Source organism: Salvia hispanica, chromosome 4 (assembly GCF_029641045.1).
Source record: "Salvia hispanica isolate PSC_SH4W2 chromosome 4, Shi_PSC_v1, whole genome shotgun sequence".
Taxonomy (NCBI): Eukaryota; Viridiplantae; Streptophyta; class Magnoliopsida; order Lamiales; family Lamiaceae; genus Salvia; species Salvia hispanica.
In genome coordinates, this window is record NC_142695.1 from 11,986,114 (window position 1) to 12,108,009 (window position 121,896).

Consider the following 121,896-nt stretch of genomic DNA (forward strand, 5'->3'; position numbering starts at 1 on the left):
TTTAATTGTATGCTATTAGCATTGAGTAATATGAGTACCTTTCCTTCATTATTTAAGATCACTGCCACTGATCTCAGCAAATACCTTCCTGCTTCAACTTTGGGAATTAGAGATAGATGGAGATTTAATGGTGTTTTTATTTGTCTTTAACTTATAATAAACATCATAACTCATACCGTCTTCCATCTCAATATTGAGGTCTGCACCTTTGGCCAGAATTTCTCTGCATTTCTCGAAGTTGAAATCAGCTTCATCACCATCCTCGAGTGGTAGCACAGGTGTACTCCCACTTAATCTGTTCTTGCACGGTGATCTGGCTTTGAGAGTGTCAGCTCCTTTTATTGCTGGCATATTTGAACAAGTGAGAAGATGCTATGACTAACAATCTTATGCATAGAATTTGTTTTCCCAATATGAAATGAATAGGTCATACACGTTGCAGCAGCGGCCGTTAGTGTGACCATCTCGCTGGCAGTTGTGCCGCTGATAGCTGAGCCTATCACACTGCTCAGCTGCTCCCTCTTGGCTCCCATCGCCTCAGCCACCTTAGCGCACTGTGCAGCAACCAAGGCTGCTGCAGAAGCAACAGCACGAGACTCGTCTCTCTCACCATGTTTTGAGTTCTCTGCTGCTAATGCAGCCAGTGCAGCTGCAACGCCTGCTACTGATATCGCTGCGTGGACCTCTGCCTTGTGTAATCTCTGCTCCTCCTTCCGCCTCTGCTTCATCTCTTTCAGCCATTTCTTTATCGGGACTTGTTTAAATGGCGCGAGCTTCCATGACATCTGCATTCATAGTTACATGTTGAAGATCTATACCAGAAGCACACACACACACACACACTCACTTTGCCACTTACCCATTTCCTTTTGAAGTAACTGCTATAATTAACTTCTGGGTGCATAGCTTGTTGCATCCATATCCATGACTGAAAATAGATATCAGTATGCTACACAAATCTTGACAACAAAGAACCATAACTTTTATCTTCTCTTTACCTTAACGTCGTTGGATTTCCATGGAGGCAAGAAACTGTCTCCATCGTCTAACTTTGTACTGTTGTTGGTCTTCTGCTAGTTAAACGCACGCATATATATTCTGTCACATAAACATGCATCATTTGTAATAACAGAATAAGCTAAAGCTCCGCAGCCAACTTACTACAGACGGAGGCTTTGCATCGCTCTCTGGTATCTTTATTGAGCTGTCGTGAAGAACGAGTGATCGGTCCTGTGTCTGAGGCTGCAGAGTTTGAACTGCAAAGTCGCACCAAGCGTGGGAGAGGAAATCCATCGTCTCCGGATGAGCTAGAGAGAGTGTTGGATTGCAGTCTGAATCCATTTTTGCTAAGGCCATGGAGTTTAGAAGAGGATACCAAATTGTAAGATTGGTTTTTCTTTACACTTGTGGCTTAATATACATCAAATGGTCCATAAGCATCTATAAAGTTGTTGATTTGGAGCTGTATTGTGAACCCAAAACTATATGTAAAAAATAGAGTGAATATAGGGCCTACCACATCATTAGAACTACTTGTAATCACTCTTATTGAATTGTGTTACTTTACATTAAATAAGCATTCGATGCATGTATCAGTTGACAAACAAATGTAACTGTCATAAATGAAAAATTAATTCTTCTCACTTTTATTATCGTGACACTCTCCTACTCCTCTTTCTCAATTCTCTCTTCTGCTTTTTCGAATATATAGAGCATCTCCAACTATTTACACTAAACTCGAACCCATTTTAGTGAATGTTATATCAAATAGTGAGTCCCCCAAACTTAAAAAGAATATTCTCTATCTAGTACCTTTTTCACTCACAAAATTTAAGAAAGTGATTTGGATTTGTTTTAGTCAAACCTATAGATATGTATATTTTACCCAAAAACCCAAAATGAGATTGGTAGCCTACCATTGATGATCAGTAGTATTGGATCCTTATTTGGAGAAAAGGAATATTTTTTCTCTGTATATAGCCAATTACAAAGTTAAATGCAATTACAAGATGAGATATACAAGTAAAGGAATCAATGTGATTCAATGCTAATTTGATTCTCGATTATATATCCTTTCCAAAACCATATGCTTCCATTTGTCAAAGATTTATTAGTAAGACGCGTCAAATCATATTGCCACTTTAGTATACCTCGACTAGAAAATTTCAGAAGATAGGAACATATATGCAAATTGCTCAAAACTTCGGTGAACCTCCTTGAGTTCAAGACCAAAATTAGAATATCTTCCAACTAATCTTTAAAATGAACAAACAGAAGCTGCACAATCTCAGTCAGCTTCAAGTTTCTCCTTCATGAAATATCTATCAACCACTATATATTTGGTTTGAACATGTTGAACTGAATAATAAGAGAGCTTTATTATCACAAACTAGTTGACATGTATTCAAAGGTGGGAACTAATGATCTGGAACAACAGCTTATTGAAATCTAGCATATCCAAAGAGTGTTTTGGTACTGTTCCATGGTTTGAAAAATACATTCACCTTTCACCACAAACAGACTTCGCTCTAGAGGTCACCACAGTTCAAAAACCGTCGGTTTCCGGTTCGGAACTGGCAGTTCAGATTCGGAAAAATTACGAACCTGAACCGGTCCGCCATAGCTTCCGACGGTTCCGGTTCAACGCACGGTTCAAGACTGGCAGTTTCCAACCGGTTTCGGGCGGTTCCGGGGTCGGTTCCGGTTTTGGACCGCCGGTTCACTATTTCGATTTTTTTTTTCAAATTTATTCATTTATAGTACTAATTACAAATTACACCTTGTAGTCTTGTACTATTGAATAAATGAAACGAGAATGACAATATACAAATGGAGTAGAAGTGGACATTGGACAATTGGAATTTTATTGATACAAATTTGAACGATATGTCGATATTACAAATACAAATGTTGAAAATTGAAATGTATAAGTACAAGTTACAATTTATCTATGGACTTATTAGTTATATATAAATTGAAATTACAAAAGACTTGAAGACTTAAACAATAATAATTAATAAATGAATGATGAATGTAAATATACATGATTGTATAACAATTTAAAGAGAAGTCTCTTTAATTTAACCATCAACAATCATGTTAGAATTGTCAAAAGTCTCTCTTATTTAGTCTTATAGAGAAGTCTTCTTCACTGATTAAAGTATATACAAATACAATTGTATAATTGTATTTGTATATTTTAAAGTTGAAACAATTGAAAAAAAAAGAAATAAAGGAAAAGGACCGATTTCTGACCGGTTCCTGCAACCCTAGGCCCAAACCCTATACCCTACCGGAACCGACAAACCGCCAGTTTCGAACCGCCGGTTACGGTTCGTCATGTTTTGAAGACCTGAACCGGCCCCTCGGAACCGCCGAACCTTGCCCCGGTTCCGAACCGTCACCGCGGTTCCGGTTCACGGTTCCGAACCGCCGGTTACGGTTCGTCATGTTTTGAAGACCTGAACCGGCCCCTCGGAACCGCCGAACCTTGCCCCGGTTCCGAACCGTCACCGCGGTTCCGGTTCACGGTTCTGAACCGCCGATGGCGGTTCCGAGCCGGTTCGGTTTGGGGACCTCTACTTCACTCGTTGTGGTATCATAGTACTATATCTTTTAGTCATTCTTTTGTTATGTACTCCCTCCGTCCCAAGAAAGATGATCCCTATTTTGAGCGGTCCGGGAATTTATGCAACTTTATTTTGTGTGTGAAGTGGAGAGAGTAAAGTAGGAGAGAGAACAAAGTAAAGAGAAGGATGTTTCCATTTTTAGTAATGGGTCATCTTGATTGGGACAAACCAAAAGGGAAAGTGAGTAATCTTCAATGAGACGGAAGGAGTACCATGTTCCACTGCAAAAAACTTACTATCTTTTAAGAACACAAAAAATAGAGACTCACCCAAGTACTACGTTGGAATATTTTACAAAATACTACTTCCTCCGTCCCGGCTAAGATGACACACTTCTTGGCCAACATGAAATTTTAGGAATTATTGGTTGATGTGTTTAATTGGAGAGAGAAAATGTGAGTGTACTTATTAAAATAGAGAGACAAAGAAAGATGAATATTTTAATAGGAGTGAGAAAAGATGATTGGGTGTATTAATTGAAAAGAGAGAATTTTTAAACAAGAAAATGTGTCATCTTAGTTAGGACAAACTAAAAAGGAAACATGTTAGCTTAAGTGTGACGGAGGGAGTAACAATTTAGGATCCATCCCTTAGCACAGGTTAAACCAATTTTAGACAATAAAATTAGGCAATTCCTATCTCAACGGGCCACCCACCTCTTTGTGTTGTCTCATCAAGACTTTTAACTAGAAGTACTTGGTTAAGAACTTAAGTGATTAGCTACCGTTGGAAAAGATTTTAAAATTATCAACTTTGGACTAGTATAGCTTGGAATTCTTTTTGTTGATGGGAGTTAGGAGGACCCATCAGGCATATATATGCATGTTTATGTAGATAATTAGATTTTGTTGGAGAAAAGCACTCAATTTTATATGGGATAAAACACACATGCTTGCCACTCATGAAGCATATATAAAAACTAATTAAAATGACTCTTATTGAAAAAGATAAACAGATGTTTTTAAATTCTTTGGGCCCTTCATTTTGGTTTCTTTAAATTCATACCAGAAGCTCTAGCTAAGCATGGCCAATTTTTGAGACACACCATCATAAGTGCTAGAAGGAATAGCAAGAGCTGTCTTGGGCCATGTCCCGATGCCAAGAAAATGCTACGCTATAAATAAAATGCTACGCTATAAATAGAAAATGGCAAATTGCCGTAAAAATAACGAAGTTTGGTCAAATTTTGGTGAATCACCCGATTTTAAAAAATAGCCACTCATATCATAATTTTTATATTTTTCTAAGTTGTCCAATTGATATAGATTTTGAGAAAAGTTGTGTATGATTTGGAAGCTAAAATCAATAACTTTTGTGAATGATATATACAAATTTATATATAAAAAAAAAAAATCATGGATTTCGGCTTTTATGGCATATAAAATTTCCTTCAAATACAAATAAGTAAAATAATTGACAAAATTATCAAAATTATGACCAAAGTTCATAATTTTTACACCAATTTGGGAATAAAAACTTGTGTATGTTATGTATAGTATTAGCTGGAAAGGAGGTGTTATCTATGATTCTATATTGGAATCACATACGTGGTATCTAGAAGCTGTAGATGTATATAACTGAATTAGATTATAATATCTCAAAAGCAATGCTATATATGCTATGTATATATGGATGATTATCGCCTTAATAAACAAATTAAATTAAGATTAGCTTTTAGATTGAAATGATGTTGGACGAATGAGCAAAACCACTTTTCCTCACTAGGCTTGTTATCGTCTCAAGTTGTTGATCGACAAGGGCATGTACAAATTAGCTTTTGAGATTATTGATTTGAGGTCTTACAAAATATTTGAAATAGTCATCGAGATCATGTGGTAAGACAGCATTAAGTTGTGCTTGCCTAAGTTTTTTTTTTTTTAAATAATGAAGTGAGGGACCTGTCTCTAACACCTAATTTAGCCACTGACAGAAAGAAAATCAGAAATAATAATTAATACTAATAATTATAATATACGTGGAGGTTGAAAAACATACATCATAGAGTAATTAAGCTGTTCCAAATAGTGCATGTGCAATGAATAGAGATGCAACATTATTAAAACTTTAAAAGTAATTAGCACTAAGCATTGATGCTTTATTGCTCAAAAAGAAACGTAAAATGTGCTTTAGTAAGGGGATAAATCATGGTGATAATCATTTGATTTTGGCAATTGCTATCATTACACTTAAGTTTCCAAGCAACTCCACCTTTTTTTTAAGTAACTTTCCTAATTCCATTCGGAGTACAAATATTCTAAATGTGAATTTGTAATTACATACTAACAAAATGATATGAAGTATTATTTCAAGGAGATGGGAAACACTACATATAATTAATTATTGATATAACTTGTTCTAATTGGAGACAATTTTCGCTCTTTTCATATTGTGATGTGAGAGAAGACGCAAAAACTAGTAATCAACCAAATAACAAATATCAAGCGATCGAAACTCTCCATTAGAATAGTTACAACTCCTTTGCACACATCGTGATAAGAAAAATTATTTTCGTGACTACAAGATTATGAGTCTAAATTCATTAATTTTTTAACTAAGTTATTCTTGATCTAATGAATTGTGAGTGTAAATATCAGTGGAATGTAAGTAGAACCCATATACCAAATTAAGTGGAAAAAAATAAATAATTATTTAAATTGTGGATAATCCAAAATGAAAAAATGATTTTTTTAAAGGGTGGACAGAGGAAATAATACGATTGATTTTATTGGTTTGACTTCAATTAGATATTTTAGTTTTCCTTGTCGAAAATAGATTGAATCGACAACTCTGTTGGTTAAACCATTGAATTCAGTAGTGTCGTAATTCATGTTGGGTTAGGATGTTTGTGATTGTCGCAAGTTATAGCCTAATCCTAGTGGGCTCTTGGCCCTGCCCACCCATTAATTGAACATTTGAACATCAATTTTTACGATATGTTTATAGTATCTCTTTACTTTCATATTCGACAATTATAATTGGAGACAAAACTTATTTCGGACAAGTGATGCCATTGGCCTATATATAGGTTCTTCCCACATCCCAATGTTAAGAAGTCAGTTGCATGAGAATTTTCAAATGAGAATAATATACCTCCTCCATCCGTTCTCAAATAGGATCAACATTTAGTTTGACACAAATTTTAACGCATTATTGAAAAAGTAAAAGAGGTATAAAAATAAAACGTTTTTAAAGTCTTTGTTAGTAGAGAACGAATATATTGTGCTTTGTTTGAATATTTATGATGTGTTTTACAACATTTAAAATCTAAAAACAAATAAGTCTAAGTCTTTTGCATTGAAGACTAAATAGTTTTACATGAACACTACAATATGTGACTCAATCAGTATCTCACGGAAGCAAAATTCAATTTCACAATTTAGATATGTTTTGGTTTACCTATTGGTAATAAGTTGTAGTGTCAGCCAAAAAGTTTTCTTACCTAAGAAGTCTAACAACACTAATATAGTATAACAATGAACAAATAAAATAGTAGTAGTAAATCTTTTAGCTCTATAACAGTTGCCACCTATACGACAGTTGACATTATAAGGAATCTAATTATATCCTAGCATTGCAACATATATGCTCCATTATATACAAAATGTTAGAATATGACAATCGTCGTTTTCACAACCCCAAATTCAAAAACGCACAATACATATTCAATTTTTTTTTTTCTGTATTATATACATTAAACTAAAATATTATAAAAAAACATTATAATAAGGTCAATATAGATGGATACAAATTTCTTACGGCAGGCCAAATGCATTTTTGTCACCTGATATCTATATCCCACGGACACTTGTTAGTTTTTCAAATGCAGTAAAATTCAAAATAAGTTTTTTTAAAAGGTTGTAACATTTCATAAAATGAAATGAAACTGCGACAGTGCCACTATAATTAAATCCATTGATAACATTGCAACAAACTTATCTTATAAAGAAAAAAAATTATAGACGCAATTAGTTACGTTAGAAATTTTTTAAATTAAGGTCACAATTGTCCATCGCACCTTAATCTTATATTTTTGACACTTTCATTTGCATCCCTCAAGATTGAACCAATTTTTAAAGTGAAGGTGGTGTACTTATAACACCAATGAACGTTCTTAGTTGGCTAATAAATTTCCTTAGACAACTTTATTAATATAAGTTATAGCATTTTTAGATAATTAATTATAATTCCAAAGAAAAGTTTTGATAGAAGATGTTTGTCTGAGTAGCATTGAAACTAAAAATCAGAAATTTAATGAATATTGTAATTAGCATGAATACTCTTTCATTCCTTCATCTTTAATTACGTACACACATAATATTTACATCCAAAAATAAAAATGATAGTAAAAACTAAGAGATGTAGATGCACAGGACATTGTGTTTGACATGGGTTTTAATGTAAAAATAGATTGATGATCAGGCGATGCTAGCAAGGCGTCGCATGACATCCACCTGAGCTCGTAGCGAGACAATATAATCGAGCGTTTCTTGAAGCAGCAAAACCCCATCCATTTCTTCTCCACCCGGTACAAGCTTCCGAAGCGCCCGGCTTCTGCTCCTCTTCCGACGACGATGATTTTGGCCACGTCTCAAAATTCTCCGGCTGCATGCGGTGGTCAGCCTAGTAGTCGCCGCTGTGTTTTTCAATTTATAACCTAAAATTTGCTCGACGACGTGTTTGTTGGTCAGGTTTTTGGAAACGACGTCGCACAGCAGCGCCTGTCGCCATCGGGTGCCGGCGTTTCTGGTTGCGGCGATGGCCACATCTGCTGATAATTTGATGGCGTCTTTCCTCTCTAGAATGGTTGAATCTTCCTTGCTTTTACTTCCTATTTGAAGACCCTTTCTCCATTTTTCCAGGAATTCTTGTTTCAGTGATGATCTATCAATAAAATTTTAATTGTTCTGAATAATTAAGCAGCATTAATTTACGATTTTATCGTATGTGAAATTAAATGAGGAACACTGCATGAGGACATGACCCATAAAATTTAACCAAAACACTTTGTTTGGTTATTAACCATATTATTCCAATTGCACTACCTAGTTGGATAATAAATTTTAAATTGAAAAGGAAAACCCTGTCCAATTCCCTTATATAAGGTCTTTTAAGAGTGGTAGTGACCCATTTCTACTTAGCATTATGGCATGCTCAAGTCGATGTGGATCTCTTTGTCTGTGCGTGTGAAAGTACGATGTGCCACACATGCAAGGGAATGTTGAAATAATTCAATTCTTGTTTGGGGATCTGTCTAATCTATATATATTTGGATAACCCTTCATCCTTATAAATCCTTTTACGAGGATGAGTGGCCTATTTCTAAGGTCAGCTAATTTAGTGCTATTATCTAGTATGCAATTAATTAATGAATTCTGAAAGATAAATAGGTACATACCTCGCTTTCATCTTGCGAACATATAGCAGCATAGACCCGATAGAAAAAATGTAGAGAAAATAGTTGAAATTTTCTTGGGATCTAACTACAACAAAAGGCAAGCTGAGAAAGAGAGGAAAGAGGGGAGAAAAGAAATTAGTGAATAAAGCCAATTTATGAGGAGAAAGAAGTGGATTGTGGTGGGTCAGTGAGAGAAAGATAGCACATGCGGGCACATGCAACTCTATGGCCCATATGTCAAAACCCTAATTTAAGATAAGTTGACATTATGGTGTTGAATGTTGATTAGTACTCCCTCCGTCCCACAAAAGATGTCACATTTGTGGGACGAGATGAGATTTTTGGAGGTTTTGTTTTGTGTGTTAAATGGAGAGAGAAAATATAATTTTTATATTCATGTGAGAGAGAACTTTTTCCAAAAAAGGAAAGTGTGACATCTTTTGTGGGACAGAGGGAGTAGTATATGTTTATGCCCATATAGTACGTATCATTAAAGGGTAGTGATAAGATGCAAACTGCATCCTTTTTACAAATTCCAAACTATAATTTGTACCATTATATTTTAAGATTTGATGTTAACGGGTGATAAATAACGTTAACTGAAAATGTCAACACAATGTCAACCGGTTGACAATTTGACGTTGTGTTGACATTTTCTACTGACGTTATTTGTCATTTGTTGTCATCAAGTCTTAAAATTTAACGGTTCAGATCATAGTTTTGAGTTTGTACTGTATATAGATTTGCATTTGATTATATCCTATCCTTATATTTTCATGCCTTTTTTATGCAATCTGAACCTCACATTTGCAACCTTCCTTGTGTCAATACAACATCCACGTATATTAATTCTACAAGAATAAGATGAGTTTAATTAAGGCGTTATATTTTTGAACTTCTTAAAATATATTGATAAACGAAGCAATCATTTATCCCACAAGAACGTGGGTTTACAGCAAAATAAAATAATTTGATCACACAATTAGTTAAATATGTTTGATTTAGACATCCATCTTCTTTAGATGACGAGATAATAAGCCAATAATTTTCCTTGTACGAAACAGTAGTAGCAAATTAACCGAAAGAGATGAATAGTTATAAACTTCTAATTTAGCAAGCCTTGAGCCACATGTCAACTTAGTTATAATTTGCTAACAAATATGAATCGTGACCCTTCGAATTCGCTGTATCTTTCAGCATTTATAAACTTAAGTAAGATAAAAATAACTCTCTTCGTCGATATATGATAAGTGTGGTGTTAGTTGTAATAAATTCTTGGTAGATTTTGTTCGAGTGTTGAATGTACATCAAATAATTTTGGGTTGGTCTATCATAAGCGGTTGATTTCTTTTTTTTTTTTTTTTTCAAATATTATCTTTCTTATTTTATTATCTATTTATCTCTTTGACATTTTCTTCTCTCATACTTTATTCTCTTTATTTAACTTAATAAATATCATTTTCTTAAATAGTACCATGCCCAAAAAAAATCCATCACAGTAGTAGGACGGTGGGAGTATAAGAGAATGGTTTCAGTTTAACACACCCATATATTTACAAGTCTAATCTTATACTCCATAGAAAAATTGTTGTGGAGAAAGAAGGGAACCCGCACGAATGCATTTAAGACTAATGAATTTTGGATGAGGGATGCATGTGCACACATGGGACTGTCTTAAGAAAGCTAAACAATGTACAAGTTCCTGGAATCCATTATTTTCATTTATCCAATCCACTTAGTCGTTTTATTTCCGTCCCATAAAAATAAAATATTTCCTAAAATAAAAATACCATTATTTCTATTTTTTTCTTTCTCTCTCTTACTTTACTCTCTTCTAGTTAATTCACAAAACAACTACATAAAATCGCAAATGTTTTATATTTAATGGGACAGAGAGAGTATTTGACGATCCATATGTAGAAAGCCTTTTTTTCTTTTTTTACTTCTATAGTGAAGATAGTCGCATGTAATGACAGATCACGGACATATTATTACAAGCTTGTGGACAAAAGGCATTTTAATTTACTTGTTCCGGAAAATATTTTATCGTTAAACGTCGTAGAAAAGTGAGAATTCTAATTTGTTTCAATTCAAAGAATATAAATTATATAGATAGAAATATAGTATTTTGGAATGGGCTATTTCTTTGCAAATTGTGCTCAATTTCATATGTGACAATTTGTCTCACCGTTCATGAAAAATAATCTCATTTTGCCATTTTGGAATGTCTACAAAAAATAGTCTCATTTCGAAAAGTGGAATGTTTCTCTTTCATATTTTACATACATTTTCTCATTTCTCTTTTACTTTACCTACTTTTTTCCATATATCTCTTACTTTACCTATTTTTTCTCCATCTTTCATACTTTACCAATTTTTCATTAAAATCTGTAGTGCCGTTCACAAATGAGACTATTTTTTGTGAATGTGTAGTATCATACTTCATTGTAGCTACAATTTTAAAGATAGTATTCCCTCCCTATTAAAAAACATCCGTAAAAATAGAAACAATATTATCTCTACTTTTTCATTTCTCTAACTTTCTCTCTTCATCAACTTTAAAAATAACACTATATAAAATCTTATACTCGGATGTTTCATTTATAATGAAATGCGAATTAGTACATCAACCAACACTATCGTACAGTGATTAATTCCCTCGATTTTTTTTTATTTAATAGTATTATAATCTAGAATCCCTTGCGGCTTGCATTGGACTAGCTGCGTCCTAGTACTTATCTTTTAACGTGGAACGAATCTAAAGCATTCAATATATATATAACTGCATTGATCTTGTAATTTAAAAGATTGTGAGTATTCACAATTTAGAAAATATAAATAAATGAATCGATCACGTTGCTCATCGATTAGGCTATTCCATCCAACTATTGACAGTACAGATATGAGTATAGACCATGAATTCTACATAAATCAGAAAGGCCCAATGGGAACAACCACATGTTTGGTCTACTTAAGATAGAGACCATTGATGGAAGAGCATAATAAAAATTATTGAAACTCCCTGCGTCCCTCAAAAATAATTATATTTGTCATTTTGAAATGTCCCTTAAAAGTAGATCAATTTTATCATAAATCGAAAAGACCCAATGGAAACTACCACATGTTTGGCCTACTTAAGGTAAAGACCATTGATAGTAGAGCATAATAAAAAAAAAAGGTTTAATGCTTCCTTCGTCCCTTAAAAATGACCACATTTGTCATTTTGAGATTTCCCTTAAAAATTGATTAATTCTATTTAAAGAAATTTTTTTCTCTCTAATAAGGTGGTTTCAATATTCCACAAAAATTACTTCAGTCACTTTTTTTTCTATCTCTCTCTTACTTTACCAATTGTGTATTAAAATTTGTGTCGTGTCGGATGTTGTCTATTTTTGGACGGGAGAAGTAATAAAGATGCATGAAATTGATGTAGCCCTCAAGAATCTACGAAGAAGCCATGCACGTGTGTCTCATTAATTCTCGAGGCCCCCTAGTTTGAGAATTGAGATAGCAATACCCTTTCACTATCTATCCATGGACGATAGCAATCAATTCTTCACCTCTAGCTACCCATATCAAGTTGCGCCACAAATTTACATATACGCATATGTACGTATATGACATATCAGTTTATGCATGCATGTGTTACAATTCTAATTTCTAATCCTATAACTTCTTGGAATAAGTTGATTTAGTTGTTAAAGAAACTAAGAAACCCGAAATCATCCTTTAAATTAGTCACTAATATCACGAATTTTGGTCCAAAATTTAAGTTTTCCACCGACTTGGACCTTGAACGTAAAAGTCATAAACTTTCTTGTTGTTTAAATTTATCTACGATATGCGATTTCGGATATATAGGTTCTTAAAATGCAGTAGGAAAATACCTCCAACAGTACTGCAAAACCAATCCTATTATAGGTTTTTGATGAAAAAATACCTATCTTTAGGTTTACACTAAAACTATACCAAAAAACTTTTTAGATTTTGATTTATTGCATTCAAGTCCAAATCATTTTATATTTATGAAATGAACAAGGGAAGGTAGAGAAATGAAAATGCAAGAAGAAAAGGAATGGAAAAAAACTTACAGTAATTCAGTAAAACACCCAGACAGCAGGTTGGAGAAGAAGATAACAAATAATAACCTAAATAATTCTATTAATGTTATTTAATTATTGATTAGTGGGCTGGCCCATTTCTTTATACACGTTTTTTTTTTGTTTTTTTTTATAAAATTAATTCAAAAGCAAGACTAAAAATCTAAAATATGATTAAGAATATAAAAATATAAAGACACAACCTAATCAAAATAAAAATATGCATAAAAAGAAACGTGACCTAAATAAAATAAGATTAAGAAGATACAATAAACTTAAAAGTTATATTAATAAGCTAAATACGAAAAAAAATAGAAAGATTAATAATTAAAATTACACATTTTTTAATTATATTATATTTATGTAATAAATAATAAATTTTATATATAGTCATATTAATTAATAAGTCTTATTATGTTATTTAATAGTATAATTTAATTTAATCAAAGTTATTGATAAATTGCTATGGGGTTAGTGAGCAATTTAGATAAAATATATAAATATGATTGCAAAAGTATAAAAAGTAAGTGAGTGGAGAATATTCTTTTTGGTTTAAACTTCTTTTTGGTTTAGATTTAGTGTAAATGGTTGGAGTAAAATCAATATTTAGTGTGATATTTACACTAAAATAGGTTTGAGTCTAGTGTAATAGTTGGAGATGGTCTTATGTGACGTCACGCCATTCTAATGTGTTCTAACCACCACTAATGTGGGCACTACGTGGCATCAATGGCAGATCCAAAATCCAAAAATAGAAGGTGGAATTCAATACTTAATAAATAGTAAAATTTATTATAATTTTGTATAAAATAAATAATATAATACTAATATTCAAGTAGCACTAGCTTCGGTTGGTTGCGACAAATACAACCATACAATATAAATAATATAAGAGCGGGTTATGATCAATTGCTAACTAATTAACAATCCAAAAAATTAATTTGTAGCCATTAGATTAAGAGACTCAATGGTTAAAATAATGACAAGTGTATTATGTTTTAAAATTAAATAATTATTAAAATAAATTTAAAGGGTATTAATGTCAATTCTCTCTTATCAAAATCATCTCAAACTTTAAATTTACGTAACTCTGTCGATTTAAATTATTTTTTTGCAAAAAATAGATCAAATTAAAGATAATTTTATAAGGATTCCAACGAGATCCAAATTATATATGTTCCGACGATGTTCGGGTGATGAAATTTGATAATTTTATATTTTAATTTTCGTACAAGTTGATAAGCAGATTTTATCAACAAATGCAAAAAGAAATCTCAATATAGTGTACGTAAAATCTCAATATTGTGTATGTAAAATATCAATAAAACTGTATTGATATTCTCTTGTACTTATGTTGATATCCTCATGCCATATTGTTGATATTTGTAATACACTATGTTGATATAAAAAAACACACGAAAATTATCATATGATAACATAATGACGATATTACCTTTTTGATCATATTCTGTCTACTATTTATTGAAATTTGTGAGCTTTAATCTCATTCACTCATTTTTATCTAAAGGTGTAGTTTTGGATTAGGGTGTTATAAGCATTAGAAGATGACCCTATAAGAGCCATAATATGTTTAGAGTATGCAACAAAAACAAAATATTTACACATCAATGATCTATAATTGAATTACCTTATGGATAAGGGATATTGGTATCTAATATCATGAATCTTTCAAAAATTTGGATTTTTCCCACGAACTTTAAAATTAACAAATAATATCACGAACTTTACCCCGGATTTATTTTTTCCCACGAATGAAAAAATTTCCACAAATAATATTATGATACAACTTTGTTTTCTTAATTTCTCGAAAATAATTTTGAGAGCTTCAAGTTTTTTAATCTTTGAAGATAGTTTTTCTTGAAGCACACCCTCCAAAATTGTTCTTCAATCTATTAAAATAACATGAATTTTTTCATTCGTGGAAAAAACAAACCCGGGGTAAAGTTCGTGATATTATTTGTAACATCTCGGAATTTAGAACCCTAATTTTAGAGCCCTAAAATTAATTATTGATGACGTGGAGTCGTGCATGCATTTATTTCATGTGATGATATGGTCAAGTTGAGTCTAGGGTTTGCGTTGAAAGTTTGAAAAGTCAAACTTATTGATTTAATGATGTGGCATGTGATATATTAATTTATGAGATTGTGTGGTAAATTAATTGTCTAAGGGTGAATGAGAATATTGGAGGAAATTTCCATAAATACTTGTCACCCTAATTCTTGAAATTTTCGACCCCTTGGCCTTTTAGAGGAGGAATTCTATCTTTCCGGATTTGATTTAATTCTTGGGATATTTATCCAAATTAAATCCAAGACCTAATTATTTCCTTTTGAAGAGGGAAAAATCGAGCCCCTTTGTTTCTGGGTGATTTTCGAAAATCACCTATTGTGGGAAGGAAGGAATTATTTTATTTTAGTTAATCCCTTATTTGATTTCCTTCCATACCTAGAATTTATATATTCTACCAAATCTTTCCATACTTCAAGAGATCTTGCCTTACCTTATTCTAGGCAATATTAAAAATCCATGCCTTATTTAAATAGGCATAGAGACGCCTATTTTCATCCCAAGTTGGGAGAATTTTTATTTTTATTTTGCCCCGTGATATTTTATTCTACTCCGTAAAATATACCAAAACAAAACCTTGGCTATTTTGGGAGCCTAATTTTCGAAAATCATGAGATTTTGCCCTAGGATCTATTTTTGTTAACTCTTCTTCCCTACTTCATAATATTTATTTATTTAATTGTGGAGAATAAGATCTTACCAAATATTCTATTCTAATTACCTAAAGATCTTGTTGAGCACTATAAATAAGAGAAGACCCCAACCCTAGACCCCAAATTTTCGTCCCCCACCATTCCTCACTCTCTCAAATTTTCTTATTCCACACACCAATATTTTGTCATCCTTTGAGGAGAATTTAGAGTTTGAACGCCAAGATTCTTGAAGAACCAAGTCTCTACTTTGTTTCTACCGATCGTTTTCTCTAAAGAGGTATTTTGTTTATGAGTTCTTCTTATTCTTCTTCTTCTCCTTCTTTTTCTTCTTTCTAACCGATTAATCGGTCTTCTTGAACCCTCATGCATCTTGATTTAGTACAAGTGGGATAAAAGGGATGTGGGAATATGTATGTGTGTATATCGTGTATGTGTGTGTGGCGTGTGTGTGTGTGTGCGACGTGTGTGTGTGTGTGTGTAGTGTTTGTGTAGTATGTATTTGATGGCTAAATAATCTTGTGAGATAAACATGATCTTGATTAATTAGTAATGATAAGATAAACCAATGGGAAAAGGGAAAAAGTATTGAGACATGCATGAGTAAGAGTAGTATTGAACCTAATTTGTGATATGTGCCTATGTAATTAAAAGGTGAAACTTTGGTTGCGAAGCCGGATAACGGTAAAGCGAAACTACTTGAAAACTAAGCAGTCGAGGTGGGCTTTACTCTAAAAACTCTCTTTATTTTATCAAAATATTGTTTGGCGTTATAAGGGTGGTTTAACTGTTATGCCATGCCTATGTTTATTTTAATGTGATATTGGATATGCTTATACGAATTCGGGTCTGAGTATGGGCCGCAAGCCCTACCAGGCTGTGTACACGAGGGGATCGAGAGCCGTCCTTGCTAGTCGGCCGGTCTCGTGGGCGAAAAGTGTGGCCACACTTTCGTCGCACCATGGAATGTTGTGATTGTTATTTTGATGAGAAAATGGGGGATTATTTTGACTGGCCAGTCTTTGAAAATATATGTTTTGATACTCGTGATATTTCTCTTAACTGCTTAAAACTCGAGTTCACTTGGTAAGGGTGGCATAACTTATAAAATGTTTTGGCAATGAGCTCACTGAGTATTTCAAAATACTCAGCCCTGCATGTGTTTTCCTTATGTGCAGGTTGAACGATGACGAGCGGTGGCGGGTGTTGAGCATGTTAACTAATTAATATGGATATGTTGAACTTCAAGCGTAGTTGTGTCTTCATACATAGCTATTCTTTCTCTTGGTCGTCTTTCGCTGAATTTGATACATTTTAGGATTTGTTTTTGGGATATTTGCATCTTGACTTCGAGTTGAGGCCTTAGCCTTTTCTTGTGACTTTGTCTTGGATATTATGTCGTACTCTTAAGATATTTTGATCGTCATTTATGATACCTTTCCTTTTCTTTTAACCTTCTAGGTTAAGTTATTGCTTTAAATACTCTGATAATTCTTTCAATTCTTTTGGTCAATACTTTTTAAATGAAACCCTAGCCCCGGTTTACTTCTTTAGAGTCGGTTTGGGTAGCAGCCGCCGCATTTATTGTACCATAGGAGGGCGGGCTGTTACAGTTGGTATCAGAGCCCAAGTTCTTTCCGCTCTGTACCCAAGAGTCTTTTCAAATAAGTTTGTCTCGTAATCTTTTGCTAATAAACTGAATATGGAAGGCTCAACACCGCGACTCGTCTCGTTCAACCACAAAGAAAGAGGTACAAATATTTCTACGATTGAAACTTTATGCTATTGGAAATTTTGGTTGAAAGTGTCATTTTTGTGAGAAGCATGCCTTAAGTGTTGAGAATATTGTTGTGCTTGTGAAGCGATGCTTCTTAAATGATGATCCTTAGGAGTTGGGAATATTATGAATGTGAAGCGGTGTTTCTTGAATGGTGAATTGTTGAATGAGAACTTGTGAGAATTTTGAAATGCGAATGTGATTACGTGAGATTATGTTGAAATGTTGCGATGCTTAGACTTGGACTTTGAACCTAGCATGCTTTAGCTATACGATCACAGCGCTTGTACCAACAATAGAAACGTGGAATGACTAGTATAAGGCCGTTAGTGTATGTGGAGATTCGACGAAACGCGAATGGAAAACGCACGAATAGTTGTCTTAAGAACGAGAACCTTGGACGCGACGCTACCTTTGTACCATCACCGTTTGACTTTTATACACTTTCGCAGCACCATTTGAGATCACACACCTTCTATTCTTTTCCACCTTTTGTGACGGTGCTGACTTGTTCCTTTTTCCCCTTTATGTAGATGGTTCAACCCTATCACGCCCTTATGCGTCGCCGTTACGCTAAGAATAGGAACTTTCCGGTGGAGCGCTATAGAGAGCTGGAATGGGACGGAAAGCAGTTCCATCTGAACTTCGTCACCGATTTCTATGGTCATTGGCTGGACGCTTACGCGTACGGGACTACCCATCACGAGGGAATCATGCGACTTATCCACATACTGCCTTCCCCTTGGAGCGAGTGGACCGCTCAAGCCTCAGTATTCTACACTTGGTTTAGCCCGCCCAAATACACGCCTCGAGGAGACTTCGTCGGCCTAATAGGAGTCTTACTTCCGGCCATGTCTGCCGCCGTTGACGGACCTCCACTCCATCCGCCAACGCAAAGGTACTCGCCAGGAGTAGCACGTCAGATGAAGTATCGCGATGACGAGGAACCGCACGTTGCTCGCGTTCCCCGTAGAAGGACCCTTAGGATGCGCGTTTCGGCCCCTCGAAGGATCATAAGAGAGGCCGAAGAGATGCTTACTTCGATCCCTTCGCCCCTAAGCGATGAGAAGAAGGACGAGGAGATGGGATCGTTCGAGAGAGGAGAGAGTTCGAACGCGGAGAGTGTCGGAGAGTCGGGAGAACCCGAAGAGGACGAGGGCGGAGATGTCTAGTGCCCGAATAGAAATTTTGTTTTTCCTTTCCCATGTTTTCTTTGAATTCTAGAACTTCTATTCATGTTGTTATTTTCTTCCGCGATGGTATCGCTCTTTTCTATTCATTGTACCAAGACCTTTTGAGATCACTTTTTGAAATTTAATAGGGAATCCGTACCTTTCATTTTATTATCTGGCAATGAAGCCGTCTTCACTCCTATCCATCCTTATTGCGTGAATATACTTGCTCGTTCTATTATCTTCCAAGTTTTTTTTCACCTTATGGTGCAACCTAATTATGTTCTCTCTTGCGCGACTAATTTCCTTACAACTGTTATTGTGTGGTCTTTCTTTAGACCCTGCTTGTAAATGAGTTAAAAATTTCTTTTCTTCTCTTTCAAAGTACTCTATCGCTGCCTTGAGTTTTAAATAAGTGCGCTAACAACTCGAGTGTGATGAATCAGAATGCCGCCTAGACGCAGCGTGAGGAACGAGGAACCTACCTCCCAGGCTTCGGTGGAAGAAAGTGTGACGCAACCTAGGCCGCCGCCACCACCTCCACGAGTAGATAGGGAAGTCGTGAAGCTTTTTCTTGACCAAAAGCCCCCTACCTTCGACGGGATGGGTGAACCCGTAAAAGCCGAAACATGGATACGTGCCTTAGAGCGCATCTTCAAGACCTTGGTGTGCAACGATGCGGAGAAGATGATCTGTGTGACGCATCAGCTGACCGGATCCGCCGACTTTTGGTGGGATACTAAGTTAAAGACCATGCCCCAGGATCGCATAGACGAGATGACTTGGGAGGAATTCAAGACTGAGGTTTACGACAAGTACGTACCCAAGAGCTACCGCAAGGTGAAAGCAGCCGAGTTTCACAACCTTACCCAAGGACGCCTGTCTGTGACCGAGTACGACCGTGCACTGTGTGACATGACCCGCTATGCGCCTGAACAGACCGACACCGATGAGAAGCTGGCCGACTAGTTTCGTGAGGGCCTTAGGCACGAGATTAGGATGGCTTTGGCAGTCCGCGGAACCCTTACGTACGCCGAGGCGTTAGCCCTCGCACTCGATGTAGAGGCAGCAATGCCAAAGGAGAGGAGCGCGGGGAACACCGCAATGACATTACCCCCGCCACGTCCTAACCATCATAAGAGGAGATGGGAGGAGAGTAGGACCCACTATGACAACAAACGATACCGCCCCACTCAGAACAGGCCGCCGTGCGGAGGAGGACAGACTTCGTTCAATCCAAGAAGCGACCCCCGTGCCAGACCACCCCAGTGTAGCGTTTGCACCAAGTACCATTTCGGGCAGTGTAGAGGGCCGAACTCGAATAGGTGCTTCAACTGTGGAGGGAATGGGCATTTCTCGAGGGAGTGTCCGAGCAAGGGAAACGGGTCGAGGCAGAACCATCAGGGTTTCCGTCAGCAGCCGAGGGCGCCACCCACGGGCTCGGGAGCAAACCAAAATCAGCCACTGCGGCTGCAGCAGCCTGTCCGCCCAAGACTTCGCACCCCGGATAGAGCGTAAGCCATTAGTCAGAAGCAGCCCACGATTGAGCAAGGAAAGCCCGAGAGTGGAAATCTAGCAGGTATAGGCGAAATCCTCAATACCCCTATTGTTGTTTTGTTTGACACGGGCGCATCTCATTCGTTCATCTCTGAGTTATGTGTGCATACCCTAAGCTTGCCTACTAGGAAGTCTGAACATAGGATGATGGTGTCCTCACCAGTAGGAGGAATAATAGAGATCTCTCGGTTTTGCTTGAACGAAGAAATCATATTAGGAGAACTTAGGTTAGTGGCTCACGACATGCGAGTTATGGCGATGAGAGACGTTGACATAATCTTAGGAATGGACTGGTTAACCGCGAACTTTGCGACGATTCGCTGTAAGGAGAGGCTAATAACCCTACAAGCCCCGGGCACGAAACCCGCCGTGTACCACGGAATCTCGATGAACCGACGAATCGCTATAGTCTCCGCGTTACAAGCCACCGCCATGTTGAAGAAAGGACGCCCGACCTACCTTGTCTATCTCCACGGAGAAGAGAAGGAGGAAGCGAGGCTTGAAGACATTGCTATTGTACGAGATTTTTCGGACGTTTTTCCCGATGAGTTACCTGGACCGCCGCCAGATAGGCAGTTAGAATTTACGATCGATCTCGAACCTGGAGCCGCACCCGTATCGAAGGCACCGTACCGCATGGCGCCTAAGGAATTAGAGGAATTAAAGATTCAGCTACAAGAGCTCATGGATTTAGGTTTCGTGAGGCCCAGTGTTTCGCCATGGGGCGCACCGGTGCTCTTCGTTAAGACGAAAGACGGGTCAATGAGAATGTGTATCGACTATAGAGAGTTGAACAAATTGACCCTCAAGAACAAGTACCCTTTGCCGAGGATAGATGACCTGTTCGATCAACTCCGAGGAGCCGGAGTGTTTTATAAGATGGATTTGAAGTCCGGATACCACCAGCTGAAAATGCGAAAGGAGGATATCCCCAACACCGCATTCCGTACCAGATATGGTCACTATGAGTTCGTTGTGATGCCGTTCGGTCTGACGAATGCCCCAGCCGTGTTTATGGACTTGATGAACCGAGTTTTCCACCCGTACCTAGATACGTTCTTCTTAGTATTCATAGATGATATCTTAGTCTACTCGAAGGACGAAAAGGAGCACGCAGAGCACCTGCGAATCGCGCTGGAGACGTTGAGGAAGGAGAAGCTGTACGCCAAATTCAGCAAGTGTGAATTCTGGTTGAAGAAAGTCAACTTTTTAGGACACATCGTGTCAGCAGAAGGAATCCGAGTGGACCCTGCCAAGGTTGAGGCGGTGCAACAATGGAAGTCGCCATCGACGCCGAACGAGATTCGGAGTTTCCTGGGTTTGGCAGGATACTACCGAAGGTTCATAGAAGGGTTCTCCAAGATAGCGAGACCGATGACCCAGCAGCTCAAGAAAGGAATCAAGGTGAATTGGACGCCGGAGTGTGAAGCGAGTTTTCAACTTTTGAAGGAGAAACTGACCACCGCACCAGTGTTAGCTGTACCAGAGCTTGGAGTGAATTACGTAGTATACACCGACGCTTCGAAGGTCGGATTAGGATGCGTGTTGATGCAGAACAATAAGGTGATCGCTTACGCGTCGCGACAGTTGAAACCGCACGAGTTGAACTACCCCACCCATAATTTAGAGTTAGCCGCAGTAGTGCATGCCCTAAAGATTTGGAGGCACCATCTCTACGGAGTTAGGTGTGAAATCTTTACGGACCATAAGAGTTTGAAGTACTTCTTCGAGTAGAAGGATCTGAACATGCGACAACGGAGATGGCTCGAGCTAGTGAAGGATTACGATTGTGGTATCAACTACCACCCTGGCAAGGCAAACGTAGTAGCAGATGCTTTAAGCCGTAGAGACCATTCGCAACTCGCTGTTTTTCTAACAGAAGATGAAAGTTTAGTACGAGAGTTGAGTAAGCTGCAGATAGAAGTAGTTAGAACACCCGATACCATGGAAGGCCTAATCGCCGCGTTAGTAGTAGAACCTGATCTAAGGACGAGGATCGTTGCAGCACAACGGCTAGATGCGAGATTGAAGGAGATTCGAGTCGAAGTGAGAACCGGTGAATCCAGAAATTTTAGCGAGGCTTCCGATAATGCTCTCACCTTTGAAGGGAGACTGTGCGTGCCGAACGACGAGGGACTTAGGAACGAGATCATGAGCGAAGCTCATGAAACCCCATACACTGTTCACCCCGGGAGCACAAAGATGTACCAGGATCTGAAGAAGTCCTTTTGGTGGAACTGTATGAAGAGAGATGTCGCAGCTTTTGTGGAGCGCTGCTTAGCCTGCCAACAGGTGAAACCTTACACCAACGACCGTACGGGAAGCTACAACCGCTTGAGATACCTGAGTGGAAATGGGAGCACATCGCTATGGACTTCGTGACTGCATTGCCAAAGACCCTCAAAGGGAACACCGCGATCTGGGTGATCATAGATCGACTTACCAAGAGTGCGCATTTCATACCAATCCCCGTAACCCATGGATCGGATAAGCTAGCTCGGATCTACATTCAAGAGATCGTGCGATTACACGGAGTCCCAGTGACGATTACGTCTGATCGTGACCCGAAGTTTACCTCGAAATTTTGGATTAGTTTACAGCGCGAGCTTGGAACACGCTTAAACTTTAGCACCGCTTTTCATCCTCAGTCCGATGGACAATCTGAAAGAACGATACAAACTCTTGAGAATATGCTAAGAGCCGTGGTGCTCGACCGAGGCAGAAGTTGGGAGACCGCACTCCCTTTGATCGAGTTCGCGTACAACAACAGCTTTCAAGCAACGATCGGCATGGCGCCATATGAAGCACTTTATGGGAGAAAGTGTAGATCTCCGCTCTATTGGGATGAAGTTGGCGAACGAAGGGCACTTGGACTCGATGCAGTCCAAGAAATGGTCGGAATCGTTCGACAAATCCGTGCGCGAATGAAGGAAGCCCAGGACAGACAGAAGTCGTACGCAGACGCCCGACGAACGGACTTACAGTTCTACACTGGCGATAAAGTTTTCTTCAAGGTATCCCCGTCGAAAGGGATAACGCGTTTTGGAGTGAAAGGGAAACTGAAACCGCGTTTTATCGGGCCGTACGAAATTCTAGAAGGAGTAGGACCCGTAGCTTATCGTTTAGCGCTGCCGCCCAGCCTTGGGAATGTGCACAACATCTTTCATGTGTCGCAGTTGTGAAAATACGTGTTCGATCCGAAGCATGTGATTCGTTACGAGGATATTGCTGTAAGCCCGGATCTGAGCTACGAGGAGCAACCCCAGATAATCTTAGATCGAAAGGTCCAAACCTTGAGAAATAGAATCACTGCCTTCGTGAAAATTCAATGGAGAAACCACGGGCACGAGGAAGCCACGTGGGAGCTCGAGGATAAGATGATAGAACTATACCCGGAACTCTTTCCATAAAGGTAACAAATTTCGGGACGAAATTTTTTTTAAGTGTGGTAGGATGTAACATCTCGGAATTTGGAACCTTAATTTTAGAGCCCTAGAATTAATTATTGATGACGTGGAGTCGTGCATGCATTTATTTCATGTGATGATATGGTCAAGTTGAGTCTAGGGTTTGCGTTGAAAGTTTGAAAAGTCAAACTTATTGATTTAATGATGTGGCATGTGATATATTAATTTATGAGATTATGTGGTAAATTAATTGTCTAAGGGTGAGTGAGAATATTAGAGGAAATTTCCATAAATACTTGTCACCCTAATTCTTGAAATTTTCGACCCCTTGGCCTTTTAGAGGAGGAATTCTATCTTTCCGGATTTGATTTAATTCTTGGGATATTTATCCAAATTAAATTCAAGACCCAATTATTTCCTTTTGAAGAGAGAAAAATCGAGCCCCTTTGTTTCTGGGTGATTTTCGAAAATCACCTATTGTGGGAAGGAAGGAATTATTTTATTTTAGTTAATCCCTTATTTGATTTCCTTCCATACCTAGAATTTAAATATTCTACCAAATCTTTCCATACTTCAAGAGATCTTGCCTTACCTTATTCTAGGCAATATTTAAAATCCATGCCTTATTTTAATAGGCATAGAGATGCCTATTTTCATCCCAAGTTGGGAGAATTTTTATTTTTATTTTGCCCCGTGATATTTTATTCTACTCCGTAAATATACCAAAATAAAGCCTTGGCTATTTTGGGAGCCTAATTTTCGAAAATCATGAGATTTTGCCCTAGGATCTATTTTTGTTAACTCTTCTTCCCTACTTCACAATATTTATTTATTTAATTGTGGAGAATAAGATCTTACCAAATATTCTATTCTAATTGCCTAAAGATCTTGTTGAGCACTATAAATAAGAGAAGACCCCAACCCTAGACCCCAAATTTTCGTCCCCCACCATTCCTCACTCTCTCAAATTTTCTTCTTCCACACACCAATATTTTGTCATCCTTTGAGGAGAATTTAGAGTTTGAACGCCAAGATTCTTGAAGAACCAAGTCTCTACTTTGTTTCTACCGATCGTTTTCTCTAAAGAGGTATTTTGTTTATGAGTTCTTCTTATTCTTCTTCTTCTCCTTCTTTTTCTTCTTTCTAACCGATTAATCAGTCTTCTTGAACCCTCATGCATCTTGATTTAGTACAAGTGGGATAAAATGGATGTGGGAATATGTATGTGTGTGTGTGTCGTGTATGTGTGTGTGGCGTGTGTGTGTGTGTGCGACGTGTGTGTGTGTGTGTGTGTGTGTGTGTAGTGTTTGTGTAGTATGTATTTGATGGCTAAATAATCTTGTGAGATAAACATGATCTTGATTAATTAGTAATGATAAGATAAACCAATGGGAAAAGGGAAAAAGTATTGAGACATGCATGAGTAAGAGTAGTATTGAACCTAATTTGTGATATGTGCCTATGTAATTAAAAGGTGAAACTATGGTTGCGAAGCCGGATAACGGAAAAGCGAAACTACTTGAAAACTAAGCAGTCGAGGTGGGCTTTACTCTAAAAACTCTCTTTATTTTATCAAAATGTTGTTTGGCGTTATAAGGGTGGTTTAACTGTTATGACATGCCTATGTTTATTTTAATGTGATATTGGATATGCTTATACGAATTCGGGTCTGAGTATGGGCCGCAAGCCCTACCAGGCTGTGTACACGAGGGGATCGAGAGCCGTCCTTGCTAGTCGGCCGGTCTCGTGGGCGAAAAGTGTGGCCACACTTTCGTCGCACCATGGAATGTTGTGATTGTTATTTTGATGAGAAAATGGGGGATTATTTTGACTGGCCAGTCTTTGAAAATATATGTTTTGATACTCGTGATATTTCTCTTAACTGCTTAAAACTCGAGTTCACTTGGTAAGGGTGGCATAACTTATAAAATGTTTTGGCAATGAGCTCACTGAGTATTTCAAAATACTCAGCCCTGCATGTGTTTTCCTTATGTGCAGGTTGAACGATGACGAGCGGTGGCGGGTGTTGAGCATGTTAACTAATTAATATGGATATGTTGAACTTCAAGCGTAGTTGTGTCTTCATACATAACTATTCTTTCTCTTGGTCGTCTTTCGCTGAATTTGATACATTTTAGGATTTGTTTTTGGGATATTTGCATCTTGACTTCGAGTTGAGGCCTTAGCCTTTTCTTGTGACTTTGTCTTGGATATTATGTCGTACTCTTAAGATATTTTGATCGTCATTTATGATACCTTTCCTTTTCTTTTAAACTTCTAGGTTAAGTTATTGCTTTAAATACTCTGATAATTCTTTCAATTCTTTTGGTCAATACTTTTTAAATGAAACCCTAGCCCCGGTTTACTTCTTTAGAGTCGGTTTGGGTAGCAGCCGCCGCATTTATTGTACCCTAGGAGGGCGGGTTGTTACATTATTTGTCAATTTTAAAGTTCATGGGAAAAAAATCCAACTTTTTAAAAGTTTTATGATATTAGATGTCAATATCCCTATAGATAATTCTAAAAGTCAAATTATATCTAGAAAATTCATCAACGTTAGAAATAAGAATAAGATATTTACTCATATAATTGATGAGGTATGATTAATTGCTAACTTTCTTAAGTTTCTAACTCTGCTAACTCATCAACGCAGTGTATTGAAAATGTCAACACATAATTTTGTTGATATTTCAATATACTGTGTTGACATTTTAATGTCATCGTGTTTACATTTTTAATACACTACGTTGGTGAGTTAGCATATATAGTTAGCAACTTATAAAGTTAGCAATATAACACACTCCCGTAATTGATAATGTTATATATTTACACACAAAGTTAGAAATTTTCCGGCAATGTTTAAGTCCCAATCAGTGCTTAATGCATTTCATTGTCTTCTTCTTCTTCGAAAGAGTTTTGCATGGGTATCATGTAAGTCTCAATCGTAGTTTTTTAGAGAAATTTATCTACGAGCGTTGCGTAGTGCAATCAAAGCTGACGATAATTTAGGCGAAATTTACCCTTCAAACTAATCATTATTAATTTCCTCAAACTAATTATTTCGGGCTTAGAGTAATTTCACTAATAACTCATAATTCCGAGAATTAATATTTACCACGTCCCCACATTTAAACTAACATCAGCCCAACATATCATTAAATTCAAAGAGTCCACCTAGTTAATTAAAAGACCCAAGCTTTAACCAATATGAGCCCAACTAATCAGTTTATTTTCCAGCCCCAAAGAATTAATTAATATGGGCCAAAGACCCAAAATAACTAGAGGTTATGAAGATTGAGTGTGGTGGGAATAAAGGTATATATGTATTCACCGTGTGAAATGATGGAGATTAATTGGGATCAAACTCCAAATTAAAACGCAGGTGGTGGATTAAAAGAAATTAATGGTAATTAATTGTGCGATTAAATTGCAAAATAAATTAGGTTAAATTGGTGGATTTAATTGTGTTAATTGTGCAATTTATTTCCTGCAGAAAGTGGAGTGTAACGGAAAAGGCATGGGAGATAAGCTGGAGCGTGAATCTCTGAAAGAGAAGAAAATGCAGCAAAAACTCTTGTTGGAAATTTATGGAATTGGGCTCCTGTTGAAATTAGAAAAGTAAAACGTAATTAGTTAGCTTTTTGTTAGTTAGTTGGTCTTTTACTTAGCCTATATATAAGGCTCTTAGTTGTAATTTGCTGTAATTTTTTCACAATGTAGTCAATAGTGAAACACGTTTTATCCTCTCGGTTTCGACAGTTTCTTCTTCACAATTTTTACTTCCTTCTTCAATGGAGTTTTTCCCAAATCTCCAGATATCAATTCTCCATTTTCAACATGGTATCAGAGCCAATTGCTGCGCCTTTGTTTTCCTCTGATTACCTCTATCCTTTTTTTTTTCGTTTGAATCTTCATAGTTAGGGTTTGTTATTAAAATTGAATCGGTTATTTTTTTTCCGTATTTCTTCCGCAAGCTTCTAACCGGATTCCGATTTCTCACCGGTGCTCCAGGTTTTTCAATTTCTCTCTTCAAATATCTCTGATTTTTCAATTCAGATGTTTGAATCGGTTCGTTGTTTGCTTCTCATTCTCTATTTTCTCTCTTTACGGCGTTAATTTCCGCCGATCTGAAATTTCGGATCTGTTTTCTGTCTCGTTTTCGTTTACTCATTGGATTTGTATGATCCAAGTTTGCATCCTTTTTTTCTGGATTTGTATGATCCAGGTTTGTATCCTTTGTTCATTGGATTTGTATGATCCAAGTTTGTCTCTCTCCGATCAAAATCGATTGAGTTTTTCGTTTTGAGAATATGTTTTCTCAAATTTGTTGTTGAATCTGAATATGTTTTCAGATTTATCTCTGGTTTTCCGATTGTATGTCGGATGATTGTTTTGTTGTTCACCGATTGTTCGGGTGAATCTGTTTTTTCTAAACCTTTTTCTTCAATCTCGTCTATGACCGAAGCTTGGTTGGTGGATGTGTTTTTGATCTTCATTGAGGAGTCAGTTTGCCAGATTTGTTTTTTGTTTGGGTGAGGAAAGGCTATGCTTCTATGCGGCGTTGTTTGTATTGGTGTTGTGATTGTTCTTGGTCATGATGCTCAAGGATTTGAGGCAGATTGTTGGCTTTGCAGCAAGTTTGCTCAAGCTGGATGGTTTTGTTGCTTCATTCATGGTGTTGTTGCATCATTCATGGTGTTGTTGCTTCATTCATATTCAAAGTTTGAAATTAGGGTGGAAATCTGTTGTCACAGCTTTTGCTACTGCTCAAACTGCAGAGATCCTACAATGTGGTGTTGTTCCAGTTGTTGTGATAAGTCTTGATGCTCAAGATGGATTCCCTACTAAGGGGGAGTTTTGAGATCACTTGCAAGTAGAGTTGAAGTCCTTGTTGCTGGTGCTGATGTGATACAGGGAGTTTTAAGATCACTATCCTACAAGGAGAACTTTGTATGTTTTTTGTTTGTTGGTTTCTTCATTTCCTTGGCAAGATGGTTGCATTTGTTTTGCTCCCATCTTGAGGGGGAGTGTTGAAATTAGAAAAATAAAATGTAATTAGTTAGCTTTTTGTTAGTTAGTTGGTCTTTTACTTAGCCTATATATAAGGCTCTTAGTTGCAATTTGCTGTAATTTTTTCACAATGTAGTCAATAGTGAAACACGTTTTATCCTCTCGGTTTCGACAGTTTCTTCTTCACAGTTTTTACTTTCTTCTTCAATGGAGTTTTTCCCAAATCTCCAGATATCAATTCTCCATTTTCAACCGCTCCCGAGAAGAGATCAATTTGGAGAATGGAGGAACTTCTCGAGAAAATTAGACTCAAACATTTCTTCTAGTAAAAGAATTCTCTTACTATATATTTTTATTTATCAGACCCAACTACTAATTATATTTTAATTTGAATTCTTAGCTTAAAGAAAGCGTAACTAAATTAATTGGACTATCGAAGTCCAATTGATAGACTTCAAATAAATCTAGACATTCTTTACTCTAGGATCACTTCGCAAAAATTATTTAATTAGTCAATTGGTGTTATTCCAAAAACTAAACATAACTTGAAAATTCTTCTTAAGCGCCATGAGCATAAATTTTTTCTTTATTCGACAAAAGAAACGAACTTGAAATTCAGCCTAAACAAATGGCGTCCAATCGAGAATAACTAAAGAGATACAAAAGTCGGGATGTTACAAGATTATAAGATTTGTGATTGAGTACGAAAAACTTCATGTTGAGATATAGCAAGCAACTGATGATTCTTTGAAAAATCAATTCGGTAATTTTAACTCGTAGAAATTCATGAATTATGTTTTAATTCGTTTTGCATAAATTATATGTGTTCCAACATGCAATTATGAGTTTAACATGTGAATCAATTAATCGCATAATTGGTTTAATAAATTTGTTCGTATGATTTATTTTTTATGCAAGTCTTCCCCTATGCATGGTTAACCTCAATCTCAGCAACAAATACATTTTATTATAATGAAATATTTCCAACAATCTTGGTCCATGTGTGAAAATAAAAATGATAATCTCTAAATCGGCTTAACTAAACGAACAAATTATACGTCGATTACTATGATTAAAATACATTACTACTCCATCCGTTCGTGAAATAATGTCCATTTTTCCATTTCAGATTGTTGCGATTCAAAGTCCGATTTACCTTTTTCCATTCTAAGTAAATGGACCTCACCATTCACCTAGCACACTACACTCACATTCTATTATAAAATGCTCCCTCCGTCCCAACATAATTGTCACTCTTTTACATTTTGGTCCTCCCAATTTAATTGTCACACTTCTTTTTTACCATAAATAATAAGTATGTTCCACATTCCACTAACTCACTTCACTCACATTTTATTATAAAACCAATATAAAAAAGTGGGTCTCACATTCCACTAACTTTTCCAACCAAGAGTGACAATTAAGTTGGGACAGATGGAGTAATATATAAAGTGGGGTCCACATTCCACTAACTCATTTTCCAATTTTTATTATCAAAGTCAAATAATTTTGTAAAACTCATGTCAAGCCAAAATGAGAGTATAAATGGTGGATGGAAGGAGTATTGTTGTGTAGATATATGAAAAGTTGTAAACCATGTGAAGCATAATATCGTTTTTATACACACGTAAAAAGGGAGTTGGAGAAAATAACAACAATGTCATTATAAATTTTTTAATATAATTAGAAAAATGAAAAGATTTTATGTATTTTTGTGATAGTTAGGAGAAGTGAATTGAAAATGTTTTCGAAGATAATAAAAGTACATTACTTGATAGGTCATCGACTCTCTAAAATTGACGAGTGTTGATCATTTAAATGCATTGTTGGGCTTTATTTTTATTGTTATTTTTTGATATGTATGTGAATGTTATGCTAAGAGCATTCACAATGGTAATAGGCCAGCCATAGGTCAGCCACTCTCTTTTTCTGCTACGTCAGCAGCACTGAAAATCCACCTGCCACATCAGATTTAGGCCAGCCATAGGCCAGCCGCAATAAAAATAATTCAAAAACCATTACATTTTACAGAATAAAATTTACGATTAAATTACGGAATAAAATATACGGAAAATTCATTCATTTCATTAAAAAAAAAAGTTACATGGATTAAAAAAAAATGCATGATTTTTTTTTTTAAAAAAAGGGCTTCCACGCACGAGCCCCGCCACTCTCTACTCCTTGTCGTCGCCGTCGCCATCCTCGCCGCCGCCACCCGGGGTATCTGAGCCCGCGTCTGAACCCCCCACCAGTGCCTTCGAGGCATCCAAATCCACCTGCATGTTCTCGAGCATCGAGTAGAGGAACCTCTTCTCCGTGGGTTCGGTTGCGGTCTTCCACTCTTGGAAGACCGTGAACATACGTTCTTCCGTCTTTGCACGCGATAATAAAGTGTACGCTCGTGGAGGTGGGGGGGCTGAGATGACCTCATGGGGCGATAGGGGGATCCTCCCCTCGCTGCCGGTTGCGCCCGCTTTTGGCCAACCGGGCGAGGGCGACGAGCAATGGATGGAGGGGAGGGAAACTCCTCAGCATCCAGGGGGAGGTCGTGGGATCCGCCGCTACTGCCGCTGTAGTCGCCGGAATAGTTCAGCCTCTGCTTCTTCGGCCACCTAGCGTCGCACCCCGCCCGCAACTTCTTGGAGTCCTTCAGCAACAAATAGCATTCCCAAAAGTGGAACTCCTTATACTTCCCCGCCAAGGGAACTGACTCTCGGCTATCCACCGGGCGTCGTCCTCATTCTGCCCACTAGTGAGCTGACGGAGGGCGTTGGCGTACAACGCCGAAAAACGGCCGACCGCGGCCCTAATGCGCTCCCACCCCTCCCGGACCTCCTCCCCGCTGAAGTCCTTCCCGTGCGAGCAGTCCCTCCTATAGGTAGCTCTGATCTTCGCCCACATGTTGACGACCCGCTGGTTGTTCGCAACCAGCGGATCGTCGCACACCTCCAACCACCCCCTGGCCACCCCGGCGTACTCATCCTCCGTCCACTTCGTCTTCTTCTTCTTCGTCAACAGCGGGCTGCGACGACTCGCCGACCGCCATGGCCTTCCCCTTCGTCTTCTTCTTCTTCGTCACGGCCCGCCCCGCTGGAACGGGAGTGTCCGGATCCCCGAGATCGATCCCCATGTCATGTAATGACAAAAGGTCATCGCCAGTGAACTGCGTCTACACCTGGGTCGACGTGTGAGACGAAGCCGTCAAAAAATCCAGAGAGGGACGATAGACCGCGTCCCCTCCCGGTGACCCCTGCATCCCGGGATGCATATCGTGCTGCATCCCTCCCTGCCACATCATCCCCATCATCTGCTGCAGCATCTGCTGCTGCATCTGGGGCATACCTCCCCACCCCAGCGCTGACTACCCGCCGCTCCCCTGGCTCCCCTGCCCCGCCTGGCATCCCCCACGGCATACCCCCCTGCATCCCCCCTGCATTCCCCCCGGCGCACCGGCCATCATCCCCATCAACTGCCCCCAAGGGACGTTAAACCCTGGGCCCATCTAGCCCCATCCAGATCCCACGGGTACCGTGGGAGTATGAGAGCCGCTCGTCGCTGGACTGAACTCGTTGTTGTTGTCCATCGCTCTATGATGCTCTTGTACATAAAGTTAGAGAGAGAGAATACTCGTTAAAACAAGTGGTGCAAATGAAAATGAAACTAAAATCGCGTATATATAAGTTTTCAAAAAAAAAAAAAAAACGAAAATAGGCGCTGGCCGATCGGCACGCCACAATGGCGGCCAGCGCATCGGCCAGCGCCCCTGAATCGGCACGCCACAATGGCGCCGCGAATCGGCTAGCCAGTCGGCTAGCCGGCACTGTGGATGCTCTAAGAGGTAAAGTGCTATGCCATAGGAGTCCAAAGTGATTGTTCTACTTTTCAATTGATGATAATTTCAAATATATTGTCCTTTTGAAAATGGAGTTTGAGACTTTTGTTTTTCTTTCATTTTTTTTTCTGAATGTAGGCTAAGGAGAGGAGTGCGCCTCCAAGGGAGATGAAGAGAACGATGTGCGAGCATGCAGAGACTTATGAACCTTAGCATGCAGACTAAAATGTGAGATATTTTTATGTTAGAAACAATTGTTTGACTCATAAACTTTTTGTGACTTTTCATTATATTTCTGTTACTATATTTTTTTCACTATTTAAAAATGTGTGTAGTGGTGAGATTATGCTACTTGCTATTCGTATTTGATTATTTTTCTCTTTTGTTGAGGTAAGGGCTAGGTCGATACGATATACCGTATCGAAAATTTTATTTTGTTATCATACTGAAAATTTCGATATGAAAGAATTTCATATCGTTATCGTTTCGAAAGTTTCGGTATGGAAAAAAACTATATCGTTACCGTTTCAAAATTTCGGTATATCGTACCGAACTCCGGTATACCGTTCTGAACGGTATATCAATATTTCGTACGATATACTGAAATTTTAATATTGCGGCGTGAGATAGGGATTTGATTCCTATTAGGGATTTAGGGTTTCCAATATATATAATTAAGTTATATGGGTATATATTTATGATATAAACTTTTAATCTTAAAAAATAAATTATATTTTTATTATTATTATTATCGGTATAAACGGTCTGTATCGTTAATTCGATACGTACTGATTTTCGATATATTTCGGTAATACCGATAATATCGATATATATCATATATTCGATATAAAACGGTATATTTCATATCTTTATCGTACTGAAAACTTTCGATACGGTATTGTATCGTACCGAAAGATTCGGTATACCGAAAATTTGATGTTTTTCGGTATTTTCAATACGATACGATCGATATACCATTTTTTTGGTATATTTACCCAGTCCTAATTGAGGTTGTGGTCATCATTCACAAAATTTTGTTAATTACCAACGGTATGAGTGTATAACACAATTTAATTTTCAACATTCAGGATTCTGATAAGAGTAAATTGAAAACAGAGTGAAATTTGGTGGACAGTGAGAATGAAGTTCTTATTTCGCATAATGTACAATATCAGAAAATCATTATCAGAGACATGTATTCTTGCATTGTGCATTATGTACATTATTAGAAATAATCATATCTGCACTAGATTTTATTCTCAAATTTATAAATATCTTAATAGATAAGCCTACATTTAAATTATTCCTATTCACATATATTTAAAGTGTTTTCACTTTACAAAATAATCAGATTTCCTAACTAATGCTTCAATCTATACATATATAAAAGACGAGTTTGAGCCGCTTTTTGAAATATTTATAAATTTTAGGTGTTATTGTAATTAATATAAATTTACATATTCATATGTACTACTCATACATACGTTACTTAAAATAGCCCACAATGTAAAAAATTAATATCCTAATCATAGTTTCATTCATTATTAGTTCTCATATATTCTTCATACAATTAATATTGATTATTTATCATATAAATGTTACTTCATAACTATTACTGACTGAGGTAGAAAGAAGGATTTAGGATTTAGCTATTTTGGTGGCACAATAAATTTTAATATGAAGAATCTTATTTATAGGTGATTAAACGTGCTGAATAAAATATACTCCTTATAATTAATAAATATTTGGCTATAATTATGTCATAAAAATAAAATCTTTATCGAGAACAACTATAAACATGCATAAAAAATAGGCTAGACTATTCATATTCCAATAAGTTACACTTAAAATGTAATAAAAAATGATTAATGCACCAATATTCAAAGGAACAATAATTAATGTAATAATGTTAGCATATTTATACGGATCTCTCTACAAATACTTATTCACCCAACAAATTTCTTCAATCAAAATTTCAGATGTGTTTCAATGGGTGACGGTGCTGAGAGTGAGATGTGCTCAGTCGAGTATAGCGGCATCAAAGATGGAAGATTTGACAAGAGCCGAGATAAAGAATAAGGAACGGAAGATTCAAGAAGAGTGGAGACTAGACTCTCAGGCATCCCTTGATTCCCTTTTATTGTTTGCAAATAATTCTATAATTAGTGTAGATTCTTGAGTTATATTATGATTGTTAGTTATGATATACAACAATATTTGTTTATTCAAGTTTCATTTTTTATTATTCTAATATGAATCATTTATTCATCGTCTAGAATCGGTGTGAACAAATGTTTAAAATTATATACGTTTAACGTTATTATAATGCAATAAAGTTCTACCATTTTATGTTCCATTTTTAGTGCAATGAATTGATATTTGGTGATATTATTTTTATGGTAGAAGTGTTAAGAAGTCCATAATCTCATTTTCATTAGATGTTATTTTAGCTTTTGTTGTGAAATCCAATAATTTTCTATTTTGTACTATATGACTTGAGTGCATTAAAGCGTTCCCAATTGAAATTGAAAACAAATAAGTTAATAGTAATGGTGATTCTTATTAATCTATTATAGTTGTGTCAAAATGTATTTTTTTTTTAATAATTTTGATATTTTGAATATTATAAGTCGTGGATTAACTATTTGTTAGAAAAATTATTTGTGTTTTCGTACTATAGAAATGTAAAGGTTTGTCAAAGGTATTTTTCACAAGTGCCTAGACTTGATGTACTCTTAGTAAATTGTTAATTGACAATATTAAACATACAAATATAGAAATAAGTTAATTCGTGCATATATAAAAGACAGTTTTAGGACGTTTTGAATAATTATTTTATGCAAAGGATGTATATGCAATTAAGAAAAATTATTAAATGACCTTTCATTTTGAACCCATTTAATTTATGTAACTGTCACTATTTTTAGATTTTTCTTAAATGATTTTGGCTAAACAATATGGTGCGGGAGTTTTAAAATAAATTCAGCCTAAATTTGTAACTGGCATAATTATTTTATAAATAGTTACACTAATTATAAAGGGTTACACTAATTAAGGAGTAATATTATAACTGCTAATATAATTTCATCACAATAAACACCGTTGAACGGTTACAATTAATATTAAATAATATAATAAATATATACTCCACAAATTAGCTGTTCCTGTTAGCTGATTAGAAGAATTGTATAGTATAGTAATAGTATATTTTATTAATTAATGGAATAAAGGCAAACATTGTTTAGTCCACAAATTGTTAGTATTACATAATTAATGGAATTAGCGTTACACTAATTTGTAACCGCCGCATCATTAGAAACGTACTAAAAATTATTGAATAGATTCTTTATATATTTTGACTATAAATATGTGTCAATCATAAGATATTACTCACTTTCTCATTGCTTCTCCTGTTAAACTTCTCATTAGAATTTGTAATTTGTAATCTGCAATCTAGCATAACTTCATCAATCATCAAACATCTGTGTGTTTTTTGTTTTGAAATGATCAAGCTCGGAGACAAGTCAAATGTCGTCAGCTTAGAATGCATTTTCCAAGACTGCATGGTAGGTGTTTTGTCATTTCTTATCTTATCAGTTTCTAAGCTATATCACAGTATATTTCATTGCTTTTATATGATTCTGATGGATCTTGCTATAACGCAGGATATTGAGAAGTTCAATATTATCGGGATGTTGCCAGCGTATATAGGAGAAACGATGAAACTTAAAACATTTTTAGTAGATAATTTTATGCGTGATTGAATTTGTTGTTCATAATTATTTTAATTTGAAAATTGTACACACTCTTTGAGTTAGGTATCATAAGATCTTTATACTGATTTCGAGATTACTCATATTTGTTAGAATCCTATTTTAGAATATTGGTGATGCTTTATGTATATGTTTTTTTGGATATTATTAAATTAATAGTTAATAAATTCAAATGTGTTATATAGTTAATATTTATTACTCCCTCCGTTCAATAAAAATATGCACTTTTGGTTAGATATGAGTTTTAATCCATAATTGATCAAGTAAGAGATAGATAAAAAGAAAAAAGTTAATAAAGTACTATTAGTGGAGAATGAGTCTCATCTTATTAGAAGACATTTAAAATTAAAAAGTGTATATTTTTGTGAGACAGAAGAAGTAGTACATTTTTTATACAATTTCTCATTCAGCAATAATTTATCATAAGCGGTTCGAACTTTTTAACATCTTAACTAAATATGTGTATAGATTTCTAAAGTTACTTTATTTATGTTTTTGGAATTGAATTTAAATTGTGCTTGGTTGATTTCTAAAGTTGCGTTATTAGGTTTTTGGAATTGTACATTAAAATTAGTTTATATATTTGTGATTTTTAGTCCTTAAATAATTTAATAATATCTGATTTTAAGTAATTACTTCAAAATATGAATTCCCAGTGATGAAATTAGTCGAGTTGTGCATCGCACGGGTGTGATACTAGTAGTAATAATATCCAAGAATTATATGAATCTCTACTTTATGCATTATACATTTGAACGCAATTACGATTTAATACTATATTAATATACTACTCCATTCATTCCACAGTACTAGAGTCATTTCATTTTCTACACTCGTCTTCGAAATATGATACTAGTAATAAATAGTTAAAGTAGAGAGAGTTAGAGCGTCTCCGAAGGCGCCCTTCCCACTAGGACTTCCCACAAAAACTTCCTGCCACGTCATCACTAGCCCTTCCCATTTTATTGCCACATCACTAGGACTTCCCATGCACTAGGACTTCCACTAGGACTTCCCGCAATTATTCAATTTATGGAATTAAAATTTACGGAATTAAAATGTCGACACGGAATACAGGAAAATTCGAATACTTCATTAAAAAAATTACATAATACTTAAAAAAAATTACATAATTAAAAAAAATTACATAAGACCTAAAAATTACATAATCATAAAAAGTCGAGAAATACAACTCTCGGCTCTCACTCCTCCTCGTCCTCGTCCCCGTCGCCCATGCCGCTGCCGCCTCCGACGTCCCCGCCCCCAATGTCAACGCCATAATCATCAATGGGTGGCATTCCTAAATCGCACCGACATGCATCGGCCACATCCTTGCACAACCTTTTGTACACAGGATCGTGCGTGCTAAACCACTTACTCGTGCTTTGCATCAGGGTCTTCGTTAGCTGCGCGCAGGTGAGACGGTCGTTACCTGGGCCATCTGGGGCCTCCAATTCAACCTCGTAGGACCCGCTGCCCCTACCGCTTCCCCTCGCCATCCGCTGCGCAGCCTTTTGCCCCATCAGGCGACGACGACGGCGAGAGTCTGATCGTGATAGCGGGGCCACTTCCTCGGCTTCGGGGAGCTCGTGCGAACCAGCACTGCTGCTGTACTCATCGGAAGAGTTGATCTTCGTCCGCTTCCAGCCCGAGTCGACACCCACAACAAACTTTTGCGTATCCCTAACCACGAGAAAGGCCTCCCATTGGTCAAAATCTTTGAACTTCAATTCTTTGTCGAGGTACTGGGCCAATGCTCGTTTCTTCACATCATCCTCAGATATGCCGCTGGTTGCCATGCGCATATTGTTTTGGTAGAGGGCGGCAAAACGACTGAGCTTAGGCCTCAACCGAAGCCACTGTTTCCGGCATTGCTCGGAAGTGCGAGGCTTCGCCCCAGACGGTTTGCATATGAGGTAGGCCTCACTAATGCGAAGCCACAATCGGTCAACATACTGGTTCGGCCCGGCATAGGGATCCTCTACTACATCGATCCAAGCCTTCACAAGCGCGACATTTTTCCACACAGTCCAGATCGTCCTCCTCTCCGGCTCATCCTCACCCTCCTCCTCCTCTGCCCCCGTGTGCGAGGAAGAGCTCGGGACTTTGCCCTTGCCCATGGCCTTGACCTTGCCTTTGCTCCTGCCCCTTGCAGCAGGCTCCGCCTCATCGGGAGTCTCACGGATCGGCGATAGCCCCAACTCCGCTCCCAGCTCCTCAAAAGAGAAAGTCTCGATGCCGGTGTACTGAGTCTCCGGAACAGTACTAGGGGAATCATCGGCCAAAAAATCTATATATGGGCGATAGACAGATTCCCTAGGCGTCCTCGGGCTCCTGTGCTGCATCGACCCACCCACCGCCATATTTGGCGGCGTACCGCCCATCCCCCCACTACCCCGGGCATCATCCCACCCACCCCCGCCATATTTGGCGGCATACCGCCCATCCCCGCTGCCCCTGGCATCATCCCACCCATCCCCGCCATATTTGGCGGCATACCGCCCATCCCCGCTGCCCCGGGCATCATCCCACCCATCTGACTCATCCAAGTGTACATATTGTAGAACATTTGGAGAGTCATCCCCGCCATCCCCGCCATTTGGGGATTCATCCCTGCAATCTGGGGATTCATCCCCGCAAAGTTTTCCTCTGTTCCGGTGGGAATCGTGGGTGTGTTTTCTCCGCTCGTGGTGGGGGAGTTCCTATTTTACTCCATTGTAGTAGAAATGAAATTTGTAGATTTAGAGAGAGAAACTTGTCAACACAAGTGGTATGAATGAAATGAAGTTCAACGAGCCCTATTTACAGAGTTTTAAAAAAAAAATTTAAAAATCGGACGTCCGAGTGGGACGTCCGACCGTCGACACAGTGGCGGACGTCCGGTCGGACGTGGGGGTGACGGGCGAGGCCATCCGACGGGCATATGGGACGGGCGTGGGCGCCCTTACCATTCACTACGGCGGACGTCCGGTCGGACGTCAGCGACGTCCTACCGAGACGTCCGCCATTGGAGACGCTCTAAGAGAGCGAATAATGTAGTGTATAGTCTTATACTCCTTCTGTCCCATATGTGCACTTTTCATTTTCGTTCGTCCTACAAAAATATCTGCATTCCATTTTTGAAAAGTTATATCTATTTAATAATGCAGGTCTCAATACCTACTAACACTACTTTAACTATTATTCTCCTCCCCTCTCTTACTTTACCATACCATTCTCCTCATCTCTCTTACTTTACCAATTTTGTCTTCATTCCCGTGCCATATCTATTGCCTATGTTTTTATGGAACAATGGAACATACAATATTTTCTCCCTTATCTTTCTCCACTTTAACTATTTATAGTTATTTTTTTAAAAACAAGTGCAGAAAATGAAATAACTCTATTATTATAGAATAGTTCCATATGAAATATATTTTTAAAGAAAATACACTATACCGTTTATCAAACTGTGATACTAGTTACCAATAGTGCAAAACTCGTAAATAAAAAGAGAGAAAATTATATTAATGAAAAATACTACTGCATTCATCTTTCTTTAAAAGACACTTTTACAAATGAAGTATTACTCAAATTGTCTTACCGGAATTACTGAAAAGGTTTTTATTTATTTTTGTGATAGTCAAAAGAAGTGAATTGAAAAGGTTTTTGAAGATGATAAAAGCACATTACTTGAAAGGTCACCGACTCTCTAAATTGGCAGAGTGTTGATCATTTAAATGCATTGTTGGGCTTTATTTTTATTTTTTGATATGTATGTAAATGTTATGCTAAGAGGAAAACTGCTACGCCATAGGAGTCCAAAGTGATTGTTCTACTTTTCAAATGGATGAAAATTTCAAATATGGAGTGTTGTCCTTTTGAAAATGGAGTTTGAGACTTTTGTTTTTCTTTCATTTTTTTTCTTCTTTTAAAAGTGTATCGTCGTAATAAAGCTGCACTGGCCTTTTCTGCCAGAGTTGGATCGGGCCCATAATTGATTAACAACCTAACTAAATATCCTCATTTAAACCCCACATTTATGTGTGGTAGATAAAGAAAAGAAGCTAGTTGAAATCTCAAGAGAGGAGACAAAATAATGCAAATTGTTTATAGCATTTGTATTTTGTTTGTTCCAAGCAAAGATGGTTCACTAGAAGCCGTGTAAAAGACCATGTTATTTGTAAAGTATGCTTTGAAGGGTTTTATAATTGAGTAGAGCATCCACTTGTAGTAGCTAATTAGTTGAGACATGCCAAACCAAAGTAGAGTAAATCTATACATGGTAGCATTATAGGCGGACAAAGTGAGCTATGTATGAGCCACCATTTTCAGTTTGCTTGGCTTTCTGTGACAACTCTTCTCGTGCAATCGCCATCAAAGTTTCCATATTGATCCTATTACTAGATCCACATGCCTTGTGTTTGTAATAGACCAAGCATGTGCAGCTAGTCTGGAGGTTCAAGACAAGAACATCAAATAATAGAAAGAAAACAACCACATAAACACACACACAAAAGATGAAACCAGAATTAGAGTGTAAATTCAACCTTGGTGATGTACATGCTTAACTCGTTCCGATTGCAACAGGCTATGATCAACAACAATCCGTCTTCGCCTTAGGACATCTATAGGGGTCGTTACTAAGTCTTTAGTACCTGCATTTTATTGTCAAATGAAATAAAAATAAATATATGTACGTCGAATGAGCCACTCCTATCATCAATTAAGATCTGACCGAACCATATATGGATTTCTATGGTGTTATTGGAGTATGAATTTATCAATTATTTCAGGATTGAACCATATGGATTTCTATGCTGTTACCGGAGTATGAATTTCTATGATGGTTAGAGAGTGTGTCACCGACAATAGGCCAAATTTAACTGATCAAACACTAAATCGTGAAATAAAAAATAAGGAATGACCCAACTATACATCTGGACTTTAAATTTAGGCTAGTTCAATAAAGGAATGGCCGCAAATAAAAAAATGTCCAACTCCTCCAAAATTCACAATGAAGGGTTCAATAGAGTACCAACTCTACCTATCACCCATTCTAAAGCCATAAGTATTTCTATCACATTTCCTCCAATTAAATCAACACCATGAAACAGGGGAAATGTATGTTGTACCTGAAGAAGGATTAGTTGTACCCTGGTCAACAACTAAGGGGGCATACATGTATACATCGCATTTTAGATACTCCTCAACCAATTTCTTGTCCATGGAGACTTCACCTGCTTATAAAAATTGGATATAACTAATTTGCAGAAGACGTGAATTGGTTAGAGATAAATGTACCTGGAGAAACAGGGGCAGGTGAGGGAGTGGATTGAGGGCTGATCAGCGGCGCAAACATGTAATCGTCCGATTTCATATAGTTGAAGATCATCTTCAACGCCGATTTGAGTTTCCTCCTTTTGCTGATTCGTTTTGCTGGCTTCTTCTTCCAGCGAGTAACGAGTTTCTTCGCCATTTTTGCGCTGTAGCTGCTAAGGCAACGCCGATAATTACTGGATAGAACGAAGAAGAGAGAGAAAATATAGGTTTTGAGTTTTTGTGCGGCGATTGACACGCAAACGCCGAAACGTGTACTTTTTCAATGGCGGTGCGGTGAGCCAATCCTCACCGCAGCGACGCCGTTTTGACCTCTCTTTCCTTTTCTGAATCATGAAATTGACAAAATTAACATTTTTTTAAGCACACTTGGACTCAACCCCGACTAATTCTGTTTGACAGAGATTACATATTAAGATTAAAAGACTCACAAATTCGAATAATCCTGTTCGACCAGTTTGTGGATTAAGATAAAAAAATCTTTCAAAATCAACTAATCTTGCTCGACCAGATTTGCGAATTAAGTGCGAAACCGAAAGTCTCCTCGATCCGACTAATCCCGAGTCTCCCAAATTTGACTAATCTTGCACGACCGAATTTACAGATTAAGACCGAAACCAAAAGTCTCCCAAATCCGACAGGGTTTGTTTATTAAGGCCGAAAATGTCCCAGCAGGTGGCGGGGTATGAACTCGTGACCTCAAGATCACCTCAGCTCCGCGCAGCCACACTACGATTTCAACTCAACTTACAAAGTAGGAATTATATTTATGTATTATTTGTACATTTTCAAATTCATTGACGTGGGATGCTCTAAAGTTTGAACCCCAACAATGTATATGTAGGATAGAATTAGTGGAAAAATACAATCTTAATGAACTCAACAATCAGTGCAAGGAATTGTTATAGCAGAAAGCAATGATGATGTTCATGTGAAAGAAAGAAAGAAAGAAGAAGATGTTGCTTCATAGTATACATTATTTGTGGCTCTAGAATCTAATTAATCCTTGTGTTTGGTGTCTGAGATGAGCTTAAAACCATGCTTGATGGCAGCCTCCCACACCAAGTCAATCCTGTCAACATCTATTGCTCCAACCTCATTGTGCTTCCAACCTTCAAGTGAGTGAACCACTCCACCAGCATGGCAAGCATGCACAATCCCTCTATCCATTGAGTACTGCACACAACACAAAACCACATGCTTGTTAATGTTATCCCTTTTCCATTTCACAAAATGTTGAAATTCAGACCAATTACCTCACACGATCCGAGCCCTTGAACGTCTTCCGGTAGCCTCATGGCTGCGAGATTCCCATATGTGCAGTCCCTTCTGTATGGCTTTGTGGCCGGAACGACAAACTGGTGGAAGTGCGTCCCGGGAGGGGCGAATCTTTGCTCCGAATGTGTGATCCATTTTCCTACTATCCATGTCTTGCAGTTTTGTGCAGCTTGATACTTTGTTACTTGTACAAGGTACTTTTGGCAATCGGCCGACGCCTCTTTCTGGATCTTTCGGAATCTCTCTGTCGATAGTGTTAGCATCTGTAGAGGTTGTGTTAGTTAGTGCACAAGTAGATGTAGTTTGCATCTTTATTGACAATGGTCTTTGATGTAAACTTACAAGAACTCTAACTCCCTTTCTGCAGAGGTAAAGAGCAATAGCTCTTCCCAATTTTGAAGTTGCTCCGGTTAAGAACACCTCAGTCACATCTTGAGGGAGTTCACGAAGAATCACAGCTGCTGTCAAAGTGTTCCCGTGCACCACGCGCACCTTGAGGTTCGGATGCTTCTTCACGAAGATCGCTCCACCTCCGTTGAGGGCCTCATTCTGCAGTAAAAAGGTTTCACCAATATTAGAATGTGGATGTGTCTGTGAATTGAATGAAAGGAAAAGAGAGAGAAGGGGAGTGACCTTATTCAAAGCAGCAAGGCTAATGACTTTAACTCCCAATCTGTCAGCTCTTAGAATAGCCTCTTCAATCTGCCTATTAATGCCTTTTGCTGCAAATGGCAAGAAATACTGCACAATGCACACAACACACATCAGGCATGTCCACAATTTCATGTTTATTACACCAAACCTTTAGCACTTGTCCTTACTTGAAATCCGAACCGGGGAACAACCCACGTCTGGTGCAGCCGGTCCCTTAGGTAGTAGAACGAGACCAAGAAAGTTTTGGATTTCGCCCACATCAGTAGCATCACCGCGAAGGAGATAGGCCAAAGCGGGATCAAGTAAAGTCTTGTGTGGAAGGGCAACGAGGCCATTGATCTGACCAGAAACGGTGCGTGCATAGCAGATGACATATCGACTATATGTGCCAGGAATACAAAATCTGGAACCCTCCCATTCACACCTGCATTATCTCAAGAGTTAAATGATCATGTACCATTCATTCGAAATCGAAAAAAGCTCGGATCTTTATAATGGACCTGAGCTTAAACTGTTTTTCCTCTGCTCTTCCCATGAATTTTTGTTCAATGTGTTGCCTAATGCATCAAAAAGAGGCATGAAAAGGCAATAGTTTGAGTCCTTCTCAACATGATGTAGGTTGTGGTACCTGCACATATCAGTAAAAAGATTCAACCTTTGAAGAAACTGTACAATAAAAAGTAGTTGGAGTTGGAGCCCCCTAATAAATTAGCTGAAAAGATAAGTGCTTTTAAACCAAATCATATCATAGACAGAGAGCCTCATCAAGAATAAAGTAAAGATTAGAGACATTTATTAGAACGAAAAGATCGATTACGTTGGAGTGTAGAGTAGATATTTGAGGAAGGGTGCTGCATCAAATATCTGATGAGGAATGAACTCCACATTGGAATGTCCAAAACACCTCAGGCAATCAAACACCAACACATACGCATAGATCAAGCTTATCGATCCATGGCCAATTGCAAAAGTACCAATAATTGGCACTGCAACTACAACAGCCAGCAAAAGATGTTCCAAAAATGTAGCATTCCCAGCTGCAGTAGTAAAAACCAAATATATATATGAACAAACTATTAGTACTACTTTAGATCTTTTTCAAGTAAACTACTTTATGTATTGAATTATACCGGTAAGGGGCTGTGGCACGGGCGATGAGTGGTGGAGCGAATGGTAACGTGTAAAGAGAAATTCTCCGTGAAAGCATCTGTGCACGGTGTAGAAAAGAGGCTCGGAGACTGCTACATGAAGGACTAGTGCAGCAGTGAGGCCATTTTTGCTCCACAGAGATGGTGTTTCAAAGGTTGGGAACATGTACAACACTATAGCAGCAATGAAAGCTTGAAGTATAACAAAATTATCCCTGATTTAACCAAAAGTCATAAAAAATTTAACAACTCAATTAACAAACAAGAATAGGTAGTAGGGAAAAGTGTGTTGTAACTACCAGTTCCATTCTTTGTCAATCTGGTTAAAATCAACTCCTTGCTTGTTAATTTGTCGGTTGCGCGTGAGAAACAGCATGCTGCTGTAAGAACTCCATACCTGGTGTACAAAGAGTCTCAACATACATATGATGAAGATGTGAAGACACCAATTGATTTGATCCATGGCTTCTTCATGATATCTGGTGTACATTGCTTTCCCCAGGAAAAGGCCATAGACAGCAAGCTGCAAGTAGTAAAAAACACAAGATTTGGAAGAGAAGTTTGATTATAAATAGAAAAATGTTGATATTTTTGTGTCCAAGTACCTTGTAGTTGCCCAAGAATTCCCAAGGCCAAGCAGACAATGGTGCAGCCATGCTAAAACCTTTGTGTTTTCCAATTTGAGCACCAAATGTAATGTAAACAATGGATTGGAGAAGAGGAGGAAATGTTGTTTTATGTCACAATGGAATTAGATGAGGATGGAATATATATAATGCTTGAAATAGTGCAGCTTGGCTCTGTTTCTTGGAAGTGTTGTTTGTGAATTGTGACACATTTATTGCTACAGCAATAGGCCTAATTTGCTAACCCTCTTTATGGAGTAATTTGTGATCAACTTGATTCATCCACTATATTTGTGGCTTTTTTTTGGTTTAGAATGTGAAATTGATGTGTATGGAATGGAATTGTGTTTACTATTATTGTCCTAATAGTGTAATTAATTACTAACATATATATTGCTTGGGGAGGAAAGTAATTGCTACCTGAGTTGGGGTGGATCGTTGTATTACTTTTCCTAATTAATATGACAATTGATTGTTGATATACAGTTGTCAAAATCGAAGCATGTGTTTTAGCACATATAAATCACCGTAAAATAATTTGAATGAGAACATATATACCCCACTGATGTGGACCAATTTCCTTGACTGGAAACACAAATGGTACGAAATCGACGAAAAATTAAATATGATGTAACTTAATTTTCATTCGCGTGAGTTGATAATAGTAGTAAAAAATTAAAATAACATTATTTGATAATAATAATAATAATAATAATAATAATAATAAAGGTTAAATTAGAAGTGTTATGATATTCACTTTGAAATATATCGAGCAGTATCTTTGTCTCTAAATAATAGTACTAGTCTATTTTAGTTATTTTGATTTATCAACAAAAATTTGTCTATTTTTCATTGATATATACTATCCCATGGACAACATATATATTACTTCCAACATATTAGCTTATTTATCATTTTCACTACATGATCTATGATTTTCTTCAATCATATTATATGTACTATTAATCATTACTAACACTTTCCTCAATTCATAATACACAAAACCATTTTATTAAGGAAAGGAAAATAGTCAAATTGGGGTTTGTTCGGTGATGGAATAGAGAGGAGAGACAAAATATTAAAGAATATGGCAAAGTAGTATCTTTTGGCAAAAATTAAATAAAGGTAAGTGTGTTAAAAATACAAGTATCAGAATTAGCAAAATAAAATTTTTTTGGCAATACAAAATAAAGCTAGGTTTCTCAAAATGGGTTTTGTTCGGTTATAGATGAGAGACCAAATAATAAACTAATAACATGAGTTTGTCGGGAATCTATATTTAGCGAGTTTAGCACATACAATGAGAAAAGTTCTAATTATAAATATCAAGTTTGGCTAAGTAGTATCTTTGGCAAAATAAAGTGTGTTGCAAGAATAAATAATTAGCAAAGTAGTATTATCTTTTGGCCAAATAAAATTATGGTAAGTGTGCCCAAAATGGGTTTTGTTCCGTAATGAGTAGAGAGGTGGGACAAAACAATAAATTAATAGTATTAATGAACATGAGTTTTGTGGGAAATCTATGTTTAGTGAGTTTAGCGCATACAATGAGAAAAGTTAGTCATAAATATCAGAATTTAGCACAGTGGTATCTTTTGGCAAAACAAGTGCGTTCAAATCAAGTGTTTTATTGAATAATAGCGCCACATTTGAATTAAACACAACTTAACACCACAAACTTGTGCGATAGGTAAGAAAGGATGATTTTTTTTCCAGTTAAATGAATAGAAATTACAAACCCGTATCACGATTGATTCGAACATGAGATATTTGGATCCAAACATTAACCAACCAACTATTAGATCAACATAAGATGGATTCGAATTTGAGACATTTGGGTTCAAACATTAACCAGCCAACAATTAGATCAATATACAATACACTGTGAATTGATGGTCATATTTGATTTGGATTAAATTAGTGACAGGCAGTTGACAGTTAGAATCACGATGGTTCGGAGATGGGAGTCTCAATCACCACATTTTTGCCAACCCATGTAGGCTCAAATCAATGACCATTTGAGAGCTGAAGATAAATGGGCTGGCAACAGACTTGTCAATCTTACGAGGGTAATATTGGAAATTTTTGCCTAACGCCCAATTTAGACCATCATAAATGCTAGGTATATATGGATGGCACTCTTAAATTCTATTACTATGTGACTGTATTTCTTATTATATGGTTCCATATATTGTAGTAATATAATAACAAGAGATAAAATACTAGATTGAGTACATAAATAGGTTTGATGAATTATCTTCTTGAATCGATCGAGACAAACTTAATCAATTTTGATAATTTCTATAAATTTTAAAAGCGTTTTATATTTGGTGAGTTATTTTTTATGCGGATCACTCGCGCGTGATATTTGACTTGCGTGTGTGGCTTTTTATCCTACATGGTGCAACTTAATCAACATGGCTTTATGCGACTTTTTATCCTACTTATCACGGATATTAAAAGTGACCTAAAATATCAAAAACATTTCATAGTTTTCTGTGTAGAATAAGTTTTCGTTGAAAATATCTTATTTAGATCGAATTAGAATTCGTTGTTATGGATGACAATTTTAGTCATAAAAACTAAATAAATGTAATCATTTGTCCTCATAGATATATGTAGGTCTATGATGTTATTTCTAACTACTTTTTTGTAATAATTTGCTAAAACAAATCATAAAATATTCATGAAAATCTTTAAAATATGATAGCATTGATCATATTTCCTTTAGTATTGGAGTGTAACATATGTGTATGGATATCAGTTTTCTTGGTCCATATTTTATTTATGTATTGTGTGGACAACGTATGTATACCTCGAACGAAGACATGTACAATCTAAATACATGTAATATCTAGTAAATATGTATGGTAAAGGAATTAATATATGCAAATGTCCCCATCAAAGGGAGGCCAGCCATGGTATTTGCAAGTTGAGAGATGGAAAGTGTTAGTTGGGGTTTTAATGCATTTATTTCTGCCAACAATACAGCCCCTCTAAATTTAATCAAGTACAAAAACTACACAATTTAATCGCCCATGCCCCAACTCCATATTTATGGCCTCTGCTACATCACACTGAAACATTGAGCCCTCCTATAAAATACTTATTATCTCATCTCTACGGTTGAAAATATCTATTTAAATAGTAAAAGTAAAATAGTACTCACCAATCTCTACTGTTGAAAATATCTATTTAAATAGTAAAAGCAAAATAGTACTCACCAATTTAATCAAAGAGGCAAAATTTCATAACTACTGATTGTATTGTTACAACAAGGTTGTATCGCCAACCCCCGGCCTGACATCAGTGAGGGGAGTTAAATCACGGTACTCAGCAGCCCACTAGAGGGAGAGTTCAATCCACTGTCCCACCAGAGACCCACCTCCACAGAGACCTTACGCTTGTACCTAAGAGGTGGAAGTCTCCTCACGGTGGTAGTGAGATTCGAACACCCGCTCATTGTTACATATTTCCACCGCTGGAGCCAACTGAGCTAGCCCGTGCGAGCATCATTATTGATCGTATAAATTAAAAGGTGGCAACTATCTACATATGTTTAAATTTTTTATGTACAATAAAATTACCCCTATAGGTGACTATATATAAATGTATTGATAGGTGGACCAAGTTTTTTTATGAGATTAATTATTTGAACTCCTAATCTATTGGTCTACAAGTTGTACCAATACCAATAAGCTAATTCACGAATTATTTGTTGGCAAGTTCACATTCTTGAAGCTGATTGATATAATTTTTGTCTTTACTCTAAAAGGAAGAGGCGAATTAATCAAGATTTTGCTCTTTATAATTTTGTCTTTAAGCTATCAAGGTTGCTCCCCCTTTTTCTTCATCTTTAAATTTTGCTAGTACAATTTATTTGTGTTCAACAACTCATTTAACACCAGCTTTCCAACACACGTTACACAATCATTCGTCAAGGTAGGGGGAAGAAAAGTTGAATACGGACTTTGAATTAGTTGACAAATTAAATACGTAATCAAAGAGTGAAACCAAAATTATGCTTGTTTCAGAGATTAATGTCAACTGTCTTGCTAATACTACCTAGGAGTATCAGAAAAGCCCACTAGTTTTTATCAAATCTCATCATGCTACCAAATAAAAAATAATTAAACAATCACAATTACTTTTTTAACCATATTAATTACTATGATAAATTCATATATACCACTAAATATCCAATTTAAAATATATATTAAATAATGATAATAGGAAAATGTTGTAATTACTCTCAATTTTTTTACATGAAAAACTTATGAGGATGAGAAGTGCATTGGTACTCACTCCGAAACCGCTTTTGGAATCATCAAACAAGAAGATTGCCGGTCCGACATTCGGCGGCTAGACCCACAGGATCCGGCATAGATGCTGGTTTCGGAGACCGACAGAGAGCACCGCCACCTCAATACAACCACCAGACTGAGGATCGGTACTGCACAATTTATTAGCACTAGAACTACTTGCAAGTTTACAAGGTGGAAATAAAATACATGGACAGTTTCTTGGCTACCAAATACTTGGCTTCATATAAAAATTTGGAGAAATGAGATTTTTAGTGTTTTAACTAGACTAAAGCAACTAACAGGTAGACAAAACAATTAAAACAAAAATAAATAATCAGATTTGATGAGAAAACAATACCGACAATGGAATTTCATGGATAAATTTCCACTACTATAGGATTACTAAGGCGAGTCACCTAGTTATTGCCATTGACTAGAACAACTTTGACTACTAGCATTAAGATTGTCAATATTTTTAGCTAATAACTCCAAACAGATTAAGAGCATTAAGGGCCGTCTCAGAGGGACCTTTTTTTATTTTTTTTTATTTTCACATCATCATTTTATAAAATGGCCTATCTCCCTACAATGGAAGGGCCCTCCCAGAGAGCCTATCCCTTTCAATTTCATTTTCACATCATCACTATTTTGTTTTAATTTTTTAGCATTTCTACGTTTAATATTTTATCAAATTAAATAAATTTAAATGCAAAAAATATTAATTCGTAAATCTTCGTTGTATTACAATATTGGAAAAAAGATGCAAAGATGGATGATGAGAAGTGGAGGGATGAATGAAATTGATGGGAAGTGGAGGGATGAATGAAAATGATTGGAAGTGATTGTATGTATAGAGAAATAAAAATAAATTTCAATATATATATATATATATATATATATATAGGATCCTGTTAGGTTGACATTTTTAGGCCTAATTGAGAACTAAGATGCATTTTTAGCCTCTCATTAACAATTTTCGTGCGATGTCAACTACAGAGACATTATGTCAACTAGGGGGCATAATGTCATTTTCGCGCGATGTCAACTTCAGAGACATTATGTCAACTACGATGTCAACAACAAACATTATTTATGTTATTATGTTAATAGCAACATTTTATAAATAATTAATGTCAATAACAAATATTTTCATGTCAACGACCTATATTATTTGTGTCAACAACAACGTTTTACATATAATATATGTAGATATATGTAGTTGACATTATATGTATGTAGTTGACATGAATTATATATGTAATTGATATTGATTGTACACATAGTTGACATTATATGTGTATAGTTGACATGAATTGTATATGTAGTTGACATGAATTGTATATGTAGTTGACATGGATTGTACACATAGTTGACATGGATTATATGTGTGTAGTTGACATGAATTGTATATGTAGTTGACATTATATGTGTGTAGTTGACATGAATTGTATATGTAGTTGACAAAAAAAAATAAAAATTAAAAAAAAAATTTTAAAAAAAATTTTTAAAAAAAATTAAAATTTAAAATAAAAAAAGTATTTATTGAATAAAATGTACCATGAAATTATCATTCTGCCCTTTCATAATTAACTAATCTAAAAATATTTTCCATGTGGCAAATTCTGGAGCAGTCATTTAATAAAAATGAGTGGCTGATGCATCTCAATTCTCAATTAGGCTAAAAAATCTCAATTGATCACAACCCTCTATATATATATGATAGGGCCGATGATCGGCCCTTTCTCCACAATGGAGGGTCGATCAAAGGCCTTTCCCATCGGCTAGAGCCGATACATCGGCCATATGGGGGGCAGGTGAGGAGGCCGGTCATCGGCCCCTCCATCACAATGGTTGGCCGATGGGGGCCGATCAGCAAGGCATCACCATCGGCCAACCATAGTGAATGCTCTAATTAGCCCCTATAATGCTCCCACTGTTTGGTTTACCTTTTTTTAGATATTGACTATAGTGTCATCAATCATAATCTAACACATGGATACTCCCTCGATGATCCCCCACATGCCATTTAATCATACGTAGGTTATGTCACTCAACTAGAAGCATTATCGAACAGGATTGAATGAAATAAATATAAGTCTTGGATATAAAAAAAAAGAAATTAAATAAACATAAAGAGTTGCTCTAAAATCCCTAGAATTCAACAAATATAACCTACTGACAAGGTGACAAAATCCATACCAAAGTACAAAAATATTAAAAACAACACAAGAGAAAACTCAAAGGATGAATCTCGAAGTCTCCAATCTTCTCTTCTTGTCTTGGTTTAATATCCAAGTGCGGACGATAGATGAATATTGGTGAAATGGAAACGTGAATATAATGGACTTTAAAGTTGAGTCCCCCTCAATGGGAGTTAAACTTTGGAGTGTTTTCTTCAGTATGGTTACAATTCTGGGTCAGAAAGTAAATCATGGAGCGAAATAGGGAAAATTGCATCTGCTGCACAAACTCAACGGGTCACTGACTTCATCTAAGCGGGCCACTGACTTGCTTCTGGACTCTCGGCATTGAACTCAGCAAACCGCTGGTCGGGAGGTCGGCTCAGGCTTGATTTCCGCAACGGACCGTTGGTTTCATCGACACGCCGACTTGGTCAAATCCTTCGATCTTCAATTATGATCTTTCATGCCCTTTTATGATAAGATTTTGCACATTTATCACAAAACACGTTAAAATAATAAATTGTACAAATATTACATTTAAGAACATAGTATTTTGCATGGAAGATAGTTAAAACGAGTCAAATCTAGGCCTTAAAAAATGTAAAATCCGTGTTTATCAACTTTCCCAAACTTAATTTTTTATTTGTCCTAAAAGAAAACAAGAGGGAAACTAAATAAGAAACACGAATATTAAGGACTAGACTTCCTTATTGCCTCAAAAACATGAATAAATGAATTGGTCATAACAAAGTACAAATCATATCAAGCAAGGTTAGTTGCAGCTCATTGATCAACTTGGAGTCACACTCACAAGTTTTTAAAGTGCGTTTATCAACACTCTCAAAATGTATATGGCAAAGTATGTTGTATAATCTCTCATATTATCCATCATGCAAAAGTTTATAATTAGTTTGCTCTAAATCAAATCTCTTATCTTGTTATGATTAAGTATAAAAAAATCAAAAAGTCTTTATTTTTTATTGTAAGCTTTTTAGTAGATGAGGAACATTTGACTTAATTTCCAAAGCAAAAAAAGAACTAATACAATCTACTTCTTCATTTAGCTCAAATTAACTCCTTCATATATCCTTTAGATTTGTCTAGTTTAATTTTCCCAAAGAATGAACATACGCACATGATCAATCATTTCATAAATATAATCAGATATTATCATTTAAACCAACTAAATGACGTGTTTCCAATAATTAACACATCAAAGATACTATTACATATGCGTCTTATATCTCACTCTAAATGACTGTGTTTCTAATTATAGAAACATCACTCACTCTACCTTTTTCTTCGATTTTACTTTATTCTCTCTATCTTGCTCAAAAAACAAGAATATATAAAATTCCGTGCCGATAATAGGATAGATAGCTCATCTAGGGTTAGAATTCTATGAACAAAAATGACCGAATCATTTTCAATATAGTGCACTGATTCCGATTTCAATAGAAATGTTGGAGAAGGATTCCGAAGAAGATAACCATGTTCAAGATAGTTATGTAGAAGAAGAGTTACTATCCAGTGATGAATGTGCTAGAAAAAAAGAAAGAGGAAGATGTGAAGACAATTAATTTAGATTATTTGTGTTTTTTAATAGTAAGACGTCTTATAAAAGAGGCATTCCAATTATGTTAATCAATTTCGTAATATATGCTCAGCAAGTGTTCCATTAATTAAAAATAGACATCAACAATAGAAATAAGAAAAAGTTGATACCTATTACCACATGAGGTGATTTTTTTCTATTGATTTAGATTTTACCAAGACTTGTTCTCATATATCCGACCAATATTCAATAATAAAAAATAAAATCTAACTTGGACTCTATGGATTTTCTCAATAATTATGAAGATAACTCAAGACAATATTTTGCCAGGCACTCTACCTACACTGGCCAAGTTAGTGGCGGACTCAGAATTTTAATGTTGGAGGACTCAATCCAATGCTAGTAATTACAGAATTTTAATGTCGTTACAGTCGCAAGTAGTTGCGATAATAGAAAGATACGAAGTGACATGATTAATGAGATAAAAATTATTAAATGACGAATATAGACGGATGCTCAACAAGACGACAACTGTCCTACTAATTTAGAAGTAAATAATTAAAATATTATTTTCCGGTAGTCTGCTCGGCCAAGTATAGATATTATAGCTTATACTTTTCATATAAAATTGGCGGAATCACATAGGTCGCAAATGTCCCATTAATCCAAAGATAAATGCCATGAGAGATTACTGATTTGTTCAGTTATTATTTTGATTGGTCGTAATGGATTGCCGATTTGTTTGATTTGAATTATTCACTGATGATTGACGAATATGTAATTATTTCTTTGAATTTATAGGTATAGAATTGATTTGTAGCGTTTATGAAAGGTATAGATCATGTGCATATGTTATTCTAGGTTATGGTAATGATTTTGCTAGGTATAGAATTGATTGTTATACTTATGATACTAATAATTTGAACTATATATTATAAATGCATAGTAAATTAATTCGCAAACATGCAACTAGCTAGATTCACTCAATTTTTATTTCATATAAGGTCTTTAGTGAACAGTGAAATTTCTAATTTGAGTCAGAATCGGTACGAAATTGTTTACAAGCTTAAAACTTGTCTTCTAGTATTTAATTATTTTTGTTTGTGTAAACTGAAGTGCATGAAAAATGCTCTAATCTAGTATGATGTGGTACGTTTTATATAACTTTCAAGTTTCAACCCACTTTGCATTTGTTGAGTAATTCTTTTTAGAGATGAAAAATATATACTTGCTAAGGTTTGTATAATTGGGATACAAAATCTCTAAAATCCATTGAACGAGTGCACGTTTTTAGTACAATGCACATTGATGTATTTGGTAGGCCAAGATAAGAATTTTATACACTTATGCATCTGCTTCTATAATTTGAATTTCTATTAAATGAAAAATTAAATGGTCTGTCTTGTCATATTCATGAGATATATTGTGTTTTAGGGCTTTAAAATTTGAGTATGATTAAATAGGTTATGCATATATACATTTGACATTAGGATAAGATGGCATGTGAATGAATTTTGCACCAAGATTTCCAATTTTAAAGTTTGAATGACTAGTGAAATAAAAAACATGAAATCTGTTTAGCATATCTGTGGAGAGTGCAAAGTCCTGAATCCTTGCCGCTTCAAGTTACAGATAACAGACATTCTTGTTAACTTGTACTCCTGATAGCAGTGGCGGATTCAAGATTTCTGGTTTGGGAATGCGAATGTACGATAAATATTCATACCATCTTGACCTTCAAAGTTTGAAATACTCTCTTTTATTATTTCAAAAAAAAAATTAAGTAAAAAACATCACTATATACGAAACAAATTACTTCCGGGTGTTACTAGTTGAATAACTTATATAATAATGTTACGTAGTACTATAATTTATTTAAGCTTTTGCATGATGGGTTATTTATAATGAGCAGTCATCTTTCGACTTATTTAAAAAAGTTTGATTAGTTTTAAAAATAGAAAAGTACTATTAAATGTACTAAAAAGAATTAAAATGCTTAACAAAATAATTGAGAAATTATAAAAATAAAGAAATGCATAAGTAAAAAATAAAAAATACTTTACAAGAGAAAAATCAATGCATTTGAAATTATAAATTCATAGAAAATAAAAAAAATAAATCCATAAAAAATTATTAAGATGCTACACGACTGTAGAAAATTAAGATTAAAAAAAAGTTACACTATTAGCAGAAAATGAAAACATGTTTTGTATAGAAAATTATATGGAATACGTTATTAGAGCATCCACAATGGGCGGACGATGCCCCATCGTCCGTCGCATTGTTCGCCACTGTGGCATCGCGGATGATGCGACGAACAATAACACGCGTTTTCATTTTTCTTTTTCTTTTTTTCAAAAAAAAATTTCTATTAAAACACCCTAATTCTCTACCATTTCCCATCTTCCAATTTTACATCTCATAATTTTTCTCTCTCATCTCTCTCATCCCTCACTTTCCAGTTTTCTCACTACAAAAATGAATCCCAACGGCGACGATTGGAGTGCATCGGATGGCAGTAGACGGGCCTTGACTCGGGCCTTGTTCGATTGCGTTAATGACACCGCGGCGGAATTTATAAACTTGTAGTTTAGCAAGTGTTTGGATGGTTGAAAGTGCATAATTGAATGTTTTATGTCACATTACTTGAGTTTCCATCTATGATCCCTTACTTTAGTGTTTTGATGAGTTTGTCGAGTTTTTGTAGTCACAACAGGTGGAAACGGGCGAAAAGGGCACCAAAACCGGAGGTCGGGCATTTCATCGTAGGAGCCGGGCATTTGGCCCCCCAGGCCGGGAGTAGACCGGGCGTTTTGAGCGAGCTGCGGTGTTAAGAAGAACGCCCGGTCGGGCGTTTTGTTATTCAAAAATCGCCCGACCGGGCGATTTACTCGTAAGCTGATTTAATTCTAATTTTCGCCCCGGGTATAAAAGGGACCTAGGGTTTGACTCCAGCATACTTTCCACATGCCCCAGAAGCAGTTTCCACCTTGAAGAGCCAATTGAAGTGACGAAGAGTCTAGTTCATCAACAAGTTTGAAGACGAAGACGATTTGCCCATTCAATTCACCTTTGGGAGTATCTTTATTAGTTTTCCTATGTTCAATTCACTTTCTATGGATTTCTCTTGTGAATTTGCATTGAATATGAGTAGCTAAATCATTTGTAGAGTTTTGGTGAAGACTACAATGAATACTTTTGATTAATTCAAGGACTTTTGATTACCTTTCCTCTTGTGATTTCTTTGTTTCATTCTTGTGCCTTTTCAATTCAATTGTTTAGCTACCAATTGGGTTAGTTTACCTAGTTTTGAGTAATCAAGAGATACCTAATTAGGATTGATAAAAAAATGAACATCACCTAGATAATTTGATTTCGAGAGAAGGAATTCTAGAGTGAGGGCTTGAGTCTTTTGTTTTAAGGAGTTAATTGTGACGTATTAGAAGAAGACTTCAATATTAATGATTAATCAACTGGTTAAGTGCACTCAAGAGAGGGCTTAGTCTAGACTAGCGGCTTTCCTAGTAATCCTAGAGACTCTAAATGGGTAATCGAAGTTGTTGAGTTGTTCACATCGTGTTCGTTGTAGTTGGATCCAAGACCCTACCTCGTTCTCTTACTTGAAACTCGTCTTTTGTTGCGTACTTTTGTCTTGTTTATGTTTAATTGTTTTTCAAAATCAAAACCAACCTTTCCGGATTTTCTAGATAGTAGTCAAAATCGGTTCGTGGTACTTGAGTTGCACAATTTGTCTCCGTGGATACGATACTCGTACTTGTTTATTGCTACACTAGCCCCATACACTTGCGGGTAATTCTCGTGTTTAAAATAAATCGAGTCAAGTTTTTGGCGCCGTTGTCGGGGACAATTTGTGTTTTTAGCTTAATATCGTGGTAAAGATAGAGATTACTATTCTAGATTTTATTGCTTTAATTTTTATTTTTTATTTTTGAGCTCTCAGATTTGTGTTGTCTTTTTCAGGTTGTATGCAAACACGCTCTAAGGGTTTACCTTTAGAGCCTATTGATCTTGAGATCGAAGCATCCAACAGAAGGAGAAACGCTTTGAAGAGGCTAAACCAGCGGATCCGAGTTTCTTCTCCGGTCCAGAGACGGTCACTTTCACCAGTTCAAGAACCACCGTCACCTACTGTATCACCAATTCACTCTCTTGTTCAGTTTGAGCCACATCCTCCTTTTCTGATGGACGGAGGAAACGGGGGGAACAATAGGAATAACAATCCACCACCTCCTCTAACGAATGCTCAACTTCAAGAGCAACTCGCAACATTGCAGAGGCGGTTAGATCAAGGGCAGAATGGGATACCAGTGCAGAATATGTTTGCCTATAATGGGGTGTCAAATCCAGCAATTGTTAGCAACAACGTGGATGCTAACAACTTTGAGCTCAGGAGGGGGCTCCTTCAGATGGTAGAGAACAATGTGTTTAGAGGCCGATCCACGGAGGATCCTAACAAACATATCACCAAGTTCATCCAGATCTGCAACACGACGAAAATCAATGGAGTCCCAGATGAACAGATCAGATTAAGGGCATTTTCTTTCTCTCTAGAGGATGATACCCGGGATTGGCTGGACAGTCTGGAGCCCAACTCCATCCGTACGTGCGATGCATTGGTGGCCAAATTCTTAGCAAAATAATACCCTCCGAGTGAAGCTTTGAATAGGCAATCAGCGATTCTAGCATTTGAGATGACTCCTCAAGAGAGTATCAGAGGAGCTTGGGAAAGGTTCAAAAGCCTTTTGAAGCGGTGTCCTAATCATGGTTTAAATCCAACCCATCAAGTCCTCGCATTCTACAAGGGGTGTTTGGGAAGTCGTGCCACCTCCCCGGTTGAAATGGAGCACTCATCGTATTGGGCGGTGAGGCAATTGAACATGGATTTCACTAAGGCCGGCAAGGAGAGGATGCTTCACCTCAATCTACTTGATGAGTTTAGGAATGAAGCATATGTTAATTCCTCCATCTACAAGGCAAGGATGAAAGTTCACCACGACAAGATGATCAAGAGGCGTGAGTTCTACCCGGGAGACGCCATTCTACTCTTCAACCACAAGTTGAGGTTCTTTCCGGGCAAGCTGAAATCTAAGTGGTCCGGCCCCTTCACTATTAGAACATCCACAATAGCGGCTAGCCGATTCGCGTCGCTAGCCGTTCGGCTAGCCGAACCATTGCAACCAGCCAGCCGAGAATCAGTGAGAAAATCGGCGTGGGCTAGCCGATTCGCATGTGCTGGCCGCCATTGCGGCGTGCCGATCGGCCAGCGCCCATTTTCGTTTTTTTTTTTAAAAAAATTTGAAAACCTATATATACGCGATTTTAGTTTCATTTTCATTTGCACCACTTGTTTTAACGAGTTTTCTCTCTCTCTAAATTTCTGTACAAGAGCAACATCGAGCGATGGACAACAACAACAAGTCCAGTCCGGCGACGAGCGGCTCTCATACTCCCACGGTACCCGTGGGATCTGGATGGGGCCAGTTGGGCAGGCAGATGGGCCCAGGGTTTAACGTCCTTTGGCAACAGTTGATGGGGATGATGGCTAGAGCGCCGGGGGGGATGCCGGGCAGGGTGCAGGCGAGCGGCGGGCAGTCAGCGCCGAGGTGGGGAGGTATGTCCCAGATGCAGCAGCAGATGATGGGGATGATGTGGCAGGGAGGGATGCAGCCCGGTATGCATCCCAGGATGCAGGGGCCACCTGGGGGGGGACACGGTCTATCGTCCCTCTCTTGATTTTTTGACGGCTTCGTCTCACACGTCGACCCCAGTGGAGACACAGTTCACTGGCGATGACCTTTTGTCATTGCATGAGATGGGGATCGATCTCGAGGAGCCGGACACTCCCGTTCCAGCGGGTCGGGCCGCGCCGAAGAAGAAGAAGGGCAAGGTGGTCGGCGAGTCGTCGCAGCCCGCTATTGACGACACCCCCAGGTGGAGGATGAGTACGCCGCCGTGGCCAAGGGGTGGTTGTCGGTTTGGGAAGATCCGCTGGTTGCGAACAACCAGCGAGTCGTCAACATGTGGGTGAAGATTAGAGCAGCCTACAGGAGGAACTGCCCGCACGGGAAGGACTACAGAGGGGAGGAGAGCCGGAAGGGGTGGAAACAGATTAGGGTCGCAGTCGGCCGATTTTAGGGGTTGTACGCCAACGCCCTCCGCCAGCTGACTAGTGGGCAGAATGAGGAGGACGCCCGGAAGATAGCGGAGAGTCAGTTCCCCTTGCCGGGGAAGTATAAGGAGTTCATCTTCTGGGAATGCTATGTGTTGCTGAAGGACTCCGAGAAGTTCAGGGCGGGGTGCGACGCTGGCTGGCCGAAGAAGCAGAGGCTGAACTATTCCAGCGACTACAGCGGCAGCAGCGGCGGATCCCATGACCTCCCCCCGGATGCTGAGGAGTTTCCGTCCCTTCCATCCTCTACTCGTCGCCCTCGCGCGGTTGGCCAAAGGCGGGCGCAACGGGCAGCGAGGGGAGGATCCCCCCTATCACCCCAGGAGGTCGTCTCGGCACCCACCCCCCCACGCGCGTACACCTTATTCTCGCATGCAAAAACGGAGGAACGGATGTTCGCGGTCTTCCAAGAGTGGAAGGCCGCAACCGACCCCACGGAGAAGAGGTTTCTCTACTCGATGCTCGAGAATATGCGGATGGATTTGGATGCCTCGAGGCACTGGTGGGGGGTTCAGACGCGGGCTCAGATACCCCGGGTGGCGGCTGCGAGGATGGCGGCGGCGGCGACGACGAGGAGTAGAGAGTGGCGGGGCTCGTGTGTGGGAGCCCTTTTTTTTTAGAAAAAAATCATGTATTTCTTTTTATCTATGTACCTTTTTTTAATGAAATGAATGAATTTTCCCGTATATGTCTCGTAAATTTAATTCCGTAATTTAATCGAAAATTTAATTCCGTAAATATAGTTGTTTTTGAATTATTTTTATTGCAGTTGGCCTATGGCTGGCCTATTTAAGTAAATGCTGACGTGGCAGGTGGAATTTTAGTGCTGCTGACGTGGCAGGGAGAGAGAGTGGCTGGCCTATGGCTGGCCTATTCCTATTGTGGATGCTCTTAAGGAAGTCATGAGCAATGGAACGATGGAGCTCTTTGGACCCGATGGCACCACTTTCAAGGCCAATGGTCAAAACTTGAAGAAGTTCTATACTAGGGAGCAACAAGACGAAGTCTTTGTTGTTGGCTTGATCGAGTAGGTGGAGATTGAAGAGCGTCGAGCATACGACGGTAAAAAGTTGCGCTATAGGGGAGGCAACCCCTAGTAGATACATTTATTGCTTTTGTGTGTGTTTTGGCTTATCTTTTGGTGTGTGGGTGTTTACATGTTTAGTGCTTATTTTCTTTCCCTACATTTGTTTGAGCCGGGTTTTGGTGTTTTTAACGTTTTGTGTTCTGAGTTTCTGTTGCAGAGTAAAAACAAAACGCAGAAAATGGAAACGCCCGGGCCACAGCTATGAGAATGTATTGGAACCCATTAGATGGGGGGAAGGGCCCCATGAAGTCGATGCCCCACACATCAAATAGCTCGACTTCCACAATTGTCGTCATCGGCATCTCCTTCTTCTTAGAAATGTCCCCCCATTCGCTGACACTCATCACAATTCTTCACATACTCTTGACAATCTTTGGAGATGTTTGGCCAAAATAGGCCACTTTGTAGCACTTTCATGGCAGTCTGGTTGGCTCCAAAATGCCCCCCGCTAGGTGCGGCGTGGCAATGCATTATGACGGACTCCCACTCCTCTTGAGGGACACATCTCCTAATCACCATATCGGCACACCTCCTAAACAAGCACGGGTCATCCCAAAAGTAGAACTTCGCGTCGTGGAAAAATTTCTTCTTTTGATAATCTTCAAGTCCTTCGGGAACCACCTTAGCGACGAGGTAATTCAAAATGTTAGCATACCATGCCACTTTCCCCTAAGCCACGAAGAATAAATGCTCGTCCGGAAACTCTTCGTTGATGGCTAACTTCAACTTCTTCTCTTCATTCATATGCTCCATCCTTGACAAGTGGTCTGCCACCACATTTTCACATCCTCTTCGGTCTCGGATCTCCGAGTCAAACTCCTGTAGGAGCAAGATCCACCTAATAAGCCTTGGCATCGCGTCTTGCTTTGCAAAGAGGTGTCGGATTGCGGCATGATCAGTGAAAACGATGGTCTTGGCTCCGATGAGATAGGGGCGGAACTTATCAAAGGAGTAGACCACTGCTAGCATCTCCTTCTCGGTGGTAGTGTAGTTGACTTGGGCAGGGTCCAAAGTTCGACTTGCATAGTAGATCACCCGGAATATCTTATCCCTCTTTTGTCCCAAAGCCGAGCCTACCGCCACGTCGCTCGCATCGCACATGATCTCGAAAGGTTGAGACCAATCCGGCGAGATAAGGATAGGAGCGCTCACCAATGCCTCCTTCAGCTTCTCAAAAGCATGCAAACAATCAGGGGAAAAGTTAAATTTCACATCCTTAGCTAACAAATTGCAAAGAGGTTTAGCAATTCTTGAGATCCCTGATAAATCTCCTATAGAAGCCGGCATGCCCCAAGAAGCTTCTTACTGCCTTCTCATTTGTGGGTGGAGGCAGCTGCTCAATTGCAACGATTTTGGCTCTATCGACCTCCAAGCCACTTGCAAAAATTTTGTGCCCAAGCACAATGCCATCCCTAACCATAAAATGGCATTTCTCCCAATTGAGCACGAGGTTAGTCTCCTCACATCGCTGCAACACTTGAGATAAATTGTCAAGGCAGTTATCAAACGAATCACCAAATACAGAAAAGTCATCCATAAACACTTCCATAATGTTTTCAATCAAGTCATGGAATATGGACATCATGCATCTTTGAAACGTGGCGGGAGCATTACACAAACCAAAAGACATTCTCCTATAGGCATAGACACCATAAGGACAGATAAAGGCTGACTTATGTTGGTCTTCAGGTGCTATATGGATTTGGTTATACCCCGAGTACCATCTAAGAAACAGTAGAACTCATGCCCAGCCAACCTATCTAACATTTGGTCAATGAAGGGTATTGGGAAATGGTCTTTCCTAGTTGCAGCGTTTAAGGCACGGTAATAAATACACACTCTCCACCCAGTGACCGTCCTAGTGGCTATCAACTCATCGTTCTCTCCCTTTACTACAGTCGTACCTCCCTTCTTGGCTGCTACTTTGGTGGGGCTCACCCACTCACTATCAGAAATGGCGTATATGATGCCGTCATCTAACAATTTTATCACCTCCTTCCTTACCACATTTTGCATAATAGGATTAAGCCGCCTTTGGTTTTGGGCCTTAGGTTTATGGTCATCCTATAAATGGATCCTATGCATACACAATGATGGACTTATTCCCTTCAAGTCCGAGATTGACCACCCTATTGCTCCCTTGAATTTGCTAAGGACTCTCAACAATTTATCCAATTCAGAAGCAGAGAGAGATGATGATACAATTACCGGCAGGGTGTCATCTTCTCCTAAGAATGCGTACTGCAAATGTGATGGAAAAGGCTTCAGTTCCACTTTCTTGTTCTTTTCTTCATCATTGCCGTCTTCTTCATTCCTAAGAGGTAGGAATTGTTGACGGTGTGATCTGGGGATCTCATTCGCTGAATCTAGAGCACCTACAAACTCAATTAACTCATGATTAGCGTCCATAATATCAATAATATGAGAAGAATGAATAGAGTTAACGATACACCCCTCTAATTGATCTTCTTGTGAGTTGGTGTAGGTCATCTTTCTGACACACTCGTCCACTATAGTCAATACATTGCAGTGCTGTAGGCTTCCTCCAGGTTCCACATCGTGCCTCTTCAAGGCTTCATAGATGGAGAAAGTCACACTCTCTCCATTGAAGCGAAAAGTGAGCTTTCCATTGTCAACATCGATCAAGGCCTTCCCTGTGGCTAGGAAAGGTCTTCCTAGAATGAGAGGCACCTTCTTGTCTTCCTCCATGTCCAATATCACGAAGTCAGCTGGGAAGACGAACTCATTCACTCTCACCAAAATGTCCTCCACAACACCCACTGGATGGGACACCGATCTGTCAGCCATCTGCAACGTGATGGATATGGGTTTCATCTGGCTAATCTTCATCTTGTTATAGAAGGACAAGGGCATGAGGTTAATGTTTGCCCCAAGGTCGCATAAGGCATTCTCCACAAAATAGTCTCCGATAGTGCACTCAATAGTAAAGCTTCCCGGATCCTCCATCTTGGCTGGGAGCTTCCTTTGCAGGATCGTACTACAGTTTTCCGTCAAGTTGACGGTCTCATGATGCTCCCACTTCTTCTTTTTGGCGACAACTTCCTTGAGAAACTTGACATATTCAGGCATCTGCTGCAGTGCCTCAATCAGCGGAATGTTAATCTGCACCTTCTTGAAGATCTCACAAAATTTGGCGAACTGATCATTCTTCTTCTTCCTTTGCAGCACTTGGGGGAATGGCACTCTAACCTCTGCTGGCTTGGCTAGTGTGTTCACCTCAGGGTGAACTGCAAGAGATGATGTCTCAAGTTCCTCCTCTTCTACTTCAGTCGCTACTTCCTTCTCTGGCTCAGCTACAGGCTTTGATGGAGTCTCTGGCATGGAAGGACCCTCATAACTCGTCCCACTCCTCAAGTGAATCGTCTTGCAATCCTTGGGACTTATCGTTGGCTGCCCTGGGAATTGCCCTGGCTTATGCTGGCCGCTCACAGACTGAGCGATCTGACTCATATACACCTCTAAGTTCTTCATATGTGTCGCCATGCTGTGCACATCATTCTCTACCTTCTCGAGCCTCTTGTTTGAATGCTCCATATTCTTCTACAACTGGGTCATGAAGGCATTCAGTATGTCCTCTGAACTCCTCTTCTGCGACTCATTGATCATTCCTTGAGACACTGTAAACCCCGGAGGTGGCTGCAAGGCATTGTTGGGATTCCCATAGGAGAGATTGGGATGTGGCTTATTCCCACAGTGGTTGAAACCTCCACCCCCTGGATTGGGGCGGGAGTTGTTATAGTATTTGTTGCCCCCTTGGTGTATGTAGTTGACATCTTCTACACCTTCTAGGTTATCTTGCACCGATGATACCACTCCCATAAGATCCAGCTTCTTGTGGATGAGCTCCAATTGATTCGCCAAGCTGCTGTCGGGACTGACTTCTGAGGCAGAAGCTATTCTGTGCACCTTGCTCCTCTCATTAGTCCAAGTTCCATCATTCGAGGCAACTCTCTAAAGTTCCTTTCGACGCTGACGATGAACCAGACTTGGCACGCAATCGAGTCCATCATGTTTCAGCTGCGGAATACCGTACACAATATGTCGTTAGCATTGTTCAATGAGATATTTGGAATTACGGGGGTAGTGTCCAAGATGCCCTATGAGTTCAGCCACAGTACAGACAAGTTCTGGCAGGAGATCACGGGCGAAAGGAAGTTTTCTGCCAACAAGGCAAAGAGCTCTTCCATCCGGAACCCTGTCTTACGCATCCTCCAGAAGGCATGCGTCTGCTTTCCCTTCGCCCGAGTAGAGCATGGGAGCATCACTAGAGATGAGTTGTTTCTGCTGTGGCAGATCTTGTATAGACAACCAGCTCTGAACCTGGGCCACTTTATGATTAAACATCTAGAACGGACCGCGAAGAAGAAGAACGGGACACTGTGTGTTGGTGTGGTGGTGGCCGCCATTGCCCTCCATCTGGAGGTGCCACTGAATGGCATGATAGCCGACGTTGGAGAGTCGTTGAGTCCGGTGTTGGATATACGTTCTTAAAGAGAACCACTCATGTCCATGGACCGGAGCAAAGGGAGAACTGGATGATGAACAGTCCAGCCCACCACCAAATCACATCAGGGAACCCACCCAGATATGTGGCGAGCCAGGGGCCAAGCGGTGATGAAGGAGCAGATGGAGATGAAGAAGAAGAGGACGAGGAGCATGAAGAAGCACCGACCCAAAAAAGAGGAGGAGATGGGGCTGAGCCAAGCACCTCACGACGGAGGAACCGTGGGGTGAGGATTGAGGAGGAAGTTGATGCCATCAACAACAGGCTGGACAGCGTGGAGCTGACTGTGCAGCAGCTGCAAGGGAACAATGACGCTCAATGGGCTCAGTGGCACCAACAGAGCAACGAGCAGTGGGCGAACATCAATGCCCAGGTTGGGAACTTCTACGCCCAGTACGATGAAAGATGGGCCACTTTTGTGTAGCAGCAGCAGGATTTCATGGCCGCCTGGAGACCTCCTCATCACCCGCCGAATCAGTAGAGGTCTGCCCCAATTCCACATTCTTTCAAACTTATCCTTGCCTTGGCTTGGAATAAGTTTGGGGGGTGTCTAGTGGAATTGAGCCTTTTTCTCTTTACCCTCTCCCTAATTCTTGTTCCCCGTGATGTAATTTGTGGCGACTTGATGATACGCCCGGATTTTGTACTGTTTTAAGGCGATTATTTGGTCCGTTTTTGTTATCAAAATCACTCTACATGTCCATTATTTGCATATTCTATACATTTTGGTATTTTGACGTGTTTTGTGAGAAATGTGCATATTTGAGCCGAAAAGGGGAGTAAAAACGCATAGTTTGGAAATCTGGAGTCAGACGGCGACCGGCGACCGCCGCGAAGTTGTACGGCGACCGCCGGCGCCCGGCGGTCAAAGCTATGTGGCGGCCCGCCTCGGAAATTTACGCTAGGAGAAGAGTCTCGCCCGGCGACCGCCGGAGGACATGTGGCGGTCCGCCACCGAAGGGTCAGAATCTCTGGACTCCAACGCGGCGACCGCCGGCCAAGGTGCGGCGGCCCGCCGGAGAAAGGCGGCGAATCCGACCAGCCCTAGATTTGCTCCAAGATTTACCAAATTTTAAAGATCTTTTCCTTCTATGATGAGGAATAATCTTCCCCTATAAATAGGACCTCAAGCTTCATCAAAGAAGAGTTTTTTTCCGACACACAATAAGAACACATTCATAGAGATCAAAAGCTAGAGTACTTCAATTGTGCAAGGAGTTGAAGAAGGATTTCAAGAACATCAAGAACGACAAGAATTCAACCTACGGGTTTTATTTGCTTTAGTTTTATGTTCAAATTGCTTTCCCTTCAATCTATGTTTTTAGTTTATTCAGTCATGTGTAACTAAACTCATAGGATTCTAGGGATGTGTTAGTAGCAACTTTGGTTATACAATTCCGTTTTCTATTTAATATCCGTTTTGTTTTTACTTTGTTTCTTCCCTAAGTTAATCATGATGCTTCATAATTGAGTGACACAATTATGTATGATTCAATACAACTTGCTTCATAACTGTGACAGAGTTCTAGCGAGTTAGATCCACTTAGTAGACACTACAGTTAGCTTCCTTTAATACGGCACTGTTAATTGAGAGTGAGGACTTTTCAAGGGTCTTAGGAGCTTTTTGGAGTTACGTGTTAGGATTGACAACCCTAATGTTAGTAATCAACGTTTGTATCGCATGAGCATAAGCTAGGTGACTCATCCTTTCAAAGTATTAACTGTGCTAGGGTATTGTAGTTTGGAATTTGTATAACCATAAAAGTGAACGCACATCCCTGGAATTCTCCTTATCTCTATACTTTTCTCTCCGTGATTTGCTTGCTCTTAGTTGTTTACTGTTTTTAATATTTACTGTTTTCAAAAAGTTACAAAAAAAATTCTTGTTTCTCCAGATAGTAATTGAGTTCTAGTAGAAGATAGACACTTTGTGTACATCTTCCCCGTGTTCGATACCCGGTACTAACCTTTTGCTATACTATACCTACTCTGTATACTTGCAGGTATTTATAGTGCAAATAAAAAGTGCATCAAGTTTTTGGCGCCGTTGCCGGGGAAGACAATTCACTTTGGAGTGATATCTTCAAACGGATAATTTTACTACTTTGGATTTTTATTGCTTTCTGTTTTAATTTTTTTTAGTTTAATTTGTTTTTGTTTTCGAGTCTTGCAGGTTTTGTATGCGAACGCGTTCTGGGAAGTACATCTTAGAGCCGCTTGATTTAGAGCTTGAAAGAACTCGTAGAATAATAAGAAGTGAAAAAGGATCAGGAACAATGGGTGACCGAACAGATATTGAGAAGCTGCAGGAGATGGTGAAGTTGCTGATGGATGAGAGAGATGCGGAGAGAGCAGCCCGAGAAGCCATGGAAAAGAAGAACAGAGAAACATTACTTGTGATGAACATGTTCAATCATGGGAATATGATCACTTTTCCTAACGGCCCTCGTATTGATGCTAACAATTTTGAGTTACGCATGCCCCTTATCCAAAGGGTCGAGCAAACTCCTTTTGCAGGTAGGGCGACTGAAGATGCTAACCGCCATCTCTCCAAATTCGTGGAAATCGCAAACACTCTGAAATTAAATGGTGTCGACGACGATGCCATACGGGTAAGACTTTTTCCATTCTCATTGATTGATTCTGCTAAAGAGTGGTTTGAGTGTATGCCACCAGAAAAGGTCTCCACATGGAAGGACATCGTAGCTACCTTCCTCGACAAATACTACCCGCCAGGCACTATTTTGAAGCTCAAAAGTGAGATCTTTCAGTTCACACAAGGCCATGACGAGCCCCTCTATGAGGCATTTGCTCGTTTCAAAGCTCTTCTTCGAAAGTGCCCAAACCATGGTTTTTCCATAGACCATCAGGTAGGAATCCTCTATAATGGATTTAACGAGAAGATATGTGCTATGCTTGATTCAGGGGCAAATGGAGGATTTCTAAGAAAGACAGGAGAAGATGCCATGGCGGTGATCGAGGAGTTCGCCACCAACAGTCGGGGGTGGTCTAAGGAAAGGCATGCCACGAGAAGAGTAGCAGCCATAGAAGAGGCCGAGGAAAGTTCTTTTGCTAAGGAGTTAGCAGAACTTAGAGTCAGAATTGATCAAATGGACATCTCGAGGAAGGAAGATCCAATTCCGGCAACTTCCATAGTGGCGGTCAATGCACCCGAAACTGCCATATCAACTGTGGAAGAAATCAACTACGTGCAAGGAGGCGGTCCCAGAAACTACAATAACAATTATCGCCCTAATCAGGGGGGCGGTAATTTCAATAATTATAATGGGAACCGTCCGCACCCAAATCTTTCTTATTCTAACAATAATTACTTGCAACCCCCTGCAGGATTTAATGTTAGCAAAGGAGGAGTGGTTGAGCCGATGAAGAAGGAAGACAAGTATGAACAAGGAATCACGAAGATCTTGGAAGTAATTACGCAAGATAGGAAGATTAATGACACCAAGATCGGAGTGGTCGAAGCAAGGATAAACAACCTCGAGCAAGGAATGAACACAATCTCGGCAGCTGTAACCAATATTACCACTCAAATGGAGCAAATTCAGAAGAAGTTAGATGAGGATAGAGCAAAGGCAGCAGCAAGAGTGGATGATATTAACAAGAAATGGGTGGCAAAGCAGAAATCTGGGGACTGCCCAGATGCCGGCGGACCGCCGCAGACCACGCAGCGGCCCGCCACTGAGACGGCAGAGACACCAACCAGGCAGGACTGCCCAGTCGCCGGCGGACCGCCGCACACCCCACAGCGGCCCGCCACTGACAAGGCAGAATCGTCCACTAAGCAGGAGCTTGTGCGGCACAACGGGATTGTACTCCCTTTTCAGCCAAAGAGGAAGTTCAAGCTTGAAGAGCAGTTCAAGCATTTCCTTAACATGTTTTGCAAGGTCCATACTAATATTCCTCTTGTTGAATCGTTGCAGGAGATACCAAAGTATGCAAAGCTACTAAGGGAGGCGGTAATGAGGAAGAAAAAGCCGACTAAAGCCGACCTTAAGCTACCGCATCATTGCAGCGAGATCATCCAAAAGGAAAGGGCAGTGAAGCAAAGAGATCCGGGCCAGTTCATCATTAGATGCCGAATTGGAGAAGGGAAAGTTGACAAAGCACTGTGCGATTTAGGATCGTCCATCAATCTCATGCCACTGAAGTATTACGAAAGGCTCAACATTGGGCCACTCAAATCTTCAGACGTAACACTCAGGTTGGCAGATAACTCGTCTATCAAGACTGTAGGTATGATTGAGGATGTCCTAGTTAAGGTTGATGATTTTATTTTTCCCGCCGACTTTATTGTGCTTGACATGAAAGTAGACAAGAACGTCCCTCTAATCTTAGGGCGAGATTTTCTTGCCACTTGCAAAGCTTTGATTGATGTAGGTCGTGGCGAGATTACAATCAGTGATAATCATAGTCAATCCACCTATAAGATCGAGCGCGAGATGCTAAAATTTGAGGAGGCAAAGCGGGCAAAAATGGAACAACAGTGCAGAGCAGTCATGGCTACCGACTTGACCAAGCCCAAAGATCCCTTTGAAGCGGAGGATCCTTCTACCTCCACTATCTACATTGTCAAAGAGGTAAGACACTCTTCTAAAAAGGGTGATGCTAATTCTTCTACATCTGCTCCACAGAAGAAGAAACAGAAGAGAAAGAAAACACCCAAAGAGGACCCCGAGATATACGTCATCAAAACCAAAGAGGGGAAGTACAAGTGGTGGAAGAAGCTAGGGACCAAGTTGCTCCCTATGCCAATTTTCAACACTCGAGTTATTGATCCGCCCAACTAGTGGGCCACTTCAAGTCGAGCTAACGACTTTAACAAAAGCGCTTATTGGGAGGCAACCCAATTTTCTTTTATTTTTTTTTATCTTCTCATTTTCTTTTATGTTATGTTCTGTTTAAAAAAAAAATAATAAAAAATAATAAAAAAATAATAAAAAAAAATTAAAAAAAAAATTAAAAAAAAATAATAAAATTTTTTTTTGGTGGCGGTCGCCGCACTTAAAGCACGGCGGTCGCCACACGTGTGTTAACATGTGCAGGAAGGATCGGGCTTAGGGCGGGCCAGAGTAATCGCTGCACGGGCCGCGGCGGCCCGCCAGGATTGCTGTTTACGAAGGCCCGTGTGGCGGCCCGCCACGAGAGACGCGGCGGTCGCCACACGCAGTCCAGAGACGGGAGTGAGCCATAAAAGGATAATGGGATCAAAAGGGAAACCGGAGAATGCGAAGAACTATGGCATTAGCCTTGCCACGGAAGAGCAAAAGGCTATGTGGAAGAAAGTGTCGGCCCGAGAGACGGCACCTTCTAGATATCCCCACGATTTCCCTCTCCAAACTTTGGGGATCATGGAGGATTTTTGGAAGTTGTGCGACGTGGGTGATGGGAATGGCCTCGTCTACATGTTCCAAAGGAAGTGGCCATCGTTTCGAAAGTATACTCTCGAGTTCCTAAGCTCGCTAAAGGTCACTAAGGATCGCCGCCAAAATTTTCCACTTAGCATCGATTTCCGCCTAGCGAACCGTTGGCACTCGCTCACCATGGAAGAGCTTAGTGGGATCTTCCATTGCTTCGACCCCAACCCCGAAGAGGACAATGAATATGAATTTTCAGAGGTTTGGGGGGCGATGACAAATGAGCAAGAGCATGCAGCGGGCTATGCCAAGTCTTCATCAATTCGCAACCCCGTCTTGAGGTACCTCCATCGTGCTATGACTCAGCTTATGTTTGCTCGTATCGATGGGGGAAGTGTCTCCCAAACGGAGCTCAACGTGATGTGGTGCCTACTCAACAAGAAGGGAATCGATTATGGGACCCTCTTTACTTACTATGTGGATAGGATCACGAAGAAAGACGGGGGCGTCATTTGTTGTGGGGGATTGATTACGGCAATTGGCGAACATTTGGGGATATCTTTTGCCGGTATGACGGAGGATGGTGGAGAAAAGTTTATCACTTATGAGGTGCTATTTTCGGTGGGGCTTTTGAAGACCGATCAGTGGGGTCAAGGGTATTTTATGCAAGTAGCGGGGGATCACTTTCCCGTTCCACTCCCGCAATTGACCAAGGTCGATGTTTGGGCAAACCAAGCAAATTGGAAGCTCGACAAACCCGCCCACCGGAGAGCTATCGAGGCTAACCCCGTCAATGGGGAATTTAGAAAGAGGAACATTCCCTCTCGCATTCCTCAATTTGAGCCCGATGAGGATTCCGCGTTTGATGCCATTGATAACTATGAAGAGGTCGCGGAGCATTCACAAGCTCAAGGGAATGAAGCACCGCCACCACCGCAATCCCAACCACGACGAGAAGAGGAAGAAGAAGAAGAGGAAGTGGAAGGACATCGCCGCCGGACAAGAGCGAACCGCCGCCGCGGGAGGCCAAATCCGGAAGAGGAGTTTCAAGTCAACACCTCCGCCCAATTAGGAGAAATTTTCTCCTACATGCAAAACATGTCCAACACTTGGGACAATCGATGGGCGGAGCAACAAGCGGAGAATGCCTACAACCGCCAAGGGTGGACGGCTCAAGGCGATTGGCGCACGGCGGAACAAGAATTTTGGGAGCAACAACGTTTGGAAGACGCTCATCGGCGTCAACAATAAGAAGAGCTCCGAAGGATGGCCGCCGAAGCTAGAGAGGAACGAGAGACAATGAGGAGTGATATCACGTACCTCGTTGGAGCTTTCGAGGATCTTAGCGCCCGTTTCCCTCCACCTCCTCAAGATTGAAGAAGTCAAGCTCGATGACTTTAAATGAGCATTTGTACCATGTTTTTGGATGTTTTTTAGACGATTTATTTCCTTGTTTTAACAATTTTTGCCTTATTTTTAAGTATTTTTGGTTTTGGTTTAATTTTGTGCTTTGCAAAAATTTTCGCAGGTTCTGACCTCTCCGTGGCGACCGCCGCAAGCTCTGCGGCGGTCCGCCACCTGAACGCTGGAAAGCTTCTTTGACATGCGGCGACCGCCGAACAGCTGCGGCGGACCGCCACCTGGGCACATTTTTCCAGCGCGATTTTTCGAAATTCTTCGAAATTTCGCCCCGCTCAACCTCTACGCGAAATTTTTCAGGGTACGTTTTTGTTTTCAGTAGTTTACTCACGTCCCTACCGACTCTACAAACTTATTTTACACTTTGTTGTAAATAAGTTTGGGGGGATGAAGTGGTGGACCGTGAGTTTAGGGTTTTCTTTTTGTTTTTTGTTTGTTTTTGCTTTAATTTTCCAAAAATCCGTAGGAGATTTTTGTGTTCTAAAAAATGTTTTCTTGAATCCATGTCATGAACATAACATGAAGAACTTAGAAACACGCATGCTTAGGGACACATTAGACCGAGTTGCCAATGATATTATATTCCATCTATGTTTAAGTGTGGCTTAACGTTTTGATATGATGGTTGGGTGAAAAGGTGCATAATTAGTGAATTGCTTGTTCGCCTTGAATCGCGCTTCTACCTTGTGAGATTTGAGCCTTAAATTCTTTCTTGTGTGATTTATCTGTATGCATGTATATGTTTCTAGAACTTGCTCCTAGTCTGCCTAAGTTTACATAGTGTTTAAGTTGATTTAGGAGGATGTTAGGCCGTCTTTTCTTAGCTACTTTTATATCCAAAATTTTCGACCCTCTCAATTTTTTCCTTTGGAGCCAATTTTGAGCCTTTAAGCCTTTTCTTTGGAAGCCAAAATAAATGGGGGGACAATTCCTTGGGTTAGTATAGTTTTTGTTATCTTCTTTTGTAAAGGAATTGGAGAGATAAGGAGGAAAGTATAAAAAGTAGTGTGCTTAATATTAAGAAAGTACAAGTTGCGAAATTGAGAAAAATTCCAAATATGTGCTTGATCTTAGAAAAAAAGAGAAAGGATGTGTAAGAAAGAAAAAAGAAAGAGAAAGAAAAAGAAAAAAAGAAAAAAAAATGTGTGAAAGGTTGTGAAAAAAAAAAAAAACGAAGGATTGAAAGTAAGTTGAAGGAGAAAAATAAAGTGTTAGAAGTGCCTTAAGTTTTAGAAAAGTGGAGTCATCTTAACTCTACTTGGGATATTTTTATATTTGAGTCACTTTTTAGCCAAATATTCCTCACCTACCAAAGAGCCTACGTTACAACCGAAAAGAAAGACCTTTCGGACTTTTGATGCTTAATCACATTGAGTAGAGGAGGGATTAGACTTTGAGCAAGCCTATGGTAAACTTTGCATGATGCATGATTTGAGTGATTTACACTTTACCTTTATACACTTTGAGAGTGAGAGAAAGAACACTTCCCATCTTTGGAAGTTTGCCACATGTGAGTGCTTGAATTCAAGGTGTTCCACGAGTTAGTAATGAAAGTGCACTATTAAGCCTTGCTTGATTTGATTGTGTTAATCCATGTTTAATCTATTCTTTCATCTTTTGAGGCAATTATGACGTCTAGTCTTTGTGCATTCCGTGCGTCTATTCTTGTGTCTTTAGTGTTTTGTTCAAGGACAAACAAAAATGTAAGTTTGGGGGAGTTGATACGCCCGGATTTTGCACTGTTTTAAGGCCATTATTTGGTCCGTTTTTGTTATCAAAATCACTCTACATGTCCATTATTTGCATATTCTATACATTTTGGTATTTTGACGTGTTTTGTGAGAAATGTGCATATTTGAGCCGAAAAGGGGAGTAAAAACGCATAGTCTGGAAATCTGGAGTCAGACGGCGACCGGCGACCGCCGCGAAGTTGTACGGCGACCGCCGGCGCCCGGCGGTCAAAGCTATGTGGCGGCCCGCAGAATCTCTGGACTCCAACGCGGCGACCGCCGGCCAAGGTGCGGCGGTCCGCCGGAGAAAGGCGGCGAATCCGACCAGCCCTAGATTTGCTCCAAGATTTACCAAATTTTGAAGATCTTTTCCTTTTATGATGAGGAATAATCTTCCCCTATAAATAGGACCTCAAGCTTCATCAAAGAAGAGTTTTTTTCCGACACACAACAAGAACACATTCATAGAGATCAAAAGCTAGAGTACTTCAATTGTGCAAGGAGTTGAAGAAGGATTTCAAGAACATCAAGAACGACAAGGATTCAACCTACGGGTTTTATTTGCTTTAGTTTTATGTTCAAATTGCTTTCCCTTCAATCTATGTTTTTAGTTTATTCAATCATGTGTAACTAAACTCATAGGATTCTAGGGATGTGTTAGTAGCAACTTTGGTTATACAATTCCGTTTTCTATTTAATATCCGTTTTGTTTTTACTTTGTTTCTTCCCTAAGTTAATCATGATGCTTCATAATTGAGTGACACAATTATGTATGATTCAATACAACTTGCTTCATAACTGTGACAGAGTTCTAGCGAGTTAGATCCACTTAGTAGACACTACAGTTAGCTTCCTTTAATACGGCACTGTTAATTGAGAGTGAGGACTTTTCAAGGGTTTTAGGAGCTTTTTGGAGTTACGTGTTAGGATTGACAACCCTAATGTTAGTAATCAACGTTTGTATCGCATGAGCATAAGCTAGGTGACTCGTCCTTTCAAAGTATTAACTGTGCTAGGGTATTGTAGTTTGGAATTTGTATAACCATAAAAGTGAACGCACATCCCTGGAATTCTCCTTATCTCTATACTTTTCTCTCCATGATTTGCTTGCTCTTAGTTGTTTACTGTTTTTAATATTTACTGTTTTCAAAAAGTTACAAAAAAAATTCTTGTTTCTCCAGATAGTAATTGAGTTCTAGTAGAAGATAGACACTTTGTGTACATCTTCCCCGTGTTCGATACCCGGTACTAACCTTTTGCTATACTATACCTACTCTGTATACTTGCAGGTATTTATAGTGCAAATAAAAAGTGCATCACTTGAGTGATTCTGGCATGTACCCTAATTTGATATGATGGCATCTCATGTGGTGATAGTAGGACAGTTTATTTGATTTTCTTCTTTTTGGTGTCTAGCTTTTGTGTGTTTTTGTTGGTCGGGTCTTTCCTTGGGTGAAATTGAAATGGGAAATGGGTGAGTTGGCAAGATAAACTAAGCATGTTTGTTGGATGAGTTGCCTATGATGATTATGGTTAAAATGTTTGTGAAAACTTGTTGATTTAGCTAAGTGACTTGTGTTTCCTATTTGTGATTTGCCTAAAGTGAATTGCTCGTTGTCTTGTCTATTGCCAAAAGTTACCTTGTGAGGATTGAGACCATCTCCTATTCTAAAAAAAATATGTGTGATTTTTCATCAACTATGTTATATGTTTCTAGAACTTGCTCGCGGTCTGTTTGAATCTGCAAAGTGGTTATAGTGATAGGAGAGGACGTTAGGCCATCCTTTGGAACCTTATCTTAACCTTGAACCAAATTGTGAATCATAATCCTTTGTTAGCCTATTTTGAGTTTAAGCCTTTTTCTTTGATAGCCAAAAATGTGGGTTGAATCTTTGTTGGGTCATAGGAAAAGAAATTTTTGGGAAAAGGATTTTGTTATAGCAAGAAAGGATCGAAAAAAAAATGAAATGAAATAAAAGACATGCAAAGCATGTAAAAGTTAAAAAAAAAAAAAAAGAGAGAGAAAGAAAACAAGAAAGAAAGAAAAGGGAAAAGTATGGGTTCGATTGAATAAGGAGGTTGAGTTGAGATTGAATAAGTGTTGCTAAAGAAAATTATGAGGATTGGGAAGTTGAGAAGAGTTTAGGCAAAGTCTAATCTACTGGGAGTTATAATACACAAGAGCAGAGTAGTTGTAGTTTCATCTTTGGGGTTATAAGTCACTTTGGTCAAATGTTCCTCACCTAACCAAAAAGCCTTACATTACAACCTTAAGAAAAGACCTTTCGGATCCTAAATCTATAGTCACAACATAGCAAAGGAGAGTCTAGACTTCGAGCAAGCCTATGGTAAACTATACATTTTTGATTGACTTGAGAGTTACATACTTTACCCATACACTTTGAGCGTGAGAGCATATTGAAAAAAAATTACACTATATACATCCGGTGAGGGTAATTGACAAGGTGGAATACGTGTTAGTAGCTTGAAGCAATGTTCGATATGGTTCTACTTGTTTGCGAAGTTAATGATGCATGATGACTTGTTTTCTTTTACTGAGGCAATGATGAAAATCCAACACACTTGCAAGAGTTTATTTTTCTTTGTTTTCTTCTTTTTCGAGGACAAACAAGTGTTTAAGTTTGGGGGAGTTGATAAACTCGTAGTTTAGCAAGTGTTTTGGATGGTTGAAAGTGCATAATTGAATGTTTTATGTCACATTACTTGAGTTTTCATCTATGATCCCTTACTTTAGTATTTTGATGAGTTTGTCGAGTTTTTGTAGTCACAACAGGTGGAAACGGGCGAAAAGGGCACCAAAACCAGAGGTCGGGCGTTTCATCGCAGGAGCCGGGCGTTTCATCGCAGAAGGCCGGGCGTTTGGTTTTGGTGCCCTTTTCGCCCGTTTCCACCTATTGTGACTACAAAAACTCGACAAACTCATCAAAACACTAAAGTAAGGGATCATAGATGAAAACTCAAGTAATGTGACATAAAACATTCAATTATGCACTGTCAACCATCCAAAACACTTGTTAAACTACGAGTTTATCAACTGGTTAAGTGCACTCGAGAGAGGGCTTAGTCTAGACTAGCAGCTTTCCTAGTAATCCTAGAGACTCCAAATGGGTAATCGAAGTTGTTGAGTTGTTCACATCGTGTCCGTTGTAGTTGGATCCAAGACTCTACCTCATTCTCTTACTTGAAACTCGTCTTTTGTTGCGTGCTTTTGTCTTGTTTATGTTTAATTGTTTTTCAAAATCAAAACCAACCTTTCCGAATTTTCTAGATAGTAGTCAAAATCGGTTCGTGGTACTTGAGTTGCACAATTTGTCTCCGTGGATACGATACTCGTACTTGTTTATTGCTACACTAGCCCCGTACACTTGCGGGTAATTCTCGTGTTTAAAATAAATCGAGTCAGGAATGCTTGGCACAAATGGAGCGTGAGCGTGAACGGCGGCGCGGGTCCCTCGGACGAATGTCCCCTGCGAGCACGACGTAGCTCACCAACGTCTGGTTGCAGACTATTTTGCCTAGCAACCACGGTGGGGCCCGACGGTTTTTCACCGCCTTTTTAGAATGCGGTAGGATATGTTTCTCCGCATTGTCCGGACGTTGGAAGAACGTGATGAATACTTCCAGTATAGGGAAGACGGTATCGACAGACCCAGACTTACGCCGTTGCAGAAGTGCACGGTTGCGATCCGGCAGATGGCCTACGGCACCATAGCGGATATGTTCGACGAGTACCTTCACGTCGGTGAGACAACTTGTCGCGACTGTCCGAAGAATTTGTATAGGGGAGTTGTGGAGGCTTTTGACGACACATATTTGCGACGCCCGACTGCTGATGATTTCAAGAGCCTGCTGAGGATGCACGAGACGGTGCATGGCTTCCCTGGAATGCTAGGAAGCATCGACTGTCTGCACCGGCAGTGGAAGAATTGCCTAATGGAGTGGAGAGGTCAATTTACTAGTGGCTACAAGGGCAGCCACCCGACGATGATCCTGGAAGCCATCGTTGAACACCGGCTCTGTATCTGGCATGCATAACACTGTTGACATAACATTGAGCATACGATTTTGGTTATGCACTACTTTATTTATCAAATGTTGGTGGTGGTGATCATTGTCTAGCACTGTTAGTGTTGTTATTGCAGTGAATCGTGTGCTAAGTGAGTCCAATTTGATAATATCCTCAAGAGATATTCGAAAAAAACTTTATTACTTAGAAACTCAGCCGGTTGGAATTTATTCCAGAATCATAAATAAAGATTTTGAACTCGACAACTCTTAGAAACAGATGTTAATTGATTAAAGAAATATAGCATAATTAAAATAATTAACGAATATTTATATCAGAAACACGAGAATAATAAATTAAAGAGGTAAAGCCCGAATTATTCGTAATTTGAGATTGGACGGGCAGTCAATATCATTTTATTATATTGGCTGATAATATTATTCTGTTAACCTTATATTAACTTGGGGCTCAATTTAATTGGTAAAAAACCTACAAGTTTGGCTCAAGCCCAACCTCTATGGATTCCTATTTTGACTCATTATAAACCTTATAAAATGAAATTAGAAAGAAGATTTAGATCTAATTTTATCACAAAATTTTGTGCCCCTCTCTCCCAGGATTGGCGAAATTTAGTTCTTCAAAGAACTGTAGTTCAATCTTCTTTCTAGCCAAGGCGTTTCGATTCTGACAAGCTTTGTCCACATAAAGGTCATTATTTGAGTTCAGAAAACAAATTAGAAGATCGTGGTTGAGTACGAAGATATTCACGCAGAGAAGGCGCAAGCAATCTTCGATTCATTGGAGAATCAAATCGATAATTTCTAAACCGTAGGAAATTCATGTTTTAGGGTTTTTATTCCTTCAGCTTGATTTATGTGTGCTCTTGTATGCATTAACTATTTAGCATGTTAATCAATTAATCTCACCATCGGTTAAATAAATCTCATAACCTTAGTATAACAAGAGAAGGAGAGAAAGAGACAACCAAGTGTGGATGGAGAGCTCGCTACCATGAATCGGAAAATGAATGAGGTTCATATCACGACCCAACTGTGCAACGAACAACACAATGCTCACTTGAGTTAGAGAAGGTATGAGTATGTAATTTTTCATTTGTAGGACCAATGAAGTGCGTCGTGAAACTCGCGCGCCTCAGAAAAAAAAAGGATTTGAACTACATAATTTTAATTTTTAGAAATTTAATTATGTAATTTATAATTATGTTATTTTCTTTTTGTTAACTATGTAATTTTTGGTAATTTTATTAAATTAATTTTTAGTTAGTTGCGTATTTAAATCAATTGCATTTTCAATTTTAAAGAAATAAAAATTGGAAAACATAAATAATTAAGTGAATGAATACTACCATATTGTGTGTGATATTTCTTGAATAAAGAACGTGATAAAAAGTAATGTGTAATCAATAAATACTGTAGTATTTAAATTATTTGAGAAATGAGATTGTACATCCCTTAGCATACAAAACAAAGTTAGAATCAAAGAAAAAAATAATGAGTATTTATAAAGTTAGACAATGAAATGCGTCTTAATTAGTAAAACATTTACACTAAATTAATAAATTGATAAATTAGAGATTCAGAGTCATTTTGAAATAATAAAAAACTGTTATTCTTATTTTTTTTAACATACAGATAAATAATTACTCTTAAACATTAAATTATAGCCAGTGCGAATAAATATAAGTGAGTGTGACATATAATTAAAAGATTGGATCTACACGCTATAATAGCATTACACAGATATCCACTTTATTGTTCCCCACATGGTGGGTCATCTTTAATTTCATCGTAACCATGTAACATATCATCACCAAAATACCAACTAATTAGGTCAAGTTAGTTTTGTGGTTGTGTATTTGCATGCATAGTGTGTTGTCTAAAACAATCTCAGTTCATTAAATACTTTAATTTAACATTTCATTTATTTTCTTATAATAATTCCAGTATGGAGTATATGATATTTTCTTTTTAGTTTTTTCATTTCAACAAATTATTTGTACTTCTTCTTTATTATCAAATGAATAAAATATATGTATATGATATTTTCTTTTTAGTTTTTTCATTTCAACAAATTATTTGTACTTCTTCTTTATTATCAAATGAATAAAATATATGTATATCCTTATACAAATAACAACATAGTCATTATATAGAATTACAGTGCTACACGATGAATATTGATTCAAATAATCGTTAATTTTAACTCCTATATATTGGTCTTCATCCATTGTGTTGTTGTTATATACGACTTCTAATAGAGTGAATATCAATTACCAATGTGTATGTTAAAGTTTCTACTTCCGGAAACGTTTGAAAGATAGAAAATAGTAGAATGTTTCTAAATACATGTAGCTTTGTAAGATCAATCAATCATTATTTGTAATGCTCTGAATATGATAAAAGTTTTGAAGAAACAATTAAATGTATGTGTCTGAGGTTGTGTGATGGAGAAAATGTTATACTCCTCCGCCTCACCTCTTAGTTAAGATATTATTTTTTTCGGTGCGGAAATTAAAAAATGAGTAAAAAAATAAAGCAAGAGAGAAAGAAAAAAATAGAATAGAAATAGTAATACAATTTTTGTCAAAAACAAAAACGACACAGCTAAATTGAGACGACCCAAAAGAAATGACTCAACTACTACGGAAGTGAGGGAGTATTTCTTTTTTCTTTTTTGAGGACATGAGAAATAGTTATATCTATATTTATACTATACGGAGTAGGGGAGTGTTATATTGCTAACTCAATACCTAATTGCTAACTACAACTAAATAATAGCCATTAGATATTCAAATTAAGGGCCTAGATCATCAACCAAGAAATATCAATACGATCAACAAAAAATGTCAATAAAGCTATAGAATTAATTCCATAAAATATCAATAGGGGTATTAATGTCAATTAACTACATGTTTAGTTATAACTAACTTTTAAAAGAAATCCCAAAACTTTAAATTCATATAACATATATCAAATTAAAGATAATTTTATAAGGATTCCAACGATATCATATATGCATATGTTCCGACGTCAAAATTTGAAAAAAAATTCGAAAATTTTTCAATTTTTTCGTAAAGCAGAAATGTCAACATACTATATAAACTATGTCAATATAATACATGTAGAATGTCAATATAAGCAATGGGTTAACATTCTTAAAGCATCGTGTTGACATTCTTAAAGCATTGTGTTGATATTTCCGAAACACTATATTGACATTTTCATCTAAAACCCTAATTTGGCGTTTTTTTATCTTTTTTTATTTTATTAATAAAAACAAAAATTACACGTGGCAAATTGTAGACCACACGTTTTCTAAAATCCTATGGCCTTAAATTAGTTGTAGTTAGCAATTAAATGATGAGTTAGCAATTGATCACTTCCCATACGGAGTATATAAAGTCGTAATTTTTTGGTTTTGACATTTCCGCTCATTTTATGGAATATTTTTTAATATGTATTATCCCGCTCACTTTAATAGAATTTTTTAGCATAAATTATCTAATCTGAAATTGTTACAAACTATTACATGAGCTTCAAAGATTTGGAAGAGGCAAGGATAAAGCTTAAAGTTATGGAATATATGCATAGCATTTTTGTATGTTGTGATGTGTGTCGTGGATTTTAAAGGTTGATTAATATTCATTTTATGCCGTTAAAACTAGTTTAAATCCTCTAATATCACTTCGATTGCAAGCAAATGGCGACGAAGTAGTAAAAGAGGTAAAGTTCTCATGAGGAACAGATAATTGCAATGTAAAACTAACTAGAAAGCAAGTAAATTTAATTGATTTTGGACTTTGAAAACTACGAAGTAAAAAGTACCAGGGAAAATTGTTCTTAACTCGTTTTGGGACATTTGTTAACAAGGATCCTATTTCCTAATCATATTTTATTGCTTTTGGGATCGTGTTGTTTTACACTCACACACGGCTAATCACCGATCGTGGAATAGAACACCTAGGGTCGGCTGATCAAGTTCACTAGGCTCGACACACCTACCCCTAACCCCTACAAGATGCTTAGTAGGCTCAGGATAGGCTTTTCTAAGCATGTTCGACACCAAAGACTCATCCTAAAACGCATGCGAAAAATAAATGTGTAACTTGTAATGCAAAAGAGAGATTATCCGTTTTTCCCACTTATAATTTATTTTTTTCATATTTTTACTCCAAAATTTAATTTTTTTCATCTATAAATACCTCTCATTTCTTCCAAAAAAATCACACCGAACAAACTCTTCTCTCAACCTCATTTTTTCTCTCAAATTTTGTAACACTCTTTTCTATCCATATTTTGCTAACATGTCCCGCCAACAACCCCCACACACGCCCGACGGTTGGAACCAATGGTTCGGCAGCCCGACGTCTATCCTATCACTGGATACGGATTTTTCGGCAGCTTGCTCCTACCCTAGGCTCGGACATTCCATGTGGATATCGACCTTACCCGACGGATATGCAGAATGTCTTCAGTGGGAAATTCGGGTGAACTCCCGAATACGGCTCGACGCAACTGTTGTCCCAACTTCCGGATGGCAGCACCCCCACCTTGCATCATGAGGACTTCAATGTCAGCACTCCGTAAACCACGACGGAGATGGAGAAATTGTTCGAGGCCTATGTTTCGATGTCAGAAGATTCGATCATCGGCACCAATCCAAAACGGTCGGATTGAACTAGAGAGCGCAATGCAAACATGTTGCGCAATGTGTTTGGAAAGGCAAGCAATGAAATCCAAAAGTTTTAGTGATTTAATCTCGAGGAAATGAGGATGGCCGGCAGCAGCACGAGTGAAGCTGACATAATGACCGGGGCCATGTTAGCTTACCAAATGATGATGCACAAACCATTCAAGCATATCATGACGTGGAAGATGATTCGTCAGTTGCCTAAGTGGTCGGGGGACACCCGGTCCTCCTCGGGCTCCACCGGAAAACGGTCGAGGTCGCAATCCGATTTCGGCGAGGACAAGGTGGCAAGCTAGCTTGCCGGAGCTCACTTGGATAGTTCCAAGGCCGGTCCGAGCGGTTCGCGACATAGTTTGCAAGGGACGAAGGAGGCAAAGGCTAGCCGCCGTCACCCACATAGCCAAGCCCAACCGGCCTCCATACCTTCACCCCAACCTATCCCTCCTAACGTGGACATGTTATTTGGGTACTTACAAACTGCTCTCCAAGATGACACGTCCCGGATGAATCCAAAACAACAAGTTGCGCATGGTCAGATGATTGAAGCCCTCTAAGTGAAATTGGGTACACGTCGCCTGCCACCGCCGCTGGAGGAATAGTTTTCATCTATCCAAACCCGAAATATTAAAATTTTAATTTTTAGAATTTAAATTATGTAATTTTTAATTTTTTAGGATGTAATTTTAAATTTTTAGGATTTCAATTATGTAATTTTTAATTTTTTAAGAATTTGTAATGGTATTTCGAGTTTTTTAATGATGCATAATTATTAAGAAAATATATTTAGTAAGTATAGTATTAAAATTGAATAATAGAATAGTAGGATCATGAATAGTGAGGAGCATGCTCTTGGGGAAGAGCATGATTGTGAGTGTCATACCTTAGTTAAGAGTAGTGAATAAAATCTATACAATATATAAAACGGGAGTTTTGGGGGTATTTAGGGAAATATCCTTTTAAAATTGATATTATTATTTAAATAAAATTATACGGTTAATGGATATTATTTGAAGTTAGTGGAGAGTTAATTGAAGTTAGTGGGGAGTTATTTAAAGTTAATAGGGAGTTAATGGGTGGTTATTATCTATAGTAATTTATTTATATTTATCAATTAAGAAAACTTAGAAAACAAGTGTTTGATAAAAGGAACGGAGATCTTATAGGATCGGCCCATTTTGCAGCTATGGCCTCTGATATCTTCCTCTTCTGAGATTGGTACTTGAAGAGAGCTGATGGGTCAGCGATGGTTGGAGGTTCAATGAAGCTTTTCATGATCAAAACTGGTTTATGTGTGAGATCCCTCCTTCTCCTTTCCATCTTTTTATTTTCCCACTCACACCAACACACACATTAATTTTGTATATTTGGTCAGGGAGATGTTGGAATTATTGATTTTCGAACGTGAAAAGATAAAAAAGTGTCCATGCTTTGATTATGCTTCCAGAGTTTAATCTTGAACATTAAATTGCAGCAATGATGCACTATTGGCGTATTGTGCTCAAGTTTGGACCATCAATTTCTCACGGTGCTTCTCCCATTCACGACTCTTTCCTTCCATTGAACAGGCATTTGCATGTCAATAATCTCTTCATTCTATTATGTTAGTATTGGTTTTAAATTTTAATTCTTATGATTTTCGTTTTCATTTGGACTTGATTGGTTCCAATAAGAAAAAAAAATCGAATCTTGATTAAAAAAATTCTCTCTTCAGAATTGGATGCTACTGAGATCACCAAACGAAGCAGAATGAGTTTTCCAGATTCCACACAATCACCAAATCAGTTTGTATCACCGATGTACTCCGGCGGCGACGCTGCCACATACTGGCCGCCATTCTAGGCCGGCTCCGACCAGCACCAAATGTAGCAGCATCCCGACAATCTTGGTTAAATGCTCAGTTAGTGTATCACATCTTATGCTTTGATCTACGGATGATCATTTAATACATATTATTGTTTTTTTATTTTATTGTAGTTTTAGGTGAGGCGGACGGCTTTAAAATGACAAACGACTTATTTTACCTATGAGTTCTGTTGAAGAGTTGATTTTAATTTTAAAGTTAATGTAGTGTATAAAGAAATTTTAAAAATGATGAATAATTATCGATTGTTTAAATTCTTTATTGTGATAGAAATTTATCTTCCTATTCCATTATTTAATGTTTATACATTATATTATGTGATTTTTTCCAAATTTATTATGCTTCAATGTTGATTTATATAGATTTTTTATTCTCATATAACTAAAATCGTTGCTCATATTGTTCATTGTTAATATTAATTCTAATTTTATTTAATTTGTATTAAAAAATATACTCCCTCCGTCCCAAGGTATTAGACCAATTTTCCTTTTTGGGATGTCCCAACATATTAGACTCGTTTCCTTTTTTAGCAAAAACCATCTATCTTATTTTATTCTCCACCTACTTTTTTCTCTCTTCTTTCCTCTACTTTTTCCCTCTCTCATACTTTACTCTCTCCAATTTAACTATTTAAATATCAATTCCTTAAATCATGTCCCCAAAAGAAGTGAGTCTAATACTCCGGGACGGAGGGAGTATTAATTTGTGCATAGCATAGGCGTGATACTAGTATAAATAAAAGTGAGGCAGGATTCATAAATAGTGAAGATGACGGTTAAGCATGCTCTTAATGATAATTTTAAAAGTATATATATATATATATAGGGATGTATTAAGATGACAACCCTCTTTATTTTAACACCATACCACCATTTTAGGCCATTGGATCTGAAAATCGTGTGCTTGTCATCCTGCCACGTGTAAAAACACGGAGGGGTAAAATAGGAAATTTCTAATTTTACGTTACCAGATTGCAGTGTTGTTCATTAAATATTGCAGTCTTACCGCAGCAATATTGCAGTTTACCACAACTGCAATATCAGTAGACTGCAATATCTAATACTGTACACTGCAAACCCGTGTTTTTTCACGAAACTTAATCCTAGGCGTCCATAAACGAGATCTAACGCACTATATTGGTGGTATGGTGTTATCCTATCTATGGTGGCACCCTAGTGCACCTCTATATATATATATATATATATATATATATATATATATATATAGGGATGTATTCAAATACTTTTCATATCTTTTGTCCTTTTTCCTTCTTAATCCTAGCCCCACGATTTTGTCATCTGACGGTCAGATTAATGCCACGTGTCATTTAATAATGCACATTTTCATTCTAATAATGCACAGCGGCTAATAATGCAACATTATAGACTAATAATGCACATTTTCATTCTAATAATGCACAGCGGCTAATAATGCAACATTATACACTAATAATGCATTGATCACAACCATCCAATTCAAGGATCCAAGGGTTGAGATTAAGAAGGAAATAGGACACTTAGGGTGCAAAGGAGCCTAACGCACCCCTAGATATATATATATATATGGTCTTGTTAGGTTGAGATTATTTACCTTAATTGAGAAATGAGATGCAATATGGGCCACTAATCCATAAGATTCATGTAATGTCAACAGATAACACATTATGTCAACAAGGGCGTATAATTGTAATCTCATTAATAAAAGGCAGAAAACATAAAATTATATTTCAAACCATTTTCTAAAATCTTCTCTAAAACTATCGCTAAAAACCTGCAAATCTTCATACAAATCTTCATAAAATCGAAGACCTTCAAAATCGAAGACCTGCAAATCTCGCTGAAAATCTGCTGATCTTCAAATTTCAATTCGTAGACCTTCAAAATCGAAGAGCAAAATTGAACAGTTTTGTGCAATGACGATAGAAAAGCAAAATCGAAGACAATCGGCTGAAGCAACGATCGAAGAGAATCGACATTCCAAATAGGCGGTGGTTGAAGCGACTTCTTCAGGTTGATGAATTTTCAAAATCGGCATTCAAAATCGTCGTTCATCCGAAAATTGAAGAATTTTTTAACAACAGACGACTAATTCGATGGAGTTTGGTTGAATCTGAAGTTTTTAGGTTGATTTTATCGACTTCGATTCTGTTTTTATGCTTTATTTGTTGATGCCCAGTCAAATTTGTTCCTAATCAGTTTTTTTTTTTTTTTTTGCTTTTTCATTTTTAGGTTCGAGTACGCTTCACAATCAAAGCCTAAGGTGTTATCTGATGGATTCTTCATCTTATTCAGAGTCGACGTCGATGAATGTTGAAGGTATTTTGGTTTGATTTTCATTATCATGACTTTTTTGTACTTTGTTGGTGAATTATACTCTGTTGACATAAATGCAGATTTGCTGACATTCTATGTTTATTGATATCATGTATACTCTCTGTTGCTATCATGATAATTTCTTGTTCACATAACTGCAAATCTGTTGATATTTGAATTGATGTGCATTCCTACTGACTTCTAATTTGTTTGTCATTCCAGTGGTAGACATGTTCTATTATATTACAGCGATTTTGTGTTGAACTAGGCTAAAGTTTTATTGAAAGCACGAAATGTGAATATTCTGTATTGAAATATTTATTGCAGAACTTCACAAGAAGGAGACATGTGAAGCTGTCACCATGATTGAAACACCACCTATGGTAATTGTTGGTGTCGTTGGGTATGTGAAGACTCCTCGTGGTCTTCGCTGCCTAAATACAGTTTGGGCTCAGCACTTGAGTGAGGAGGTAAAGAGAAGGTTCTACTAGAATTGGTGCAAGTCAAAGAAGAAGGCATTTTCCAAATACTCGAAGAAGCTGGAGACTAACGAGGGGAAGAAAGACACCCAGGCACAGCTGGAGAAATTGAAGTAATATTCTTGCGTCATTCGTGTCCTGGCTCACACTAAGGTATAAACTAATTTCCTTTATTTGAAATTTTATCACTAATTATTTTTTTCATCAAATTTGACTATAAGTTTAAAGTTTTCTATTGCTATTGTACATATAAGAAAAATGAAGGGATTGAAGCAAAAGAAGGCACACATGATGGAGATACAAGTGAATGGTGGGACTATAGCACAAAAGGTTGATTTTGCATATGGTTTCTTTGAGAAACAGGTCCCCATTGATGCTGTTTTCCAGATGGATGAGATGATTGACATTATTGGTGTCACAAAGGGTAAAGGGTATGAAGGTGTGGTTACACGTTGGGGAGTCACCCGGCTTCCTGGCAAGACCCACAGGGGACTTCGTAAGGTCGTCTGTATTGGTGCATGGCATCCTGCTAGAGTTTCCTTCACTGTTGCTAGGGCTGGACATAATGGATACCAACATCGAACTGAACTGAACAAGAAGATCTATAAGCTTGGCAAGGTTGGGAAAGAAGAACACACATCCTCTACTGAGTTTGACAGGTTCCAACACTAGCATCTTTGCAATTTGCATTATATATACTTCCATCTGTCAATTCTTTCCATTGAAATTGATCATATCAGTTTAAACAAATAACGATTTGTTAGTTTATGAATGAACAGATCCAAGTACAATCTAATGTATGGAAATACTATGTTTTTCTCATTTATCTAATGACTTGTATGTTGATTGATTGCAGGACTGAGAAAGATATTACACCAATAGGTGGATTCCCTCACTATGGTGAAGTAAAGGATGATTACTTGATGATCAAATGCGGGTGTGTGGGTCCTAAGAAAAGTGTTGTAACTCTTCGTCAATCTCTCCTCAAACAGACATCTCGTGTTGCCCTCGAGGAGATTAAGCTGAAGTTTGTGGATACCTCATCCAAGTTTGGACATGGATGTTTCCAGACCACTGAGGAGAAGCTGAAGTATTATGGTCGGGTCAAGGCATAAATTATTTACTGAAAAGTAATTACATTATTTGGCATCTAATGGTCGGCTCATTTTTGCACTAGTCTTGGACAGCTTAGTTTTTTCTCAACTTGTTTTTCGTGATAATTTGTGGGAGTTACATTGTTGTATTGAGTTGTAATCTTCTGATTGATTTTTCATTCTTTCCAATTGTTTTTTTAACCCAATTGTCTCGTAGATTTTTCAACTTTGCATGTTGTGGCACATGACATAAAGAAATAAGGCAGCAGGAATGAGTCAAGTTAGGCTGGAAGCAAATGTCATTGAATCATATCAACTTTACATAAGAATACAAAATTTTCAAATATCAAATTATTACAAAATAGTCAAAAGCCCCTGCTGTTGTGTTTGTGGGTGGAGGAAGGGGTTATGAATAGGGTTGAGAGTCCATGGTAGGGTTGCAGATTCACTGGAGAAGCTAATGGCTTGTATGTGCAGTTGACATGACTTGTATGTGCAGTTGATACGATATGGCTTGTACGTGTAGTTGACATGGCTTGTACGTGTAGTTGACATGGTTTGAAAGTGTAGTTGACATGGCTTATAATTGTTGTTGACATGGCTTGTACGTGTAGTTGACATGGCTTGAAAGTGCAGTCGACATGACTTATAATTGTTGACATGGCTTGTGCGTGTAGTTGATATGGCTTGTACGTGTAGTTGATATGACTTGTACGTCTAGCTGACATATTATATACCATAGTTGACATGACTTGTATGTGGAGTTGAGACGATATGTACTGTAGTTGACATGACTTATATGTGCAGTTGACATGATATGGCTTGTACGTGTAGTTGACATGGCTTGTATATGTAGTTGACATGACTTATAATTGTTGTTGACATGGCTTGTACGTGTAGTTGACATGAGTTGTACGTATAGTTGACATAGTTTGAAAGTGTAGTTGACATGACTTGTATTAAAATAACACTTATAATTCACATTTTAATACGGAGAATATCAAATGTCAACAACTCGTATTAAAATGTCAACAACTAAAAAATAAAACTTATAATTTACATATCAATACCGAGAATATTAAATGTCAACAACTCGTATTAAAATATCAACAACTAAAAAATAACACTTATAATCCACATTTTAATACCGAGAATATCAAATGTCAACAGCTCGTATTAAAATGTCAACAACTAAAATATAACACTTATAAATAGCCAGAATATAAAATATCAACCGCTTGTATTAAAATGTCAACAACTAAAAAATAACAGTTATAAATAGCCAGAATATCAAATGTCAACAGCTCGTATTAAAATGTCAACAACTAAAAACTAACACTTATAATTTCATATCAATAGTCAGAATATCAAATGTCAACAACTTTATTAAAATGTCAACAACTAACAAATAACACTTATAACATATCAATAGTCAGAATATCAAATGTCAACAGCTCGTATTAAAATATCAACAACTAAAAAATAACACTTATAATTACATATCAATAGCCAGAATATCAAATGTCAACAACTCTATTAAAATGTCAACAACTAACAAATAGCACTTATAATTCACATATCAATAGCCAGAATATTAAATGTTAACAACTAAAAAATAACACTTATAATTCACATATCAATAGCCAGAATATCAAATATCAACATCTCGTATTACAATGTCAACAACTAAAAAATAACACTTATAATTCACATATCAATAGGCAGAATATCAAATGTCAACAACTCTTATTAAAATGTCAACAACTAAATAACACTTATAATTCATATAACACTAGCCTGAATATCAAATGTCAATAATTTATAGCAAAATGTCAACAGCTTTCACCGACGACGACTTCTATTGGCGTGCAATCAAGAAACTGCAATTAGAGTTGAAAGACTAAACAAAACTGTAAAAAAATAAACCTTGTTTGGCTACCAACAATGGTCAGTAAAGCACCACTAATTCACAAACAGAATCATCATCTACTCTACCCATACCCTCAGAATCTGTAGCTTGTTCGAAAACGCAATCACCACCCAATCTGGCTGCGAAGACGACCACTGCAGCTGCTCAATCTCTGCCTCGGCAGTGTACGCCACAATCGGGACCAATCCGTCCTCCACCGGCCGCCCCATCGACAAGAGGTCCCAAATCAAAGCCTGCGAATCATCTCCCACCGTGCAAATGTGGCACCTGATGCCGCTGCAGCTCCACCACCAGCAGCGTTGGGATGATTCGAATTGAACCGAATATGAAGTGTACTCCTATTTCTCCTACGAATTGAACCTTCACCCATAGGCAAACGCAACAAGATTTCTCGAAATCTGAACAACTACATAAAAAATTCAATTCAGCCAAACAAAAATTAATAAACAAAAAAGAAATTTGCAGAAAGATCAAAGCAACAACAACTGGTATATCCAAACGAATAAAGAAGCCTCAGATCTAGGAAATTTATGCAGAAACAAAACCTCTCTTTACTATAGAAGTATTCAATTGAAAACATAGGATACCTTGAACACTCAAAATCAGTGAGACAAGTCTGAAATTGAGAACAACTGTTGCTGATGAAATTGAGATATAGTTAGAAGGATTAAGTTGCTTCTAATCATGAAGATCATCAACACCACATTATCATCATGGTAATTGATTGAATTAAACAATTAATTAAACTCCTAATTCATCGATTTGAGATTCAATTTACCACAAGAGTTATTCCTCGCTAGATCGGAGATGACAACAGCACGATCGAGTGGGCGATGGTGGAGCTCCTCCGCCACCCAGTGGCGAAGGACGAGCTCCGCCGCGTCGTCGGAGAAGGAAACGGATTCGAGGAAGCGCGGATCGACGATTTGTCGTACCTGCAGGCGGTGGTGAAGGAGACGTTGCGGCGGAGAAGGAGCCAGCCTCGGTTTCATCGTCGGAAGAATCGGTCAGGCCAGAGCAGGTGAAGAAGCGGCCGATTGCGTACAGATAGGCGGAGAAGAAGCGAAGATTATATTTTCATGAATTGACGAAAAGGAGAAACTGAGAGATGAAGACGAGGCTGGTGAACGAGAGCAGTGTTTGACGGCGATCAGCAGCAGCGATATGGCGGCGGCAATCGCCATTGTCGTCGGCGAAATTGGAGGGATGAAGATGAAGATGGAGGGCGATTGGTGGTAGCGATTTGGAAAAAAATGAATTTTGAGAAAAGGAGAGATGGATGTGAATTACCATTATGCCCTTTCATATTAAATTAATCTAAAAATATTTATTGTGTGGCAAAATCTGGACCACTCATTTAATAAAAATGAGTGGCTGATATTGCATCTCATTTCTCAATTAGCCTAAATAATCTCAATTGATCACAATCCTATATATATATATATATATATATATATATATATATATATATATAGGGGTGCATTATAATGATAACCCCAATTTGTGTGATAACCCTATAACTAAATCTCCACCACACATTTTTAAAATATGTGGTCTAGATTTAATCTAACAAAACTATCATTTTATCAAATAAAAATATCATTTTCGGATATATTAAGGGCAAAATTGTCATTTCGTTCTAAAATTTGGTGGGAAAGAAGGAAACTTGACTCAAACGCTCCATTCAATTTCTCTCACACTCAAACCCTGCATTCAATTTCTCTCACAAACAAACCCTCTGAATCGCGTTTCAAAGCCTTCGAATCGAAGGAAAAATCATCCGATTCTGGAATATGTCGAAGGAAAACGCTCAAGCATCATCGAAGAAAGTTTGGATGAAGTTTATTACTTATTTCACTTTTGATTTTACTCGATTTATCATTTTGCTGGAGATTTTCTCGATTTTTTTTAGATTCGTTTTTTAGTGTAGATATTTCTTATATTTATACAATATCGTTCATGCATAACAATATTGAGAACAATCTATATATTTAGATTTACATTTTGCTGTGTATTCTGTTGGTGTGTGTTTTTCTGTGTTTTTGTGTGTGTTTTGCTTTCTTTATGTGTGTTTTGCTGTGTGTGTGTTGCTATGTGTTTGCATGATCTGTTTAAATGTAGAAATTGTGCTTTTGCTTGATAAAATGATACTTTGGGTGCATAAAATGATAGTTTCTGAAAATGATAAAATGATACTTTGTGAATAGTGTTTTGTTCTACTTAAGTGACAAGTTATGCCCTCTCTGCTTTTTTGAACTCATTGAAATTTAGAAAATGATAGTTTCAGAAGATAAAATGATAATTGCCCTTGATAAAATGATAGTTTCATGGGATAAAATGATACTTTGACTTTATATAATGACATAAACTGTTTAACACACTGAAATCTTTTGTTTATTAGGAAAGAACATTTGTGATAATGATGATGATGAGCATAGAACATTAGCAAAAGAAGTAGAACATATAAGAAATAAGAAGAAAAGAAAGAATGATGATGCAACTGATGGTAAGACAGCTTCAAAGAAGGGCAAGAAAAAAGTTGTTGAAGATAGTACAGTCATTAAGACAGCAACTTTGGCAGGAAGAAGGAATACTGACTTTTTCGTTGACATGCTTGAATCTCTAAACGAGAATCAAAGAAGAGCTGTTCGAGAGATTGAGTTTGGCGCACTCCTAAACTTCAATATAAGAAGTTTCCCAAGAGCACTGGCGTATTATCTGATCTACAACTTTAACCGTAAAAGTTCATCAATTGAGTTGAACAGTGGGGAATCACTTTTTTTAGATGATGAAGATGTTCACATAACTCTTGGGTTCCCGATTGGATCTTTACCTATCAATAAAAGCAAATTTCAGAAAAATACCCACATCAAAACTGAAATTGCTAGATGGAGAGAGAAAAATGGTGCCAAAGTATGTTGTAGAGCAGATGGAGAGAGACAAAGAAGGTGGTGAGTTGTTTAAATGGACTTTTATGGTTCTCATGGAGTATGCCTTGATTAACACTCCTGCTGATGGAAATTTGAGGCCAAAAATTTTAGATTACATAGCTGATGTTGAGAATATCAAACAATACAATTGGTGTAGCTATGTCATATCTAGATTGCATGAAACACAAAAGAGGTGGAAAAAAAACACAGCAAAGATATTTACCGTGCCAGTTATCTTTGTAGTGGTAAAAATATATTTGTTTTCCATTGTCTATGAATCTATTTACAGATAAACTAATATTTAGTTTTTGTTTAATGTAGGCTTGTTACGTGGACAGGATTGTCTTTGGAAAAAAAATGGTGTCAAGATGTTATCCAACGGTGAAAGGATGGACTGCCGAACTGTTGAAAGAAAGACAAAGAGCAGAAATGGAGAATTCAACATTTGGTCTGGGTCATAAGTATGACCGATATAAAAAGCAGCCACATGAAGAAAATGATGAAGATGACAAAGAAGATGACTCTCAAGATGTAGAAGTTTTGAAGACAAATGATCATGATGAAGTGGGGACAACCAGTGAATGGGAGAATTTCATAAATGAATGGAAGGGAGCTGCAAAGGATGTTAAAGCCTCAATGTTGAAGATGGTTGATGTCCTTGAAGCAGCGCCGGATAAACTCAGGAATCTCAATAGCTTTAAGATAATCTGTGATACAACGAGAAATGCAATGGGATTGAGAGAGGAAGGTGTGCAGCATGTTATAGAAAGTCAGGATACAATGACACAGGCTATAAACAATGATGAAACTGATGATCCTGAGTGGATTGATATCATGATTGAGTTAACTAAAGCTGCTGAGAGAACATATATACTGAAAAATAGGAATGAGTTCCCTACCTTCACTCTGATACCTGAATGTGACGACAGTCCTAATGAGAATCAAGAATTTAATCGGGAAAAGGATATGGAGAAGGAAAAAGATGATGAGGTGGAAAACGAGCAAGAGAAACAGAATGAAAGCGAAAAGGAAATGGCAGCTGGAAAAGAAAAGGAAAAAGTTTCAGAGAAAGAAGTTCAGAATGAAGAATATGAGGTAACTTTTAAAAATGATAGTTTAAGTACATAAAATGATTGATTATATGGTTAAAATGATATAGGTTTGATAATGTTTTTTGGTGGTTCTGTTTTATTTGAAAACTGATACTTTTGCATCATAAAATGATAGTTTAAGCGGATAACATGATAAAATGATAAAATGATAGTTTCGGGGAATAAAATGATAGGTTCTGTGAATAAAATGATACTTTTGTTTCATAATGATAGTTTTAGATTTTTGGCTGATAATGTGATAGTTCATGTGGGTAAAATAGTATCCCTTCTGTCAATAACAATTTATATTTTTTTTAAATGAAAGCATGACAGAGTTGATACCATAATATCCACTGTCATGGAGGATATCCACAGAGATGATGAAGTTTTAAAACAGAGAGAAGAAAATTTGAATAAGGAAAAAGGGAAGAAGATGGTTTCTCAAGAGCCTCCAGTCGAAAAGGAGAAAGTGGTCAGAACAACAAAGAAAATTGTTGAAGCAATGTGCTCTCCCTACAACGTCAGAGCAGTACATCTGAAAGGAAAGCTGAATAAAGAAGAGAGAGAAATAATGTACTGGTTGATGACAGATGAAGAAAGTGAACAGTAAGTTTTGAATTACATAATTATATTCTTATTCAGTTCTTTTAACTAACATTAAATATGAATTTGAAATCAGTTATGAGGTAGTTTATGAGAACGACAAGATCACAATGTTCAAGATTGACTTCCACAGCCTTGCTCCACGTACATACGTCAGGATCAACATCATAGATGCATGGGTTGTGTTCCTTAACTACAATGAAAAATTCAAATCAAAGGCATCACCGAGTCGTCTTTTCATCAACACCACACCTACGGTACAGTAAACGAGTAAATAAATAATAGTATTACATTAAAAGTTAAAATATATTTACAAAAATGTAAACATGATAGATTTACAACATTACTGCAAGGAGATCTGGTTGGACTGAAGCAGAGAGTCGAGAAAGATTTTGCTCAAACTTGAATGAATTTGTGTCAAAGATTGAAAATTTCAAATGGGAAAATTATGACCTGGTAAGTAATAATTAGATATACATTACAGAACAAGGGTGCGTTATAATGATAACCCATATTTATGTGATAAGCTAATAACCCTATCATTTTATGGGTCAAAAGTATCATTTTTACTAAAAATGATATTTATACATGATAAAATGATATTTTTCGTCCATAAAATGATATTCTGTTCTATAAAATGATACTTTTCTTCCATAAAATGAGGGTTATTAGGTTATCACCATAAATATGGGTTATGATATGATCACATCCCTTACAGAACAACATACCTATATTTTTGAAAATGACATTTATATATAATGTTTTGAAAATTAGATATTCTTTTCTTTCCGATCTGAGCGTACGAACATTATTATATCATCTGCTTCAATCTCAAAATGCAAATGATGGATGTGATTGACAATTCTCTGGTTAGTGAAGATTTACTTGAGAAGAAATATGAAGATGCACCAAGTACTCTGGTATGTTTAGTTAAATGCATTCAATATTTATTAGTTAAAATGCATGGAATATAATTCAGTATGGAACATAATATAATTTTTAATCAACCTCATGTATGTTTTGTGTTATTTGAATAGAGAAATTTCTTCCGAACTTATCTTGGAAATTGAGTCAATCCATCAATGGGAAGAACTGTCAAACTGTCAAAAACCAGATACATGAATATGCCATGGCAGAACGATACAAATAAAGTTGACTGTGGAATTTATGTGATGCGCCATTTGGAGACTTACATGGGTGGTCCTGTTCGTAACTGGAATTCGGGTTTAACGAAGAAGGGAATAGAGTCTTTCATAAAACTCTGTGCCAGATATACTGAAACATTGCTTATTGGAGATACTAACAAGAAGGCTTTTGAGACACTTACAATGACAAAAAAGAAGTTTGAGAATGGCAGCAAAAAAGGAGAAATTGATGTTGAAAAGATGATTAGAGAATTTAAACCCCCTGTATACTAACTTGTATGACTTGATAATAGCGTTTTGTAATAGTGGTTTCGAATATAATCACCCAAAATTATCATTTTATCTGCTGCAAGTATGATTTTGTCATTTTATCAGTCAGAAGTATCATTTTATCAGTCAGAAGTATCATTTTATCATTTTATCTGCTCCAAGTATCATTTTTTCAGGTTAAAGTATCATTTTATCAGTTTATAAACAAAAGAATGATGTTATCAGCCAAAATGTCATTTTATAAGCCCAAAATATCATTTTATCTACTGCAAGTATCATTTTGTCATTATATAATTCAGAAGTATCATTTTATCAGTCAGAAGTATCATTTTATCATTTTATCTGCTCCAAGTATCATTTTATCAGCTTATATATCATTTTGTCAGATTAAAATATCATTTTATCCGTTGAGAGTATCATTTTATCAGCTTATATGTCATTTTTTCCAGCTTATACATCATTTCATAAGGTTATTGTCATTTTATTTGCTGCGGGTATCATTTTTTCAGGTTAAAGTATCATGTTATCAGCCAAAATGTCATTTTATAAGCCCAAAGTATCATTTTATTAAACAAAAATGTCATTTTATACACCAAAAATACCTAAACTATATCAAATGGCTTCAATCTGTCTTCTCATTGACTCTACCACAATTTCTTGAATCATGACGACCCAGCTCATGACATTTACCACACCATCGTAGAGGCTTATTAGCTTTCCTTATTGCACTCTCCCTCTTTGCTACTCTGCCACTAGCTGATCCTTTGGTACTAACAACGTCTAGAGGATGTACATCAATTACATCATGTACTGCCATTCCATAAAAATCCTCAACCATCTTCTTCTTTTCAATGACTGAAGGTGCTGCACAATTTCCAAATATATGTTCTTCCAAATCATCAAGACCAGCACTTAACAAAGACAAATGATCCATACTTCCCTCAGACTTTTGGACAAATCGATAAAAGTTGGAGAACAACTTTTTCTTAACTTCCTGCTTTTCATCCAAATCTGCAAGATAAAAGATAACATTATTACAGTAAATACTATCATTTCTCTGACTGAAAAATAGAATTTTTACAAATAAGGTTAAAAATGGAACACACGTTCAAATGGTTGTTGTTCCTCAGATGGTAGACCATGGGCTGCCTTTAGTAAAGAGCTCTTCAACCACCTTCGACCAAAATATTTCTCAGGAATGAGATTAGCAGACTTGTTCTTCAACAAACAAAATATATGACAACATAACAAACCAATTCTGGAAAACTTCTTGCAACTACAGTCGAATGTGTCTTGCTTACAATCATACTTAACATCCCATGTTCTACCATATTGGTCCTTGACCTGATGCATCTTGATGTTATCCTCAACAGTAGTTATAGAAACAATCTCACATACCATACTTATTTCCTGTTGTACATGTTTGAAAATAGAATCAGTGTAGATTGTAGATGCATGCTTCTCAATAGGCAATTGGGTTGACAAATCAGGAACAGTTGAGTAATCCAAGTAGTTCAATCGTGAATTGGCATTCCTTTGATCTCCCACAGCATAATTAAAGAAATTGATGAACTGTACAAGATTTGCACGTGGCTTTGTGTAGTTTTTAAAAAAGCTATTCTCCGATTCAGACATCGATGTAGTCCTAAGAAGCGACCCCATGGGAAAATCTCGAAAATAAGCAGGAACCCAGAATTCTCTATCTTCAAACATTGATCCAAACCAGTTCACGTCTTCTAATCTATACCGTTCCATTATATCATTCCATATTATATCAAACTCATCAGGCTCTAACAAATCAGACCAAACACATGCATTCAACTCTTTTTAGAAATCTTCATTACCAAGTAAAGATTTGGGCAACTTATCTGACACCTTAACCATGATATGCCACATACACCATCGGTGCCTTGTTTGTAAAAGTACTTGTTGAACAACAAGTTTGATCCCCCAATCCTGATCAGTGATAATCAATTTGGGTGCTACCCCCATGCATCGAACAAAACAGCCAAACAACCAAGAATAGGATTCTCTACCTTCACTTGATAACAAGCCAGCTCCAAATGTAACTGGTCTAGGATGGTTATCTTTTCCAGTGAATGGAGCAAAAATCATGCAATACCTTCAGAATATAACATAAAAATGAATTATGTTTATCAGCTATGACTATCATTTTATCAGCCAAAAGTATCATTTTATCAGCTATGAGTATCATTTTATCAGCCAAAGGTATCATTTTATCAGCTATGACTATCATTTTATCAGCCAAAAGTATAATTTTATTAGTAAGAAGTATCATTTTATCTGCTGCAAGTATCATTTTGTCATTATATAATTCAGAAGTATCATTTTATCGCCCATGACTATCATTTTATCAGCCAAAAGTATCATTTTATCTGCTGCAAGTATCATTTTGTCATTATATAATTCAGAAGTATCATTTTATCACCTATGACTATCATTTTATCTGCTGCAAGTATCATTTTATAACATAAAAGTAATTTAATCAACAAAAAGTATAATTTTATGTCTATTAGCAACAAAAGTAATATACCTGTTAGTGTTGTTTGTTGAGTAAAATGAAATTACATCTCCAAACATATGATAATTTCGTCTTGAAATAGCATCAGCCCAGAAGAGTCTAGTTAACTTTCCATGAGATCCTATCTCAATTTCATAATAGAAGGCATCAGATGATTTCTTTTGAGAACGCATATAATCAAAAATCATTTGAGCATCTGAACCATCAATATTGGACATAATATCACGATAACCATTTCTAATATCAATAATATTACATCCAACATTTTCAGGTCCACCCATTATCTCCTTCAAAAGTTTGAATGTGAGAGTGGGACCAATATTACACCTGCCACAATCCTCCATAAACCTCCGATGGATAGGATCCAGATTGCGATTGGCCATCATAAAATGCTTATGCTCATCCGCAACCATTAAGTGATTATGATACTCAACAAATTGATAAACCTCATATCCTCTGCTCTTGCCATCTGAAAAATATCTCAAATTGAGTTTAGCAAGACATTCACACCTAAATGACCGACACCTACGCTTCTTAAAAGACACTTCAGTTGATTGTGATGCATGACCAGGTATAAAATTCTTAGAGCCTTGTCTGCTGCAAGCCAAATATTGCCACTTAGTAATACCTTGAACTGATTTGTTACCCATTTTACGAATGCCAAAACCAACTGAACGAGCATAATGTTCATAGAAACCATCTGCTTCTACTAATGTATTGAATTTCATACCAATCATTGGCTTCAAAGCATCATCACAAACAGGAATGTACATACCTACAAATCAGTAAAAGTATCATTTTATCATAGTATCATTTTATCATAATATCATTTTATCCGACAAAACTATCATGTTATGCAGTAAACCTAACATTTATAAGCCAAACGTATCATTTTAACACATAATCGACAATACATAATATAATCAAATAAGAAATTCAGTACATCAGAAACATAAACCAATCGACAACTAATATTAATCTAAAATCAAATTCAATACATGAATATGAACACAATCAATAAGTTAAATAATAGATAATGATTGTTACCTTCATTATTTGCTACAGATTCCATCGAAGCAAATTTTCACAGCAATTGAAGAGGTAATCAATGAAAATAAGAACGCAAAATTGAAAACATCTTCCCGATCACAATTATGGAAACAAAATCTAGAGACTACGGAATAATGAACAAATCGAAGAAAATCTGGAGATGTTGAAATAAAATAGGCGAGAAATATGGAAGATGAAGATGAGAGAATCGATCTGTTAATTGTGAAGATGAAGATGAAGGTGAGAGAATTGAGTTCAAACAGAATGAAACAGTGAATCGCGCGTTTGGAGTAAAATTCAGAAATTAAATGAAGAAATTATATTTTTACCCCTCTGCGCCTTTTTTATGAAGTAAATCTAAGTTTGAATCTCAACCACAAGATTATCGAATATGTGTGGTCCAGATTTCGTTATAGAGTTATTATATGATTTGGGGGTTATGATATGATCACATCTATATATATATATATATATATATATAGAGTAGTGATATGGGGAAAGTACCCCTTAAGTATATAACTAGAGAACAAATCACAGCCACAAGATCAAGAAAATCAAGGGCTAGTTTTAACACATGAGATTTTCGAATTTGAAGGAGAAATCAGTTCACTCTATCACAGATTTACTTCACTATACAAGGCGGGGGTATAATGGACATTTCACTAATAAAATTAGGGTTAACAATTGAATTAATTTCTCATTTGCAGAATTCATCTCCCGCCATCACTGCTCTTCCCGTCGCCTCCATCCATCGTCGCCGTCGCTTCCATCCACCGTCGCTGTCGCTTCCATCCATCGTCGCCATCGCTTCCATCCATTGTCGCTGCAATCGCTGTCGCCTCCATCCATAGTCGAACAATGAATCGAAATGAGAAAGATTTTTCAAAATGTAAGTTGTTCTACTAGTTTCTGATTTAGATTTCTCATTCTTATTTAGATTTAGTTTTGAGAATTCTGCAAATTCAAACGCCGAGAGTTTTTAATAAGTGAGATATGCAGTAGTTTATTATGGAATCCAAATTGAATAGAACAGACGTTAGCTTACAGTTAATTACTACAGTTAACTACTTCTATGTTTTCTGTAGGTTTTGATCGACAGAAAAAAAAAAAAAAAAAAAAACAACAACCGTAGACTCTGATCGTGAGTAACAACTACCTGCTCTGTTTTTCATTTAGTGAAGTATTACATTATTAGAGTGAAGTGTTTGTGATCTATGCTTATTCTGCTCTATTTTTTCATTGGTTTGAAGTAAAACAGTGTTAAAGTGAAGTGTCTGTCATCTATGCTTGTAGTGCTTTGTTTTTCCAATTCAGTGAAGTAAAACATGCTTACAGTGAAGTATTCCAGTGTTAGAGTGAAGTGTCTGTCATCTATGCTTGTAGTGCTTTGTTTTTCCATTTCAGTGAAGTAAAAAATGGTTAGAGTGAAGTATTTCAGTGTTAGAGTGAAGTGTCTATCATCTATGCTTGTAGTGCTTTGTTTTTCCATTTCAGTGAAGTAAAACATGGTTAGAGTGAAGTATTCCAGTGTTAGAGTGAAGTGTCTGTGATCTATGCTTGTAGTGCTTTGTTTTTCCATTTCAGTGAAGTAAAACATGGTTAGAGTGAAGTATTCCAGTGTTAGAGTGAAGTGTCTGTGATCTATGCTTGTAGTGCTTTGTTTTTCCATTTCAGTGAAGTAAAACAGTGTTAGAGTGAAGTATTCCAGTGTTAGAGTGAAGTGTCTGTGATCTATGGTTGTAGTGCTTTGTTTTTCCATTTCAGTGAAATAAAACATGGTTAGAGTGAAGTATTTCAGTGTTAGAGTGAAGTGTCTGTGATCTATTCTTGTAGTGCTTTGTTTTTCCAATTCAGTGAAGTAAAACATGTTTAGAGTGAAGTATTCCAGTGTTAGAGTGAAGTGTATGTCATCTATTCATGTAGTGCTTTGTTTTTCCATTTCAGTGAAGTAAAACAATGTTAGAGTGAAGTATTCCAGTGTTAGAGTGAAGTGTCTATCATCTATGCTTGTAGTGCTTTGTTTTTCCATTTCAGTGAAGTAAAACAGTGTTAGAGTGAAGTATTCCAGTGTTAGAGTGAAGTGTCTATGATCTATGCTTGTAGTGCTTTGTTTTTCCATTTCAGTGAAGTAAAAAATGGTTAGAGTGAAGTATTTCAGTGTTAGAGTGAAGTGTCTATCATCTATGCTTGTAGTGCTTTGTTTTTCCATTTCAGTGAAGTAAAACATGGTTACAGTGAAGTATTCCAGTGTTAGAGTGAAGTGTCTGTGATCTATGCTTGTAGTGCTTTGTTTTTCCATTTCAGTGAAGTAAAACATGGTTAGAGTGAAGTATTCCAGTGTTAGAGTGAAGTGTCTGTGATCTATGCTTGTAGTGCTTTGTTTTTCCAATTCAATGAAGTAAAACATGGTTAGAGTGAAGTATTCCAGTGTTAGAGTGAAGTGTTTGTGATCTATGCATGAATTAATAATAAACAAATAACAATGCTACTAATATGAAGGCTTCGAATTCTTGTTATGATATGATGATTGTATGTATAGCTGATTGTTAGTATAATAATACTTGTATATGAAATACTATGGTGCTTCTATATACAAATGTATTCTTAACAAAGGTGAAAATTTTAGTAATCATTGCTAATGTTATCTTTCTTCTATTGATTTCAGTAACACTGCACCATATATAGATTCAAGAAGCTGCATTGCACCTTAGAGTGAAGTATATGATGACTGTTACTATGGCGAGCAGGAACACGATTGAAAATGTATTGCCTAAAAGAAGCAGCAAGTGAATACTCCAAAGGCTAAGAACAAAGTATTGCAGCTCATTAATATTGTCGGAAACAAACCATGAGTCATTGAATAACTTGGCGACAACATCAAAGCATTATCAAGAATGTAGCAACAACATGGAGATAAATGTGGAAAAATGATTGTAAACTTCAAGCGTTCATGAGCATTTGTATGAAACTAGTTCATAATATGTGTCATTTAGTACAATATAAAGCTTATCCGTTTCAATTAAATTCAATATTATGTTGACTATTAATTTACTTCACTGCATAGCATATTTGCTTCACTATAGAGCAGTTTTACATCACTATACACAACAGTTACTACACTATATAGTATTTCAATTTCACTGCAAGTATATGTTCACAATAAATGAACCAAAACATGTAATTGAAATAAAAATCACTCAAAAGTGTACTAAAAATGAGTCATAAGTGCTCTACAAAGTGAACTAGTTATGTCCAAATCCTCACTGCCTATGTTTTGCCTTCTCATTCCCCTTTTTGCAATTCCCCAATCAATGCTCTCTTTTGTGTGGAAGACAGGACAACACCTTCTGCAAGAAGATGCTTCTTACCTGGGACAGAAGGGCAACAACAAATGTCAAATGGTGACCATGATTATCCTTACCCGTAAAAGGAGCAAATATCATACAGTAGCAACATATTAAAACCTTCATATAAGTACACTATAAAGCAACTTTAATTAACTATAAGTAATATAAACTTCACTATAAAGCATGCAAAATATATTTCATTATAAGCATATACTAGTTCATTATATACTCAATATACTTCACTATATGTTCAATATACTTCACTATATACTCAATATACTTCACTTTATGAAATATTCACAATAAATCACTGTTTGTATAAAAAGGCAATGTTATACTTCATTGTTTGTTATATATACTTCACTATATGAAATATACACATCAGTGTAAACATTAAATCACTAGTGTATAAAAAACCAAAGTTATACTTCACTCTATGAAATATTTACATCACTATAAATGATAAATACTTCACTCCAACGTAATATAAGTAGTTTTAGAGCTAATTATGCTGTGCAATTCACAAAACGCGTACACTTCCATTTAAAGCATATATACCTCACTCTGACATCTTTTTTCGCATCATACACACACTAATCATGCTATAAGAACAAACACATAGACTTCATCTTCATCACTTTAACTGATAATAATTGATAATTACCTTTAGATTCTTCTTCTTCTTCTTCTTCTTCTTCTTCTTCTTCTTCTTCTTCTTCTTCTCCTGATGAAGGGGAATCTGAATCAGAATAATCTGTCAACGATGGTTACGGAATTGAATCCATGCGATCAGAAATTCAAATGTCGTTGATCAATCTCGCTGGAGAAGCTGCAGTATTGAATCGTGGCTGACCAATCGCGATGAGGAATGAATCGAGATGAATAAATCAGGAATCGTTGAATTGTGATGGAGAAAATTCGTAAATCATGACTGATCAATTCACAAATTTGGACGATTCACGATGAACAAATCAGAAATCTGGATGATTCAGGAAAAACGCGATTTGATTAGGAAGATCAAATAAGAAATCTGGACGGAAGATGAACAATTTTGAATCTATGGAAGAAATCATAAGCTGAATTTGGTTCAGATTGTACAAATCGCTACACACAATTCACGTTAATCTTATGAGTTCCGAAAATGCCCTTGGGCTTTTATTTTGAGAAAAATCTGAAAGATTATTTAAGCTATAGGATTAATTTGGAGTAATAAGATATGTGGCTGAGATTTAGTCTCTAGTTATACATTTAAAATTAGTTAGACCTTGATCACTACTCTATATATATATATATATATATATATATATATATATATATATATATATATATATGTTTGTGTTAAAATGACAACTCCTCTTAAAATGACAACGTGACAACGCTTATACAGCAATATCCAACACGTTAGACAGCAATCTATAGATTGTTGTCTAACGTGTTGGATATTGCTGTTCAAGAAAAATTGTTGTTTAAAGGCCAGCAGATTGCTGCCCGTCTTTTTTGGGGGGTTTTTTTTTTTTTTTTTCCACGTGGCAGTTTATATATATAGGGGCATGTTAGGGTGCCACCACCCCTTAAAATAACACCATACCACCATTCCTAGCCAATCATTTGTACACGTGGACGAATAATAAACTGCCACGTGGAAAAAAAAAAAAAAAAACCCCCAAAAAAGACGGGCAGCAATCTGCTGGCCTTTAAACAGCAATTTTTCTTGAACAGCAATATCCAACACGTTAGACAGCAATCTATAGATTGTTGTCTAACGTGTTGGATATTGCTGTGTAGCGTTTATAATATTGCTGTATAAGCGTTGTCACGTTGTCATTTTAAGGGTGGTTGTCATTTTAACACAAACCTATATATATATATATATATATATATATAGATAGATATATATTTCAATGTTCACGTTATATTTTTTGAAATACTATGAAATATAGCACAGGTGAATTTTGGCTTGTCATATCATCCTTTGGGCATAAGAATATTTTTGTTAGACACAAACATAAATTTTCGAAAAGCTGATGTACTTTATGTAAGAATATTTTTGTTAGACACAAACTGAAATTTTTTATGCAACTTTAATCCGCTTAAAAGATAGAAAACCTGTAATTCAATATAAACAGATCTAGCATGGTCCAAGGGAAAGCCCAATAGTTTCTTAGGTCATGGATACTGGACTTTTATATCTATGATCTAATAAATAGTAGTACTAAGATATTTAGATTTTTACCCCATTCCCTTGATCATCGTCAAGGCAAACATTAATAATCACAGAAATCATCTTTAAATCTATATATTCTCGATCTTTATTAGATAAATTTTAATTTTTATGTGATATTTATGAGAGAGGCTCTTCAAACATTCTTAAAACAGATGAGTACAGAATACAATTGCCTTAAACAATGCAAAAAATATGCAACCGTTTTCTTTTTTTTTTTTTAACGGTCATGCCCTATTTGGTACGATGGAATTGAATAGTGATATAGTTATCGAAACCACCATATAGTATATCTCATTGAAAATTTCATATGAGAAAAATCATACCTATACCTAATCACAATTTTCTATATGGTAAATTTTAATATGATATTGTACTTCAATTGTATTATGTTATAATGAAATTTAAATGTGGTACTATTGCAGTTTACCGAACTTCAGCATCAATGAAAATAGAATATTTTAATTTTTAGGAATATTATTTAGATTTTATTATTTAAAAGTACATTAGATATGTTTATATATAATTATATTTATTGGGTCCTATTCTAATGCGTATAGCACCCTAATTTAAAATCAAGACTAAATCTCCATCCTTGGATTTTAAAATGAGTGGATGAGATTAAAGCTCACAAATCTCAATAAATAGTAGACAATATATCAACAAAAGGGTAATATCGTCATTATGTTATCATATGATAATTTTCGTGAGTGTTTTTTTATATCAACATTGTGTATTACAAATATCAACAATATGACATTAGAATATCAACACAAGGACAAGAAAATATCAACACATTTTTATTGAGATTGGACATGCATAATATTGAAATTTTGCCTACAATATATTGAGATTTTTTGTTGCATTTGTTGATAAAAGTTGCTTATCAACATGTACGAAAATTGAAATATAATTTATCAAATTTCATCACCCGAACATCGTCGGAACATATGCAATTGAGATCTCGTTGGAATCCTTATTAAATTATCTTTAATTTGATATATTTTTTGCGAAAAAATAATTTAAATTGAGAGAGTTACGTAAATTTAAAGATTTGAGATGATTTTGAGGAGAGAGAAAGTAGTTAGTTATAATTACTTTTGACATTAATACCCTTTTAATTTAATTAATAATTATTTAAATTTAAAATATATTACACTTGTCATTATATCAACCACAAGATCTTCTAATCTAATAGTTAAAAATTGGTCTCAATTTTAGATTGATAATTAGTTAGCAATTGATCACATCCCTATATTTATATATCACAATAGTTTTTTTCATAATTACATATTTTATGGTATATACCACAAATATTGTACGTATAGTGTATGTGGCATATACCATATTTTTTGTATGTCGTTGTACACCAAGTTATATGAAAATTGATACTATTACTTTACCAAAACTTCTGTATTTTTGGTATTTTTAAGAGAGAGAGAATGGAATGGAATCAACAAAATAATTAATATTCATACTGAATATATTAATTTCTATATTTAGGTCTACCCCCTCCCAAAATATATTAGTATTCCATTTAATATGATATGAATATTAATATTAATAGTATATAGATTAATAATGATTCCAAAAATAAAAATATTAATTATAAATATTAAATACCCCCTACCTAACTATCGAATCGATTCCACATATGTTATCCCATCTTCCAATTCCAACGTATTTCATTTTATTCCATTTTGTACAATAAACACTCATTCTATCGGTAAAAAGTATGAACTATTTTCTTTTTAGTATGTTCTTAAGAAGTAGTATAAATTTTCTAATTCTGGAAATCCAACTACACTACTAATAATGTAGACTTCACTAGCTATTTACTCTACTTCCACTATTTTTTCTCTTCATCTTTCTTATTTTACCAATTGTGCATTAAAATATGTATCCAACCAAAACTATAGTCCCTCCGTCCTATGTTACTTGCACTTTTCTATTCCGCATCGTCTCAAACTACTTACACTATTTTTATTTTAAGTACTCCCTCCATCCGTGAATAGGAGTCTCATTTCTTTCCAATACGAGTTTTAATAATTGTTAAGAAAAGTGAAGGAAAAATGTTAGTGGTATATGGGTTAAATGAAATTTGAGTGAAATTGAGTAAGTGGAATTTGAGACCTATTGCAATTTATTGTAAAAAATGAACCGGGACTCCAATTCACTGATGGACCAAAATAGAAAAACGAGACTTCTATTCATGGACGGAGAGAATAAGAATTAGCATTTAATTAATATATTAGAGTTAATATATTAGAGTTAATTAAGTGTTACTTTATTAAGTGGTTTCTCAGTACACTTAAAACACTAATTTAAATACACTAAAAATTCAATTCCAAATTTACGATCTAAAAAAGAAATGTGAGTAACATGAAACGAAGGTAGTAATACTTTTCAGAGAGAGTATTAATTATTCACGTTTTACTCCATTCCATTCCAAAGTTATTTGTAATTACCGATCATAGAAATGAAATCAATCAATAAATAACAATTCTATTTCTTTCGTAAAAGAATGGAATGGAATAGAATGAAATCATTACTATTTCCATTTCATTTCTTTCCATTTTTCATCAAGAAGGCCTTAATCTTATAGTATAAATCAACATTATTGAACAAACAAATCACCCTCTAACTCGAGTTATATGAATATGGTTGGATGAGATCCTTTCTCCATAAAAAAAAGGATGTAATCTTTGCAAATCTGAACATTATTTAATCCCAAAAGATGTAAATGGAGATTTCAAAAATAAAAATATAGACCGTTCATTGAATACTAGCAGATTTCAAAATTAGAAATCAAAAAAAATATGACTAGAGTATTTAATTCCACATTTTGCATATGGAAACTTCCCAAATTAGATTTAAACTAATATTTATTATTCTAATATTAACATGTTCCTTTCTTGTTGTGTTTAAGTCTTTTTTGATAAATTATAAAAATAGTATCTAATCTTATAACAATTTTATAATTATATCAATAAATCAAATAAGATGAAATTAAATACTTTATGAATTTAATATGCAATATTTTATTAAAATCATAATCATATCTCTCGATTGATATTAATATCACATTTTTCCTTTACTTTTTTTTCTCCTCAACTTTTGCTATCATATTCATTACTATTTATATAATTTGAATTAATAATTCATTAATATTTAATTGAATCATATCTCAATTTCACTGGATATTAATTGTATGGAGAGGGGTCAAAATCATTTATGGGTTTTTTTATTTGGAAGATGGAATTAGGATATGATTCAACTAAATTTTAATGGATTATTAATTTTCATTAAAAAAATAATAAATATTACTACCCCTTCCCCCAAATTTTGACATAGTTTACTATTTCGGTCTGTCCCTGAAAATTTGACACACTTCACTTTTTACCATTTTTGGTAGTGGACCTCATATTCCACTAACTCATTCTTACTCACATTTTATTATAAAACTAATAGGACCCACATCCCATCAATTTTTTCAACACTCTTTCCATTACATTTCTTAAAATTCGTGTCGGGTCAAAGTGTGTCAAAATTTGCGGGACGGGGGTAGTAAATATTAAGACAAGACAAAGTGAGGAGAAAAATAAATAAAGGAAAAATATGATACTAATATCAAGACATAATTAAGATTTTAATGAAATATTTTATATTAAATTTGTAAAACATTAAACATCTAATTTGATTTAAGGACTTAATTATAAAATTATTATAAGTTTGAATATTATTTTATAATTTATTAAATATTAAAATATTAGTTTTAGAAAAAGACTCAAACATGACAAGATGTAACATGCTAATGGTAATAGTTTAAATCTAATTTGGAAAGTTTCCATATGCAACATGTGAGTCAATTTTGAGTTCCATATGTCAAAGAAGTATTGGTGTGGTATACCACCTCATATTGCCATCATGGTATGTCATGTGATACGACTAGTAATTTGGAATTTAAAAAAAATCTTTCCGTGATAATTTAATTGTCAAAATGTTGACGCATCTTGCAACAATTCAATGGAGTATTTTTTACACTGAAAGAAAATTGAATTTTTCTTTAAACCAAAACATGCATGAGGAATGACATCATTATAATGTTGACCTGATGCAGAAAGCCATGTTCTCATATCTAATACTCCCTCCGCTCATCCCTCCGCTCAACCAAGTAAGGGTTCTATTTTGTCATTTTTATCCGTTCATCAATAAATATTTTATTTGTTTTTTATACTATTGGTCTTAGTTGACGAAGAGAGTATATCAAATTAAATGTAGCATAGTCAAGGGAGTATATCAAATTAAATGTAGCATAGTCAAGGCAGACGCACCCACTACTTACTTATCAATTACTTCTTTTTTCTTTCTCCACCACCAACTTTTATTTTGTTATGACTTTTAATAGACGCCAAAGTGAATATATACAACTAAAAATTATTTTTGTTAAATTTTTTCACCTAGAAATTTTATAACTGTACTCAGTACAACATTAAATCATTGTAAAAATTTGTTTAATAGAGTAACATTTCTAGGGGCCGCCAACCCAACAATGTAATGTTTTTTTAATTTTTTAAAAGAGGATCAACAACGGTTCCCCGTTTATCCCGTGATGACGCAAACCCCGACCTATAGATTGAAGGTGAAGCATCTTACCAACTGAACAAACGCATGTCTTGACAAAACTAGATTTATATAGAATGAAATACTGTGCGCAAAACAATATATGTAAGGAGTAATAGAATATGAGCAAGTCTAACAAAGAAAACCGAAAGAAAGAAAGAAAAAATTCACTGCACTGCACACCTAATAAAACCAAGCTGCCAAGAATACAAAGGCAGGCAGCCACCGATGATAGTGTCTTTCTAGTTTAAGGGTATCGTTTATAAGAATTGTCTTCCCTGTTGTTCCTGAAGGCGCAGCATCCCACCGTGTAGACGATCACCAGAAACACCAGGAACACTATGTTGATCACTGCCACCCTCTTCCAATCACTCTTTATGTTATCCAGCAGCCCCGCCTTGCACGAGTCGCACTCGTAGCACAGCTTATTCACATCGTTGCTCCATCTCCCACAGTCCGGATTCCCTGATGCTGGAGGTGTGCCCGTCCAATTTGTCGGGCTCATGTATTGGAAGTTACAGTCGTTTGATGGCTTGCAGCATCCCGACTGAAAATCAACATCAAGTTCTCAATCCCAATTCACAAATTTTCAATTTTTTACTTCAATTTCTGTGCAAGATAAAGTTTTCTACGAAAAAGGTATTCATCTTTCTGGTATGAACACAATAATTGAATGAAAAAGAAAAAAGTTGAAACTTTTTAAACATTCCCCTATTATTAATGATGAATTTAAAACAATAAAGTTAAAACTTTTCAAATATTCCCCTATTATTAATGATGAGACTATGATTTCACAAGGTAGATGATTATTTACTACTATTGATTTACCCGCAAAACAAATCAGATTTAGAAAAATATCGGCATAACGCAAACCAGATCTAAAATTATCTGAGAAGAATTAATTGGAAAAGTAAATGCGAAACCCCCAAAATTAAACGATGCACATCAAGTGTATGATGAAATGACCGACTCAGCGAATAGAATAGATCTACAATACCTGAAGCGAAGAGAGATGCTCCTTGTAGAATTCCGTAGCAGGAGTTGAGCTATCGGTAAGCAGCTTCTGGCAAATTTTGCTATCCTCCAAGCAGCTCCGGATCTTACCCCAATTGTCGTTGACTCGATTCTGCAACCAATTGGAGTAATCGCCGAGGCGATACTCCTTGTATCCTTTATCGGAGAGGGCTTCGCCGGCGCCCTTGTTGGTGACGACGAAGGCGAAGATCGTGAAGCAGAAGAGCAGCAGGATGAGGAGGAACATCACCAGCAGGTACACCCACAGCAGCCACGTCACGCGGCAGCACGATCCCACCAGCCCCGCGATCGACACCAGCAGCACGAAAACCCCGAGCACGATCACCGGTTTGTCGAGGAAGCGCTCGCACTCGGTGTTCGCCTGCTTCGAGAGCCATATCCCGCCGCCGATTATCGGAATCGAGAGCAGCAGCGTCACCAAGTTCAGAATTCCCACCAGATTGTTGCTCACGCGCATTTTGTTTACCTTTTTTCTTGTTACTACAAAATTAATGGAGATTTGACTTGGTGCGTTTGGTGGTGAGAGTGATGAGAATTGGGAATTTTATAGGGAAAGATTATAGAAGGAATGGGTAGTGAAATTGGAAAGTGGCATTAATAAGCCACGCGTTTGAGAGGTGACGTGTACGTTTACATGGTATACTTGATGTCTCTCTCAGCGCAACGCTAAATTCATTAATTTTAGCCAAATTGTTGTTGAAGATCTTTTTTTTTTTAGTTTACTTTTCATTTTTGTTTTATATTCGTAATATATTGGAATCTGTATAATGGAGTTAATAGGGATAAGTTATAACAAAATATTGTTCGATTTTATCTCCCTAATCACTTTTTATCGGCTATATCTATTACCTTCTAGTATAGATTTTTTTAATTTTATTTTATATATTTATTATATATTCGACTTATATTTATATACAAATAATAAAAAGTATTATCAATTTTATTATAATTTTAAAAATACTCTCGCACTTCATTTTGACATGGAGTTTAAGAAATTGATGTTTTGTGTGTTAGGTGGATAGGTAGGGGTTGGGGGTGCTTAAACAGTTCTCGGTTAACCGGAATCAGAGTTGGAACCGGCCAGTTAATTGAGGAACCGGAACCGGATTATAATTCAGTTTTATTTTTTATAATTTAATATACTAATAAATCTAGTTTAATTGTATTAATTTTGAATTAAAGCAAAATAATTTGAAGCATTGAGTGATTTTTAGATTTTAAAAGTGTTAGATTTGTGAGCTCTGTTTTGTGAAGTATTTAGAATGTTTAAACTGTGATACTTTGAATCTACAAGTATTTCCTCAATCCATTTTTTATGAACTAACTATAATGAGAAGTTTGTATTTAATTTCCAAAAGAACTTATACAAATACAATATCATTTCATATGATAGAAATTTGACTTTGTTACAAATTTATGTAACAATTCAATTTAACATACGATTTTAATATGTTTGTGAATAATTTATTAACAGTTCCGTTAATCAAAAAGGTCACAACAAGATCAATCAGTATTGGAAATTTCATTGAATATTTGTTTAGCCAAAAAAGGAAAAATGGAATTAAAACTCATTTTTTAAAAAAAGTGTTAAAGTTTAGAACTTCTATTTTTTTCAAAAAAAAATTGCTAACATAAACTAGTCTGACCTATTACACTTGGCATTACTCTTATCCATATATGAATATTATTGTATTATTGGTTTGTATTTTTTGTGTATTTATTTGAATTTTTAGGTATTACTACCTCCGTCCCCCAAAATTTGCTACACTTTGACCCGACACGGGTTTTAAGAAATGTAATGAAAAGTGAGTTGAAAAAGTTGGTGGGATGTGGGTCCTACTTTAAAAGTATTAGTTTTATAATAAAATATGAGTAAGAATGAGTTAGTGGAATATGGGGTCCACTACCAAAAATAGTAAAAGTGAAGTGTATCAAATTTTCAGGGACGGACCGAAATGGTAATATGTATCAAATTTTCAGGGACAGAGGTAGTATTTGTTATATTTCTAGATGTTGGATTAGTATTATTTTTTAAGTATTGAACTAATTAAAATTATAAATAGATTTGGATTATAATTATACATCGGTTCCGGTTCTGAACCGAAATCGACCGGTTCTTAACCGGCTGGTTCCAAACCAAAACCGATCAGTTTCGGTTTCGGTTTCGATTCTAAGATTTATAAAAATTTAAAACCGGTTAACCGGTCAACCGGTCCGGTTAGAACCAGAACTGGAACCGACCGAATAAGCAGGCTTAGGTAGGGATGACAACTCGTATAGATTGGGTCGTTATCGGGTCAACTTGATAACGATCCAACTGTAATTAACTTTACTAAATCTCCTATGTAAATATTTGATATACACACTAAATATTAATTTGGCAAGTACGTATTAATTAGATGAACAATTATGATTACTTGAAACTGAAATCTCCTTGAGCGAGAAATGATTACACACATTTGATATACAAAACAATTAAATGTGAAATGAAATAGATCATTTAATATTAAATTCTAAATAAAACCATGGGTTTTTAAAATCATAATAATATGGGATCCAAATGAGCAAAAACGAAAGATAGACATTTCACAATGGGATTTGGATCCCCTATCGTAGCAAAATGCACAGCAGGGAATATTGTACATATCATCACCATTTATTTGTAAATAAAATAAAATTGTATAATTTTATAAAAATAAATGGAGGATGATATTATGTGCACAGCAAGGGCATCTCCTGCTGTGCATTTTGCTACCTCAGGGATCCAAGTCCTTCACAATGAGAAATGTAAGGATTGTTGAATATTCTATTTATCGTCTCAATGAGAGATGTAAGGATTGTTGAATATTCTATTTATCGTCTTTTTTGCTAATTTTCCGAAACCCTTGTCCTTGTACAATAAAATTCTTAGGCTGGACGAAAATTGTCACACGTGGCCTTAGTTTGTAGTATTAGGACTTTGACCTTTGAACAAGTCCTCACCCGCGTTACGTATTCCACTAGTATGAATATGATATATATTACTATCATTGCTATTTCATTTCACATTTCGCACATGAATTTGCCTCGAAAATACTGATCACATGTAGAATTACGACAAGCCACATTTGTAGTTTTTGAATAATATTAAACTTCGCCGTTCGGATTTAACTTTTGTTAATGAAAATGGGAACGCCGATGAATTCCGATTTCTTTATTCTGATTTTCATGGAGACAAATGATTGAGCCCCTTTCAATACTTCTAAATACATACATAAAAATTGTTGGATGAAGAAAACGTATGAGGCTCTTACGGATTTCCCAAAGACAAGATTTCAATTCACTTTATCAGTATTTATTTATTTTTCATTTGACCACAGATGTTCCAAATCCGTCTTCGGTGGAATCGGATTAATCCTGCTCGATTGGGCTTGCGGATTAAGACCAAAAGTCTCCCAGCGGGTGGTAGGTTTTGAGCCCATGACCTCAAAGTCACCACAGCTCTGCGCTGCCAACTACACTACAACCCGTTGGTTTATTAGTATTTATTTATACATATGTAAATATAAAAGAGAGTTATGGAAATATTTATATGAAAATTTTATTAAGTTATTTATTTAGTTAAAATTATTTTTAATTAATTAACCTTTAAATCTTATTATTGGTCAATATGATTTGAAATGTTAAAAATGCTATGAGGCATTCATATATAAATTTATTACTGAATTAATTTATAATTCATGGCATTGGCAGACAAAAAGTCACTTGGAGAAAAATGTCGAACACTACGAGATCTTCTATAAATATCAACTTTATTCATTAAAAAGTTCATATATAAGTACACTTCACATTTTGTTTGATCAATTTTTACATTCATATTTCAGGTGGGGTTCTATTTTAGCGCAGTAATCTATCGAGAGATAAGTTTATGGTGAAAACCATAAAGAATATGATGGTGGAAGTTTACATTTTTGTGCATCAATATTTATTCGGATTGAACTTGCACAAAGATGTGTTGTTTTGAGTTTATAAAAAAATTATTTTATATTATGTTCTCTTTTTGGGTGAACAAGTTTGCATTTTACATGGCAGTTTTACAACATATTGATTTCAATTTCATAGTTCACAAAAAGTTATCTTTTTGTAAAATTGTTCATTCATTTTTCACTTCAACTAATAAGTTAACATGAAATAAGAAGAGTATGTTATGTTACTGTGATTAACAATTTATGTTATATTGTCTCAAAATTGTTTAATTCTGACCGATGAGTACATATTATCTATTTAACGTGGAAATATTGATGTACAATTCTTTTGTTATTAAAAAGTGGGAAAAAGAAGATGTAAAATTCTGCAATTTTTTGAAGAAGGACAAAGAACAGTGTAGGAAGAAAATAAAGTGGCACTATAATTTTTAGTTTTAAGGATTTTAATATTGTTCATATAATAGTTTAAGATGAGCTAGGCTTAATCTAAGTAAATTTTTATTAGCCATTATTTAAATATGAAAAAATAGGATTTGCAAACAAATTCCAAATTATTTCCAAGCATATTAAGCTTGAATAAACTAAAACCAGAGCATTGAATTAATAAAATTATCGATGAAATGTAATTAGTTAATCATATAAGTAGATTAGTTAAATAAATAAATAGATTTGGCTAATGAATTAGTAATTAATTGACTTCAAGTTTGGCTAATGTATTTTTTAGTTTACGTTTATTTTATTGTGATGTGTTTTATGGATTTTAATTCTTTTTTGAATTGTTACCTTTTTATTTTATATCTTCCACAATTCAAGAAATTTTTTTAGAAAATAAATATGCTCAAATTTAACCAGATCATCATCACTGCCTTGGAGAATCAAAGAGAAGAATCGGTTAAACCATTTGAATGGAAAAAATCAGATGGAAAAATTGGTCAACCACGATAGAAACTCAGGCCATGAATCTGCGTCGGCCAACGATGCGTCGATGGTTGTGCTCCGACGGAGGCTGTAGAATGAAATACAATCCAAAAATTGAAGGGCCACCGAAATCGTAAACACTACCGTCGTGATTAACGCAGTCACAGGAGTATTTGGACCAGTCGTTGTGACAGAGGAATGGGGTAATCTTTGCCGGTGGTAAGAATTTAATCGACTAGAAGGGGAGAATCGAGGGAGGAGGGGATCGATCTGTGGGAGAGGGAAAGTCATGCGTGGGAGGGGAGGGTAGCATCGGAAATCCCAAGAGAATAGTTACATAACCCACCAATTTTGTGGGTTACATAAATGAGCATAACAAGGTATTTTTAGCCGAGCCGAGACGGGCCTTTCTCTTTTACCAGGCTTTGAGTTAAGTTTTTCTTTAATACCAAACACTTAGAAATGTATAGATATAAATCTATATCTAGACATTACCGGCTTATCAAACAGACCCTTAATATTTAAATTATCAACTTTCATTATAATGTCAGTCTCATTATATCTACATCTACTTTACCTACTATTCTTCTCATCTATTTTACTCTACTAGTTGTAGAATAATTTCCGTATCATTTTAAATGCATACATTTTTTTTAGTACATAGAATATTTTTTAAATCTGATTAGCGATAAAGTTGTAAAACCCTGATTGGTTCGCACCCTATTAACCAATTAGATTGCAATTTGAATATATGCCTGGCCCAAAATCCAATGTGCTGGCACATTGCCAGGCATACACTTGCATTATATTTTCTTAGAAATTAATATTGTCCATTTACTCAATTTATTGTGGGGTAATTATATAAACGAAGTCGAAGCGGCAATTTAACGAATGAAATATGCGAAAGATTACAAGAAATGATGATCCATTTCATGGAAAACATGTAGTGCAAGCACTGAACAAAGGGCATCCACGAGCAATTTCATGTGGCTAGATTTCCCAACCATGCCAATTCTCCACAGAAAAAAGTGATAAAATGCATATTCCACTACCATTGTCTCCAACATTATTGAACAGAGAATAAGTTTCATCAAACAAACAGCATTAGCATAACTTCTGATTATGCAGCCAAGGGTGAATCATGGCACTCAGGGGAGTCCTTATCGATCTCCCCAGCCTTCTGATCATTATCACGGTGTGAGATGACTTAGCTTCATTGAAAATATCCGAAGCCTTTAACTGGTTTTTTCGCTATATATTATGGCGGTAATATAGTACATCATTTTTGGAAATAACAGTATATAAAGAAAGGGTGGATGCACAATATTTACGGAAGGCCCTTCGACGACAGAAAATACATTCAATCCAATTTCATCGATCAAAAACGCCATAAAGTTACTGACATTTGTTCAAGATCCTATTGCAGTTGATGATATCTACGTCTAAGCATTAGACAGATCACTAACCTCTTCAAGAACAACATTACTCACGGGAGGAGAACTGAAAGGTGGAGCGCCAACTGCTGGTGAGAAAGTATAAAACCCTCCCCAAGCAGCGCCAACAGGGCCGACTGGAAATCCAACATTGCCATATGGGTTCATCATCTCCGCTGGACCTCTATTAACTGTATGAGGATGAGCTATACCAACACTGTCATATGGATTGATCACCTCTGCTACAGCTCCATTAACTATATAAGGATGAGCTATACCGAAACTGTCTGAGTAACCACCATTACCATAATAGGGAAGTGGATATCTAGCATCCAAGTTCATATATGACCTGCTATATGAGACCGCACCTACAAGGATATACATGTGCAGTTAGTACGAGTCGTACATTAAGGGAAGATGGGTGTGATCTCAAATATGAAGAGAAATGATTACCGCTAGCCCTCGTCTCAGCATTCAACACCGCAGCACGCAAAATATCTACTTCTTCCGCTATCCCAATCAGGTCTCTCTCCAAAATCTTCAGTTGTTCCACTTTCTCCACGTTTGTGCATTTTTCATACTCAAAAGTCTTGCTACATGTTCCACAATAAAGAATAAGAAATCATTTGCGAAAAATATTAAGAGCTAGATGTATCACAAAACGAAACAGGAGTGTGAGGTCAAGGGCAATCAACGGGACAGGTGCGTGCAGCTGTGGACAAGCACATACAATTACTATTTCAAGTTTCAAAAATCTAGCGATTCTAAAATTCAACCTACTCTATGATAGAGTAAGAAGATATACTAATAAGACACTGCAGAAACTATAGAACATTCTTTCCTATAAAAATCAATTTTATCATCATTTTAGAAGAAATAAAATCTAGGGTAATCAATCCACTTGCCGCCATTTTGTGAAGCTAGATATACTATTCTATTTTGTGAAGGAAAGAGTTCCTGAAATGGTAAAACAACCCACTTGCCAACATTTTTAAGTATATAAGAGATCCAGAATATATGTTGATGATGAAAAGACGCCATAGAAGAATATAATCGTTAGAATGCAAGATAAAATAGAGGTCTATGGACATAATTAAGAGATCATAGGAGAAAATAATAAACATGATGAAATCATCATTTCTCTTACCGTAATCTTTGATATTCTTGCCTCAGACTAGCAAGTTCCGAACGCATATCCGGATTTTTTTCAATATTTTCGCATGTGAGATCCAATTCCTTAGTAGCCAGCTCAAGTTTTACAGACAAATCTAGCCTAGCTGACATCAATCTCCGAGCTTCAGCATTGTCTACTTGAAGTTCTTTCTTTATAGCGTCCCAAACTCCGGTATCAGCATCCGTTTTTGCAATCTTGTCCAACAAAATGCGAATTTGAATATCACCTTCAGTCTGTGTGCTTCTCATGTGTTCTCTTACTTTGTCTGCTTCCACTTTTGCATCAGCAAGTTCTTGCCTCAAGGCCATATAACTAGCTGCCAGCTTACGATTGTCTGTAGTAAGTTGCTCTATTTCCACTGCCTGGGTGGCCAATTTGCGATCTAGTATTTCAGGAACAAGTGGTTCTGTTGAAAGATAGCGTGTGGGAGGTAATTGATCACGACGCATCATCCTTTCATGCCCATTATATGCTGATGGTATGTTTCTTCTTGAATCCATAACTAGGACAATTTCCAATCACAAGGACTCAGATTAGAATAATTTCTGCTAATTCTTTGGAAACTGCAAAAAAAGGGTACACACAATCTACACGAATTCGTCTACTAGAGAAAGAAAAGTTAGCTATATCTCTTCGATCATGAGATAAATAGTAGACATAATTCATAAATGATGGTGCAGCTGTAGCTAGTTTTCCCTTTATAGCAAGAGTTTCTACGTATATCACATCTAATTCCAGAAAATCCATGAAGTTATAAATTACATATATCAAAATTTCAACATGCTAACTTTCACAAGCCTTCATAGCTGGTTCTTTCTGCGAAGGAACAAGCATATACTCTTTTCGGCCATAGCTCATCAAAATAAGGGGTATTAGCGCCTATATCACGAAACTTTCCAAAAGTTTGTTTTTTCACACGAACTTTAAACTTGGCATATAATAACGAACTTATATAGTTGTTGCATTTTTATCACCGGCGACAAAATCCGACTACATTAAAATGAGATAGATGATCGTATGTGACGTGTTGTGATGGTAAGTGAAATATAGTCGGATTTTGTCGCCGGTGATAAAAATGCAAGAACTATATAAGTTCATAATATTAATATGCCAAGTTTAAAGTTTCGTGATATTAAGCGCCAATACTGATGCATGCATGGCTGAGAGGGGACGTGTACGTGCATGCATCCTATCCTAGTTGAGTACGTGAGGAATAAGTCATGAAATAAGGGTGCATATGATATCCGAGTCAGCAAGAGGAGATGGTGGATGGATGAGGAAGGATGGCGTGAGTTGTTATTAACGGCGCATGTGAAGTTTAACGGCGAGGGGAAGCTATAAAGAGAGGGAGGGGGACCACTATCGAGGCATGTGTGATTATCTGTGGCCTACGGATCTGAGATCCGAAGGTTTAGTTATCTGCAATTCCTTTCATTGTACCGCAAGTTTCCTTTTCCTGCAATTCCTTTCATTTTGTAGCTGAAATTCCTTTGCAATACAAGAGATTCCCCTATTTCCTTACGTGCTTGCTTATCTGGTGTCGATTAGAAAGTATTGGTGGTGTTTTCTGTGTGTTGCAGGTTACAAATCGGTCTTAACCTTATCAAGTTTAAAGCTTCGTAATATTAAGCGCCAATAAAAATGCAAAACGCTAGAATTGCAAGTTACAGAAGGAATGACTTGGAAAGCAACAGAGAAATTCATGGAAAAAATGAAGAGAAGAGAAAGAGAAAATTAGTTGCAGGAAGTAACATCATCGATTATTATCAAAACAGAATGCACTTTGCGAGCTACATCAATCTAATTTGAAGCAATCTACCATAATGAGATTAGCACTAATCAAGCTACATATAAAAAAACCCAAATTAACTATGATCCAAAATAAATTACTCCGCCTGAAATGAAACCTAAGAATTGACATCCTACAGAAAAGAAAATCTTGGTAATCTTACCTTTCCTGAACGACGTCAGGAACCGCCGGCAAGCTGGAGGGGATGGATCAGAGAGGAATGGAAACGGAGACGGGTGATTGTGAACCCTCTGTTGCTGTGCAGAAAGGAAACGAGTAAATCGTAAAATGCCCTAACCTCTGATATTGGGGATAATTTTACAACACATAAAAGAAATATTTTCCCAATATTTTAAATTAGTATACTCCATACAAAAGGTTTTTAATTTTATATATACAAAAAGCTAAGTACATTCTATTAAATTACTTTAACATCCTTTACCAAAAAAAAATTACTTTAACATCGTTAGTGTTTTTTTGCTAAACAGAATCAAAACCAGAATGTGTATTATGCCCGGATGGCCGGATGTATATTAAATTGCAAAACCTTCTTTAGTACTCCGTCCATTTCACCATAGTTGAGTCGGAACTTTTGGACACGGAGTCTAAGAAAGGGATGTTGGGTGTGTTAAATAAATAGATAAACAAGTAAGAGAGAGGAAAAAATAAAGAGAATAAAGTATAAAGTGAATAAAATAAGAGAAAAAATTCCTTGGACTTGACATACAAAGGTGGAAATATTATGTGGTGTGTTCTACCACTAATATATTGACAAATGGATATTTAGAGGGCCCCACTTCCAGCTTGGAGATCACCTATTCACACTCTAACGGAATAAAATTTCTCATATGAAAATTATATATTATCCCATAAATACACTCATGCATAATATATACACAATCTTTCTATGATTTATCTCCCATCATCTTCAAATAAATTAAAAGAATTCTTCATTACAATCAATAGATTTCGAAGGTATGCCATTTTTTTTGTTATGCATACATACACGTGTTCTTTAATATCTATTCTTACTACCCACTATATATTTATTTATTTTAATATTCTTTTAAACTTCATTACATAACTATGTATACTCAGATGAACTAAAAATTAGTCATCCTGATCAACTAAAATTTAGTATTCTTAATCAACTGTTCTTTTAGCTATGTTTTCATTGTTTTATAATTGTTCTTTTATAATATAATTTTAAAATCTACATGTTTAGTTTGCTAAAGTTTTATTGTTTTGTTTTATGATCGATATTTTCTACTCGACATAATGCATATTTTAATAGCATAAAAATAAGAATGTGAATTTTTAATTTAAATCTAATAATAAATTGTGTAATATTTTAATTGTATGAGTTCATATGGAATTTTACATAATTTCTTCAAGGTGATCACTTTGACTATGGTTGTTTTTTCTAAAATTTAATTTCTGAATACCATTACAATAATTTCCTGTATTTTGTTTTTACAATTTTTGTGGTCTATCAATGAAAATTAATATAATTAACTATTTTTTTATCATCTTGTTATTATTAGCTACCGACATTATATTT

General features: G+C 36.7%; 9 protein-coding genes, 1 long non-coding RNA gene, 1 other non-coding gene and 1 pseudogene across 14 annotated transcripts in view; 4 read left to right on the forward strand and 8 right to left on the reverse strand.

Moving 5' to 3' along the window:
• LOC125196097 (auxin canalization protein (DUF828)) overlaps positions 1 to 1,537 on the reverse strand; it is a 2,139-nt gene extending 602 nt beyond the window's left edge. The window contains exons 1-6 of one of the 4 annotated variants that reach the window (XM_089070256.1): positions 1,162 to 1,537; positions 999 to 1,073; positions 860 to 928; positions 434 to 785; positions 177 to 344; positions 39 to 97 (exon numbers count right to left, since the gene is read on the reverse strand). In XM_089070256.1, coding sequence (XP_088926382.1) covers positions 39 to 97; positions 177 to 344; positions 434 to 785; positions 860 to 928; positions 999 to 1,073; positions 1,162 to 1,356 — 918 coding nt within the window. In that variant the 5' untranslated portion in view covers positions 1,357 to 1,537. The remainder of the gene's footprint in view (positions 1 to 38; positions 98 to 176; positions 345 to 433; positions 786 to 859; positions 929 to 998; positions 1,074 to 1,161) is intronic. The other 3 variants (XM_048094465.2, XM_089070258.1, XM_048094466.2) reach the window with 3 other exon arrangements.
• A 6,356-nt stretch (positions 1,538 to 7,893) lies between these two features.
• Positions 7,894 to 9,166, reverse strand: P1R1 (transcription factor). The gene is made up of 2 exons (XM_048095427.2): positions 9,025 to 9,166; positions 7,894 to 8,510 (listed from the first exon to the last, which is right to left on the reverse strand). The coding sequence occupies exons 1-2, from the start codon at positions 9,054 to 9,056 to the stop codon at positions 8,045 to 8,047; spliced, it is 498 nt and encodes a 165-aa protein (XP_047951384.2). The 5' UTR covers positions 9,057 to 9,166; the 3' UTR covers positions 7,894 to 8,044.
• Positions 9,167 to 18,175: 9,009 nt separating this feature from the next.
• LOC148927247 (uncharacterized) lies at positions 18,176 to 18,814 on the forward strand. The gene has a single exon (XM_089056534.1). It carries the CDS (start codon positions 18,176 to 18,178, stop codon positions 18,812 to 18,814), a length of 639 nt encoding a protein of 212 aa, XP_088912660.1.
• Positions 18,815 to 40,625: 21,811 nt separating this feature from the next.
• LOC125192792 (uncharacterized) lies at positions 40,626 to 41,956 on the reverse strand. The gene is made up of 4 exons (XM_048090445.2): positions 41,677 to 41,956; positions 41,508 to 41,612; positions 40,923 to 41,030; positions 40,626 to 40,825 (listed from the first exon to the last, which is right to left on the reverse strand). The coding sequence occupies exons 1-4, from the start codon at positions 41,849 to 41,851 to the stop codon at positions 40,821 to 40,823; spliced, it is 393 nt and encodes a 130-aa protein (XP_047946402.2). The 5' UTR covers positions 41,852 to 41,956; the 3' UTR covers positions 40,626 to 40,820.
• Positions 41,957 to 42,586: 630 nt separating this feature from the next.
• On the reverse strand, positions 42,587 to 45,634 carry CER3 (Fatty acid hydroxylase superfamily). The gene is made up of 10 exons (XM_048089945.2): positions 45,398 to 45,634; positions 45,092 to 45,315; positions 44,775 to 45,007; positions 44,462 to 44,681; positions 44,145 to 44,272; positions 43,812 to 44,068; positions 43,624 to 43,731; positions 43,333 to 43,539; positions 42,969 to 43,253; positions 42,587 to 42,888 (listed from the first exon to the last, which is right to left on the reverse strand). The coding sequence occupies exons 1-10, from the start codon at positions 45,446 to 45,448 to the stop codon at positions 42,712 to 42,714; spliced, it is 1,890 nt and encodes a 629-aa protein (XP_047945902.2). The 5' UTR covers positions 45,449 to 45,634; the 3' UTR covers positions 42,587 to 42,711.
• Positions 45,635 to 57,446: 11,812 nt separating this feature from the next.
• LOC125194667 (uncharacterized) lies at positions 57,447 to 60,681 on the forward strand (annotated as a pseudogene).
• A 725-nt stretch (positions 60,682 to 61,406) lies between these two features.
• On the reverse strand, positions 61,407 to 63,827 carry LOC125194668 (uncharacterized). Its single transcript, XM_089056535.1, has 2 exons — positions 62,947 to 63,827; positions 61,407 to 61,917 (listed from the first exon to the last, which is right to left on the reverse strand). Exons 1-2 carry the CDS (start codon positions 63,825 to 63,827, stop codon positions 61,407 to 61,409), a joined length of 1,392 nt encoding a protein of 463 aa, XP_088912661.1.
• Positions 63,828 to 68,009: 4,182 nt separating this feature from the next.
• LOC148927248 (small nucleolar RNA R71) lies at positions 68,010 to 68,116 on the reverse strand. Its single transcript, XR_016129719.1, has one exon. It is a non-coding gene; the product is annotated as a small nucleolar RNA R71 (small nucleolar RNA).
• A 15,559-nt stretch (positions 68,117 to 83,675) lies between these two features.
• On the forward strand, positions 83,676 to 84,572 carry LOC125192526 (uncharacterized). Its single transcript, XR_007171419.2, has 3 exons — positions 83,676 to 83,812; positions 83,995 to 84,048; positions 84,235 to 84,572. It is a non-coding gene; the product is annotated as an uncharacterized LOC125192526 (long non-coding RNA).
• A 2,840-nt stretch (positions 84,573 to 87,412) lies between these two features.
• On the forward strand, positions 87,413 to 88,290 carry LOC125197137 (large ribosomal subunit protein uL3z-like). The gene is made up of 2 exons (XM_089057769.1): positions 87,413 to 87,834; positions 88,032 to 88,290. Exons 1-2 carry the CDS (start codon positions 87,434 to 87,436, stop codon positions 88,288 to 88,290), a joined length of 660 nt encoding a protein of 219 aa, XP_088913895.1. The 5' UTR covers positions 87,413 to 87,433.
• A 21,784-nt stretch (positions 88,291 to 110,074) lies between these two features.
• LOC125196343 (tetraspanin-8-like) lies at positions 110,075 to 111,616 on the reverse strand. The gene is made up of 2 exons (XM_048094832.2): positions 111,019 to 111,616; positions 110,075 to 110,568 (listed from the first exon to the last, which is right to left on the reverse strand). The coding sequence occupies exons 1-2, from the start codon at positions 111,511 to 111,513 to the stop codon at positions 110,269 to 110,271; spliced, it is 795 nt and encodes a 264-aa protein (XP_047950789.1). The 5' UTR covers positions 111,514 to 111,616; the 3' UTR covers positions 110,075 to 110,268.
• Positions 111,617 to 117,239: 5,623 nt separating this feature from the next.
• LOC125192137 (protein FLX-like 4) lies at positions 117,240 to 120,657 on the reverse strand. The gene is made up of 4 exons (XM_048089612.2): positions 120,499 to 120,657; positions 118,520 to 119,048; positions 117,826 to 117,965; positions 117,240 to 117,740 (listed from the first exon to the last, which is right to left on the reverse strand). Exons 2-4 carry the CDS (start codon positions 119,044 to 119,046, stop codon positions 117,382 to 117,384), a joined length of 1,026 nt encoding a protein of 341 aa, XP_047945569.2. The 5' UTR covers positions 119,047 to 119,048; positions 120,499 to 120,657; the 3' UTR covers positions 117,240 to 117,381.
• Positions 120,658 to 121,896: the final 1,239 nt, after the last annotated feature.

Coding starts and splice junctions, on each gene's coding strand:
- LOC125192792 (XM_048090445.2), bottom strand. CDS start 41,851: ATGGCGAAGAAACTCGTTACTCGCTGGAAGAAGAAGCCAGCAAAACGA. Junction 41,613..41,676: donor ACCTGCCCCTGTTTCTCCAG/GTACATTTATCT, acceptor TTTTATAAGCAG/GTGAAGTCTCCATGGACAAG. Junction 41,031..41,507: donor TACAACTAATCCTTCTTCAG/GTACAACATACA, acceptor AATAAAATGCAG/GTACTAAAGACTTAGTAACG.
- LOC148927247 (XM_089056534.1), top strand. CDS start 18,176: ATGGTTCAACCCTATCACGCCCTTATGCGTCGCCGTTACGCTAAGAAT.
- P1R1 (XM_048095427.2), bottom strand. CDS start 9,056: ATGCTGCTATATGTTCGCAAGATGAAAGCGAG. Junction 8,511..9,024: donor GTTCGCAAGATGAAAGCGAG/GTATGTACCTAT, acceptor TTTTATTGATAG/ATCATCACTGAAACAAGAAT.
- LOC125197137 (XM_089057769.1), top strand. CDS start 87,434: ATGAAGGGATTGAAGCAAAAGAAGGCACACATGATGGAGATACAAGTG. Junction 87,835..88,031: donor TCCTCTACTGAGTTTGACAG/GTTCCAACACTA, acceptor GATTGATTGCAG/GACTGAGAAAGATATTACAC.
- LOC125192137 (XM_048089612.2), bottom strand. CDS start 119,046: ATGGATTCAAGAAGAAACATACCATCAGCATATAATGGGCATGAAAGG. Junction 117,966..118,519: donor CAAGAATATCAAAGATTACG/GTAAGAGAAATG, acceptor TGGAACATGTAG/CAAGACTTTTGAGTATGAAA. Junction 117,741..117,825: donor TGCTGAGACGAGGGCTAGCG/GTAATCATTTCT, acceptor ATATCCTTGTAG/GTGCGGTCTCATATAGCAGG.
- LOC125196343 (XM_048094832.2), bottom strand. CDS start 111,513: ATGCGCGTGAGCAACAATCTGGTGGGAATTCTGAACTTGGTGACGCTG. Junction 110,569..111,018: donor AGCATCTCTCTTCGCTTCAG/GTATTGTAGATC, acceptor GTTGATTTTCAG/TCGGGATGCTGCAAGCCATC.
- CER3 (XM_048089945.2), bottom strand. CDS start 45,448: ATGGCTGCACCATTGTCTGCTTGGCCTTGGGAATTCTTGGGCAACTAC. Junction 44,682..44,774: donor CGTGCCACAGCCCCTTACCG/GTATAATTCAAT, acceptor TTACTACTGCAG/CTGGGAATGCTACATTTTTG. Junction 43,540..43,623: donor GCCTTGCTGCTTTGAATAAG/GTCACTCCCCTT, acceptor TTTTTACTGCAG/AATGAGGCCCTCAACGGAGG.
- LOC125194668 (XM_089056535.1), bottom strand. CDS start 63,827: ATGCCTGAATATGTCAAGTTTCTCAAGGAAGTTGTCGCCAAAAAGAAG. Junction 61,918..62,946: donor GGAGAAGATGACACCCTGCC/GGTAATTGTATC, acceptor TGATTGTTTGCA/TGCTTTTGAGAAGCTGAAGG.